Below are 112868 nucleotides of genomic sequence, written 5' to 3'. Positions count from 1 at the left end.
TGTCTGTTTCTGGTGCGGAGAGGAAAAATAACATCCTGGGGACTTTCACAGGCATGAGACGTTTTTGGGTGGAGTTTAGGCCTGCCCCTGAGGGTGGTGCTGAAGGTTTTTGTCACCCCCCGCAGAACTTTGCGATAGGGAACAACAGGGGGTTTCTGCACTACCCGGGGATGCCAAGTTTTTGCCGGGACTGTTTTTGCTTTGGTCATACCAGAGAGAACTGTACAACCGGGCAGGTTTGCAGGAACTGCCACAAGCCTGATCACCGCACTGCAGACTGTCCCGAGAAACGCAAGTGTCATTTCTGTGGTTCTTCGGATCACCTGGCTAGGAGTTGCCCCACTTACCAGTCCGGGGCACCCCGATCATATGCAATGGCTCTTCGAGGTGGGACAGTTCCTGAGGACTCCAATGCTGCCAGGGCAGGCGATGCAGAGGTTAGCGTGCTGACCAGTGAAGCAGAGTCTGCCCCTGTTTTTCCTTCCATTTCTAGGTCTGTTCCGGATGCTTTGGTGGCAGAGGGGGAGAAGGCGGAGTCTGTTTCGGGGGCATCTGTTTCGGAGGCCTCTGATCCCCCAGAGGAGATGACTGTGGACAAAGAATCCTTGAAGAGAAAGATGCCGGTGGAAGAATCGGAGGATGACTGTCCGACTCCTCAGAGTCAAAGGATTGAGGACTTTCCTAGCCCGGGAAGGGAGGAGGCAGGTGGAGGGTCGTCATGTCAGATTGATTCTGACTCCTCTTTATCCTCCCTGGGCACAGGTTATTTGGAGGAATGTTCAGTCAAAAAATTGACAAAGACTCTTAAGTTTAAGGAAGGGGAGGCAAAAAATAAGGGTAGAGGTCGGGGAAAGGCTAGGCCTCCTTTTGATAATGCTTGATTTTGTATTTCCTTTTTTTCCTTCAAATGTTTGAATGAGTTTAACAATTGGTTCTCTAAATGTCCGCAGTATTAGATCTTTAGAAAGGAGATCCGCCATTTTTGATTTACTTTCTAGATATTCTTTTGATGTTCTAGGTCTCCAGGAGTGCTGCTTGGATGGGGAGCCAAATATCTCCTGGCCTTATGGGCAATCGGTATGGTCTGGTTCAATGGAACGTAATTCGGGGGTGGGGATTTTGTTCAAAAGTAATGAGTTTGTTGTTAAAAAAGTTGTCCATATTGTTCCGGGTAGGGTATTATTAGTGCATTTTATTTTCAGGGGTTTCACATATAAAGTAATTAATGTTTATGCTCCAACTGGGAGGAAGGAAAGAGGGGAGGTGTTTGAGAAATTATATTTCTTTTTGAGTGGGAGGGATGATGTGTTCCTTATAGGGGATTTCAATTGTATAATAACAGAGGGGGATAGGAGTAGTACTACGGTGGGTGGTGGGTCTGGTTTAGACAGTACTAGTAAGCAGCTTAAAGAGATTGTAAATTTATTTGGGTTAAAGGATTCCTTTGTTGCCCATAATGATGGTACTATCGGTTATACATATTTTTCTAACAATACAAGTTCGCGTATTGATTTCATTTTTGTCTCAAAACTAATGTCTGTTTCTAATTTCAGACGGAGGAGGTTACCGTTCACGGATCATGCCTGGATTGAGTGTGTGGTAAAAGGTGGTGGTCTAAGTGAGTATGGAAAGGGTGTTTGGAAGTTGAATGTGTCTTTATTGGATAATGAATGTGTATTACAAGAATATAGGGAGCGTTTTGATGGATGGGTGTTGAGGAAGGATGCATTTTATAGTGTGGTTGAGTGGTGGGAGTGGGTGAAGTTAGAGACTAAAAGGTTTTTTATTAAAAAAGGGTGTGAGAAAGGGAGGAAAGATAGAGAAGAGTATGAGAGATGGCAAAGAAGGTTAGAGTATTTGTATGAATTGAGGCGTTTGGGGATGAGTGTTGAGAAGGAGATTGAGGAAGCTCGTGGAAGTGTGAATGAGTGTCTGGAGAGGAATGGAAGGAAGATTATTGCACAGGCTAGGGTTGAAGTGAAAGAGAAGGATGAGAAATGTAGCAAATTTTTCTTTAAAAAGGCATTCAGTAAAAAAACTGAGATGATGAGTGTTTTTACGAATGATGGGGTAGAGGTCTTTGGTAAGGATGAGGTGTTAGAGGAAGTGTGGAAGTTTTATTCTGTTTTATTCACGGAGAAGGAGCGGGACGTGACTCTAGAGGAGGAATGTTTGGGATATGTGGATAAGCGTTTGGATGAAATTGATGGGTTCTTTATGGAAGAGGATGTGAGGAAGAGTGAGGTGGAGGATGCTGTGAATGGGATGAAGAAAGGAAAGGTGGCAGGGAGTGATGGTTTGCCTGTGGAATTTTATCTTGTGTTTTGGGATATGTTAGGGGATTATGTATGGGAGGTGTGTAAGGAAGTACTTAGGAGAGGGAAGTTATCTAAAAGTATGAGTGAGAGTGTGACTGTGTTATTGTTTAAAAAAGGGGATAAGAGGGATCTTAAAAATTGGAGGCCTATAGCGCTCTTGAATTGTGATTACAAAATTATTGCTAAAGTTATTGCGAATAGGTTAAAGGATGTGATTGATTGTATGGTAGGTGAGGAGCAAATGTGTACAGTGCCTGATCGTAGGATTTCTGAATGTCTGTTAGGTCTGAGGGATGTATTGTGGGACTGTAAAACTAGGAAGCAAGGTGTGGCTGTTGTTACGGTGGATTTTGAAAAAGCGTATGATAGGGTGGTGCATGATTTATTGTTTAGGGTTTTGAGGAGGATGAATGTGCCGGACAGAATGGTGAAGTGGATTGAATGTTTGTATAGGGACATTTATAGTAAGATTCAGGTCAATGGTTTTCTGAGTAGGGAAGTGAGTATAAAATCTGGAGTGCGGCAGGGGTGTCCCCTGTCGCCAATTCTTTTTATTTGTATGATTGAGCCTTTGTTGGGGATGATTAGGAGAGATAAGGTGATGCGGGGTATAGAAATACCTGGTAGTCATGGGAAGGATATGCGAGTGATTGGTTACATGGATGATGTTACTGTTGTATGTAAGTCAATGGCAGGGGTAAGGCGTGCTAAGTTATTGATTGAGTGTTTCTGTTTAATGAGTGGGTTTAAGCTTAATGTTGGGAAGAGTGGTTGTAAATTTTTTGAGGGGTGGGGAGAGAGTGGGTTGTGCGAGTGGCCTGTGAGAGAGGGGGGTGTGGAAGTGCTTGGGGTGGTGTTTGATAATGATTTGTATGGGAAAGAAAGTTGGGAGAGGGTTTTGGGGAGGGTGGGGAATAAAATAAACTTCTGGTCTTTAAGGACTTTATCGATTGAGGGAAGGATTCTGGTTATTAAAGCTGTTATAATTCCTATTTTGCTTTATGTTAATTATGTGTTTCCTCCACCGGATAGGTGTCTGGCAAGAATTATCAGGCAGATCTTTGTTTTCTTATGGAATTCAAGGATGGAGAAATTGAGTCGTGGGAAGGTGGTGAAAAGCAGAATGCATGGTGGGAAAGGAATGATGAATGTGGAAGTGTTCCTGGCTGTGAAGTATGTCAGTTTTTGTCTCGCTGTTAGTAAGAAGGAATGTGTGTTTGGGTGCATGGTAAGGTATTTGGCTGGTAATGTGTTGTTGAAATATAAGCTAATGGAAAGGGACTTAAGGGTACCTGTAAGTTTTGAGGTTCCTTGGTTCTATCAGAGAATAGGGCGGTGTGTCAGGAAAAATAATCTGGAATGTGTGACTGAATGGAATGATAGTAAGAAGGTGATGAAAGTGTTGGAGCAGAGAGAAACAGTGGAATGTGTGGGAGGTCTGTCTGAGAAGGATTGTAAGGTAGTGTGGAAAAATGTCAGTCACAAGGAACTGACAAATAAACAAAAGGACTTGTCTTGGATGTTAGCTCATGGGTGTCTGCCAACAAGGGAATTTCAGAGGAGAAGGAGATTGGTAGACAGTGAAGTGTGTCCCAGGGATGGTTGCGGTGGATGTGAGAATTATGTACATGTGTTTTGGGAGTGTGGTTATGCGAAGTCTGTGTGGAGAAAAATGTCTGGTCTAATTAAAAATCTTACTGGAATTGAAATCTTATCCTTTAATATGATGATGTTTGGTTTGTGTGCAGTGGAGAGAGAGAAGGCAAGAGTGTTATGGTTCATAGTAAATTGTGTAAAAGAGGTTCTGTGGGATGTAAGGAATATTAGGATTTTCAATCAAACTGAAGTAAGTGTGAAGGAATGTCTGGGCATGATCCGTGGTAAAATTTACCTTTACGTATTATGTGATAGGAAAAACTATGGTTCTGATGATGCAGAGGGGATCTGGAAACACAAAAAATGGAAGTACTGGTTATGATTGTATTCTTATTTGTCTTTCTTTTTCTTTTCTTACAGATTATATCCTGATATGAAGGGAGAGTTGGAGGGACAGAATCCGCTGCAATTTATTTTTTCTGAGGGAAAGTCATGAAGGGAAAGCTTTTTGTTATATGTACATGTAAAGACATGCTTCCTGTATATATTGTATATGTCAAATATGTGTTATTCATGTGTTTTCAGATGAATATGTAATTTTTTGAATGATTTACTTGGTTATGTATTGTATATTTCCTTTTCAATAAAAAAAAAAAAAAAAAAATCTGTTCTTATCAGTTTAATATCTGATACGTCCCCTATCTGGGGACCATATATTAAATGGATTTTTGAGAACGGGGGCCGATTTCGAAGCTTGCTTCCGTCGCCCTATGCATTGACCCGATATGGCAGTATCTTCGGGTACAGTGCACCACCCCCTTACAGGGTTAAAAAGAAAGATTCCTACTTTCATTGCTACCTGCTTGCTGGCTAGCCAGCTAGCCAGCCCTGTGGGCCTTGCTGCTGCTGCAGCCAAAAAACAAAAGGTGGTGCTGCTGCTGCTTCTGCTGCTTCTGCTTCTGCTTGTGTCTGGCCGCTGTTGGAGCGTCCAGGCACAGGACTTCTGCTGCTGCTGACTAAATGGCCTCCTTAATTGGATCATTTGAGTAGCCAGCACACCTGTGCAGGTAGGGCATGACATGATAGGCAGCTGCCTTGATAGCGGGTGGGTGCTGAATGTTCCTAATTGACAAAATAAGATTAATGCTTATGAAGAAATATAAAATCTCATCCCTTCCCCAATATCGCGCCACACCCCTACCCCTTAATTCCCTGGTTGAACTTGATGGACATATGTCTTTTTTCGACCGTACTAACTATGTAACTATGTAACATAACATGGGGGGGGGGGGGGGGTCTCCTGGCTGTTCACACAGGTGTGTCATTGCTGTACATTGACCATGCATTGCTTCTGTGGTATTGCAAAGGCAAAGACAAATGCTTCCAGCCATCCATTGCACTAATGGATTGGTCATCAGCTGGCTGTCTATGTCCCGCATCAATATAGACCAAAGTACAGAGGGTTAGGCTATGCTATTGTGCACCTACCTGATGCATCAGAAGGTGCGAGGCCCTTGCTAAATTCTGTGCACAGACTTTGAGATCTATGCTTTAGACTGTATCTAAACCTGCTCCAACATGGACTGACATTCTGGCCTACTTTCAGCCGATGCGACTTGTCTGTCGCTGAACAGTCGCTTTTTATGTATTCAGCACCTATGTATAATGTTGTAAAAATGCTCTAGAAGCTAAAGTCGCAGAAATGTCACACATATTTGGCCTGCAACTTTCTGTGCGACAAATTCAGACAGGAAAAATCAGTATAAATCCTTAGAAAATTATCCCCCAGTGTCTCCATCTGCTGGCGGTATTGAATAAGCATTGCTGCACTGATGGGGTATGCATTAGACGAAAAAAAAGAAGAAAAAGAAGAATAATACGCCCAGAAAAGAGGCGAAAAGGAGAAAAACGTAAAAAAACGTGAAAAAAAAGTAAGAGGAAGAGAAGGGAAAAAAAGGTGGAAATGGGTTTAAAAGTGATTTCGGCGGAGAAATATATATATATATATATATATATATATATATATATATATACGCGCACACACACACATATATATAAACGTATTCTCCGTTGAGATATTGCAGCCGCTGCTGTGTCCAGGCCCAGGAGCCTTAGCACTGTGCTGTGATGTCACTCAATACCACTGACATCACTAGGTGTAAACAACATCTCTCCTTTGCTGTGTATGTGACTATGGAGCTGTTTGGTGATGTCGTCTATTATGGCCTTCATAGAAGCAACAGGAGATTGTTGCATCCATCTAGAACCCTCAGAACTACAGTGCTATGATTTCACTCACTTCCACAGGCCTTGCAGAGTGTAAACAACAACAACCCAGCTTTGTTGTGTATGTAACCATAGGGATTTGTGATGTCACCTAGAACCTTCACAGCAGCGACAGCTTTATGAGGAGCATCAGCACTGCTCTGCCTGAGCAGAACCATCACCGCCATAGGTTGTCAAATAACCCGGATTTAACCCACACAGGTAAGTCCAATGGGGTGCAGGCATGTCCTCTATGCTTACAGCTTCCCGTGGGTGTTGGTTTGATACCGTTTGGGGACAGCCAAGGAGGCATCTGCAGGCAACAAAGGTAGGTGTGTGCTTGTGTGTGTGTTTCCTATGCAGATCCTAAGCCCAGTGTCACATGCAAGTAGGAGGAGTAAGAAGGGTTCCTGGCAAATCCGGGTTATGGATTGCATTTAAAAAGGCCCCGTGGGAGTGCAATGGGCCCCTGTCTTGCTGCTTAGCAATAATGGTATGGGTTTAGGTTCTGCTGTGTGTACTGGTGGTTGACTGCCCCCCAGCCCAGAGTGTGCATGGAAAATTGTCTGGCAGCCTCCCTGACAGCAAGCGGTGATAGTGCCCATGAAGGGCACCTTGTTGGGCCCGCCCATTTCACGGTTATCGCTTCTCGGCCTTTTGGCTAAGATCAAGTGTAGTATCTGTTCTTATCAGTTTAATATCTGATACGTCCCCTATCTGGGGACCATATATTAAATGGATTTTTGAGAACGGGGGCCGATTTCGAAGCTTGCTTCCGTCGCCCTATGCATTGACCCGATATGGCAGTATCTTCGGGTACAGTGCACCACCCCCTTACAGGGTTAAAAAGAAAGATTCCTACTTTCATTGCTACCTGCTTGCTGGCTAGCCAGCTAGCCAGCCCTGTGGGCCTTGCTGCTGCTGCAGCCAAAAAACAAAAGGTGGTGCTGCTGCTGCTTCTGCTGCTTCTGCTTCTGCTTGTGTCTGGCCGCTGTTGGAGCGTCCAGGCACAGGACTTCTGCTGCTGCTGACTAAATGGCCTCCTTAATTGGATCATTTGAGTAGCCAGCACACCTGTGCAGGTAGGGCATGACATGATAGGCAGCTGCCTTGATAGCGGGTGGGTGCTGAATGTTCCTAATTGACAAAATAAGATTAATGCTTATGAAGAAATATAAAATCTCATCCCTTCCCCAATATCGCGCCACACCCCTACCCCTTAATTCCCTGGTTGAACTTGATGGACATATGTCTTTTTTCGACCGTACTAACTATGTAACTATGTAACATAACATGGGGGGGGGGGGGGTCTCCTGGCTGTTCACACAGGTGTGTCATTGCTGTACATTGACCATGCATTGCTTCTGTGGTATTGCAAAGGCAAAGACAAATGCTTCCAGCCATCCATTGCACTAATGGATTGGTCATCAGCTGGCTGTCTATGTCCCGCATCAATATAGACCAAAGTACAGAGGGTTAGGCTATGCTATTGTGCACCTACCTGATGCATCAGAAGGTGCGAGGCCCTTGCTAAATTCTGTGCACAGACTTTGAGATCTATGCTTTAGACTGTATCTAAACCTGCTCCAACATGGACTGACATTCTGGCCTACTTTCAGCCGATGCGACTTGTCTGTCGCTGAACAGTCGCTTTTTATGTATTCAGCACCTATGTATAATGTTGTAAAAATGCTCTAGAAGCTAAAGTCGCAGAAATGTCACACATATTTGGCCTGCAACTTTCTGTGCGACAAATTCAGACAGGAAAAATCAGTATAAATCCTTAGAAAATTATCCCCCAGTGTCTCCATCTGCTGGCGGTATTGAATAAGCATTGCTGCACTGATGGGGTATGCATTAGACGAAAAAAAAGAAGAAAAAGAAGAATAATACGCCCAGAAAAGAGGCGAAAAGGAGAAAAACGTAAAAAACCGTGAAAAAAAAGTAAGAGGAAGAGAAGGGAAAAAAAGGTGGAAATGGGTTTAAAAGTGATTTCGGCGGAGAAATATATATATATATATATATATATATATATATATATATATATATACGCGCACACACACACATATATATAAACGTATTCTCCGTTGAGATATTGCAGCCGCTGCTGTGTCCAGGCCCAGGAGCCTTAGCACTGTGCTGTGATGTCACTCAATACCACTGACATCACTAGGTGTAAACAACATCTCTCCTTTGCTGTGTATGTGACTATGGAGCTGTTTGGTGATGTCGTTTATTATGGCCTTCATAGAAGCAACAGGAGATTGTTGCATCCATCTAGAACCCTCAGAACTACAGTGCTATGATGTCACTCACTTCCACAGGCCTTGCAGAGTGTAAACAACAACAACCCAGCTTTGTTGTGTATGTAACCATAGGGATTTGTGATGTCACCTAGAACCTTCACAGCAGCGACAGCTTTATGAGGAGCATCAGCACTGCTCTGCCTGAGCAGAACCATCACCGCCATAGGTTGTCAAATAACCCGGATTTAACCCACACAGGTAAGCCCAATGGGGTGCAGGCATGTCCTCTATGCTTACAGCTTCCCGTGGGTGTTGGTTTGATACCGTTTGGGGACAGCCAAGGAGGCATCTGCAGGCAACAAAGGTAGGTGTGTGCTTGTGTGTGTGTTTCCTATGCAGATCCTAAGCCCAGTGTCACATGCAAGTAGGAGGAGTAAGAAGGGTTCCTGGCAAATCCGGGTTATGGATTGCATTTAAAAAGGCCCCGTGGGAGTGCAATGGGCCCCTGTCTTGCTGCTTAGCAATAATGGTATGGGTTTAGGTTCTGCTGTGTGTACTGGTGGTTGACTGCCCCCCAGCCCAGAGTGTGCATGGAAAATTGTCTGGCAGCCTCCCTGACAGCAAGCAGTGATAGTGCCCATGAAGGGCACCTTGTTGGGCCCGCCCCTTTCACGGTTATCGCTTCTCGGCCTTTTGGCTAAGATCAAGTGTAGTATCTGTTCTTATCAGTTTAATATCTGATACGTCCCCTATCTGGGGACCATATATTAAATGGATTTTTGAGAACGGGGGCCGATTTCGAAGTTGCTTCCGTCGCCCTATGCATTGACCCGATATGGCAGTATCTTCGGGTACAGTGCACCACCCCCTTACAGGGTTAAAAAGAAAGATTCCTACTTTCATTGCTACCTGCTTGCTGGCTAGCCAGCTAGCCAGCCCTGTGGGCCTTGCTGCTGCTGCAGCCAAAAAACAAAAGGTGGTGCTGCTGCTGCTTCTGCTGCTTCTGCTTCTGCTTGTGTCTGGCCGCTGTTGGAGCGTCCAGGCACAGGACTTCTGCTGCTGCTGACTAAATGGCCTCCTTAATTGGATCATTTGAGTAGCCAGCACACCTGTGCAGGTAGGGCATGACATGATAGGCAGCTGCCTTGATAGCGGGTGGGTGCTGAATGTTCCTAATTGACAAAATAAGATTAATGCTTATGAAGAAATATAAAATCTCATCCCTTCCCCAATATCGCGCCACACCCCTACCCCTTAATTCCCTGGTTGAACTTGATGGACATATGTCTTTTTTCGACCGTACTAACTATGTAACTATGTAACATAACATGGGGGGGGGGGGGTCTCCTGGCTGTTCACACAGGTGTGTCATTGCTGTACATTGACCATGCATTGCTTCTGTGGTATTGCAAAGGCAAAGACAAATGCTTCCAGCCATCCATTGCACTAATGGATTGGTCATCAGCTGGCTGTCTATGTCCCGCATCAATATAGACCAAAGTACAGAGGGTTAGGCTATGCTATTGTGCACCTACCTGATGCATCAGAAGGTGCGAGGCCCTTGCTAAATTCTGTGCACAGACTTTGAGATCTATGCTTTAGACTGTATCTAAACCTGCTCCAACATGGACTGACATTCTGGCCTACTTTCAGCCGATGCGACTTGTCTGTCGCTGAACAGTCGCTTTTTATGTATTCAGCACCTATGTATAATGTTGTAAAAATGCTCTAGAAGCTAAAGTCGCAGAAATGTCACACATATTTGGCCTGCAACTTTCTGTGCGACAAATTCAGACAGGAAAAATCAGTATAAATCCTTAGAAAATTATCCCCCAGTGTCTCCATCTGCTGGCGGTATTGAATAAGCATTGCTGCACTGATGGGGTATGCATTAGACGAAAAAAAAGAAGAAAAAGAAGAATAATACGCCCAGAAAAGAGGCGAAAAGGAGAAAAACGTAAAAAAACGTGAAAAAAAAGTAAGAGGAAGAGAAGGGAAAAAAAGGTGGAAATGGGTTTAAAAGTGATTTCGGCGGAGAAATATATATATATATATATATATATATATATATATATATATATATACGCGCACACACACACATATATATAAACGTATTCTCCGTTGAGATATTGCAGCCGCTGCTGTGTCCAGGCCCAGGAGCCTTAGCACTGTGCTGTGATGTCACTCAATACCACTGACATCACTAGGTGTAAACAACATCTCTCCTTTGCTGTGTATGTGACTATGGAGCTGTTTGGTGATGTCGTCTATTATGGCCTTCATAGAAGCAACAGGAGATTGTTGCATCCATCTAGAACCCTCAGAACTACAGTGCTATGATGTCACTCACTTCCACAGGCCTTGCAGAGTGTAAACAACAACAACCCAGCTTTGTTGTGTATGTAACCATAGGGATTTGTGATGTCACCTAGAACCTTCACAGCAGCGACAGCTTTATGAGGAGCATCAGCACTGCTCTGCCTGAGCAGAACCATCACCGCCATAGGTTGTCAAATAACCCGGATTTAACCCACACAGGTAAGTCCAATGGGGTGCAGGCATGTCCTCTATGCTTACAGCTTCCCGTGGGTGTTGGTTTGATACCGTTTGGGGACAGCCAAGGAGGCATCTGCAGGCAACAAAGGTAGGTGTGTGCTTGTGTGTGTGTTTCCTATGCAGATCCTAAGCCCAGTGTCACATGCAAGTAGGAGGAGTAAGAAGGGTTCCTGGCAAATCCGGGTTATGGATTGCATTTAAAAAGGCCCCGTGGGAGTGCAATGGGCCCCTGTCTTGCTGCTTAGCAATAATGGTATGGGTTTAGGTTCTGCTGTGTGTACTGGTGGTTGACTGCCCCCCAGCCCAGAGTGTGCATGGAAAATTGTCTGGCAGCCTCCCTGACAGCAAGCAGTGATAGTGCCCATGAAGGGCACCTTGTTGGGCCCGCCCCTTTCACGGTTATCGCTTCTCGGCCTTTTGGCTAAGATCAAGTGTAGTATCTGTTCTTATCAGTTTAATATCTGATACGTCCCCTATCTGGGGACCATATATTAAATGGATTTTTGAGAACGGGGGCCGATTTCGAAGCTTGCTTCCGTCGCCCTATGCATTGACCCGATATGGCAGTATCTTCGGGTACAGTGCACCACCCCCTTACAGGGTTAAAAAGAAAGATTCCTACTTTCATTGCTACCTGCTTGCTGGCTAGCCAGCTAGCCAGCCCTGTGGGCCTTGCTGCTGCTGCAGCCAGAAAACAAAAGGTGGTGCTGCTGCTGCTTCTGCTGCTTCTGCTTCTGCTTGTGTCTGGCCCCTGTTGGAGCGTCCAGGCACAGGACTTCTGCTGCTGCTGACTAAATGGCCTCCTTAATTGGATCATTTGAGTAGCCAGCACACCTGTGCAGGTAGGGCATGACATGATAGGCAGCTGCCTTGATAGCGGGTGGGTGCTGAATGTTCCTAATTGACAAAATAAGATTAATGCTTATGAAGAAATATAAAATCTCATCCCTTCCCCAATATCGCGCCACACCCCTACCCCTTAATTCCCTGGTTGAACTTGATGGACATATGTCTTTTTTCGACTGTACTAACTATGTAACTATGTAACATAACATGGGGGGGGGGGGGGGGGGTCTCCTGGCTGTTCACACAGGTGTGTCATTGCTGTACATTGACCATGCATTGCTTCTGTGGTATTGCAAAGGCAAAGACAAATGCTTCCAGCCATCCATTGCACTAATGGATTGGTCATCAGCTGGCTGTCTATGTCCCGCATCAATATAGACCAAAGTACAGAGGGTTAGGCTATGCTATTGTGCACCTACCTGATGCATCAGAAGGTGCGAGGCCCTTGCTAAATTCTGTGCGCAGACTTTGAGATCTATGCTTTAGACTGTATCTAAACCTGCTCCAACATGGACTGACATTCTGGCCTACTTTCAGCTGATGCGACTTGTCTGTCGCTGAACAGTCGCTTTTTATGTATTCAGCACCTATGTATAATGTTGTAAAAATGCTCTAGAAGCTAAAGTCGCAGAAATGTCACACATATTTGGCCTGCAACTTTCTGTGCGACAAATTCAGACAGGAAAAATCAGTATAAATCCTTAGAAAATTATCCCCCAGTGTCTCCATCTGCTGGCGGTATTGAATAAGCATTGCTGCACTGATGGGGTATGCATTAGACGAAAAAAAAGAAGAAAAAGAAGAATAATACGCCCAGAAAAGAGGCGAAAAGGAGAAAAACGTAAAAAAACGTGAAAAAAAAGTAAGAGGAAGAGAAGGGAAAAAAAGGTGGAAATGGGTTTAAAAGTGATTTCGGCGGAGAAATATATATATATATATATATATATATATATATATATATATATATATATATATATATATATATACGCGCACACACACACATATATATAAACGTATTCTCCGTTGAGATATTGCAGCCGCTGCTGTGTCCAGGCCCAGGAGCCTTAGCACTGTGCTGTGATGTCACTCAATACCACTGACATCACTAGGTGTAAACAACATCTCTCCTTTGCTGTGTATGTGACTATGGAGCTGTTTGGTGATGTCGTCTATTATGGCCTTCATAGAAGCAACAGGAGATTGTTGCATCCATCTAGAACCCTCAGAACTACAGTGCTATGATGTCACTCACTTCCACAGGCCTTGCAGAGTGTAAACAACAACAACCCAGCTTTGTTGTGTATGTAACCATAGGGATTTGTGATGTCACCTAGAACCTTCACAGCAGCGACAGCTTTATGAGGAGCATCAGCACTGCTCTGCCTGAGCAGAACCATCACCGCCATAGGTTGTCAAATAACCCGGATTTAACCCACACAGGTAAGTCCAATGGGGTGCAGGCATGTCCTCTATGCTTACAGCTTCCCGTGGGTGTTGGTTTGATACCGTTTGGGGACAGCCAAGGAGGCATCTGCAGGCAACAAAGGTAGGTGTGTGCTTGTGTGTGTGTTTCCTATGCAGATCCTAAGCCCAGTGTCACATGCAAGTAGGAGGAGTAAGAAGGGTTCCTGGCAAATCCGGGTTATGGATTGCATTTAAAAAGGCCCCGTGGGAGTGCAATGGGCCCCTGTCTTGCTGCTTAGCAATAATGGTATGGGTTTAGGTTCTGCTGTGTGTACTGGTGGTTGACTGCCCCCCAGCCCAGAGTGTGCATGGAAAATTGTCTGGCAGCCTCCCTGACAGCAAGCAGTGATAGTGCCCATGAAGGGCACCTTGTTGGGCCCGCCCCTTTCACGGTTATCGCTTCTCGGCCTTTTGGCTAAGATCAAGTGTAGTATCTGTTCTTATCAGTTTAATATCTGATACGTCCCCTATCTGGGGACCATATATTAAATGGATTTTTGAGAACGGGGGCCGATTTCGAAGCTTGCTTCCGTCGCCCTATGCATTGACCCGATATGGCAGTATCTTCGGGTACAGTGCACCACCCCCTTACAGGGTTAAAAAGAAAGATTCCTACTTTCATTGCTACCTGCTTGCTGGCTAGCCAGCTAGCCAGCCCTGTGGGCCTTGCTGCTGCTGCAGCCAAAAAACAAAAGGTGGTGCTGCTGCTGCTTCTGCTGCTTCTGCTTGTGTCTGGCCGCTGTTGGAGCGTCCAGGCACAGGACTTCTGCTGCTGCTGACTAAATGGCCTCCTTAATTGGATCATTTGAGTAGCCAGCACACCTGTGCAGGTAGGGCATGACATGATAGGCAGCTGCCTTGATAGCGGGTGGGTGCTGAATGTTCCTAATTGACAAAATAAGATTAATGCTTATGAAGAAATATAAAATCTCATCCCTTCCCCAATATCGCGCCACACCCCTACCCCTTAATTCCCTGGTTGAACTTGATGGACATATGTCTTTTTTCGACCGTACTAACTATGTAACTATGTAACATAACATGGGGGGGGGGGGGGGTCTCCTGGCTGTTCACACAGGTGTGTCATTGCTGTACATTGACCATGCATTGCTTCTGTGGTATTGCAAAGGCAAAGACAAATGCTTCCAGCCATCCATTGCACTAATGGATTGGTCATCAGCTGGCTGTCTATGTCCCGCATCAATATAGACCAAAGTACAGAGGGTTAGGCTATGCTATTGTGCACCTACCTGATGCATCAGAAGGTGCGAGGCCCTTGCTAAATTCTGTGCGCAGACTTTGAGATCTATGCTTTAGACTGTATCTAAACCTGCTCCAACATGGACTGACATTCTGGCCTACTTTCAGCTGATGCGACTTGTCTGTCGCTGAACAGTCGCTTTTTATGTATTCAGCACCTATGTATAATGTTGTAAAAATGCTCTAGAAGCTAAAGTCGCAGAAATGTCACACATATTTGGCCTGCAACTTTCTGTGCGACAAATTCAGACAGGAAAAATCAGTATAAATCCTTAGAAAATTATCCCCCAGTGTCTCCATCTGCTGGCGGTATTGAATAAGCATTGCTGCACTGATGGGGTATGCATTAGACGAAAAAAAAGAAGAAAAAGAAGAATAATACGCCCAGAAAAGAGGCGAAAAGGAGAAAAACGTAAAAAAACGTGAAAAAAAAGTAAGAGGAAGAGAAGGGAAAAAAAGGTGGAAATGGGTTTAAAAGTGATTTCGGCGGAGAAATATATATATATATATATATATATATATATATATATATATATATACGCGCACACACACACATATATATAAACGTATTCTCCGTTGAGATATTGCAGCCGCTGCTGTGTCCAGGCCCAGGAGCCTTAGCACTGTGCTGTGATGTCACTCAATACCACTGACATCACTAGGTGTAAACAACATCTCTCCTTTGCTGTGTATGTGACTATGGAGCTGTTTGGTGATGTCGTCTATTATGGCCTTCATAGAAGCAACAGGAGATTGTTGCATCCATCTAGAACCCTCAGAACTACAGTGCTATGATGTCACTCACTTCCACAGGCCTTGCAGAGTGTAAACAACAACAACCCAGCTTTGTTGTGTATGTAACCATAGGGATTTGTGATGTCACCTAGAACCTTCACAGCAGCGACAGCTTTATGAGGAGCATCAGCACTGCTCTGCCTGAGCAGAACCATCACCGCCATAGGTTGTCAAATAACCCGGATTTAACCCACACAGGTAAGTCCAATGGGGTGCAGGCATGTCCTCTATGCTTACAGCTTCCCGTGGGTGTTGGTTTGATACCGTTTGGGGACAGCCAAGGAGGCATCTGCAGGCAACAAAGGTAGGTGTGTGCTTGTGTGTGTGTTTCCTATGCAGATCCTAAGCCCAGTGTCACATGCAAGTAGGAGGAGTAAGAAGGGTTCCTGGCAAATCCGGGTTATGGATTGCATTTAAAAAGGCCCCGTGGGAGTGCAATGGGCCCCTGTCTTGCTGCTTAGCAATAATGGTATGGGTTTAGGTTCTGCTGTGTGTACTGGTGGTTGACTGCCCCCCAGCCCAGAGTGTGCATGGAAAATTGTCTGGCAGCCTCCCTGACAGCAAGCAGTGATAGTGCCCATGAAGGGCACCTTGTTGGGCCCGCCCCTTTCACGGTTATCGCTTCTCGGCCTTTTGGCTAAGATCAAGTGTAGTATCTGTTCTTATCAGTTTAATATCTGATACGTCCCCTATCTGGGGACCATATATTAAATGGATTTTTGAGAACGGGGGCCGATTTCGAAGCTTGCTTCCGTCGCCCTATGCATTGACCCGATATGGCAGTATCTTCGGGTACAGTGCACCACCCCCTTACAGGGTTAAAAAGAAAGATTCCTACTTTCATTGCTACCTGCTTGCTGGCTAGCCAGCTAGCCAGCCCTGTGGGCCTTGCTGCTGCTGCAGCCAAAAAACAAAAGGTGGTGCTGCTGCTGCTTCTGCTGCTTCTGCTTCTGCTTGTGTCTGGCCGCTGTTGGAGCGTCCAGGCACAGGACTTCTGCTGCTGCTGACTAAATGGCCTCCTTAATTGGATCATTTGAGTAGCCAGCACACCTGTGCAGGTAGGGCATGACATGATAGGCAGCTGCCTTGATAGCGGGTGGGTGCTGAATGTTCCTAATTGACAAAATAAGATTAATGCTTATGAAGAAATATAAAATCTCATCCCTTCCCCAATATCGCGCCACACCCCTACCCCTTAATTCCCTGGTTGAACTTGATGGACATATGTCTTTTTTCGACCGTACTAACTATGTAACTATGTAACATAACATGGGGGGGGTCTCCTGGCTGTTCACACAGGTGTGTCATTGCTGTACATTGACCATGCATTGCTTCTGTGGTATTGCAAAGGCAAAGACAAATGCTTCCAGCCATCCATTGCACTAATGGATTGGTCATCAGCTGGCTGTCTATGTCCCGCATCAATATAGACCAAAGTACAGAGGGTTAGGCTATGCTATTGTGCACCTACCTGATGCATCAGAAGGTGCGAGGCCCTTGCTAAATTCTGTGCACAGACTTTGAGATCTATGCTTTAGACTGTATCTAAACCTGCTCCAACATGGACTGACATTCTGGCCTACTTTCAGCCGATGCGACTTGTCTGTCACTGAACAGTCGCTTTTTATGTATTCAGCACCTATGTATAATGTTGTAAAAATGCTCTAGAAGCTAAAGTCGCAGAAATGTCACACATATTTGGCCTGCAACTTTCTGTGCGACAAATTCAGACAGGAAAAATCAGTATAAATCCTTAGAAAATTATCCCCCAGTGTCTCCATCTGCTGGCGGTATTGAATAAGCATTGCTGCACTGATGGGGTATGCATTAGACGAAAAAAAAGAAGAAAAAGAAGAATAATACGCCCAGAAAAGAGGCGAAAAGGAGAAAAACGTAAAAAAACGTGAAAAAAAAAGTAAGAGGAAGAGAAGGGAAAAAAAGGTGGAAATGGGTTTAAAAGTGATTTCGGCGGAGAAATATATATATATATATATATATATATATACGCGCACACACACACATATATATAAACGTATTCTCCGTTGAGATATTGCAGCCGCTGCTGTGTCCAGGCCCAGGAGCCTTAGCACTGTGCTGTGATGTCACTCAATACCACTGACATCACTAGGTGTAAACAACATCTCTCCTTTGCTGTGTATGTGACTATGGAGCTGTTTGGTGATGTCGTCTATTATGGCCTTCATAGAAGCAACAGGAGATTGTTGCATCCATCTAGAACCCTCAGAACTACAGTGCTATGATGTCACTCACTTCCACAGGCCTTGCAGAGTGTAAACAACAACAACCCAGCTTTGTTGTGTATGTAACCATAGGGATTTGTGATGTCACCTAGAACCTTCACAGCAGCGACAGCTTTATGAGGAGCATCAGCACTGCTCTGCCTGAGCAGAACCATCACCGCCATAGGTTGTCAAATAACCCGGATTTAACCCACACAGGTAAGTCCAATGGGGTGCAGGCATGTCCTCTATGCTTACAGCTTCCCGTGGGTGTTGGTTTGATACCGTTTGGGGACAGCCAAGGAGGCATCTGCAGGCAACAAAGGTAGGTGTGTGCTTGTGTGTGTGTTTCCTATGCAGATCCTAAGCCCAGTGTCACATGCAAGTAGGAGGAGTAAGAAGGGTTCCTGGCAAATCTGGGTTATGGATTGCATTTAAAAAGGTCCCGTGGGAGTGCAATGGGCCCCTGTCTTGCTGCTTAGCAATAATGGTATGGGTTTAGGTTCTGCTGTGTGTACTGGTGGTTGACTGCCCCCCAGCCCAGAGTGTGCATGGAAAATTGTCTGGCAGCCTCCCTGACAGCAAGCAGTGATAGTGCCCATGAAGGGCACCTTGTTGGGCCCGCCCCTTTCACGGTTATCGCTTCTCGGCCTTTTGGCTAAGATCAAGTGTAGTATCTGTTCTTATCAGTTTAATATCTGATACGTCCCCTATCTGGGGACCATATATTAAATGGATTTTTGAGAACGGGGGCCGATTTCGAAGCTTGCTTCCGTCGCCCTATGCATTGACCCGATATGGCAGTATCTTCGGGTACAGTGCACCACCCCCTTACAGGGTTAAAAAGAAAGATTCCTACTTTCATTGCTACCTGCTTGCTGGCTAGCCAGCTAGCCAGCCCTGTGGGCCTTGCTGCTGCTGCTGCAGCCAAAAAACAAAAGGTGGTGCTGCTGCTGCTTCTTCTGCTTCTGCTTGTGTCTGGCCGCTGTTGGAGCGTCCAGGCACAGGACTTCTGCTGCTGCTGACTAAATGGCCTCCTTAATTGGATCATTTGAGTAGCCAGCACACCTGTGCAGGTAGGGCATGACATGATAGGCAGCTGCCTTGATAGCGGGTGGGTGCTGAATGTTCCTAATTGACAAAATAAGATTAATGCTTATGAAGAAATATAAAATCTCATCCCTTCCCCAATATCGCGCCACACCCCTACCCCTTAATTCCCTGGTTGAACTTGATGGACATATGTCTTTTTTCGACCGTACTAACTATGTAACTATGTAACATAACATGGGGGGGGTCTCCTGGCTGTTCACACAGGTGTGTCATTGCTGTACATTGACCATGCATTGCTTCTGTGGTATTGCAAAGGCAAAGACAAATGCTTCCAGCCATCCATTGCACTAATGGATTGGTCATCAGCTGGCTGTCTATGTCCCGCATCAATATAGACCAAAGTACAGAGGGTTAGGCTATGCTATTGTGCACCTACCTGATGCATCAGAAGGTGCGAGGCCCTTGCTAAATTCTGTGCACAGACTTTGAGATCTATGCTTTAGACTGTATCTAAACCTGCTCCAACATGGACTGACATTCTGGCCTACTTTCAGCCGATGCGACTTGTCTGTCGCTGAACAGTCGCTTTTTATGTATTCAGCACCTATGTATAATGTTGTAAAAATGCTCTAGAAGCTAAAGTCGCAGAAATGTCACACATATTTGGCCTGCAACTTTCTGTGCGACAAATTCAGACAGGAAAAATCAGTATAAATCCTTAGAAAATTATCCCCCAGTGTCTCCATCTGCTGGCGGTATTGAATAAGCATTGCTGCACTGATGGGGTATGCATTAGACGAAAAAAAAGAAGAAAAAGAAGAATAATACGCCCAGAAAAGAGGCGAAAAGGAGAAAAACGTAAAAAAACGTGAAAAAAAAGTAAGAGGAAGAGAAGGGAAAAAAAGGTGGAAATGGGTTTAAAAGTGATTTCGGCGGAGAATATATATATATATATATATATATATATATATATATATATATATATATACGCGCACACACACACATATATATAAACGTATTCTCCGTTGAGATATTGCAGCCGCTGCTGTGTCCAGGCCCAGGAGCCTTAGCACTGTGCTGTGATGTCACTCAATACCACTGACATCACTAGGTGTAAACAACATCTCTCCTTTGCTGTGTATGTGACTATGGAGCTGTTTGGTGATGTCGTCTATTATGGCCTTCATAGAAGCAACAGGAGATTGTTGCATCCATCTAGAACCCTCAGAACTACAGTGCTATGATGTCACTCACTTCCACAGGCCTTGCAGAGTGTAAACAACAACAACCCAGCTTTGTTGTGTATGTAACCATAGGGATTTGTGATGTCACCTAGAACCTTCACAGTAGCGACAGCTTTATGAGGAGCATCAGCACTGCTCTGCCTGAGCAGAACCATCACCGCCATAGGTTGTCAAATAACCCGGATTTAACCCACACAGGTAAGTCCAATGGGGTGCAGGCATGTCCTCTATGCTTACAGCTTCCCGTGGGTGTTGGTTTGATACCGTTTGGGGACAGCCAAGGAGGCATCTGCAGGCAACAAAGGTAGGTGTGTGCTTGTGTGTGTGTTTCCTATGCAGATCCTAAGCCCAGTGTCACATGCAAGTAGGAGGAGTAAGAAGGGTTCCTGGCAAATCCGGGTTATGGATTGCATTTAAAAAGGCCCCGTGGGAGTGCAATGGGCCCCTGTCTTGCTGCTTAGCAATAATGGTATGGGTTTAGGTTCTGCTGTGTGTACTGGTGGTTGACTGCCCCCCAGCCCAGAGTGTGCATGGAAAATTGTCTGGCAGCCTCCCTGACAGCAAGCAGTTATAGTGCCCATGAAGGGCACCTTGTTGGGCCCGCCCCTTTCACGGTTATCGCTTCTCGGCCTTTTGGCTAAGATCAAGTGTAGTATCTGTTCTTATCAGTTTAATATCTGATACGTCCCCTATCTGGGGACCATATATTAAATGGATTTTTGAGAACGGGGGCCGATTTCGAAGCTTGCTTCCGTCGCCCTATGCATTGACCCGATATGGCAGTATCTTCGGGTACAGTGCACCACCCCCTTACAGGGTTAAAAAGAAAGATTCCTACTTTCATTGCTACCTGCTTGCTGGCTAGCCAGCTAGCCAGCCCTGTGGGCCTTGCTGCTGCTGCAGCCAAAAAACAAAAGGTGGTGCTGCTGCTGCTTCTGCTGCTTCTGCTTCTGCTTGTGTCTGGCCGCTGTTGGAGCGTCCAGGCACAGGACTTCTGCTGCTGCTGACTAAATGGCCTCCTTAATTGGATCATTTGAGTAGCCAGCACACCTGTGCAGGTAGGGCATGACATGATAGGCAGCTGCCTTGATAGCGGGTGGGTGCTGAATGTTCCTAATTGACAAAATAAGATTAATGCTTATGAAGAAATATAAAATCTCATCCCTTCCCCAATATCGCGCCACACCCCTACCCCTTAATTCCCTGGTTGAACTTGATGGACATATGTCTTTTTTCGACCGTACTAACTATGTAACTATGTAACATAACATGGGGGGGGAGGGGGGTCTCCTGGCTGTTCACACAGGTGTGTCATTGCTGTACATTGACCATGCATTGCTTCTGTGGTATTGCAAAGGCAAAGACAAATGCTTCCAGCCATCCATTGCACTAATGGATTGGTCATCAGCTGGCTGTCTATGTCCCGCATCAATATAGACCAAAGTACAGAGGGTTAGGCTATGCTATTGTGCACCTACCTGATGCATCAGAAGGTGCGAGGCCCTTGCTAAATTCTGTGCACAGACTTTGAGATCTATGCTTTAGACTGTATCTAAACCTGCTCCAACATGGACTGACATTCTGGCCTACTTTCAGCCGATGCGACTTGTCTGTCGCTGAACAGTCGCTTTTTATGTATTCAGAACCTATGTATAATGTTGTAAAAATGCTCTAGAAGCTAAAGTCGCAGAAATGTCACACATATTTGGCCTGCAACTTTCTGTGCGACAAATTCAGACAGGAAAAATCAGTATAAATCCTTAGAAAATTATCCCCCAGTGTCTCCATCTGCTGGCGGTATTGAATAAGCATTGCTGCACTGATGGGGTATGCATTAGACGAAAAAAAAGAAGAAAAAGAAGAATAATACGCCCAGAAAAGAGGCGAAAAGGAGAAAAACGTAAAAAAAACGTGAAAAAAAAGTAAGAGGAAGAGAAGGGAAAAAAAGGTGGAAATGGGTTTAAAAGTGATTTCGGCGGAGAAATATATATATATATATATATATATATATATATATATATATATATATATACGCGCACACACATATATATATAAACGTATTCTCCGTTGAGATATTGCAGCCGCTGCTGTGTCCAGGCCCAGGAGCCTTAGCACTGTGCTGTGATGTCACTCAATACCACTGACATCACTAGGTGTAAACAACATCTCTCCTTTGCTGTGTATGTGACTATGGAGCTGTTTGGTGATGTCGTCTATTATGGCCTTCATAGAAGCAACAGGAGATTGTTGCATCCATCTAGAACCCTCAGAACTACAGTGCTATGATGTCACTCACTTCCACAGGCCTTGCAGAGTGTAAACAACAACAACCCAGCTTTGTTGTGTATGTAACCATAGGGATTTGTGATGTCACCTAGAACCTTCACAGCAGCGACAGCTTTATGAGGAGCATCAGCACTGCTCTGCCTGAGCAGAACCATCACCGCCATAGGTTGTCAAATAACCCGGATTTAACCCACACAGGTAAGTCCAATGGGGTGCAGGCATGTCCTCTATGCTTACAGCTTCCCGTGGGTGTTGGTTTGATACCGTTTGGGGACAGCCAAGGAGGCATCTGCAGGCAACAAAGGTAGGTGTGTGCTTGTGTGTGTGTTTCCTATGCAGATCCTAAGCCCAGTGTCACATGCAAGTAGGAGGAGTAAGAAGGGTTCCTGGCAAATCCGGGTTATGGATTGCATTTAAAAAGGCCCCGTGGGAGTGCAATGGGCCCCTGTCTTGCTGCTTAGCAATAATGGTATGGGTTTAGGTTCTGCTGTGTGTACTGGTGGTTGACTGCCCCCCAGCCCAGAGTGTGCATGGAAAATTGTCTGGCAGCCTCCCTGACAGCAAGCAGTGATAGTGCCCATGAAGGGCACCTTGTTGGGCCCGCCCCTTTCACGGTTATCGCTTCTCGGCCTTTTGGCTAAGATCAAGTGTAGTATCTGTTCTTATCAGTTTAATATCTGATACGTCCCCTATCTGGGGACCATATATTAAATGGATTTTTGAGAACGGGGGCCGATTTCGAAGCTTGCTTCCGTCGCCCTATGCATTGACCCGATATGGCAGTATCTTCGGGTACAGTGCACCACCCCCTTACAGGGTTAAAAAGAAAGATTCCTACTTTCATTGCTACCTGCTTGCTGGCTAGCCAGCTAGCCAGCCCTGTGGGCCTTGCTGCTGCTGCAGCCAAAAAACAAAAGGTGGTGCTGCTGCTGCTTCTGCTGCTTCTGCTTCTGCTTGTGTCTGGCCGCTGTTGGAGCGTCCAGGCACAGGACTTCTGCTGCTGCTGACTAAATGGCCTCCTTAATTGGATCATTTGAGTAGCCAGCACACCTGTGCAGGTAGGGCATGACATGATAGGCAGCTGCCTTGATAGCGGGTGGGTGCTGAATGTTCCTAATTGACAAAATAAGATTAATGCTTATGAAGAAATATAAAATCTCATCCCTTCCCCAATATCGCGCCACACCCCTACCCCTTAATTCCCTGGTTGAACTTGATGGACATATGTCTTTTTTCGACCGTACTAACTATGTAACTATGTAACATAACATGGGGGGGGGGGGGGTCTCCTGGCTGTTCACACAGGTGTGTCATTGCTGTACATTGACCATGCATTGCTTCTGTGGTATTGCAAAGGCAAAGACAAATGCTTCCAGCCATCCATTGCACTAATGGATTGGTCATCAGCTGGCTGTCTATGTCCCGCATCAATATAGACCAAAGTACAGAGGGTTAGGCTATGCTATTGTGCACCTACCTGATGCATCAGAAGGTGCGAGGCCCTTGCTAAATTCTGTGCACAGACTTTGAGATCTATGCTTTAGACTGTATCTAAACCTGCTCCAACATGGACTGACATTCTGGCCTACTTTCAGCCGATGCGACTTGTCTGTCGCTGAACAGTCGCTTTTTATGTATTCAGCACCTATGTATAATGTTGTAAAAATGCTCTAGAAGCTAAAGTCGCAGAAATGTCACACATATTTGGCCTGCAACTTTCTGTGCGACAAATTCAGACAGGAAAAATCAGTATAAATCCTTAGAAAATTATCCCCCAGTGTCTCCATCTGCTGGCGGTATTGAATAAGCATTGCTGCACTGATGGGGTATGCATTAGACGAAAAAAAAGAAGAAAAAGAAGAATAATACGCCCAGAAAAGAGGCGAAAAGGAGAAAAACGTAAAAAAACGTGAAAAAAAAGTAAGAGGAAGAGAAGGGAAAAAAAAGGTGGAAATGGGTTTAAAAGTGATTTCGGCGGAGAAATATATATATATATATATATATATATATATATATATATATATACGCGCACACACACACATATATATAAACGTATTCTCCGTTGAGATATTGCAGCCGCTGCTGTGTCCAGGCCCAGGAGCCTTAGCACTGTGCTGTGATGTCACTCAATACCACTGACATCACTAGGTGTAAACAACATCTCTCCTTTGCTGTGTATGTGACTATGGAGCTGTTTGGTGATGTCGTCTATTATGGCCTTCATAGAAGCAACAGGAGATTGTTGCATCCATCTAGAACCCTCAGAACTACAGTGCTATGATGTCACTCACTTCCACAGGCCTTGCAGAGTGTAAACAACAACAACCCAGCTTTGTTGTGTATGTAACCATAGGGATTTGTGATGTCACCTAGAACCTTCACAGCAGCGACAGCTTTATGAGGAGCATCAGCACTGCTCTGCCTGAGCAGAACCATCACCGCCATAGGTTGTCAAATAACCCGGATTTAACCCACACAGGTAAGTCCAATGGGGTGCAGGCATGTCCTCTATGCTTACAGCTTCCCGTGGGTGTTGGTTTGATACCGTTTGGGGACAGCCAAGGAGGCATCTGCAGGCAACAAAGGTAGGTGTGTGCTTGTGTGTGTGTTTCCTATGCAGATCCTAAGCCCAGTGTCACATGCAAGTAGGAGGAGTAAGAAGGGTTCCTGGCAAATCCGGGTTATGGATTGCATTTAAAAAGGCCCCGTGGGAGTGCAATGGGCCCCTGTCTTGCTGCTTAGCAATAATGGTATGGGTTTAGGTTCTGCTGTGTGTACTGGTGGTTGACTGCCCCCCAGCCCAGAGTGTGCATGGAAAATTGTCTGGCAGCCTCCCTGACAGCAAGCAGTGATAGTGCCCATGAAGGGCACCTTGTTGGGCCCGCCCCTTTCACGGTTATCGCTTCTCGGCCTTTTGGCTAAGATCAAGTGTAGTATCTGTTCTTATCAGTTTAATATCTGATACGTCCCCTATCTGGGGACCATATATTAAATGGATTTTTGAGAACGGGGGCCGATTTCGAAGCTTGCTTCCGTCGCCCTATGCATTGACCCGATATGGCAGTATCTTCGGGTACAGTGCACCACCCCCTTACAGGGTTAAAAAGAAAGATTCCTACTTTCATTGCTACCTGCTTGCTGGCTAGCCAGCTAGCCAGCCCTGTGGGCCTTGCTGCTGCTGCAGCCAAAAAACAAAAGGTGGTGCTGCTGCTGCTTCTGCTGCTTCTGCTTCTGCTTGTGTCTGGCCGCTGTTGGAGCGTCCAGGCACAGGACTTCTGCTGCTGCTGACTAAATGGCCTCCTTAATTGGATCATTTGAGTAGCCAGCACACCTGTGCAGGTAGGGCATGACATGATAGGCAGCTGCCTTGATAGCGGGTGGGTGCTGAATGTTCCTAATTGACAAAATAAGATTAATGCTTATGAAGAAATATAAAATCTCATCCCTTCCCCAATATCGCGCCACACCCCTACCCCTTAATTCCCTGGTTGAACTTGATGGACATATGTCTTTTTTCGACCGTACTAACTATGTAACTATGTAACATAACATGGGGGGGGGGGGGGTCTCCTGGCTGTTCACACAGGTGTGTCATTGCTGTACATTGACCATGCATTGCTTCTGTGGTATTGCAAAGGCAAAGACAAATGCTTCCAGCCATCCATTGCACTAATGGATTGGTCATCAGCTGGCTGTCTATGTCCCGCATCAATATAGACCAAAGTACAGAGGGTTAGGCTATGCTATTGTGCACCTACCTGATGCATCAGAAGGTGCGAGGCCCTTGCTAAATTCTGTGCACAGACTTTGAGATCTATGCTTTAGACTGTATCTAAACCTGCTCCAACATGGACTGACATTCTGGCCTACTTTCAGCCGATGCGACTTGTCTGTCGCTGAACAGTCGCTTTTTATGTATTCAGCACCTATGTATAATGTTGTAAAAATGCTCTAGAAGCTAAAGTCGCAGAAATGTCACACATATTTGGCCTGCAACTTTCTGTGCGACAAATTCAGACAGGAAAAATCAGTATAAATCCTTAGAAAATTATCCCTCAGTGTCTCCATCTGCTGGCGGTATTGAATAAGCATTGCTGCACTGATGGGGTATGCATTAGACGAAAAAAAAAGAAGAAAAAGAAGAATAATACTCCCAGAAAAGAGGCGAAAAGGAGAAAAACGTAAAAAAACGTGAAAAAAAAGTAAGAGGAAGAGAAGGGAAAAAAAGGTGGAAATGGGTTTAAAAGTGATTTCGGCGGAGAAATATATATATATATATATATATATATATATATATATATATACGCGCACACACACACATATATATAAACGTATTCTCCGTTGAGATATTGCAGCCGCTGCTGTGTCCAGGCCCAGGAGCCTTAGCACTGTGCTGTGATGTCACTCAATACCACTGACATCACTAGGTGTAAACAACATCTCTCCTTTGCTGTGTATGTGACTATGGAGCTGTTTGGTGATGTCGTCTATTATGGCCTTCATAGAAGCAACAGGAGATTGTTGCATCCATCTAGAACCCTCAGAACTACAGTGCTATGATGTCACTCGCTTCCACAGGCCTTGCAGAGTGTAAACAACAACAACCCAGCTTTGTTGTGTATGTAACCATAGGGATTTGTGATGTCACCTAGAACCTTCACAGCAGCGACAGCTTTATGAGGAGCATCAGCACTGCTCTGCCTGAGCAGAACCATCACCGCCATAGGTTGTCAAATAACCCGGATTTAACCCACACAGGTAAGTCCAATGGGGTGCAGGCATGTCCTCTATGCTTACAGCTTCCCGTGGGTGTTGGTTTGATACCGTTTGGGGACAGCCAAGGAGGCATCTGCAGGCAACAAAGGTAGGTGTGTGCTTGTGTGTGTGTTTCCTATGCAGATCCTAAGCCCAGTGTCACATGCAAGTAGGAGGAGTAAGAAGGGTTCCTGGCAAATCCGGGTTATGGATTGCATTTAAAAAGGCCCCGTGGGAGTGCAATGGGCCCCTGTCTTGCTGCTTAGCAATAATGGTATGGGTTTAGGTTCTGCTGTGTGTACTGGTGGTTGACTGCCCCCCAGCCCAGAGTGTGCATGGAAAATTGTCTGGCAGCCTCCCTGACAGCAAGCAGTGATAGTGCCCATGAAGGGCACCTTGTTGGGCCCGCCCCTTTCACGGTTATCGCTTCTCGGCCTTTTGGCTAAGATCAAGTGTAGTATCTGTTCTTATCAGTTTAATATCTGATACGTCCCCTATCTGGGGACCATATATTAAATGGATTTTTGAGAACGGGGGCCGATTTCGAAGCTTGCTTCCGTCGCCCTATGCATTGACCCGATATGGCAGTATCTTCGGGTACAGTGCACCACCCCCTTACAGGGTTAAAAAGAAAGATTCCTACTTTCATTGCTACCTGCTTGCTGGCTAGCCAGCTAGCCAGCCCTGTGGGCCTTGCTGCTGCTGCAGCCAAAAAACAAAAGGTGGTGCTGCTGCTGCTTCTGCTGCTTCTGCTTCTGCTTGTGTCTGGCCGCTGTTGGAGCGTCCAGGCACAGGACTTCTGCTGCTGCTGACTAAATGGCCTCCTTAATTGGATCATTTGAGTAGCCAGCACACCTGTGCAGGTAGGGCATGACATGATAGGCAGCTGCCTTGATAGCGGGTGGGTGCTGAATGTTCCTAATTGACAAAATAAGATTAATGCTTATGAAGAAATATAAAATCTCATCCCTTCCCCAATATCGCGCCACACCCCTACCCCTTAATTCCCTGGTTGAACTTGATGGACATATGTCTTTTTTCGACCGTACTAACTATGTAACTATGTAACATAACATGGGGGGGGGGGGGTCTCCTGGCTGTTCACACAGGTGTGTCATTGCTGTACATTGACCATGCATTGCTTCTGTGGTATTGCAAAGGCAAAGACAAATGCTTCCAGCCATCCATTGCACTAATGGATTGGTCATCAGCTGGCTGTCTATGTCCCGCATCAATATAGACCAAAGTACAGAGGGTTAGGCTATGCTATTGTGCACCTACCTGATGCATCAGAAGGTGCGAGGCCCTTGCTAAATTCTGTGCACAGACTTTGAGATCTATGCTTTAGACTGTATCTAAACCTGCTCCAACATGGACTGACATTCTGGCCTACTTTCAGCCGATGCGACTTGTCTGTCGCTGAACAGTCGCTTTTTATGTATTCAGCACCTATGTATAATGTTGTAAAAATGCTCTAGAAGCTAAAGTCGCAGAAATGTCACACATATTTGGCCTGCAACTTTCTGTGCGACAAATTCAGACAGGAAAAATCAGTATAAATCATTAGAAAATTATCCCCCAGTGTCTCCATCTGCTGGCGGTATTGAATAAGCATTGCTGCACTGATGGGGTATGCATTAGACGAAAAAAAAGAAGAAAAAGAAGAATAATACGCCCAGAAAAGAGGCGAAAAGGAGAAAAACTTAAAAAAACGTGAAAAAAAAGTAAGGAAGAGAAGGGAAAAAAAGGTGGAAATGGGTTTAAAAGTGATTTCGGCGGAGAAATATATATATATATATATATATATATATATATATATATATATACGCGCACACACACACATATATATAAACGTATTCTCCGTTGAGATATTGCAGCCGCTGCTGTGTCCAGGCCCAGGAGCCTTAGCACTGTGCTGTGATGTCACTCAATACCACTGACATCACTAGGTGTAAACAACATCTCTCCTTTGCTGTGTATGTGACTATGGAGCTGTTTGGTGATGTCGTCTATTATGGCCTTCATAGAAGCAACAGGAGATTGTTGCATCCATCTAGAACCCTCAGAACTACAGTGCTATGATGTCACTCACTTCCACAGGCCTTGCAGAGTGTAAACAACAACAACCCAGCTTTGTTGTGTATGTAACCATAGGGATTTGTGATGTCACCTAGAACCTTCACAGCAGCGACAGCTTTATGAGGAGCATCAGCACTGCTCTGCCTGAGCAGAACCATCACCGCCATAGGTTGTCAAATAACCCGGATTTAACCCACACAGGTAAGTCCAATGGGGTGCAGGCATGTCCTCTATGCTTACAGCTTCCCGTGGGTGTTGGTTTGATACCGTTTGGGGACAGCCAAGGAGGCATCTGCAGGCAACAAAGGTAGGTGTGTGCTTGTGTGTGTGTTTCCTATGCAGATCCTAAGCCCAGTGTCACATGCAAGTAGGAGGAGTAAGAAGGGTTCCTGGCAAATCCGGGTTATGGATTGCATTTAAAAAGGCCCCGTGGGATGCAATGGGCCCCTGTCTTGCTGCTTAGCAATAATGGTATGGGTTTAGGTTCTGCTGTGTGTACTGGTGGTTGACTGCCCCCCAGCCCAGAGTGTGCATGGAAAATTGTCTGGCAGCCTCCCTGACAGCAAGCAGTGATAGTGCCCATGAAGGGCACCTTGTTGGGCCCGCCCCTTTCACGGTTATCGCTTCTCGGCCTTTTGGCTAAGATCTTGTATCTTGTCAAGGGGCTCTGAGTTCGTCGAACCTTCGGCCTTGAGGCATCGGCGGTTTTTTAGCCGTCTTAAGCCTCATGCTGCTATAGGAGGAGGACTTACAAAGAACGGGAAGGCGATCCCCCATGGCGACCCTTAGGTTTGCTGCGCATACTGAAACTCGGATTAAGAACACCTTCCGTATTGAAGTGGATGAGGAGAAAAAGGAGAAGATGACTTTGGAATTTTTTGTCAAGAGAATTATGCTGGATTTATTGCACATTTAGAGAGAAGATGTGTTTTGCCTAAAAGACCCAGGTAAAGGACTTTTCATTCTTACCTTGACTTCCGCATCTGCATGTGACCATATGTTTGAGAAAGTTCGGGAGCTTGCCAATGAGGAGGATATGAAAGGACTTGTTTTCATTGCTCTATATTCTAATGGCGATGTTCCACTGGTGGTTACTATGCACGATCCATACGTGGATATAAGAGACATTGTCTTATTTTTAAACCAATATTGTGCGGAAGTCAAATACTCTCATAAAATAATGAATGCAATGGACTTTTGGACTGGAAAACATAAGTTTGCTGTTAAGTTCAGAGAAGATGTGAGAGGAATTGGAGGTCTGTGTCGCCCACCTGCAAATTTTTTAATTGGGCGTAAACGTGGCTATTTATTCTACCCTGGGATGCCGTATTATTGCAGGAAATGCCATGAATATGGTCATACACAAGAATCTTGCAAAGAGGAAGTGGTTATTTGCAAAAGATGTGGCCAAAAAGGCCACACCACTTTGGACTGTCAAAATGAGATTCTGTGTAATGTGTGTAAGCAGAAAGGACACGCTTTTAAGGATTGTCCTCAACGCTCCTGGGCCAATATTGTGGCTACGTCGGCTGGTCCCTCGATGAGGAAGAGCTCCATGGATGCTGTGCCTGTGCCTAAGACCCACACCCTGAAAGTGATGCCTGAGTCTTCTGCTACCGGAATTCCTGTGATACCTGCTGTGGCTCATGTCTCCAAAAGCATTGTGTCCCCGGGGAAGGTCGTGGGACCTGAGACAGAAGTGAGGGGTTCTCCTCTCATGGAAGTTGAGGGTCCTGGACCGCCCAGAAGGGATACAGAGGAGATGGATGTAGAAGAACGGCGAAAGAGGAAAAGCAGAGACCGGAAAGAGGAAAAGGGCCTTAACATCAAAAGGAGTGGTCGAGTTAGTGCGGACGAGGGGAACGTGGAGATTGTCTGCCAAAAGGTTATAACAGCATCCGACCCTGTTAATATTGAGGAATTTGTGTCACCACCTACAGATTGGGGTTCTTTGTCTGAGGATAATGAATGACCCAGGAGCTACCAAGTGTTAATATCTCCTCCTTCAATGTGAGGAGTTTGAAGAGCCCAGAGAGGAGGGCTGCTTTATTTTCTTTCTTGTCTTCTTTGCCTACAGACATTTTATTTTTACAGGAATGTGCCATTGATTATGATATCAATTATTCATCTTTGAGATCTGAATGGACTCTTGGCCCGTCTGTGTGGTCAGGGGATAATGAGAGGAAAGTGACTGGTGTTGGCATACTGTTCAAGAGCAGTGAGTATAAAGTTACCTCCTTCACAGACATTGTACCCGGTAGAGCCCTGCTCGTTCATATTATTTATAATGACATGAATATGAGACTTTTAAATGTATATGCCTCTCCAGATAAGGATGAAAGATCTGATTTATTAGAGAAAATTCAGTTTTATTTACCGGGTTCATCCCCGCTTATCATCGCTGGTGATTTTAATTGTATAATGGCAGGAGAGGAGCGGGCTGGAGGATCTGAACAAAGGAAAGATAAGACTGAAAAACAACTAAAGGATTTTATAGTTGATTTTAATTTAAAAGATTTGTGGAGAACCTCTTTCCCTAATGACCCTGGGTATACCTGGGGGAATAGCCTTTATATGTCAAGGATTGATTATATTTTTGCTTCTGGATTTGCATTTTATGGGAATATGCAATTGACTTCTACCTTTTTTTCAGATCATAAGATTTTATCTGCTACATGTAAGTTTGATGGGGTTTGCAGAGCCAAAGGAGTCTGGCGTCTGAATATCTCTTTGCTTGAAGATGAAGAAATTAAATGTAATTTTATCTATCTTTTTAAAAAATTGCAGATCTCAAGGACTAATTTTAATTCTCTTTTAGCATGGTGGGAATTCTGCAAGGTAAAATTTAAAGAGTATTTTATTAAGATGGGTGTTAAAAAAACAAAAGAGAAATTGAAATGGTATAGAGATCTTAACACAAAACTACAAACCTATTATCAACTCAAAGAGCTGGGTGTATATGTAGACGATCTGATTTTAAGTGTTAAAAGTGATATTCAGAAGGCTATAACTAACAAAGGGAAAGAAATAATTTTTAACTCCAAAGTTGAATGTAAAGAGAAGGATGAAAAGTGTACAAGATTCTTTTTTAAAAAGGTAATGGAAACAAAAAAGTTAATGATTAACATTGAGGATGAAACTACTAATGTAGGAATGTTATCCAAAGCTAAATCCTTTTATCAAGATCTGTTTAATGAGAAACCCATTGATATATCTGCTGCTAATTTTCTCCTAAGCACTTTAGATTGTGGTTTAAGTAAGGAGGACCAAGATGCACTTTGCACAGAAGTAAGATGCCAAGAATTAGAAATTGCTGCTAAAAGTTTATCCACAGGTAAAACACCAGGTTCTGATGGACTTCCTGTAGAGTTTTATAAAACCTTTTGGGACATTTTTAAAGATGATTTGCTTAATATTTTTAAGGAGGCTTTTAATTCTGATGTTCTACCTTTATCTTGGAGGAGTGGTATAGTGTCTCTGATCCCCAAAAAGGGGGATAGCAACAGCTTAGAAAATTGGAGACCAATTACGCTTCTTAATGTTGATTATAAGATTATGTCAAAAATTTTTGTTAACAGAATGAAGCCGTTTTTGTACAAGGTCATCCATGTGGATCAGGTATGTGGTGTCCCAGGAAGGTGTGTAGCTGAACCTTTAAATGCTATTAGGGACGTCATATGGTATCAGCAAGAGCGGAATCAAAATCTAGCCATTCTATCTCTAGATTTTCATAAAGCGTTCGATAGAGTATCACATTGTTTTTTATGGATGGTTTTACAACGCATGGGTTTTCCTAACATATTTATTAAGCAAATTGCTCTCTTATATAAAGGTTCTTTTAGCAGGATTTTAATAAATGGTTTCCTTACAGATTTTATTAATTTATCATCAGGGGTAAAGCAAGGCTGCCCTCTGTCTCCTATACTGTTTATATGTGCAATAGAACCTCTGTTAAACTTAATAAGGAATGATAAAATAATAAAAGGAGTGCCAGTTCCTGGAGGTAATAATGCCACCCTTAAAGTGTGTGGCTATATGGATGATATTAATGTTTTTTGTGAAAGTGCCTTCTCTTTACAAAGAGTTGTTGATGTTACTGATTTCTTTTGTAAAGCTTCTGCTTTTAAACTTAATTTATCTAAATGTGACTGTTTTTATATAGGTAAATGGGAAAACGTGCAAATACCAAACCTAAAATTACAGTCAGAAAAAATAAAAATCCTTGGAGTCATCTTTGATAAAAATAACAATGGTGAGGAAAGTTGGCTAATGGTAAAAGAAAAGGTAAAGAAAAAGGTAGACTTTTGGTCCCTTAGGAAATTATCCTTAGAAGGTAAAATTTTGGTGATTAAGGCTATGCTAATACCCATTATGCTCTATTTAAATATGATTTATCCTCCTAATGAACTTATGTCTAGGCAACTTCAGAGGATTCTCTTTGAGTTTCTATGGAGTTCTAAAGCAGAAAAATTAAAAAGAGATACTATGTATAAGTCACAAAAAAATGGAGGAAAACAGGTTCCCTGTATTAGAAAATTTTTATACTTAAGGTTTTTTAGTTGGTGTTTTAGGGGACTTTTTATGAAAAGTGTATGGTCCTGTTTTTTAAAGTACTCTGCAGGACATATTTTTAGAAAAAGAGAATGGGTGTTTTTATCATTATCTTCTCCTGTACTTTTAACTCCGCCTAAACATTATGCCATCTTAGAAAAAATTATACGTATGTATAACCTTAAAGACTTTGACTTGTTAACCTTGAGGGATGCTCGCAAGATAGAAGTACAGTTAAATTTGCAAGAAGAAATATGTATGGTCTCTAATTTTTCTTATAATAGGTGTGTACAAATATGGAAAAAGGTAAACGAGCCATATCTTTTTAATGAGCACAAGGATTTAGCATGGATGATTATCCATGAGTGTCTTCCGGTAAGATTTTTCCAATATAGAAGAGGTCTAAATGCTGTATGTGTCTGTCCCCGGGAAAATTTCAATATAGATGAAACTGTTTTGCACCTTTTCTGGAATTGTTATTTTGCACAAAAGGTTTTTAGACTAATTGGTTCTTTATTGAAATTCCTAACAGGTCTAAAAGTTTTAAATCATGAAGTTGTTTTATATGGCAAAAGTGATGGAGTTACGAAAGAAAAAGAGAGAATTTTGTGGATTTTTATCAACTGTACAAAAAATGTATTATGGAAAGTTCGTAATATCCTTGTCTTCAAAAGAGATTTTATTTGTGAAAAAGAATGTTTGAAGATGATATACAGTGAAGTTTACTTGTACTATTTAATTGATAAAAAGAGATATGGGCAGAAAAAAGCATTAGCTATGTGGAATTTACATTTATGGAAAACAGTATTTGATGTATTGTAAACATTTTTTGTGATGTATTTAAGTTTTTTGAGTTTTTTCAATAAAAATGTAAAAAAAAAAAAATCTGTTCTTATCAGTTTAATATCTGATACGTCCCCTATCTGGGGACCATATATTAAATGGATTTTTGAGAACGGGGGCCGATTTCGAAGCTTGCTTCCGTCGCCCTATGCATTGACCCGATATGGCAGTATCTTCGGGTACAGTGCACCACCCCCTTACAGGGTTAAAAAGAAAGATTCCTACTTTCATTGCTACCTGCTTGCTGGCTAGCCAGCTAGCCAGCCCTGTGGGCCTTGCTGCTGCTGCAGCCAAAAAACAAAAGGTGGTGCTGCTGCTGCTTCTGCTTCTGCTTGTGTCTGGCCGCTGTTGGAGCGTCCAGGCACAGGACTTCTGCTGCTGCTGACTAAATGGCCTCCTTAATTGGATCATTTGAGTAGCCAGCACACCTGTGCAGGTAGGGCATGACATGATAGGCAGCTGCCTTGATAGCGGGTGGGTGCTGAATGTTCCTAATTGACAAAATAAGATTAATGCTTATGAAGAAATATAAAATCTCATCCCTTCCCCAATATCGCGCCACACCCCTACCCCTTAATTCCCTGGTTGAACTTGATGGACATATGTCTTTTTTCGACCGTACTAACTATGTAACTATGTAACATAACATGGGGGGGGGGGGGGTCTCCTGGCTGTTCACACAGGTGTGTCATTGCTGTACATTGACCATGCATTGCTTCTGTGGTATTGCAAAGGCAAAGACAAATGCTTCCAGCCATCCATTGCACTAATGGATTGGTCATCAGCTGGCTGTCTATGTCCCGCATCAATATAGACCAAAGTACAGAGGGTTAGGCTATGCTATTGTGCACCTACCTGATGCATCAGAAGGTGCGAGGCCCTTGCTAAATTCTGTGCACAGACTTTGAGATCTATGCTTTAGACTGTATCTAAACCTGCTCCAACATGGACTGACATTCTGGCCTACTTTCAGCCGATGCGACTTGTCTGTCGCTGAACAGTCGCTTTTTATGTATTCAGCACCTATGTATAATGTTGTAAAAATGCTCTAGAAGCTAAAGTCGCAGAAATGTCACACATATTTGGCCTGCAACTTTCTGTGCGACAAATTCAGACAGGAAAAATCAGTATAAATCCTTAGAAAATTATCCCCCAGTGTCTCCATCTGCTGGCGGTATTGAATAAGCATTGCTGCACTGATGGGGTATGCATTAGACGAAAAAAAAGAAGAAAAAGAAGAATAATACGCTCAGAAAAGAGGCGAAAAGGAGAAAAACGTAAAAAAACGTGAAAAAAAAGTAAGAGGAAGAGAAGGGAAAAAAAGGTGGAAATGGGTTTAAAAGTGATTTCGGCGGAGAAATATATATATATATATATATATATATATATATATATATATATATACGCGCACACACACACATATATATAAACGTATTCTCCGTTGAGATATTGCAGCCGCTGCTGTGTCCAGGCCCAGGAGCCTTAGCACTGTGCTGTGATGTCACTCAATACCACTGACATCACTAGGTGTAAACAACATCTCTCCTTTGCTGTGTATGTGCCTATGGAGCTGTTTGGTGATGTCGTCTATTATGGCCTTCATAGAAGCGACAGGAGATTGTTGCATCCATCTAGAACCCTCAGAACTACAGTGCTATGATGTCACTCACTTCCACAGGCCTTGCAGAGTGTAAACAACAACAACCCAGCTTTGTTGTGTATGTAACCATAGGGATTTGTGATGTCACCTAGAACCTTCACAGCAGCGACAGCTTTATGAGGAGCATCAGCACTGCTCTGCCTGAGCAGAACCATCACCGCCATAGGTTGTCAAATAACCCGGATTTAACCCACACAGGTAAGTCCAATGGGGTGCAGGCATGTCCTCTATGCTTACAGCTTCCCGTGGGTGTTGGTTTGATACCGTTTGGGGACAGCCAAGGAGGCATCTGCAGGCAACAAAGGTAGGTGTGTGCTTGTGTGTGTGTTTCCTATGCAGATCCTAAGCCCAGTGTCACATGCAAGTAGGAGGAGTAAGAAGGGTTCCTGGCAAATCCGGGTTATGGATTGCATTTAAAAAGGCCCTGTGGGAGTGCAATGGGCCCCTGTCTTGCTGCTTAGCAATAATGGTATGGGTTTAGGTTCTGCTGTGTGTACTGGTGGTTGACTGCCCCTCAGCCCAGAGTGTGCATGGAAAATTGTCTGGCAGCCTCCCTGACAGCAAGCAGTGATAGTGCCCATGAAGGGCACCTTGTTGGGCCCGCCCCTTTCACGGTTATCGCTTCTCGGCCTTTTGGCTAAGATCAAGTGTAGTATCTGTTCTTATCAGTTTAATATCTGATACGTCCCCTATCTGGGGACCATATATTAAATGGATTTTTGAGAACGGGGGCCGATTTCGAAGCTTTCTTCCGTCGCCCTATGCATTGACCCGATATGGCAGTATCTTCGGGTACAGTGCACCACCCCCTTACAGGGTTAAAAAGAAAGATTCCTACTTTCATTGCTACCTGCTTGCTGGCTAGCCAGCTAGCCAGCCCTGTGGGCCTTGCTGCTGCTGCAGCCAAAAAACAAAAGGTGGTGCTGCTGCTGCTTCTGCTTCTGCTTGTGTCTGGCCGCTGTTGGAGCGTCCAGGCACAGGACTTCTGCTGCTGCTGACTAAATGGCCTCCTTAATTGGATCATTTGAGTAGCCAGCACACCTGTGCAGGTAGGGCATGACATGATAGGCAGCTGCCTTGATAGCGGGTGGGTGCTGAATGTTCCTAATTGACAAAATAAGATTAATGCTTATGAAGAAATATAAAATCTCATCCCTTCCCCAATATCGCGCCACACCCCTACCCCTTAATTCCCTGGTTGAACTTGATGGACATATGTCTTTTTTCGACCGTACTAACTATGTAACTATGTAACATAACATGGGGGGGGGGGGGGTCTCCTGGCTGTTCACACAGGTGTGTCATTGCTGTACATTGACCATGCATTGCTTCTGTGGTATTGCAAAGGCAAAGACAAATGCTTCCAGCCATCCATTGCACTAATGGATTGGTCATCAGCTGGCTGTCTATGTCCCGCATCAATATAGACCAAAGTACAGAGGGTTAGGCTATGCTATTGTGCACCTACCTGATGCATCAGAAGGTGCGAGGCCCTTGCTAAATTCTGTGCACAGACTTTGAGATCTATGCTTTAGACTGTATCTAAACCTGCTCCAACATGGACTGACATTCTGGCCTACTTTCAGCCGATGCGACTTGTCTGTCGCTGAACAGTCGCTTTTTATGTATTCAGCACCTATGTATAATGTTGTAAAAATGCTCTAGAAGCTAAAGTCGCAGAAATGTCACACATATTTGGCCTGCAACTTTCTGTGCGACAAATTCAGACAGGAAAAATCAGTATAAATCCTTAGAAAATTATCCCCCAGTGTCTCCATCTGCTGGCGGTATTGAATAAGCATTGCTGCACTGATGGGGTATGCATTAGACGAAAAAAAAGAAGAAAAAGAAGAATAATACGCCCAGAAAAGAGGCGAAAAGGAGAAAAACGTAAAAAAACGTGAAAAAAAAGTAAGAGGAAGAGAAGGGAAAAAAAGGTGGAAATGGGTTTAAAAGTGATTTCGGCGGAGAAATATATATATATATATATATATATATATATATATATATATATATATATATACGCGCACACACACACATATATATAAACGTATTCTCCGTTGAGATATTGCAGCCGCTGCTGTGTCCAGGCCCAGGAGCCTTAGCACTGTGCTGTGATGTCACTCAATACCACTGACATCACTAGGTGTAAACAACATCTCTCCTTTGCTGTGTATGTGACTATGGAGCTGTTTGGTGATGTCGTCTATTACGGCCTTCATAGAAGGAACAGGAGATTGTTGCATCCATCTAGAACCCTCAGATCTACAGTGCTATGATGTCACTCACTTCCACAGGCCTTGCAGAGTGTAAACAACAACAACCCAGCTTTGTTGTGTATGTAACCATAGGGATTTGTGATGTCACCTAGAACCTTCACAGCAGCGACAGCTTTATGAGGAGCATCAGCACTGCTCTGCCTGAGCAGAACCATCACCGCCATAGGTTGTCAAATAACCCGGATTTAACCCACACAGGTAAGTCCAATGGGGTGCAGGCATGTCCTCTATGCTTACAGCTTCCCGTGGGTGTTGGTTTGATACCGTTTGGGGACAGCCAAGGAGGCATCTGCAGGCAACAAAGGTAGGTGTGTGCTTGTGTGTGTGTTTCCTATGCAGATCCTAAGCCCAGTGTCACATGCAAGTAGGAGGAGTAAGAAGGGTTCCTGGCAAATCCGGGTTATGGATTGCATTTAAAAAGGCCCCGTGGGAGTGCAATGGGCCCCTGTCTTGCTGCTTAGCAATAATGGTATGGGTTTAGGTTCTGCTGTGTGTACTGGTGGTTGACTGCCCCCCAGCCCAGAGTGTGCATGGAAAATTGTCTGGCAGCCTCCCTGACAGCAAGCAGTGATAGTGCCCATGAAGGGCACCTTGTTGGGCCCGCCCCTTTCACGGTTATCGCTTCTCGGCCTTTTGGCTAAGATCGGGGTTTATTGCCTCGGTCGGCGCTGAGGGTGCGAGTGAACTGCGCCGCGACTAGCTGCGTAGGTGATCAAGACTGTGGTACTCGTTACCGACAGATTTGGAAAGATGGCTGGATCCAACATGTCTGCAGTGGAGAAGACCGTACGCATCAAGGTGCTAACCACGGATCGTCTAAGAAACAGCATTGAATACATCGGCCATACCATTGTGGAGCGACTGGCAGGATTTTCCTTGAGCGACCTCTTTTGTGTCCAGGAGAACAAGCGCCAAGGTATTTATGACGTGTCCTTCTTATATGATGCTGACTGCCAGAACTTTTATGAGTGCTTAAAACGGAACAGTGGAAGTGAGGTTTTGCGGGATGTGTCCTTTTATCCCCTTTTTGAAATGGGGACAAAGACTTTGTTTATCCACATGTACAATCCGTTTGTTGATGTCTCTATGATTAAGAACTTCTTGAGCATCTATTGTGAGTCTATTGCTGGTGGTACTAAGCAGACAAGCAGCATTGGTGTATTTAATGGCACGTATAAGTTCTTTGTGAAGTTGCGGCTTGATGGAGATTGCATTGGAGGCGTTAAGCACCCTCCGGCGAACTTTACCATTGCTGGTTTCAGAGGTTATCTCTATTACTACGGACAGCCATCTTTCTGTAGAAATTGTCTATTGTTTGGACATGTGAAGGAGGCCTGCCCTGGCAGTAAGAAATGCAGGAACTGTAAGCAACCGGGGCATGAGGCGGGTGCATGTCCACACCCGAGGACCTGTGACCTATGTGGGGAAGCTGGCCATGTGTACAAGAACTGTCCAGTGTTGAAGAGGAGGGAGGAGGAGAGGAGAATGGAAGAGGAAATGGTGGAGAGGAGGAGGGCAGCTGCAGCTGCGGCTGCGGCTGCAGTGGTTCCCGCAAGAGAGAGCGTTATTATTGGAGAGGTACAGAGTCCTGTGGTGGTAGAGGAGCAAGTGAAGGTGGTGGAGGAGCAAGTGGTGGTGGAGGAGGAGCAAATGGCGGTGCAAGTGGAAGAAGGGGAGATTGAGGATGCTCCCAGTCCCCCGGCTGAGGAGTCGCCGCAAATTGAAGAGTGGTCTTCTTCTGAGGGTGAAGACCGTGAGGAGAGACATAGAGAGAGAGAGGATGACTTTGATCTTTTTCGTCCCCCCAAGAAGACGGCCAGGAAGCTTTCTGGTGGACAGATGGAGTCGACGCTGGTGGCTACGGACAATCGGTATCAACCGCTATCTGAGAGCGACATGGATGCGTGCTCTGCGGGAGAAGCTTCTCCCACACCGCTGAGGAAAGCTACCTAAATAACTTTCTTCTTTTCTGTCAAATTCTTCCTTAGGGTTGTTAAGATGGTGGTATGTCTTTTTTAGTCGGTTCTATAAACGTTAGAGTCTTTAGAAGTAAAGTCAGAAGGACAGTAATTTTGGAGGACTTGGCAGGGAAAAAAGCGGACATTATTTGTTTGCAGGAATGTGGGCTAAATGATATTCCGGGGAAGGGAGAATGGGCTTATGGTCCTGCTGTTTGGTCGGTGTCTGGGCATAATAGGAATGATGGGGTAGGGGTGCTTTTTAAGAGCTTTAAGTTTGAAGTTTGTAGTTATGTGGTAATAGAGGAGGGGAGGTGTATCATGGTGGAGGTTAAGGTGCAGGGGGTTAAATTTAGGTTGATAAATGTGTATGCGCCGGTAAGGAGGGAGGAGCGGGTGGGGTTGTTGGAGGTAATTAAGAGGTTTCTGCCGGGTAAAATACCTTTGGTGTGGGTGGGGGATTTCAACTGTGAAATTAAGGGGAATGTGGATGTATCTGGGAATATTCTTAAAAGTATGGTGTGTGACTTTAAGTTAAAGGATGTGGCTGAAGCGTGTGGAGTGTGTCCTTTGTTAGATACATATTATTCTGATAGTGGAAGTCATAGTTCCAGACTTGATATGTGTTTTGTGTCTAAGGGTGTGTTATGTAAGAATTATATGCAAGAAAAAGTAGGATATTCAGATCATGAGTATGTGTGTTGTGAGTTAGTATTGGATGCAGATTGTGTGAGTGGGAGGGGTGTATGGAAATTAAATGTTAAATTGTTGGAAGTGGAAGGAGTGTATGATAGATATGTTAATAAGTATAGGGGTTGGTGTAAGAAAAAGAATGATTTTCCTGATATATTGTGTTGGTGGGAATGGGTTAAGGGTCAAACAAAAGTTTTCTTTAAAAGAGAGGGATATAAGCGGAATGCTGGGAGGAAGAAGAAGTATGAATGGTTGAATAAAAGATTGGTGTTTCTCAATAAGTTAAAGAAGTATGGCTGGAGTGTGGGTGAGCAGATTGAGGTTGTGAAGAGTGATCTAAAAAATTGGTTGAATGAGAAAGGTAAAGAGTTGATGTATCAAGCAAAACTTGATAAGTTAGAGAAAGATGAGAAATGTTCGAAATATTTCTTTAAAAAAGTTATTGGGAAGAGAGAGGATATGGTAAGAGTGTATGATGATGATGGCTGTCTGGTTAAAGGTAAAGCTGTATTGGGAGTGGTTAAAAATTTTTATGAAGAGTTGTATGCGGTAAAAGATTGTGAAGAGGACTTGCAGGATGAAGTGTTGAGAGTGCTTGATAAGAGGGTGGATGGTAGTGAATATGGGACTCTGATGAGAGAGATTGGAGAGGAGGAAGTGAAGAGGACTGTGGATAGTATGTCAAGAAATAAAACGCCTGGAGAGGATGGGTTGCCTGTTGAATTTTATGCTTGGATTTGGGATGTTGTGAAGGATGATTTGGTGGAAGTGTATAGGTATATGTGGAGGAATGAGAGAATGGTGGAAAGTATGAAGAGTGGAGTGGTTGTGTTGATTTATAAGAAAGGTGATGTGACTGATGTGAGGAATTGGAGGCCGATAACTTTGTTGAATGTAGATTATAAGGTGTTTGCTAAAATAATTACAAATAGGATGAGAGATGTGGTTGAGCAGGTGATTGGAGAAGAACAAGTGTGTGGAGTGCCTGGGAGAAGAATAAATGAAAATTTGTGTTTGTTGAGAGATTTGTTATGGGATAGTATGAGTAGGAAACAGGAGGTTAGAGTGATGTCGATAGATTTTGAAAAGGCGTTTGATCGTCTGTCACATAGGTTTTTGTTTAGAGTATTAGTGAGAATGGGATTCCCGGGTGATTTTGTAAATGTTGTAAGGATGCTGTATGATGGAGTATATAGTAAGGTTTTGATAAATGGTTGGATGTCTGAGAAGGTGAAAGTATGTTCTGGTGTAAGGCAGGGTTGTCCGTTGTCCCCTATGGCTTTTATATGTGCTATGGAGCCATTATTAGAGATGTTGCGGCGGGATAAGTGTGTTAGAGGGTTAAAAATTCCAGGGAGTGGTGGGAGAGAAGTCAAAGTTTTGGCCTACATGGATGATGTGTGTATTTTGGGAGAGTCTGTGGCTGTTATGAGAAGGGCAAAGTTACTAGTTGGATTGTTTTGTGGAGCGTCTGGGTTTAAGGTGAATTGGGACAAAAGTGAGTATAAATGTTTTGGTAGTATGCAAGGAAGTGAGGATGTGGGTATGAAGAATATTGAAGGTGGTATTCAGGTTTTAGGTGTTAAAATGGATGAAAGATTGGATGGGAGAGAAAGTTGGGATGATGTAGAGAAGAGAGTGTCCAAAAAATTGAGTCTTTGGAGGTTGAGAGATTTGTCTATGGTTGGGAAAGTGCTGGTTGTGAAAAGTGTAATATTGCCTATTTTATTGTATGTGGCAATAGTGTTTCCGCCAAGTTATATGGTTTTAAGGAAGTTAAAAAGAATTTTGTTTGTGTTTTTTTGGGGTACAAAAGTGGAAAGAGTGAGGAGAGAAGTTGTGATGAAGGATGGTAGTAAGGGTGGAATGGGATTTCCAAATCTAGATGTGTATTTGGGGGTGAATGTGGTGTTTGCGGTTAGAAGGATGATGAGAGGAGAAAAGAATTTTGCATGTATGTTGAGATATTTAGGTGGGCGTGTGTTATGCAAATTAGGTTGGCTGGAGAGAGATTTGAGAGTGCCTTATGCGTTTGTGTGCCCGAGTTGGTATTTGTATGTGGAAAAGTTTTTGGAGAGTTATAGGTTGATTGGTGTGAGAAAGGAGTTGTTTGAAAGTAAGAAGAATGTGTTTGGGTATGTCGCCGCAAGTGAGGTGGAGTGTCCGATTAATATGGTAAGAGGCCAGGATGTGTCTAAGGTGTGGAAGAGTTTAATGACAGATGGAATATCAAATAGACAGAGAGAGATAGGATGGCAGTGTTTGCATGGAGCCCTACCAGTAAGAGAGTTCCAAAGGAATAGAGGTATTGGAAGGAGTGAAATATGTCCGAGGGAAGATTGTAGTGGGGTTGAAAGTGTGATGCATGTGATTTGGAATTGTGACATGGCTCAGAATGTATGGAGAGGGATAGGTCCGTTGTGTAAGGAGTTGACTGGGATAAATAGGTTGTCATATGAGGTTGTGATGTTTGGTCTTAGTATGATTGGAAGAAAGAATGAAAGAGTGTTGTTTGTGTTGTTGGCGATTGTGAAGGAAGTCTTGTGGGATGTTAGAAATTTATATGTGTTTAAGAGAAAAGATGTGACTGTGGAAGGAAGTTTAAGAATGATTCTGGATAGGTTGTACACCGTTTATTTACGTGATAAAAAGAAATTAGGTGAAATAGATGCAGAGGGGATATGGAAATTTTTGAAGTGGAGACATGTTGTAAGGGTGTAATGGTGATGGTATTTGAATTTGTTTTGAATTTGCTTTGAACAAATAAAGAATGACCTAATGATGAGTTAGACTTCACCATGAGTCAAAAATGACGCATTATCTAAGTGGTGTTTAGTCTAAACCTGAAGGTTTATAAAAAAAAAAAAAAAAAAAAAAAAAAAAAAAAATCTGTTCTTATCAGTTTAATATCTGATACGTCCCCTATCTGGGGACCATATATTAAATGGATTTTTGAGAACGGGGGCCGATTTCGAAGCTTGCTTCCGTCGCCCTATGCATTGACCCGATATGGCAGTATCTTCGGGTACAGTGCACCACCCCCTTACAGGGTTAAAAAGAAAGATTCCTACTTTCATTGCTACCTGCTTGCTGGCTAGCCAGCTAGCCAGCCCTGTGGGCCTTGCTGCTTCTGCAGCCAAAAAACAAAAGGTGGTGCTGCTGCTGCTTCTGCTGCTTCTGCTTCTGCTTGTGTCTGGCCGCTGTTGGAGCGTCCAGGCACAGGACTTCTGCTGCTGCTGACTAAATGGCCTCCTTAATTGGATCATTTGAGTAGCCAGCACACCTGTGCAGGTAGGGCATGACATGATAGGCAGCTGCCTTGATAGCGGGTGGGTGCTGAATGTTCCTAATTGACAAAATAAGATTAATGCTTATGAAGAAATATAAAATCTCATCCCTTCCCCAATATTGCGCCACACCCCTACCCCTTAATTCCCTGGTTGAACTTGATGGACATATGTCTTTTTTCGACCGTACTAACTATGTAACTATGTAACATAACATGGGGGGGGGGGGGTCTCCTGGCTGTTCACACAGGTGTGTCATTGCTGTACATTGACCATGCATTGCTTCTGTGGTATTGCAAAGGCAAAGACAAATGCTTCCAGCCATCCATTGCACTAATGGATTGGTCATCAGCTGGCTGTCTATGTCCCGCATCAATATAGACCAAAGTACAGAGGGTTAGGCTATGCTATTGTGCACCTACCTGATGCATCAGAAGGTGCGAGGCCCTTGCTAAATTCTGTGCACAGACTTTGAGATCTATGCTTTAGACTGTATCTAAACCTGCTCCAACATGGACTGACATTCTGGCCTACTTTCAGCCGATGCGACTTGTCTGTCGCTGAACAGTCGCTTTTTATGTATTCAGCACCTATGTATAATGTTGTAAAAATGCTCTAGAAGCTAAAGTCGCAGAAATGTCACACATATTTGGCCTGCAACTTTCTGTGCGACAAATTCAGACAGGAAAAATCAGTATAAATCCTTAGAAAATTATCCCCCAGTGTCTCCATCTGCTGGCGGTATAGAATAAGCATTGCTGCACTGATGGGGTATGCATTAGACGAAAAAAAAGAAGAAAAAGAAGAATAATACGCCCAGAAAAGAGGCGAAAAGGAGAAAAACGTAAAAAAACGTGAAAAAAAAGTAAGAGGAAGAGAAGGGAAAAAAAGGTGGAAATGGGTTTAAAAGTGATTTCGGCGGAGAAATATATATATATATATATATATATATATATATATATATATATATATATATATATAGATAGATATATACGCGCACACACACACATATATATAAACGTATTCTCCGTTGAGATATTGCAGCCGCTGCTGTGTCCAGGCCCAGGAGCCTTAGCACTGTGCTGTGATGTCACTCAATACCACTGACATCACTAGGTGTAAACAACATCTCTCCTTTGCTGTGTATGTGACTATGGAGCTGTTTGGTGATGTCGTCTATTATGGCCTTCATAGAAGCAACAGGAGATTGTTGCATCCATCTAGAACCCTCAGAACTACAGTGCTATGATGTCACTCACTTCCACAGGCCTTGTAGAGTGTAAACAACAACAACCCAGCTTTGTTGTGTATGTAACCATAGGGATTTGTGATGTCACCTAGAACCTTCACAGCAGCGACAGCTTTATGAGGAGCATCAGCACTGCTCTGCCTGAGCAGAACCATCACCGCCATAGGTTGTCAAATAACCCGGATTTAACCCACACAGGTAAGTCCAATGGGGTGCAGGCATGTCCTCTATGCTTACAGCTTCCCGTGGGTGTTGGTTTGATACCGTTTGGGGACAGCCAAGGAGGCATCTGCAGGCAACAAAGGTAGGTGTGTGCTTGTGTGTGTGTTTCCTATGCAGATCCTAAGCCCAGTGTCACATGCAAGTAGGAGGAGTAAGAAGGGTTCCTGGCAAATCCGGGTTATGGATTGCATTTAAAAAGGCCCCGTGGGAGTGCAATGGGCCCCTGTCTTGCTGCTTAGCAATAATGGTATGGGTTTAGGTTCTGCTGTGTGTACTGGTGGTTGACTGCCCCCCAGCCCAGAGTGTGCATGGAAAATTGTCTGGCAGCCTCCCTGACAGCAAGCAGTGATAGTGCCCATGAAGGGCACCTTGTTGGGCCCGCCCCTTTCACGGTTATCGCTTCTCGGCCTTTTGGCTAAGATCAAGTGTAGTATCTGTTCTTATCAGTTTAATATCTGATACGTCCCCTATCTGGGGACCATATATTAAATGGATTTTTGAGAACGGGGGCCGATTTCGAAGCTTGCTTCCGTCGCCCTATGCATTGACCCGATATGGCAGTATCTTCGGGTACAGTGCACCACCCCCTTACAGGGTTAAAAAGAAAGATTCCTACTTTCATTGCTACCTGCTTGCCAGCTAGCCAGCCCTGTGGGCCTTGCTGCTGCTGCAGCCAAAAAACAAAAGGTGGTGCTGCTGCTGCTTCTGCTGCTTCTGCTTCTGCTTGTGTCTGGCCGCTGTTGGAGCGTCCAGGCACAGGACTTCTGCTGCTGCTGACTAAATGGCCTCCTTAATTGGATCATTTGAGTAGCCAGCACACCTGTGCAGGTAGGGCATGACATGATAGGCAGCTGCCTTGATAGCGGGTGGGTGCTGAATGTTCCTAATTGACAAAATAAGATTAATGCTTATGAAGAAATATAAAATCTCATCCCTTCGCCAATATCGCGCCACACCCCTACCCCTTAATTCCCTGGTTGAACTTGATGGACATATGTCTTTTTTCGACCGTACTAACTATGTAACTATGTAACATAACATGGGGGGGGGGGGGGGGGTCTCCTGGCTGTTCACACAGGTGTGTCATTGCTGTACATTGACCATGCATTGCTTCTGTGGTATTGCAAAGGCAAAGACAAATGCTTCCAGCCATCCATTGCACTAATGGATTGGTCATCAGCTGGCTGTCTATGTCCCGCATCAATATAGACCAAAGTACAGAGGGTTAGGCTATGCTATTGTGCACCTACCTGATGCATCAGAAGGTGCGAGGCCCTTGCTAAATTCTGTGCACAGACTTTGAGATCTATGCTTTAGACTGTATCTAAACCTGCTCCAACATGGACTGACATTCTGGCCTACTTTCAGCCGATGCGACTTGTCTGTCGCTGAACAGTCGCTTTTTATGTATTCAGTACCTATGTATAATGTTGTAAAAATGCTCTAGAAGCTAAAGTCGCAGAAATGTCACACATATTTGGCCTGCAACTTTCTGTGCGACAAATTCAGACAGGAAAAATCAGTATAAATCCTTAGAAAATTATCCCCCAGTGTCTCCATCTGCTGGCGGTATTGAATAAGCATTGCTGCACTGATGGGGTATGCATTAGACGAAAAAAAAGAAGAAAAAGAAGAATAATACGCCCAGAAAAGAGGCGAAAAGGAGAAAAACGTAAAAAAACGTGAAAAAAAAGTAAGAGGAAGAGAAGGGAAAAAAAGGTGGAAATGGGTTTAAAAGTGATTTCGGCGGAGAAATATATATATATATATATATATATATATATATATATATACGCGCACACACACACATATATATAAACGTATTCTCCGTTGAGATATTGCAGCCGCTGCTGTGTCCAGGCCCAGGAGCCTTAGCACTGTGCTGTGATGTCACTCAATACCACTGACATCACTAGGTGTAAACAACATCTCTCCTTTGCTGTGTATGTGACTATGGAGCTGTTTGGTGATGTCGTCTATTATGGCCTTCATAGAAGCAACAGGAGATTGTTGCATCCATCTACAACCCTCAGAACTACAGTGCTATGATGTCACTCACTTCCACAGGCCTTGCAGAGTGTAAACAACAACAACCCAGCTTTGTTGTGTATGTAACCATAGGGATTTGTGATGTCACCTAGAACCTTCACAGCAGCGACAGCTTTATGAGGAGCATCAGCACTGCTCTGCCTGAGCAGAACCATCACCGCCATAGGTTGTCAAATAACCCGGATTTAACCCACACAGGTAAGTCCAATGGGGTGCAGGCATGTCCTCTATGCTTACAGCTTCCCGTGGGTGTTGGTTTGATACCGTTTGGGGACAGCCAAGGAGGCATCTGCAGGCAACAAAGGTAGGTGTGTGCTTGTGTGTGTGTTTCCTATGCAGATCCTAAGCCCAGTGTCACATGCAAGTAGGAGGAGTAAGAAGGGTTCCTGGCAAATCCGGGTTATGGATTGCATTTAAAAAGGCCCCGTGGGAGTGCAATGGGCCCCTGTCTTGCTGCTTAGCAATAATGGTATGGGTTTAGGTTCTGCTGTGTGTACTGGTGGTTGACTGCCCCCCAGCCCAGAGTGTGCATGGAAAATTGTCTGGCAGCCTCCCTGACAGCAAGCAGTGATAGTGCCCATGAAGGGCACCTTGTTGGGCCCGCCCCTTTCACGGTTATCGCTTCTCGGCCTTTTGGCTAAGATCACGTGTGGATTTCTGTGCGTGGTTTGGGTTGAAAGGAGTGGTGATCGGGGCCCTCTTTACGGGGGGCCCTGGATTGTTGCTGAGCTGCGATCGTGGGTTTTACCTGCAAAAATGAGCGAGAAGGCGCGTGGACTTGAGGACACGGTGCGGATCTACGTTCCTGGCGAGCACCGGGGGACGATCGGACTTGACCAAATCGTTGTGGAGATTCTTCGCAAGCTTGATTACCTACAGGTATGGAATGTATTGGCTATACAGGATTTTCCTAGGCAAGGAATTTATGATATTACTTTTTGTGGTTCTGAGATTTGCCAGAGAGTCTATATGGATCTTGAAGAAATGAAGAGGAAAAGTGAGCCTGCTATAATGAAGAAGATTAAAGTGGAACCGTTATTTATGAATACAACAAAGGTAGTAATTGTCCACATGTATAATCCTAAGGTTTCTGATGAAATGGTTACAAACTTTTTGTTCTGGTATTGCGAGGAAGTGAAATTTATAGGAAGACTTAAGAACAAGTTTGGGTACTTTAATTGTAAGAGAAAGTTTATTGTAAAATTTAAAAAAGATGAAGGAATGCAAGATGGAAGGAAGAGCATACCACAGGTGTTTTCTATCGGAGGAGAGAGAGGTTTCTGCTTTTATGAAGGCCAGTTGCAATATTGTAGAAAGTGCCATGCCTATGGCCATGTGCCGGATTATTGCCCTGAGAAAGGAGAATGTTGCAGAAATTGTGGGAAAACTGGTCATGAAGCAAGTATTTGTACAGAGAAGAAGACATGTGATATCTGTGGAAGTGAGGAACATTTGGCAAGAGGCTGTGATATGTGGTATAAAAAGAAGAGAAGTTATGCTGATGCAGCTGGGAATAGAGGAGAACAAAGAGAAAAAGGGGGAGGGAGGTTTGTTCCTGGAGTTGGTGAGAGTGTGAGTGTGAGTGTTAATGTGGCACAGATGGCTGAGGAAAGTTCTGTGATAGTGGAGCACATTAGTACTCAGGAGAGATCAGGGGAGGAGGGTGTTTCCACTGCTGTGACTGGTGAGGAGACAGGTGTGGGAGGTGAATTTACCTTGGTGAAAAAGAAAAAAGCAAAAAAAGTGAAAGTGGTGGAGAAAATTGAGACAGTGTATGGTGATGTTCTTTCTAGTGAAGAGGCTATGGATGATATTGAATGTCCAAACCCAATTGTGGGGGAGGAGGAGGGAATGGAAGTTGTTGGGTCATCTCAGAGATCTCTAACACCTGGTCAGAGAGTTTCTCGCAGTAAGGAAGAAGAGGAGGAGGAAGATGAGGATGTGCAGGTTGTGAATAAAAGGTGTAAGACAGGGAGCTGGTCTGAGGATCAGGAATCCCTTGTTCTTGGTAGTGATAATGAAATAGACAGGGACTCTAACATAGGGTCGCCTGATTGTTTTGCAAGTTTACATAGGAAAGTTGAAGGCCAAAATGTTAATTTCTAAGTTAAGATGGATTTTAAAGCATTTGGTTTTCTTTTCCTAGTTATTATGACTTTGGTTGTAACAACTATTAATGTAAGAAGTATTGAGTCTGAAATTAGGAGAGCTGCAATTTTTGATATTCTTGAGAATGTTAGAAGTGATGTGATATGTTTACAGGAGTGTGCAATAAAGTCAGCACCTTATGCAAATGAGTGGAAGTGTGGGCAGTCCTTCTGGTCCACATGTGCAGAAAACAAAAATGAAGGTGTTGGGATTTTATTGCGAAACAGGGACATTAAAGTTTTAAATTGCCAAACTTTAGTACCTGGTCGTTGTATGGTTTTAATTTTTGAGGTTTTGGGCCAGAGGATGAGAATTTTTAATGTGTATGCTCCAGCAGAAAAACAAGCACGTTTGTCTTTTTTAGAGTCCCTTAAGTTTTTTATCCCTGGTCGTGAAGATACTATTATTGTTGGCGATTTTAACTGCATTAGATCCGTCAATGATCGTGAGAGCTCTGCTGAGGTTAGAACTGATATTACTTCCAATGTTTTAAATCAAATTATTCAAGACTTGCATTTTACTGATGTTGGACTGATGGTTAGCACTGATGAAAGATATACGTACATATCAGATAGTGGCCGCTGTAAATCCCGGATCGATTACATCCTGGTCTCTGATGGGATTAAGGTGGTCCGGTGCAATCAAATGATGTCAACTTTCTCAGACCACAAGATGGTGTCGGCTGAGATAAGTGTCACAGAGTCCCTTCATTTTGGGAGGGGGCTCTGGAAATTAAATGTAAGTCTATTGGAAGATGAGGAAGTAATGGCTGGTTTTAATCATGTGTTTTTATCCTGTGTTTCTAAACAACCTGATTTTAGTAATGTCTTAGTGTGGTGGGAATGGGCTAAAGGAGAGTTTTCTAATTTCTTTAAGATGTTTTGCATAAAGAGAGCACAAGAGAAGAGGAGGAGTGATGAAAGGCTTGTATCCCGGTTAGAGACTCTCTATAAGTTTAAACGTGTTGGTGTGGAGGTGGAGGATGAGATTGTTAAGGTGAAGGGGGAGATGAAAAAAAGGTTGTTGGAAAAGGGAAGGAATATTGTATATAAGTCTAAAGTGCAGCACCTAGAAGAAAATGAGCAGTGTACACGGTATTTCTTTAAAAAATGTTTTAATGCTAAAGGTGTTTTTAAATCTGTTTTTACCCCTACGGGGGAAGTTTTTGGAGAGGAGATGGTGAAGGAGATTGGCAGATTTTATGAGACACTCTTTAGTAATAAGAGCAGAGCCAGTGAGACGGAGATGAATGATTATTGTAATATTTTGGAGAATAATGTTCCTGTTGAAAAAGTAGATTTTTTGATTGATGATGTTAGTGAAGGGGAGATCAAGCAGGCCCTGGATAAGATGGCCAAAGGGAAGACACCAGGCTGTGATGGTCTCCCCGCTGAGTTTTATTCCGCGTTCTGGAATATTTTAAGTAAAGAGTTTACACGGGTGGTGCAATATGTTTTTAACTCAGGTGTTTTAGCTGAATCTATGAAGAAAGGGGTCATAACATTAATTCATAAAAAAGGTGATGGCAGAGATCTTAAAAATTGGAGACCTATAACTTTATTAAATTGTGACTACAAGATAATTGCTAAGATTGTGGCTAATAGACTGAGTGATGTAGTGGACCACCTTGTGGGAGAATACCAAGTTTGTGCAGTACCGAAAAGAAAAATAACAGATAATTTATTGCTTTTAAGAGACTCTATTTATTACAGTAACTTTAACAAGAATGCACTGTTTGTTGAGTCCATAGATTTCGAAAAGGCTTATGATAAGGTTGCACATGATTTTATGTTCATTGCTTTAAAACACTTAGGTATTCCAGAAAAGTTATTATCTGTTATTATGAGTTTTTATCATGGGGTGACAAGTCAGATTTTAGTAAATGGGCATGTGGGGCCTGCTTTTAATGTCTTGTCTGGAGTCAGACAGGGATGCCCACTCTCCCCAATTCTGTTTATATGCGTTATAGAGGGCCTGTTGAAGAATGTGCAGAAAGATAAATGTGTGAGTGGTGTTTTTATTCCAGGTAGTGATGGTAGTAAGTTAAAGGTTTTAAGTTATATGGACGATGTGGTTTTTACTTGTACATCCCAAGCAGATCTCAACAGAGTAAATTTGCATGTGAGGATTTTTTGTTGTGTGGCTGGGATGAATGTGAACTGGGGGAAGTGCCAATTATGCAGTTTTGGGAACCAAGAGAATATAGTAGTGGATGGTGTTAAGGAAAAAGAAGACATTGAAGTGCTAGGAGTGATATTTGATAAAGACCTCAAAGGAAAGAAAAGTTATGAGACTTTGGACAGTAAAATTGAGAAGAAGCTATCCTTCTGGAGGTTAAGGAACTTGTCACTTAAAGGGAAAGTTCTTATCATTAAGTCTGTAATCCTACCGCTTCTCTTGTATACGGCTATGGTGCTTCCTCCAGGGAAGTTATGGACTAGGAGAGTCACAAGGAAGCTTTTTGTGTTCTTCTGGGGGTCTAAGATGGAGAAAATGAGAAGAGAAGAAGTGATGAAGAGTATGAATTTGGGCGGATATAACTTTCCAAACATTGATCTGTTTTTAAAGGTGCACTATTTTCTTTTAATTTTTAAATTGATACAGTGCAATAATAGGGCGGCAGACATGAGTAAATACCTTGCAGGATGGTTGTTTTCCAAATGGGGCTGGTGTGAGAGGGATTTGAGGAGACCCATAGCACATGTGATACCTACCTTCTATGTGCTCCTCAGGTCTTTCAATGATCAATTTGGTTTGAGCTCTTTAGGTGAACCTGATAAAAAGAAAATAGAACAAGAAATAAGGAAAAATGAGAGATTATATGAAGTACCATTCTGCACTAATGCTCAGTCTGTGAAGATTTGGAAGTTTTTTAAAGTTATTGGACTATCAAACAGACAAAAAGACGTTAGTTGGATGTCCTTTCATGGCTGCCTCCCAACCCGATCTTTTTTAAATGGAAGAGGTTTGAGAATAAGTGACAGATGCCCAAGAGAGGGTTGTGGAGGTAGAGAAGACTTAGTGCACCTTTATTGGGACTGTTTTTATGCAAAAGAATTTTTTATGTTTTTAAAGAAGTTTTTAATCCAACTCACTGGATATAACAGTTTTTCTTTTGAGAAAGTTTTTATTGGTCAAGATCTTAGTAAAAAGGAAGATACACGTACTAATTGGATTCTTTTTTCTGTTTTTAAAGAGGTTTTATGGGACTCACGCAATTTGCTTGTTTTTAAAAATGTTGTTATTTCTCCGAGGGAATTGAAAAGATTGTTTTTAGGAAGGATTTTTACTATCTTTCTACTGGACAAAAAGAGAATTGGTGAAGAAGAAGCGGAGAAAATCTGGATGCATACACGATGGAAGAATTTATAAGAAGTACGTAAAGGAGAAAGCTGTAAGTTTTTGACCAATTTCTGTGATTGTTTTTGACATGTTTTTTTGTTTTGTTGTTTGGTCACTTTTTCTTGGCACTCGGTTCCCTTAGTTAGTTTTTTCCGTATGATGTTTTTTCAGATATTGTTTTAAGTGACGAGTCTTGGTAGGTGACCTGATGATCGTCCAAACAATAGTCTGTAACTGAGGAAAAAAAAAAAAAAAAAAAAAAAAAAAAATCTGTTCTTATCAGTTTAATATCTGATACGTCCCCTATCTGGGGACCATATATTAAATGGATTTTTGAGAACGGGGGCCGATTTCGAAGCTTGCTTCCGTCGCCCTATGCATTGACCCGATATGGCAGTATCTTCGGGTACAGTGCACCACCCCCTTACAGGGTTAAAAAGAAAGATTCCTACTTTCATTGCTACCTGCTTGCTGGCTAGCCAGCTAGCCAGCCCTGTGGGCCTTGCTGCTGCTGCAGCCAAAAAACAAAAGGTGGTGCTGCTGCTGCTTCTGCTGCTTCTGCTTCTGCTTCTGCTTGTGTCTGGCCGCTGTTGGAGCGTCCAGGCACAGGACTTCTGCTGCTGCTGACTAAATGGCCTCCTTAATTGGATCATTTGAGTAGCCAGCACACCTGTGCAGGTAGGGCATGACATGATAGGCAGCTGCCTTGATAGCGGGTGGGTGCTGAATGTTCCTAATTGACAAAATAAGATTAATGCTTATGAAGAAATATAAAATCTCATCCCTTCCCCAATATCGCGCCACACCCCTACCCCTTAATTCCCTGGTTGAACTTGATGGACACATGTCTTTTTTCGACCGTACTAACTATGTAACTATGTAACATAACATGGGGGGGGGGGGGGGGTCTCCTGGCTGTTCACACAGGTGTGTCATTGCTGTACATTGACCATGCATTGCTTCTGTGGTATTGCAAAGGCAAAGACAAATGCTTCCAGCCATCCATTGCACTAATGGATTGGTCATCAGCTGGCTGTCTATGTCCCGCATCAATATAGACCAAAGTACAGAGGGTTAGGCTATGCTATTGTGCACCTACCTGATGCATCAGAAGGTGCGAGGCCCTTGCTAAATTCTGTGCACAGACTTTGAGATCTATGCTTTAGACTGTATCTAAACCTGCTCCAACATGGACTGACATTCTGGCCTACTTTCAGCCGATGCGACTTGTCTGTCGCTGAACAGTCGCTTTTTATGTATTCAGCACCTATGTATAATGTTGTAAAAATGCTCTAGAAGCTAAAGTCGCAGAAATGTCACACATATTTGGCCTGCAACTTTCTGTGCGACAAATTCAGACAGGAAAAATCTGTATAAATCCTTAGAAAATTATCCCCCAGTGTCTCCATCTGCTGGCGGTATTGAATAAGCATTGCTGCACTGATGGGGTATGCATTAGACGAAAAAAAAGAAGAAAAAGAAGAATAATACGCCCAGAAAAGAGGCGAAAAGGAGAAAAACGTAAAAAAACGTGAAAAAAAAAGTAAGAGGAAGAGAAGGGAAAAAAAGGTGGAAATGGGTTTAAAAGTGATTTCGGCGGAGAAATATATATATATATATATATATATATATATATATATATACGCGCACACACACACATATATATAAACGTATTCTCCGTTGAGATATTGCAGCCGCTGCTGTGTCCAGGCCCAGGAGCCTTAGCACTGTGCTGTGATGTCACTCAATACCACTGACATCACTAGGTGTAAACAACATCTCTCCTTTGCTGTGTATGTGACTATGGAGCTGTTTGGTGATGTCGTCTATTATGGCCTTCATAGAAGCAACAGGAGATTGTTGCATCCATCTAGAACCCTCAGAACTACAGTGCTATGATGTCACTCACTTCCACAGGCCTTGCAGAGTGTAAACAACAACAACCCAGCTTTGTTGTGTATGTAACCATAGGGATTTGTGATGTCACCTAGAACCTTCACAGCAGCGACAGCTTTATGAGGAGCATCAGCACTGCTCTGCCTGAGCAGAACCATCACCGCCATAGGTTGTCAAATAACCCGGATTTAACCCACACAGGTAAGTCCAATGGGGTGCAGGCATGTCCTCTATGCTTACAGCTTCCCGTGGGTGTTGGTTTGATACCGTTTGGGGACAGCCAAGGAGGCATCTGCAGGCAACAAAGGTAGGTGTGTGCTTGTGTGTGTGTTTCCTATGCAGATCCTAAGCCCAGTGTCACATGCAAGTAGGAGGAGTAAGAAGGGTTCCTGGCAAATCCGGGTTATGGATTGCATTTAAAAAGGCCCCGTGGGAGTGCAATGGGCCCCTGTCTTGCTGCTTAGCAATAATGGTATGGGTTTAGGTTCTGCTGTGTGTACTGGTGGTTGACTGCCCCCCAGCCCAGAGTGTGCATGGAAAATTGTCTGGCAGCCTCCCTGACAGCAAGCAGTGATAGTGCCCATGAAGGGCACCTTGTTGGGCCCGCCCCTTTCACGGTTATCGCTTCTCGGCCTTTTGGCTAAGATCAAGTGTAGTATCTGTTCTTATCAGTTTAATATCTGATACGTCCCCTATCTGGGGACCATATATTAAATGGATTTTTGAGAACGGGGGCCGATTTCGAAGCTTGCTTCCGTCGCCCTATGCATTGACCCGATATGGCAGTATCTTCGGGTACAGTGCACCACCCCCTTACAGGGTTAAAAAGAAAGATTCCTACTTTCATTGCTACCTGCTTGCTGGCTAGCCAGCTAGCCAGCCCTGTGGGCCTTGCTGCTGCTGCAGCCAAAAAACAAAAGGTGGTGCTGCTGCTGCTTCTGCTGCTTCTGCTTCTGCTTGTGTCTGGCCGCTGTTGGAGCGTCCAGGCACAGGACTTCTGCTGCTGCTGACTAAATGGCCTCCTTAATTGGATCATTTGAGTAGCCAGCACACCTGTGCAGGTAGGGCATGACATGATAGGCAGCTGCCTTGATAGCGGGTGGGTGCTGAATGTTCCTAATTGACAAAATAAGATTAATGCTTATGAAGAAATATAAAATCTCATCCCTTCCCCAATATCGCGCCACACCCCTACCCCTTAATTCCCTGGTTGAACTTGATGGACACATGTCTTTTTTCGACCGTACTAACTATGTAACTATGTAACATAACATGGGGGGGGGGGTCTCCTGGCTGTTCACACAGGTGTGTCATTGCTGTACATTGACCATGCATTGCTTCTGTGGTATTGCAAAGGCAAAGACAAATGCTTCCAGCCATCCATTGCACTAATGGATTGGTCATCAGCTGGCTGTCTATGTCCCGCATCAATATAGACCAAAGTACAGAGGGTTAGGCTATGCTATTGTGCACCTACCTGATGCATCAGAAGGTGCGAGGCCCTTGCTAAATTCTGTGCACAGACTTTGAGATCTATGCTTTAGACTGTATCTAAACCTGCTCCAACATGGACTGACATTCTGGCCTACTTTCAGCCGATGCGACTTGTCTGTCGCTGAACAGTCGCTTTTTATGTATTCAGCACCTATGTATAATGTTGTAAAAATGCTCTAGAAGCTAAAGTCGCAGAAATGTCACACATATTTGGCCTGCAACTTTCTGTGCGACAAATTCAGACAGGAAAAATCAGTATAAATCCTTAGAAAATTATCCCCCAGTGTCTCCATCTGCTGGCGGTATTGAATAAGCATTGCTGCACTGATGGGGTATGCATTAGACGAAAAAAAAGAAGAAAAAGAAGAATAATACGCCCAGAAAAGAGGCGAAAAGGAGAAAAACGTAAAAAAACGTGAAAAAAAAAGTAAGAGGAAGAGAAGGGAAAAAAAGGTGGAAATGGGTTTAAAAGTGATTTCGGCGGAGAAATATATATATATATATATATATATATATATATATATATATATATACGCGCACACACACACATATATATATAAACGTATTCTCCGTTGAGATATTGCAGCCGCTGCTGTGTCCAGGCCCAGGAGCCTTAGCACTGTGCTGTGATGTCACTCAATACCACTGACATCACTAGGTGTAAACAACATCTCTCCTTTGCTGTGTATGTGACTATGGAGCTGTTTGGTGATGTCGTCTATTATGGCCTTCATAGAAGCAACAGGAGATTGTTGCATCCATCTAGAACCCTCAGAACTACAGTGCTATGATGTCACTCACTTCCACAGGCCTTGCAGAGTGTAAACAACAACAACCCAGCTTTGTTGTGTATGTAACCATAGGGATTTGTGATGTCACCTAGAACCTTCACAGCAGCGACAGCTTTATGAGGAGCATCAGCACTGCTCTGCCTGAGCAGAACCATCACCGCCATAGGTTGTCAAATAACCCGGATTTAACCCACACAGGTAAGTCCAATGGGGTGCAGGCATGTCCTCTATGCTTACAGCTTCCCGTGGGTGTTGGTTTGATACCGTTTGGGGACAGCCAAGGAGGCATCTGCAGGCAACAAAGGTAGGTGTGTGCTTGTGTGTGTGTTTCCTATGCAGATCCTAAGCCCAGTGTCACATGCAAGTAGGAGGAGTAAGAAGGGTTCCTGGCAAATCCGGGTTATGGATTGCATTTAAAAAGGCCCCGTGGGAGTGCAATGGGCCCCTGTCTTGCTGCTTAGCAATAATGGTATGGGTTTAGGTTCTGCTGTGTGTACTGGTGGTTGACTGCCCCCCAGCCCAGAGTGTGCATGGAAAATTGTCTGGCAGCCTCCCTGACAGCAAGCAGTGATAGTGCCCATGAAGGGGACCTTGTTGGGCCCGCCCCTTTCACGGTTATCGCTTCTCGGCCTTTTGGCTAAGATCAAGTGTAGTATCTGTTCTTATCAGTTTAATATCTGATACGTCCCCTATCTGGGGACCATATATTAAATGGATTTTTGAGAACGGGGGCCGATTTCGAAGCTTGCTTCCGTCGCCCTATGCATTGACCCGATATGGCAGTATCTTCGGGTACAGTGCACCACCCCCTTACAGGGTTAAAAAGAAAGATTCCTACTTTCATTGCTACCTGCTTGCTGGCTAGCCAGCTAGCCAGCCCTGTGGGCCTTGCTGCTGCTGCTGCTGCAGCCAAAAAACAAAAGGTGGTGCTGCTGCTGCTTCTGCTGCTTCTGCTTCTGCTTGTGTCTGGCCGCTGTTGGAGCGTCCAGGCACAGGACTTCTGCTGCTGCTGACTAAATGGCCTCCTTAATTGGATCATTTGAGTAGCCAGCACACCTGTGCAGGTAGGGCATGACATGATAGGCAGCTGCCTTGATAGCGGGTGGGTGCTGAATGTTCCTAATTGACAAAATAAGATTAATGCTTATGAAGAAATATAAAATCTCATCCCTTCCCCAATATTGCGCCACACCCCTACCCCTTAATTCCCTGGTTGAACTTGATGGACATATGTCTTTTTTCGACCGTACTAACTATGTAACTATGTAACATAACATGGGGGGGGGGGGGGGGGGTCTCCTGGCTGTTCACACAGGTGTGTCATTGCTGTACATTGACCATGCATTGCTTCTGTGGTATTGCAAAGGCAAAGACAAATGCTTCCAGCCATCCATTGCACTAATGGATTGGTCATCAGCTGGCTGTCTATGTCCCGCATCAATATAGACCAAAGTACAGAGGGTTAGGCTATGCTATTGTGCACCTACCTGATGCATCAGAAGGTGCGAGGCCCTTGCTAAATTCTGTGCACAGACTTTGAGATCTATGCTTTAGACTGTATCTAAACCTGCTCCAACATGGACTGACATTCTGGCCTACTTTCAGCCAATGCGACTTGTCTGTCGCTGAACAGTCGCTTTTTATGTATTCAGCACCTATGTATAATGTTGTAAAAATGCTCTAGAAGCTAAAGTCGCAGAAATGTCACACATATTTGGCCTGCAACTTTCTGTGCGACAAATTCAGACAGGAAAAATCAGTATAAATACTTAGAAAATTATCCCCCAGTGTCTCCATCTGCTGGCGGTATTGAATAAGCATTGCTGCACTGATGGGGTATGCATTAGACGAAAAAAAAGAAGAAAAAGAAGAATAATACGCCCAGAAAAGAGGCGAAAAGGAGAAAAACGTAAAAAAACGTGAAAAAAAAGTAAGAGGAAGAGAAGGGAAAAAAAGGTGGAAATGGGTTTAAAAGTGATTTCGGCGGAGAAATATATATATATATATATATATATATACGCGCACACACACACATATATATAAACGTATTCTCCGTTGAGATATTGCAGCCGCTGCTGTGTCCAGGCCCAGGAGCCTTAGCACTGTGCTGTGATGTCACTCAATACCACTGACATCACTAGGTGTAAACAACATCTCTCCTTTGCTGTGTATGTGACTATGGAGCTGTTTGGTGATGTCGTCTATTATGGCCTTCATAGAAGCAACAGGAGATTGTTGCATCCATCTAGAACCCTCAGAACTACAGTGCTATGATGTCACTCACTTCCACAGGCCTTGCAGAGTGTAAACAACAACAACCCAGCTTTGTTGTGTATGTAACCATAGGGATTTGTGATGTCACCTAGAACCTTCACAGCAGCGACAGCTTTATGAGGAGCATCAGCACTGCTCTGCCTGAGCAGAACCATCACCGCCATAGGTTGTCAAATAACCCGGATTTAACCCACACAGGTAAGTCCAATGGGGTGCAGGCATGTCCTCTATGCTTACAGCTTCCCGTGGGTGTTGGTTTGATACCGTTTGGGGACAGCCAAGGAGGCATCTGCAGGCAACAAAGGTAGGTGTGTGCTTGTGTGTGTGTTTCCTATGCAGATCCTAAGCCCAGTGTCACATGCAAGTAGGAGGAGTAAGAAGGGTTCCTGGCAAATCCGGGTTATGGATTGCATTTAAAAAGGCCCCGTGGGAGTGCAATGGGCCCCTGTCTTGCTGCTTAGCAATAATGGTATGGGTTTAGGTTCTGCTGTGTGTACTGGTGGTTGACTGCCCCCCAGCCCAGAGTGTGCATGGAAAATTGTCTGGCAGCCTCCCTGACAGCAAGCAGTGATAGTGCCCATGAAGGGCACCTTGTTGGGCCCGCCCCTTTCACGGTTATCGCTTCTCGGCCTTTTGGCTAAGATCAAGTGTAGTATCTGTTCTTATCAGTTTAATATCTGATACGTCCCCTATCTGGGGACCATATATTAAATGGATTTTTGAGAACGGGGGCCGATTTCGAAGCTTGCTTCCGTCGCCCTATGCATTGACCCGATATGGCAGTATCTTCGGGTACAGTGCACCACCCCCTTACAGGGTTAAAAAGAAAGATTCCTACTTTCATTGCTACCTGCTTGCTGGCTAGCCAGCTAGCCAGCCCTGTGGGCCTTGCTGCTGCTGCTGCTGCAGCCAAAAAACAAAAGGTGGTGCTGCTGCTGCTTCTGCTGCTTCTGCTTCTGCTTGTGTCTGGCCGCTGTTGGAGCGTCCAGGCACAGGACTTCTGCTGCTGCTGACTAAATGGCCTCCTTAATTGGATCATTTGAGTAGCCAGCACACCTGTGCAGGTAGGGCATGACATGATAGGCAGCTGCCTTGATAGCGGGTGGGTGCTGAATGTTCCTAATTGACAAAATAAGATTAATGCTTATGAAGAAATATAAAATCTCATCCCTTCCCCAATATCGCGCCACACCCCTACCCCTTAATTCCCTGGTTGAACTTGATGGACATATGTCTTTTTTCGACCGTACTAACTATGTAACTATGTAACATAACATGGGGGGGGGGGGGTCTCCTGGCTGTTCACACAGGTGTGTCATTGCTGTACATTGACCATGCATTGCTTCTGTGGTATTGCAAAGGCAAAGACAAATGCTTCCAGCCATCCATTGCACTAATGGATTGGTCATCAGCTGGCTGTCTATGTCCCGCATCAATATAGACCAAAGTACAGAGGGTTAGGCTATGCTATTGTGCACCTACCTGATGCATCAGAAGGTGCGAGGCCCTTGCTAAATTCTGTGCACAGACTTTGAGATCTATGCTTTAGACTGTATCTAAACCTGCTCCAACATGGACTGACATTCTGGCCTACTTTCAGCCGATGCGACTTGTCTGTCGCTGAACAGTCGCTTTTTATGTATTCAGCACCTATGTATAATGTTGTAAAAATGCTCTAGAAGCTAAAGTCGCAGAAATGTCACACATATTTGGCCTGCAACTTTCTGTGCGACAAATTCAGACAGGAAAAATCAGTATAAATCCTTAGAAAATTATCCCCCAGTGTCTCCATCTGCTGGCGGTATTGAATAAGCATTGCTGCACTGATGGGGTATGCATTAGACGAAAAAAAAGAAGAAAAAGAAGAATAATACGCCCAGAAAAGAGGCGAAAAGGAGAAAAACGTAAAAAAACGTGAAAAAAAAGTAAGAGGAAGAGAAGGGAAAAAAAGGTGGAAATGGGTTTAAAAGTGATTTCGGCGGAGAAATATATATATATATATATATATATATATATATACGCGCACACACACACATAGATATAAACGTATTCTCCGTTGAGATATTGCAGCTGCTGCTGTGTCCAGGCCCAGGAGCCTTAGCACTGTGCTGTGATGTCACTCAATACCACTGACATCACTAGGTGTAAACAACATCTCTCCTTTGCTGTGTATGTGACTATGGAGCTGTTTGGTGATGTCGTCTATTATGGCCTTCATAGAAGCAACAGGAGATTGTTGCATCCATCTAGAACCCTCAGAACTACAGTGCTATGATGTCACTCACTTCCACAGGCCTTGCAGAGTGTAAACAACAACAACCCAGCTTTGTTGTGTATGTAACCATAGGGATTTGTGATGTCACCTAGAACCTTCACAGCAGCGACAGCTTTATGAGGAGCATCAGCACTGCTCTGCCTGAGCAGAACCATCACCGCCATAGGTTGTCAAATAACCCGGATTTAACCCACACAGGTAAGTCCAATGGGGTGCAGGCATGTCCTCTATGCTTACAGCTTCCCGTGGGTGTTGGTTTGATACCGTTTGGGGACAGCCAAGGAGGCATCTGCAGGCAACAAAGGTAGGTGTGTGCTTGTGTGTGTGTTTCCTATGCAGATCCTAAGCCCAGTGTCACATGCAAGTAGGAGGAGTAAGAAGGGTTCCTGGCAAATCCGGGTTATGGATTGCATTTAAAAAGGCCCCGTGGGAGTGCAATGGGCCCCTGTCTTGCTGCTTAGCAATAATGGTATGGGTTTAGGTTCTGCTGTGTGTACTGGTGGTTGACTGCCCCCCAGCCCAGAGTGTGCATGGAAAATTGTCTGGCAGCCTCCCTGACAGCAAGCAGTGATAGTGCCCATGAAGGGCACCTTGTTGGGCCCGCCCCTTTCACGGTTATTGCTTCTCGGCCTTTTGGCTAAGATCAAGTGTAGTATCTGTTCTTATCAGTTTAATATCTGATACGTCCCCTATCTGGGGACCATATATTAAATGGATTTTTGAGAACGGGGGCCGATTTTGAAGCTTGCTTCCGTCGCCCTATGCATTGACCCGATATGGCAGTATCTTCGGGTACAGTGCACCACCCCCTTACAGGGTTAAAAAGAAAGATTCCTACTTTCATTGCTACCTGCTTGCTGGCTAGCCAGCTAGCCAGCCCTGTGGGCCTTGCTGCTGCTGCTGCAGCCAAAAAACAAAAGGTGGTGCTGCTGCTGCTTCTGCTGCTTCTGCTTCTGCTTGTGTCTGGCCGCTGTTGGAGCGTCCAGGCACAGGACTTCTGCTGCTGCTGACTAAATGGCCTCCTTAATTGGATCATTTGAGTAGCCAGCACACCTGTGCAGGTAGGGCATGACATGATAGGCAGCTGCCTTGATAGCGGGTGGGTGCTGAATGTTCCTAATTGACAAAATAAGATTAATGCTTATGAAGAAATATAAAATCTCATCCCTTCCCCAATAGCGCGCCACACCCCTACCCCTTAATTCCCTGGTTGAACTTGATGGACATATGTCTTTTTTCGACCGTACTAACTATGTAACTATGTATCATAACATGGGGGGGGGGGGGTCTCCTGGCTGTTCACACAGGTGTGTCATTGCTGTACATTGACCATGCATTGCTTCTGTGGTATTGCAAAGGCAAAGACAAATGCTTCCAGCCATCCATTGCACTAATGGATTGGTCATCAGCTGGCTGTCTATGTCCCGCATCAATATAGACCAAAGTACAGAGGGTTAGGCTATGCTATTGTGCACCTACCTGATGCATCAGAAGGTGCGAGGCCCTTGCTAAATTCTGTGCACAGACTTTGAGATCTATGCTTTAGACTGTATCTAAACCTGCTCCAACATGGACTGACATTCTGGCCTACTTTCAGCCGATGCGACTTGTCTGTCGCTGAACAGTCGCTTTTTATGTATTCAGCACCTATGTATAATGTTGTAAAAATGCTCTAGAAGCTAAAGTCGCAGAAATGTCACACATATTTGGCCTGCAACTTTCTGTGCGACAAATTCAGACAGGAAAAATCAGTATAAATCCTTAGAAAATTATCCCCCAGTGTCTCCATCTGCTGGCGGTATTGAATAAGCATTGCTGCACTGATGGGGTATGCATTAGACGAAAAAAAAGAAGAAAAAGAAGAATAATACGCCCAGAAAAGAGGCGAAAAGGAGAAAAACGTAAAAAAACGTGAAAAAAAAGTAAGAGGAAGAGAAGGGAAAAAAAGGTGGAAATGGGTTTAAAAGTGATTTCGGCGGAGAAATATATATATGTATATATATATATATATATATATATATATATATATATATATATACGCGCACACACACACATATATATAAACGTATTCTCCGTTGAGATATTGCAGCCGCTGCTGTGTCCAGGCCCAGGAGCCTTAGCACTGTGCTGTGATGTCACTCAATACCACTGACATCACTAGGTGTAAACAACATCTCTCCTTTGCTGTGTATGTGACTATGGAGCTGTTTGGTGATGTCGTCTATTACGGCCTTCATAGAAGCAACAGGAGATTGTTGCATCCATCTAGAACCCTCAGAACTACAGTGCTATGATGTCACTCACTTCCACAGGCCTTGCAGAGTGTAAACAACAACAACCCAGCTTTGTTGTGTATGTAACCATAGGGATTTGTGATGTCACCTAGAACCTTCACAACAGCGACAGCTTTATGAGGAGCATCAGCACTGCTCTGCCTGAGCAGAACCATCAACGCCATAGGTTGTCAAATAACCCGGATTTAACCCACACAGGTAAGTCCAATGGGGTGCAGGCATGTCCTCTATGCTTACAGCTTCCCGTGGGTGTTGGTTTGATACCGTTTGGGGACAGCCAAGGAGGCATCTGCAGGCAACAAAGGTAGGTGTGTGCTTGTGTGTGTGTTTCCTATGCAGATCCTAAGCCCAGTGTCACATGCAAGTAGGAGGAGTAAGAAGGGTTCCTGGCAAATCCGGGTTATGGATTGCATTTAAAAAGGCCCCGTGGGAGTGCAATGGGCCCCTGTCTTGCTGCTTAGCAATAATGGTATGGGTTTAGGTTCTGCTGTGTGTACTGGTGGTTGACTGCCCCCCAGCCCAGAGTGTGCATGGAAAATTGTCTGGCAGCCTCCCTGACAGCAAGCAGTGATAGTGCCCATGAAGGGCACCTTGTTGGGCCCGCCCCTTTCACGGTTATCGCTTCTCGGCCTTTTGGCTAAGATCAAGTGTAGTATCTGTTCTTATCAGTTTAATATCTGATACGTCCCCTATCTGGGGACCATATATTAAATGGATTTTTGAGAACGGGGGCCGATTTCAAAGCTTGCTTCCGTCGCCCTATGCATTGACCCGATATGGCAGTATCTTCGGGTACAGTGCACCACCCCCTTACAGGGTTCAAAAGAAAGATTCCTACTTTCATTGCTACCTGCTTGCTGGCTAGCCAGCTAGCCAGCCCTGTGGGCCTTGCTGCTGCTGCTGCAGCCAAAAAACAAAAGGTGGTGCTGCTGCTGCTTCTGCTGCTTCTGCTTCTGCTTGTGTCTGGCCGCTGTTGGAGCGTCCAGGCACAGGACTTCTGCTGCTGCTGACTAAATGGCCTCCTTAATTGGATCATTTGAGTAGCCAGCACACCTGTGCAGGTAGGGCATGACATGATAGGCAGCTGCCTTGATAGCGGGTGGGTGCTGAATGTTCCTAATTGACAAAATAAGATTAATGCTTATGAAGAAATATAAAATCTCATCCCTTCCCCAATAGCGCGCCACACCCCTACCCCTTAATTCCCTGGTTGAACTTGATGGACATATGTCTTTTTTCGACCGTACTAACTATGTAACTATGTATCATAACATGGGGGGGGGGGTCTCCTGGCTGTTCACACAGGTGTGTCATTGCTGTACATTGACCATGCATTGCTTCTGTGGTATTGCAAAGGCAAAGACAAATGCTTCCAGCCATCCATTGCACTAATGGATTGGTCATCAGCTGGCTGTCTATGTCCCGCATCAATATAGACCAAAGTACAGAGGGTTAGGCTATGCTATTGTGCACCTACCTGATGCATCAGAAGGAGCGAGGCCCTTGCTAAATTCTGTGCACAGACTTTGAGATCTATGCTTTAGACTGTATCTAAACCTGCTCCAACATGGACTGACATTCTGGCCTACTTTCAGCCGATGCGACTTGTCTGTCGCTGAACAGTCGCTTTTTATGTATTCAGCACCTATGTATAATGTTGTAAAAATGCTCTAGAAGCTAAAGTCGCAGAAATGTCACACATATTTGGCCTGCAACTTTCTGTGTGACAAATTCAGACAGGAAAAATCAGTATAAATCCTTAGAAAATTATCCCCCAGTGTCTCCATCTGCTGGCGGTATTGAATAAGCATTGCTGCACTGATGGGGTATGCATTAGACGAAAAAAAAGAAGAAAAAGAAGAATAATACGCCCAGAAAAGAGGCGAAAAGGAGAAAAACGTAAAAAAACGTGAAAAAAAAGTAAGAGGAAGAGAAGGGAAAAAAAGGTGGAAATGGGTTTAAAAGTGATTTCGGCGGAGAAATATATATATATATATATATATATATATATATATATATATACGCGCACACACACACATATATATATAAACGTATTCTCCGTTGAGATATTGCAGCCGCTGCTGTGTCCAGGCCCAGGAGCCTTAGCACTGTGCTGTGATGTCACTCAATACCACTGACATCACTAGGTGTAAACAACATCTCTCCTTTGCTGTGTATGTGACTATGGAGCTGTTTGGTGATGTCGTCTATTATGGCCTTCATAGAAGCAACAGGAGATTGTTGCATCCATCTAGAACCCTCAGAACTACAGTGCTATGATGTCACTCACTTCCACAGGCCTTGCAGAGTGTAAACAACAACAACCCAGCTTTGTTGTGTATGTAACCATAGGGATTTGTGATGTCACCTAGAACCTTCACAGCAGCGACAGCTTTATGAGGAGCATCAGCACTGCTCTGCCTGAGCAGAACCATCACCGCCATAGGTTTTCAAATAACCCGGATTTAACCCACACAGGTAAGTCCAATGGGGTGCAGGCATGTCCTCTATGCTTACAGCTTCCCGTGGGTGTTGGTTTGATACCGTTTGGGGACAGCCAAGGAGGCATCTGCAGGCAACAAAGGTAGGTGTTTGCTTGTGTGTGTGTTTCCTATGCAGATCCTAAGCCCAGTGTCACATGCAAGTAGGAGGAGTAAGAAGGGTTCCTGGCAAATCCGGGTTATGGATTGCATTTAAAAAGGCCCCGTGGGAGTGCAATGGGCCCCTGTCTTGCTGCTTAGCAATAATGGTATGGGTTTAGGTTCTGCTGTGTGTACTGGTGGTTGACTGCCCCCCAGCCCAGAGTGTGCATGGAAAATTGTCTGGCAGCCTCCCTGACAGCAAGCAGTGATAGTGCCCATGAAGGGCACCTTGTTGGGCCCGCCCCTTTCACGGTTATCGCTTCTCGGCCTTTTGGCTAAGATCAAGTGTAGTATCTGTTCTTATCAGTTTAATATCTGATACGTCCCCTATCTGGGGACCATATATTAAATGGATTTTTGAGAACGGGGGCCGATTTCGAAGCTTGCTTCCGTCGCCCTATGCATTGACCCGATATGGCAGTATCTTCGGGTACAGTGCACCACCCCCTTACAGGGTTAAAAAGAAAGATTCCTACTTTCATTGCTACCTGCTTGCTGGCTAGCCAGCTAGCCAGCCCTGTGGGCCTTGCTGCTGCTGCTGCAGCCAAAAAACAAAAGGTGGTGCTGCTGCTGCTTCTGCTGCTTCTGCTTCTGCTTGTGTCTGGCCGCTGTTGGAGCGTCCAGGCACAGGACTTCTGCTGCTGCTGACTAAATGGCCTCCTTAATTGGATCATTTGAGTAGCCAGCACACCTGTGCAGGTAGGGCATGACATGATAGGCAGCTGCCTTGATAGCGGGTGGGTGCTGAATGTTCCTAATTGACAAAATAAGATTAATGCTTATGAAGAAATATAAAATCTCATCCCTTCCCCAATATCGCGCCACACCCCTACCCCTTAATTCCCTGGTTGAACTTGATGGACATATGTCTTTTTTCGACCGTACTAACTATGTAACTATGTATCATAACATGGGGGGGGGGGGGTCTCCTGGCTGTTCACACAGGTGTGTCATTGCTGTACATTGACCATGCATTGCTTCTGTGGTATTGCAAAGGCAAAGACAAATGCTTCCAGCCATCCATTGCACTAATGGATTGGTCATCAGCTGGCTGTCTATGTCCCGCATCAATATAGACCAAAGTACAGAGGGTTAGGCTATGCTATTGTGCACCTACCTGATGCATCAGAAGGTGCGAGGCCCTTGCTAAATTCTGTGCACAGACTTTGAGATCTATGCTTTAGACTGTATCTAAACCTGCTCCAACATGGACTGACATTCTGGCCTACTTTCAGCCGATGCGACTTGTCTGTCGCTGAACAGTCGCTTTTTATGTATTCAGCACCTATGTATAATGTTGTAAAAATGCTCTAGAAGCTAAAGTCGCAGAAATGTCACACATATTTGGCCTGCAACTTTCTGTGCGACAAATTCAGACAGGAAAAATCAGTATAAATCCTTAGAAAATTATCCCCCAGTGTCTCCATCTGCTGGCGGTATTGAATAAGCATTGCTGCACTGATGGGGTATGCATTAGACGAAAAAAAAGAAGAAAAAGAAGAATAATACGCCCAGAAAAGAGGCGAAAAGGAGAAAAACGTAAAAAAACGTGAAAAAAAAGTAAGAGGAAGAGAAGGGAAAAAAAGGTGGAAATGGGTTTAAAAGTGATTTCGGCGGAGAAATATATATATATATATATATATATATATATATATATATATATATACGCGCACACACACACATATATATAAACGTATTCTCCGTTGAGATATTGCAGCCGCTGCTGTGTCCAGGCCCAGGAGCCTTAGCACTGTGCTGTGATGTCACTCAATACCACTGACATCACTAGGTGTAAACAACATCTCTCCTTTGCTGTGTATGTGACTATGGAGCTGTTTGGTGATGTCGTCTATTACGGCCTTCATAGAAGCAACAGGAGATTGTTGCATCCATCTAGAACCCTCAGAACTACAGTGCTATGATGTCACTCACTTCCACAGGCCTTGCAGAGTGTAAACAACAACAACCCAGCTTTGTTGTGTATGTAACCATAGGGATTTGTGATGTCACCTAGAACCTTCACAACAGCGACAGCTTTATGAGGAGCATCAGCACTGCTCTGCCTGAGCAGAACCATCAACGCCATAGGTTGTCAAATAACCCGGATTTAACCCACACAGGTAAGTCCAATGGGGTGCAGGCATGTCCTCTATGCTTACAGCTTCCCGTGGGTGTTGGTTTGATACCGTTTGGGGACAGCCAAGGAGGCATCTGCAGGCAACAAAGGTAGGTGTGTGCTTGTGTGTGTGTTTCCTATGCAGATCCTAAGCCCAGTGTCACATGCAAGTAGGAGGAGTAAGAAGGGTTCCTGGCAAATCCGGGTTATGGATTGCATTTAAAAAGGCCCCGTGGGAGTGCAATGGGCCCCTGTCTTGCTGCTTAGCAATAATGGTATGGGTTTAGGTTCTGCTGTGTGTACTGGTGGTTGACTGCCCCCCAGCCCAGAGTGTGCATGGAAAATTGTCTGGCAGCCTCCCTGACAGCAAGCAGTGATAGTGCCCATGAAGGGCACCTTGTTGGGCCCGCCCCTTTCACGGTTATCGCTTCTCGGCCTTTTGGCTAAGATCAAGTGTAGTATCTGTTCTTATCAGTTTAATATCTGATACGTCCCCTATCTGGGGACCATATATTAAATGGATTTTTGAGAACGGGGGCCGATTTCAAAGCTTGCTTCCGTCGCCCTATGCATTGACCCGATATGGCAGTATCTTCGGGTACAGTGCACCACCCCCTTACAGGGTTCAAAAGAAAGATTCCTACTTTCATTGCTACCTGCTTGCTGGCTAGCCAGCTAGCCAGCCCTGTGGGCCTTGCTGCTGCTGCTGCAGCCAAAAAACAAAAGGTGGTGCTGCTGCTGCTTCTGCTGCTTCTGCTTCTGCTTGTGTCTGGCCGCTGTTGGAGCGTCCAGGCACAGGACTTCTGCTGCTGCTGACTAAATGGCCTCCTTAATTGGATCATTTGAGTAGCCAGCACACCTGTGCAGGTAGGGCATGACATGATAGGCAGCTGCCTTGATAGCGGGTGGGTGCTGAATGTTCCTAATTGACAAAATAAGATTAATGCTTATGAAGAAATATAAAATCTCATCCCTTCCCCAATAGCGCGCCACACCCCTACCCCTTAATTCCCTGGTTGAACTTGATGGACATATGTCTTTTTTCGACCGTACTAACTATGTAACTATGTATCATAACATGGGGGGGGGGGGGTCTCCTGGCTGTTCACACAGGTGTGTCATTGCTGTACATTGACCATGCATTGCTTCTGTGGTATTGCAAAGGCAAAGACAAATGCTTCCAGCCATCCATTGCACTAATGGATTGGTCATCAGCTGGCTGTCTATGTCCCGCATCAATATAGACCAAAGTACAGAGGGTTAGGCTATGCTATTGTGCACCTACCTGATGCATCAGAAGGTGCGAGGCCCTTGCTAAATTCTGTGCACAGACTTTGAGATCTATGCTTTAGACTGTATCTAAACCTGCTCCAACATGGACTGACATTCTGGCCTACTTTCAGCCGATGCGACTTGTCTGTCGCTGAACAGTCGCTTTTTATGTATTCAGCACCTATGTATAATGTTGTAAAAATGCTCTAGAAGCTAAAGTCGCAGAAATGTCACACATATTTGGCCTGCAACTTTCTGTGTGACAAATTCAGACAGGAAAAATCAGTATAAATCCTTAGAAAATTATCCCCCAGTGTCTCCATCTGCTGGCGGTATTGAATAAGCATTGCTGCACTGATGGGGTATGCATTAGACGAAAAAAAAGAAGAAAAAGAAGAATAATACGCCCAGAAAAGAGGCGAAAAGGAGAAAAACGTAAAAAAACGTGAAAAAAAAGTAAGAGGAAGAGAAGGGAAAAAAAGGTGGAAATGGGTTTAAAAGTGATTTCGGCGGAGAAATATATATATATATATATATATATATATATATATATATATATATATATATATACGTGCACACACACACATATATATAAACGTATTCTCCGTTGAGATATTGCAGCCGCTGCTGTGTCCAGGCCCAGGAGCCTTAGCACTGTGCTGTGATGTCACTCAATACCACTGACATCACTAGGTGTAAACAACATCTCTCCTTTGCTGTGTATGTGACTATGGAGCTGTTTGGTGATGTCGTCTATTATGGCCTTCATAGAAGCAACAGGAGATTGTTGCATCCATCTAGAACCCTCAGAACTACAGTGCTATGATGTCACTCACTTCCACAGGCCTTGCAGAGTGTAAACAACAACAACCCAGCTTTGTTGTGTATGTAACCATAGGGATTTGTGATGTCACCTAGAATTTTCACAGCAGCGACAGCTTTATGAGGAGCATCAGCACTGCTCTGCCTGAGCAGAACCATCACCGCCATAGGTTGTCAAATAACCCGGATTTAACCCACACAGGTAAGTCCAATGGGGTGCAGGCATGTCCTCTATGCTTACAGCTTCCCGTGGGTGTTGGTTTGATACCGTTTGGGGACAGCCAAGGAGGCATCTGCAGGCAACAAAGGTAGGTGTGTGCTTGTGTGTGTGTTTCCTATGCAGATCCTAAGCCCAGTGTCACATGCAAGTAGGAGGAGTAAGAAGGGTTCCTGGCAAATCCGGGTTATGGATTGCATTTAAAAAGGCCCCGTGGGAGTGCAATGGGCCCCTGTCTTGCTGCTTAGCAATAATGGTATGGGTTTAGGTTCTGCTGTGTGTACTGGTGGTTGACTGCCCCCCAGCCCAGAGTGTGCATGGAAAATTGTCTGGCAGCCTCCCTGACAGCAAGCAGTGATAGTGCCCATGAAGGGCACCTTGTTGGGCCCGCCCCTTTCACGGTTATCACTTCTCGGCCTTTTGGCTAAGATCAAGTGTAGTATCTGTTCTTATCAGTTTAATATCTGATACGTCCCCTATCTGGGGACCGTATATTAAATGGATTTTTGAGAACGGGGGCCGATTTCGAAGCTTGCTTCCGTCGCCCTATGCATTGACCCGATATGGCAGTATCTTCGGGTACAGTGCACCACCCCCTTACAGGGTTAAAAAGAAAGATTCCTACTTTCATTGCTACCTGCTTGCTGGCTAGCCAGCTAGCCAGCCCTGTGGGCCTTGCTGCTGCTGCTGCAGCCAAAAAACAAAAGGTGGTGCTGCTGCTGCTTCTGCTGCTTCTGCTTCTGCTTGTGTCTGGCCGCTGTTGGAGCGTCCAGGCACAGGACTTCTGCTGCTGCTGACTAAATGGCCTCCTTAATTGGATCATTTGAGTAGCCAGCACACCTGTGCAGGTAGGGCATGACATGATAGGCAGCTGCCTTGATAGCGGGTGGGTGCTGAATGTTCCTAATTGACAAAATAAGATTAATGCTTATGAAGAAATATAAAATCTCATCCCTTCCCCAATATCGCGCCACACCCCTACCCCTTAATTCCCTGGTTGAACTTGATGGACATATGTCTTTTTTCGACCGTACTAACTATGTAACTATGTATCATAACATGGGGGGGGGGGGGGGGTCTCCTGGCTGTTCACACAGGTGTGTCATTGCTGTACATTGACCATGCATTGCTTCTGTGGTATTGCAAAGGCAAAGACAAATGCTTCCAGCCATCCATTGCACTAATGGATTGGTCATCAGCTGGCTGTCTATGTCCCGCATCAATATAGACCAAAGTACAGAGGGTTAGGCTATGCTATTGTGCACCTACCTGATGCATCAGAAGGTGCGAGGCCCTTGCTAAATTCTGTGCACAGACTTTGAGATCTATGCTTTAGACTGTATCTAAACCTGCTCCAACATGGACTGACATTCTGGCCTACTTTCAGCCAATGCGACTTGTCTGTCGCTGAACAGTCGCTTTTTATGTATTCAGCACCTATGTATAATGTTGTAAAAATGCTCTAGAAGCTAAAGTCGCAGAAATGTCACACATATTTGGCCTGCAACTTTCTGTGCGACAAATTCAGACAGGAAAAATCAGTATAAATCCTTAGAAAATTATCCCCCAGTGTCTCCATCTGCTGGCGGTATTGAATAAGCATTGCTGCACTGATGGGGTATGCATTAGACGAAAAAAAAGAAGAAAAAGAAGAATAATACGCCCAGAAAAGAGGCGAAAAGGAGAAAAACGTAAAAAAACGTGAAAAAAAAGTAAGAGGAAGAGAAGGGAAAAAAAGGTGGAAATGGGTTTAAAAGTGATTTCGGCGGAGAAATATATATATATATATATATATATATATATATATATATATATATACGCGCACACACACACATATATATAAACGTATTCTCCGTTGAGATATTGCAGCCGCTGCTGTGTCCAGGCCCAGGAGCCTTAGCACTGTGCTGTGATGTCACTCAATACCACTGACATCACTAGGTGTAAACAACATCTCTCCTTTGCTGTGTATGTGACTATGGAGCTGTTTGGTGATGTCGTCTATTATGGCCTTCATAGAAGCAACAGGAGATTGTTGCATCCATCTTGAACCCTCAGAACTACAGTGCTATGATGTCACTCACTTCCACAGGCCTTGCAGAGTGTAAACAACAACAACCCAGCTTTGTTGTGTATGTAACCATAGGGATTTGTGATGTCACCTAGAATTTTCACAGCAGCGACAGCTTTATGAGGAGCATCAGCACTGCTCTGCCTGAGCAGAACCATCACCGCCATAGGTTGTCAAATAACCCGGATTTAACCCACACAGGTAAGTCCAATGGGGTGCAGGCATGTCCTCTATGCTTACAGCTTCCCGTGGGTGTTGGTTTGATACCGTTTGGGGACAGCCAAGGAGGCATCTGCAGGCAACAAAGGTAGGTGTGTGCTTGTGTGTGTGTTTCCTATGCAGATCCTAAGCCCAGTGTCACATGCAAGTAGGAGGAGTAAGAAGGGTTCCTGGCAAATCCGGGTTATGGATTGCATTTAAAAAGGCCCCGTGGGAGTGCAATGGGCCCCTGTCTTGCTGCTTAGCAATAATGGTATGGGTTTAGGTTCTGCTGTGTGTACTGGTGGTTGACTGCCCCCCAGCCCAGAGTGTGCATGGAAAATTGTCTGGCAGCCTCCCTGACAGCAAGCAGTGATAGTGCCCATGAAGGGCACCTTGTTGGGCCCGCCCCTTTCACGGTTATCGCTTCTCGGCCTTTTGGCTAAGATCAAGTGTAGTATCTGTTCTTATCAGTTTAATATCTGATACGTCCCCTATCTGGGGACCATATATTAAATGGATTTTTGAGAACGGGGGCCGATTTCGAAGCTTGCTTCCGTCGCCCTATGCATTGACCCGATATGGCAGTATCTTCGGGTACAGTGCACCACCCCCTTACAGGGTTAAAAAGAAAGATTCCTACTTTCATTGCTACCTGCTTGCTGGCTAGCCAGCTAGCCAGCCCTGTGGGCCTTGCTGCTGCTGCTGCAGCCAAAAAACAAAAGGTGGTGCTGCTGCTGCTTCTGCTGCTTCTGCTTCTGCTTGTGTCTGGCCGCTGTTGGAGCGTCCAGGCACAGGACTTCTGCTGCTGCTGACTAAATGGCCTCCTTAATTGGATCATTTGAGTAGCCAGCACACCTGTGCAGGTAGGGCATGACATGATAGGCAGCTGCCTTGATAGCGGGTGGGTGCTGAATGTTCCTAATTGACAAAATAAGATTAATGCTTATGAAGAAATATAAAATCTCATCCCTTCCCCAATATCGCGCCACACCCCTACCCCTTAATTCCCTGGTTGAACTTGATGGACATATGTCTTTTTTCGACCGTACTAACTATGTAACTATGTATCATAACATGGGGGGGGGGGGGGGTCTCCTGGCTGTTCACACAGGTGTGTCATTGCTGTACATTGACCATGCATTGCTTCTGTGGTATTGCAAAGGCAAAGACAAATGCTTCCAGCCATCCATTGCACTAATGGATTGGTCATCAGCTGGCTGTCTATGTCCCGCATCAATATAGACCAAAGTACAGAGGGTTAGGCTATGCTATTGTGCACCTACCTGATGCATCAGAAGGTGCGAGGCCCTTGCTAAATTCTGTGCACAGACTTTGAGATCTATGCTTTAGACTGTATCTAAACCTGCTCCAACATGGACTGACATTCTGGCCTACTTTCAGCCGATGCGACTTGTCTGTCGCTGAACAGTCGCTTTTTATGTATTCAGCACCTATGTATAATGTTGTAAAAATGCTCTAGAAGCTAAAGTCGCAGAAATGTCACACATATTTGGCCTGCAACTTTCTGTGCGACAAATTCAGACAGGAAAAATCAGTATAAATCCTTAGAAAATTATCCCCCAGTGTCTCCATCTGCTGGCGGTATTGAATAAGCATTGCTGCACTGATGGGGTATGCATTAGACAAAAAAAAAGAAGAAAAAGAAGAATAATACGCCCAGAAAAGAGGCGAAAAGGAGAAAAACGTAAAAAAACGTGAAAAAAAAGTAAGAGGAAGAGAAGGGAAAAAAAGGTGGAAATGGGTTTAAAAGTGATTTCGGCGGAGAAATATATATATATATATATATATATATATATATATATATATATATACGCGCACACACACACATATATATAAACGTATTCTCCGTTGAGATATTGCAGCCGCTGCTGTGTCCAGGCCCAGGAGCCTTAGCACTGTGCTGTGATGTCACTCAATACCACTGACATCACTAGGTGTAAACAACATCTCTCCTTTGCTGTGTATGTGACTATGGAGCTGTTTGGTGATGTCGTCTATTATGGCCTTCATAGAAGCAACAGGAGATTGTTGCATCCATCTAGAACCCTCAGAACTACAGTGCTATGATGTCACTCACTTCCACAGGCCTTGCAGAGTGTAAACAACAACAACCCAGCTTTGTTGTGTATGTAACCATAGGGATTTGTGATGTCACCTAGAACCTTCACAGCAGCGACAGCTTTATGAGGAGCATCAGCACTGCTCTGCCTGAGCAGAACCATCACCGCCATAGGTTGTCAAATAACCCGGATTTAACCCACACAGGTAAGTCCAATGGGGTGCAGGCATGTCCTCTATGCTTACAGCTTCCCGTGGGTGTTGGTTTGATACCGTTTGGGGACAGCCAAGGAGGCATCTGCAGGCAACAAAGGTAGGTGTGTGCTTGTGTGTGTGTTTCCTATGCAGATCCTAAGCCCAGTGTCACATGCAAGTAGGAGGAGTAAGAAGGGTTCCTGGCAAATCCGGGTTATGGATTGCATTTAAAAAGGCCCCGTGGGAGTGCAATGGGCCCCTGTCTTGCTGCTTAGCAATAATGGTATGGGTTTAGGTTCTGCTGTGTGTACTGGTGGTTGACTGCCCCCCAGCCCAGAGTGTGCATGGAAAATTGTCTGGCAGCCTCCCTGACAGCAAGCAGTGATAGTGCCCATGAAGGGCACCTTGTTGGGCCCGCCCCTTTCACGGTTATCGCTTCTCGGCCTTTTGGCTAAGATCAAGTGTAGTATCTGTTCTTATCAGTTTAATATCTGATACGTCCCCTATCTGGGGACCATATATTAAATGGATTTTTGAGAACGGGGGCCGATTTCGAAGCTTGCTTCCGTCGCCCTATGCATTGACCCGATATGGCAGTATCTTCGGGTACAGTGCACCACCCCCTTACAGGGTTAAAAAGAAAGATTCCTACTTTCATTGCTACCTGCTTGCTGGCTAGCCAGCTAGCCAGCCCTGTGGGCCTTGCTGCTGCTGCTGCTGCAGCCAAAAAACAAAAGGTGGTGCTGCTGCTGCTTCTGCTGCTTCTGCTTCTGCTTGTGTCTGGCCGCTGTTGGAGCGTCCAGGCACAGGACTTCTGCTGCTGCTGACTAAATGGCCTCCTTAATTGGATCATTTGAGTAGCCAGCACACCTGTGCAGGTAGGGCATGACATGATAGGCAGCTGCCTTGATAGCGGGTGGGTGCTGAATGTTCCTAATTGACAAAATAAGATTAATGCTTATGAAGAAATATAAAATCTCATCCCTTCCCCAATATCGCGCCACACCCCTACCCCTTAATTCCCTGGTTGAACTTGATGGACATATGTCTTTTTTCGACCGTACTAACTATGTAACTATGTATCATAACATGGGGGGGGGGGGGGGTCTCCTGGCTGTTCACACAGGTGTGTCATTGCTGTACATTGACCATGCATTGCTTCTGTGGTATTGCAAAGGCAAAGACAAATGCTTCCAGCCATCCATTGCACTAATGGATTGGTCATCAGCTGGCTGTCTATGTCCCGCATCAATATAGACCAAAGTACAGAGGGTTAGGCTATGCTATTGTGCACCTACCTGATGCATCAGAAGGTGCGAGGCCCTTGCTAAATTCTGTGCACAGACTTTGAGATCTATGCTTTAGACTGTATCTAAACCTGCTCCAACATGGACTGACATTCTGGCCTACTTTCAGCCGATGCGACTTGTCTGTCGCTGAACAGTCGCTTTTTATGTATTCAGCACCTATGTATAATGTTGTAAAAATGCTCTAGAAGCTAAAGTCGCAGAAATGTCACACATATTTGGCCTGCAACTTTCTGTGCGACAAATTCAGACAGGAAAAATCAGTATAAATCCTTAGAAAATTATCCCCCAGTGTCTCCATCTGCTGGCGGTATTGAATAAGCATTGCTGCACTGATGGGGTATGCATTAGACGAAAAAAAAGAAGAAAAAGAAGAATAATACGCCCAGAAAAGAGGCGAAAAGGAGAAAAACGTAAAAAAACGTGAAAAAAAAGTAAGAGGAAGAGAAGGGAAAAAAAGGTGGAAATGGGTTTAAAAGTGATTTCGGCGGAGAAATATATATATATATATATATATATATATATATATATATATATATATGCGCACACACACACATATATATATAAACGTATTCTCCGTTGAGATATTGCAGCCGCTGCTGTGTCCAGGCCTAGGAGCCTTAGCACTGTGCTGTGATGTCACTCAATACCACTGACATCACTAGGTGTAAACAACATCTCTCCTTTGCTGTGTATGTGACTATGGAGCTGTTTGGTGATGTCGTCTATTATGGCCTTCATAGAAGCAACAGGAGATTGTTGCATCCATCTAGAACCCTCAGAACTACAGTGCTATGATGTCACTCACTTCCACAGGCCTTGCAGAGTGTAAACAACAACAACCCAGCTTTGTTGTGTATGTAACCATAGGGATTTGTGATGTCACCTAGAACCTTCACAGCAGCGACAGCTTTATGAGGAGCATCAGCACTGCTCTGCCTGAGCAGAACCATCACCGCCATAGGTTTTCAAATAACCCGGATTTAACCCACACAGGTAAGTCCAATGGGGTGCAGGCATGTCCTCTATGCTTACAGCTTCCCGTGGGTGTTGGTTTGATACCGTTTGGGGACAGCCAAGGAGGCATCTGCAGGCAACAAAGGTAGGTGTTTGCTTGTGTGTGTGTTTCCTATGCAGATCCTAAGCCCAGTGTCACAGGCAAGTAGGAGGAGTAAGAAGGGTTCCTGGCAAATCCGGGTTATGGATTGCATTTAAAAAGGCCCCGTGGGAGTGCAATGGTCCCCTGTCTTGCTGCTTAGCAATAATGGTATGGGTTTAGGTTCTGCTGTGTGTACTGGTGGTTGACTGCCCCCCAGCCCAGAGTGTGCATGGAAAATTGTCTGGCAGCCTCCCTGACAGCAAGCAGTGATAGTGCCCATGAAGGGCACCTTGTTGGGCCCGCCCCTTTCACGGTTATCGCTTCTCGGCCTTTTGGCTAAGATCAAGTGTAGTATCTGTTCTTATCAGTTTAATATCTGATACGTCCCCTATCTGGGGACCATATATTAAATGGATTTTTGAGAACGGGGGCCGATTTCGAAGCTTGCTTCCGTCGCCCTATGCATTGACCCGATATGGCAGTATCTTCGGGTACAGTGCACCACCCCCTTACAGGGTTAAAAAGAAAGATTCCTACTTTCATTGCTACCTGCTTGCTGGCTAGCCAGCTAGCCAGCCCTGTGGGCCTTGCTGCTGCTGCTGCAGCCAAAAAACAAAAGGTGGTGCTGCTGCTGCTTCTGCTGCTTCTGCTTCTGCTTGTGTCTGGCCGCTGTTGGAGCGTCCAGGCACAGGACTTCTGCTGCTGCTGACTAAATGGCCTCCTTAATTGGATCATTTGAGTAGCCAGCACACCTGTGCAGGTAGGGCATGACATGATAGGCAGCTGCCTTGATAGCGGGTGGGTGCTGAATGTTCCTAATTGACAAAATAAGATTAATGCTTATGAAGAAATATAAAATCTCATCCCTTCCCCAATATCGCGCCACACCCCTACCCCTTAATTCCCTGGTTGAACTTGATGGACATATGTCTTTTTTCGACCGTACTAACTATGTAACTATGTATCATAACATGGGGGGGGGGGGTCTCCTGGCTGTTCACACAGGTGTGTCATTGCTGTACATTGACCATGCATTGCTTCTGTGGTATTGCAAAGGCAAAGACAAATGCTTCCAGCCATCCATTGCACTAATGGATTGGTCATCAGCTGGCTGTCTATGTCCCGCATCAATATAGACCAAAGTACAGAGGGTTAGGCTATGCTATTGTGCACCTACCTGATGCATCAGAAGGTGCGAGGCCCTTGCTAAATTCTGTGCACAGACTTTGAGATCTATGCTTTAGACTGTATCTAAACCTGCTCCAACATGGACTGACATTCTGGCCTACTTTCAGCCGATGCGACTTGTCTGTCGCTGAACAGTCGCTTTTTATGTATTCAGCACCTATGTATAATGTTGTAAAAATGCTCTAGAAGCTAAAGTCGCAGAAATGTCACACATATTTGGCCTGCAACTTTCTGTGCGACAAATTCAGACAGGAAAAATCAGTATAAATCCTTAGAAAATTATCCCCCAGTGTCTCCATCTGCTGGCGGTATTGAATAAGCATTGCTGCACTGATGGGGTATGCATTAGACGAAAAAAAAGAAGAAAAAGAAGAATAATACGCCCAGAAAAGAAGCGAAAAGGAGAAAAACGTAAAAAAACGTGAAAAAAAAGTAAGAGGAAGAGAAGGGAAAAAAAGGTGGAAATGGGTTTAAAAGTGATTTCGGCGGAGAAATATATATATATATATGTATATATATATATATATATATATACGCGCACACACACACATATATATAAACGTATTCTCCGTTGAGATATTGCAGCCGCTGCTGTGTCCAGGCCCAGGAGCCTTAGCACTGTGCTGTGATGTCACTCAATACCACTGACATCACTAGGTGTAAACAACATCTCTCCTTTGCTGTGTATGTGACTATGGAGCTGTTTGGTGATGTCGTCTATTATGGCCTTCATAGAAGCAACAGGAGATTGTTGCATCCATCTAGAACCCTCAGAACTACAGTGCTATGATGTCACTCACTTCCACAGGCCTTGCAGAGTGTAAACAACAACAACCCAGCTTTGTTGTGTATGTAACCATAGGGATTTGTGATGTCACCTAGAACCTTCACAGCAGCGACAGCTTTATGAGGAGCATCAGCACTGCTCTGCCTGAGCAGACCCATCACCGCCATAGGTTGTCAAATAACCCGGATTTAACCCACACAGGTAAGTCCAATGGGGTGCAGGCATGTCCTCTATGCTTACAGCTTCCCGTGGGTGTTGGTTTGATACCGTTTGGGGACAGCCAAGGAGGCATCTGCAGGCAACAAAGGTAGGTGTGTGCTTGTGTGTGTGTTTCCTATGCAGATCCTAAGCCCAGTGTCACATGCAAGTAGGAGGAGTAAGAAGGGTTCCTGGCAAATCCGGGTTATGGATTGCATTTAAAAAGGCCCCGTGGGAGTGCAATGGGCCCCTGTCTTGCTGCTTAGCAATAATGGTATGGGTTTAGGTTCTGCTGTGTGTACTGGTGGTTGACTGTCCCCCAGCCCAGAGTGTGCATGGAAAATTGTCTGGCAGCCTCCCTGACAGCAAGCAGTGATAGTGCCCATGAAGGGCACCTTGTTGGGCCCGCCCCTTTCACGGTTATCGCTTCTCGGCCTTTTGGCTAAGATCAAGTGTAGTATCTGTTCTTATCAGTTTAATATCTGATACGTCCCCTATCTGGGGACCATATATTAAATGGATTTTTGAGAACGGGGGCCGATTTCGAAGCTTGCTTCCGTCGCCCTATGCATTGACCCGATATGGCAGTATCTTCGGGTCAGTGCACCACCCCCTTACAGGGTTAAAAAGAAAGATTCCTACTTTCATTGCTACCTGCTTGCTGGCTAGCCAGCTAGCCAGCCCTGTGGGCCTTGCTGCTGCTGCAGCCAAAAAACAAAAGGTGGTGCTGCTGCTGCTTCTGCTTCTGCTTGTGTCTGGCCGCTGTTGGAGCGTCCAGGCACAGGACTTCTGCTGCTGCTGACTAAATGGCCTCCTTAATTGGATCATTTGAGTAGCCAGCACACCTGTGCAGGTAGGGCATGACATGATAGGCAGCTGCCTTGATAGCGGGTGGGTGCTGAATGTTCCTAATTGACAAAATAAGATTAATGCTTATGAAGAAATATAAAATCTCATCCCTTCCCCAATATCGCGCCACACCCCTACCCCTTAATTCCCTGGTTGAACTTGATGGACATATGTCTTTTTTCGACCGTACTAACTATGTAACTATGTATCATAACATGGGGGGGGGGGGGTCTCCTGGCTGTTCACACAGGTGTGTCATTGCTGTACATTGACCATGCATTGCTTCTGTGGTATTGCAAAGGCAAAGACAAATGCTTCCAGCCATCCATTGCACTAATGGATTGGTCATCAGCTGGCTGTCTATGTCCCGCATCAATATAGACCAAAGTACAGAGGGTTAGGCTATGCTATTGTGCACCTACCTGATGCATCAGAAGGTGCGAGGCCCTTGCTAAATTCTGTGCACAGACTTTGAGATCTATGCTTTAGACTGTATCTAAACCTGCTCCAACATGGACTGACATTCTGGCCTACTTTCAGCCGATGCGACTTGTCTGTCGCTGAACAGTCGCTTTTTATGTATTCAGCACCTATGTATAATGTTGTAAAAATGCTCTAGAAGCTAAAGTCGCAGAAATGTCACACATATTTGGCCTGCAACTTTCTGTGCGACAAATTCAGACAGGAAAAATCAGTATAAATCCTTAGAAAATTATCCCCCAGTGTCTCCATCTGCTGGCGGTATTGAATAAGCATTGCTGCACTGATGGGGTATGCATTAGACGAAAAAAAAGAAGAAAAAGAAGAATAATACGCCCAGAAAAGAGGCGAAAAGGAGAAAAACGTAAAAAAACGTGAAAAAAAAGTAAGAGGAAGAGAAGGGAAAAAAAGGTGGAAATGGGTTTAAAAGTGATTTCGGCGGAGATATATATATATATATATATATATATATATATATATATATATATACGCGCACACACACACATATATATAAACGTATTCTCCGTTGAGATATTGCAGCCGCTGCTGTGTCCAGGCCCAGGAGCCTTAGCACTGTGCTGTGATGTCACTCAATACCACTGACATCACTAGGTGTAAACAACATCTCTCCTTTGCTGTGTATGTGACTATGGAGCTGTTTGGTGATGTCGTCTATTATGGCCTTCATAGAAGCAACAGGAGATTGTTGCATCCATCTAGAACCCTCAGAACTACAGTGCTATGATGTCACTCACTTCCACAGGCCTTGCAGAGTGTAAACAACAACAACCCAGCTTTGTTGTGTATGTAACCATAGGGATTTGTGATGTCACCTAGAATTTTCACAGCAGCGACAGCTTTATGAGGAGCATCAGCACTGCTCTGCCTGAGCAGAACCATCACCGCCATAGGTTGTCAAATAACCCGGATTTAACCCACACAGGTAAGTCCAATGGGGTGCAGGCATGTCCTCTATGCTTACAGCTTCCCGTGGGTGTTGGTTTGATACCGTTTGGGGACAGCCAAGGAGGCATCTGCAGGCAACAAAGGTAGGTGTGTGCTTGTGTGTGTGTTTCCTATGCAGATCCTAAGCCCAGTGTCACATGCAAGTAGGAGGAGTAAGAAGGGTTCCTGGCAAATCCGGGTTATGGATTGCATTTAAAAAGGCCCCGTGGGAGTGCAATGGGCCCCTGTCTTGCTGCTTAGCAATAATGGTATGGGTTTAGGTTCTGCTGTGTGTACTGGTGGTTGACTGCCCCCCAGCCCAGAGTGTGCATGGAAAATTGTCTGGCAGCCTCCCTGACAGCAAGCAGTGATAGTGCCCATGAAGGGCACCTTGTTGGGCCCGCCCCTTTCACGGTTATCGCTTCTCGGCCTTTTGGCTAAGATCAAGTGTAGTATCTGTTCTTATCAGTTTAATATCTGATACGTCCCCTATCTGGGGACCATATATTAAATGGATTTTTGAGAACGGGGGCCGATTTCGAAGCTTGCTTCCGTCGCCCTATGCATTGACCCGATATGGCAGTATCTTCGGGTACAGTGCACCACCCCCTTACAGGGTTAAAAAGAAAGATTCCTACTTTCATTGCTACCTGCTTGCTGGCTAGCCAGCTAGCCAGCCCTGTGGGCCTTGCTGCTGCTGCTGCAGCCAAAAAACAAAAGGTGGTGCTGCTGCTGCTTCTGCTGCTTCTGCTTCTGCTTGTGTCTGGCCGCTGTTGGAGCGTCCAGGCACAGGACTTCTGCTGCTGCTGACTAAATGGCCTCCTTAATTGGATCATTTGAGTAGCCAGCACACCTGTGCAGGTAGGGCATGACATGATAGGCAGCTGCCTTGATAGCGGGTGGGTGCTGAATGTTCCTAATTGACAAAATAAGATTAATGCTTATGAAGAAATATAAAATCTCATCCCTTCCCCAATATCGCGCCACACCCCTACCCCTTAATTCCCTGGTTGAACTTGATGGACATATGTCTTTTTTCGACCGTACTAACTATGTAACTATGTATCATAACATGGGGGGGGGGGTCTCCTGGCTGTTCACACAGGTGTGTCATTGCTGTACATTGACCATGCATTGCTTCTGTGGTATTGCAAAGGCAAAGACAAATGCTTCCAGCCATCCATTGCACTAATGGATTGGTCATCAGCTGGCTGTCTATGTCCCGCATCAATATAGACCAAAGTACAGAGGGTTAGGCTATGCTATTGTGCACCTACCTGATGCATCAGAAGGTGCGAGGCCCTTGCTAAATTCTGTGCACAGACTTTGAGATCTATGCTTTAGACTGTATCTAAACCTGCTCCAACATGGACTGACATTCTGGCCTACTTTCAGCCGATGCGACTTGTCTGTCGCTGAACAGTCGCTTTTTATGTATTCAGCACCTATGTATAATGTTGTAAAAATGCTCTAGAAGCTAAAGTCGCAGAAATGTCACACATATTTGGCCTGCAACTTTCTGTGCGACAAATTCAGACAGGAAAAATCAGTATAAATCCTTAGAAAATTATCCCCCAGTGTCTCCATCTGCTGGCGGTATTGAATAAGCATTGCTGTACTGATGGGGTATGCATTAGACGAAAAAAAAGAAGAAAAAGAAGAATAATACGCCCAGAAAAGAGGCGAAAAGGAGAAAAACGTAAAAAAACGTGAAAAAAAAGTAAGAGGAAGAGAAGGGAAAAAAAAGGTGGAAATGGGTTTAAAAGTGATTTCGGCGGAGAAATATATATATATATATATATATATATATATATATATATATATATATACGCGCACACACACACATATATATAAACGTATTCTCCGTTGAGATATTGCAGCCGCTGCTGTGTCCAGGCCCAGGAGCCTTAGCACTGTGCTGTGATGTCACTCAATACCACTGACATCACTAGGTGTAAACAACATCTCTCCTTTGCTGTGTATGTGACTATGGAGCTGTTTGGTGATGTCGTCTATTATGGCCTTCATAGAAGCAACAGGAGATTGTTGCATCCATCTAGAACCCTCAGAACTACAGTGCTATGATGTCACTCACTTCCACAGGCCTTGCAGAGTGTAAACAACAACAACCCAGCTTTGTTGTGTATGTAACCATAGGGATTTGTGATGTCACCTAGAACCTTCACAGCAGCGACAGCTTTATGAGGAGCATCAGCACTGCTCTGCCTGAGCAGAACCATCACCGCCATAGGTTGTCAAATAACCCGGATTTAACCCACACAGGTAAGTCCAATGGGGTGCAGGCATGTCCTCTATGCTTACAGCTTCCCGTGGGTGTTGGTTTGATACCGTTTGGGGACAGCCAAGGAGGCATCTGCAGGCAACAAAGGTAGGTGTGTGCTTGTGTGTGTGTTTCCTATGCAGATCCTAAGCCCAGTGTCACATGCAAGTAGGAGGAGTAAGAAGGGTTCCTGGCAAATCCGGGTTATGGATTGCATTTAAAAAGGCCCCGTGGGAGTGCAATGGGCCCCTGTCTTGCTGCTTAGCAATAATGGTATGGGTTTAGGTTCTGCTGTGTGTACTGGTGGTTGACTGCCCCCCAGCCCAGAGTGTGCATGGAAAATTGTCTGGCAGCCTCCCTGACAGCAAGCAGTGATAGTGCCCATGAAGGGCACCTTGTTGGGCCCGCCCCTTTCACGGTTATCGCTTCTCGGCCTTTTGGCTAAGATCAAGTGTAGTATCTGCATTTGGTCTGGTCGGAAGGTGTCTGTGGTACCCCGCTTCTCGGCCTTGGGGGATTGTCTCTCCTTACGGAGGGACTTCACCCCCTTGCTGCTATTGGGGAGCGGGCTTAGTCCACGGACAACGGGTTGCGATCCCCCTGTCTCTGGGACCTTGTGTCTCAGAAGGCATTTTCGGTACGTTGAGCGTTACCTGTAGCTTCGGAAGCACCTAGGGTACCCCCGACCTCTGCCTTGGGTAAGGGTTCCGCTTTTATAGCGGGATTCCGAGCCCCTGCTGCTATTGGGGAAGGGGCTTAGTCCCTGGGTGTGGAAGATGCCGTTCTCCTGGGCTTTCCCCTCTGGGGAAATGTCGATGCGAAATACCATCCGCATAGAGGTGTCGGAGAGCCATCGTCAGTTGAAGAACCTCCGCTTCATTGCGGAGGTGATTCTTCTTGACTACTTCCGCCTCAATAGGGAGGACATCCTGTGTCTAAATGACCAGGAAAGCCGTGGCCTGTATACCGTCACCTTCACGGCCACGGCGTGTTGCGATAACATCTATGCAACCTTGTCTGGTGCGGACCAGAGGGACGATCGACTCGACGGTCTTTCGTTCCAGTTCCTCTATGGTGAGGAACATATACCGTTGGTGGTGGCTATGCACAGCCCTCATGTGACCACGGAGGATATAGCCACTTTTCTTCGGCGATACTGCGAAGAGGTGCGATTCGCAAACAAAATCTTGAACTCCGTGCGGTTCTGGAACGGCAAGAGGAAGTTCTGGGTCAAGCTCCGTAAGGATCCCGGTGGTATTGGGGGTCTTTGCCATCCGCCCCCAAATTTTGCCATCGGGAGAGTTCGGGGCTTCCTGTTCTATCCTCAAATGCCTATGTATTGCCGAAATTGCTTGAGGTTTGGCCACACCCAGGAGACCTGCGGCGCGGAGCGTGTGATTCGCTGCAATAGGTGTGGCCAAGAAGGTCACATAGCCTCAAGATGTAGCCATACGATAAGGTGCAACCTCTGCGGAGAGGAAAATCACGATTTTAATTCCTGTCCCCATAAAGCAAAAACTACGATGGGTGGGTCAAGGCTGGGCCCACCCAAAGAGGGGACAGGACAAAAGACGTCCTTTTTTAAGATGCCCAAACCCCAGATGGCAGGTACTGATGGGTCCAGGCCCAAGACCTCTGGTGCTCCATCGGGGGGCCCACCGGTGGTAGTGCTAGGGGGAGGCCATGGGGATTCCACGAAGCCCGGGCGGGTGATCGAGTTTACTGCCCGGGAAATTGAAAGACGTCGATCGACTTCCTACCTGGCTCAAGAGCCCGCCGAAACTTCTGAAGGGGGCTCACCTGTGGCGGGTGGCAGCCGACGGGCCTCGGTGGGGGCAAAAGTGGACCCAAAATTGCAGCATAAGCCAGGTACTGGCTTGGCCCAGGGTCGCCCTGCTCCGGACGAAGAGGCCCCGGTGAAAGCCCGCCGGAAGGGGAGCCAGGTGGCCAGGTCTGAGCCCGGTCCTGTTACTCCGCCTATACAGGACAGGGCCAAGAAGACAAGTGGCGCCAAACCAGGGTTTGCTGCCCCGCCAGCAGTGGACCCGGTGGGTAAAACTGGCCATCGTCGATCGATGGGGAAGTTGGAGCAACAGTCCTCAGCAACGCTTGCTGGGGAACAAGCGATGAAAACTTCCCAAGGTAGCGGCAAAGGTTCCGGAAAAGAGGCCTCACAGGCCCCTGTGCAGCAGTTCCAGTCGTCAAATGATGAAAGAAGACGCAGATCCATCAGCCGGGGGCCAGAGATTACATCGAGTGAGAGCAACACAGAGGATATGGACAGCAGTGTGACATTTAAAAGACAAAGAGAAGAAGAAGAGGAAGACATTCAAAGGAAAGCGGCGTGCCGTAGTTCGGACGAGAGCGAGCTCAGGGTCGGGGCATCATCGATCTCAAGCTCCGACCCTCAGAACATCAAGGAGCTGATGACCCCGCAGGCGGGGGATGACGGTACGCAGCTTATTATTGACTTTGATTCTCCAAGCACGGACTCTCCATAAACTATGCCTATCCCTGTAAAAATTGCCTCACTCAATGTGAGGTCCTTAAAGAGCCCTGATCGCAGGGCTGCTTTATTTTCTTATCTAGAGACATGTGACTTTGACCTTTGCCTGCTACAAGAATGTGGAATCCCTAGTAAAATGGACTATAAAGACTTAAAAGAAGACTGGAAGCTGGGCCCATCCATATGGTCCGGTGCAAATGACTGTCGTTCTGTGGGTGTTGGGCTGCTCTGCCGAGGCCAGTCCTTTTCTATTCATACAGTAACTGAGATTGTGCCTGGCAGAGCTCTTTTAATTCATCTATATTTTAATGGACTTTTAATTCGTGTTTTAAATGTGTATGCCCCTCCTGATAAACAGGAGCGGGCAGAACTATTTGAAATTTTACCACTGTTTTGTGTTGGGTCTTCCCCCCTGCTGGTGGGAGGTGATTTTAACTGCATACGTGATGGGGAACACCGGCAGGGTGGGGATATTAATCGTAAAGACCGCACTTCTTACCTGCTTAAAAAATTTATTGATGATTTTAATTTGAAAGATTGCTGGAAGGATCTCTTGCCGGAGGACCCAGGCGCCACATGGTCCAATGGAAGAGTGAGCTCCAGAATCGATTTTATTTTTTCCTCTAGAGCTTTTAAACCCCTGAAATGCACGCTCGAGCAGAATATCTTCTCTGATCATAAGCTCCTCTTGGTGGGCCTGGAGCTAGAGGGGGAGCAAAAAGCAAAAAGGGGCCTCTGGAGATTAAACACCACACTCCTAGAGGACCCTGAGATAAAAGAGGAGTTTGTGCGGACCTACCAATGCTGGCAATCACAAAGAAAACCCCACGAGCCTATGCTGCACTGGTGGGAGGGCACCAAATCTAAAATCAGATTTTTTTTTATCAAAGCAGGTAAGAAGAAGGCAAAAATGGAAAAACAGTGGTTTTATGTTCTTAACATGCGTTTAAATGTACTTTTTAAATTGAAAGAAGCTGGTATGGATGTAGAAAATGATATTTTAAACCTTAAAACTGAAATAAAACATGCCATAGAAAAGAAAGGGAAACAAATCATTTTTAACTCACATGTGCAGCACCTGGAGGAGGGCGAGAAATGTTCCCGTTTCTTTTTTAAAAAAGTGATGAATAGGAGGGATATCATCCAAAACCTTGAGGGTGAATCCACTCCAAAAGGCATGTTAGATGCAGTTTTTAACTTCTACCAGCTTCTTTTTAATAAGAAAGATCTTAATCCATCCTTTTTAGAACATGTTCTTAATTCCCTTGATTTTAAGCTAGATGTTTTAGACCAGGAGGTTTTATCCCGTGATCTTAACTTAGATGAACTTTTATTTGTTTTTAAAAGTTTTTCTAGTGGGAAGGCCCCTGGGGAAGATGGTTTACCCATCGAATTTTATTTAGCTTTTTGGGATATTTTAAAGGATGATATGGTTTTATTGTATAAAGAAACTTTTATTGTTAATGAACTTCCCCCTTCCTGGAGGAGGGGGATTGTATCATTACTTTTTAAAAAGGGTGAAAAGGATATGCTAAAAAATTGGCGCCCCATCACACTTTTAAATGTCGATTATAAAGTTTTAGCCAAGTTATTAGCTGTCCGTTTTAAACCTTTTATTCATAAATTAATTCACCCAAATCAGGTTTGTGGGGTACCTGGAAGGTCTATAGCTGAATCCCTAAATATTTTAAGAGATGTTTTATGGTATTTTAAGGATAGAAATCAAACTGTAGCAATTTTATCCTTAGACTTTGAAAAAGCCTTTGATAGGGTCTCCCATGAATACCTGTTTTTAGTTCTTAAAAAGATGGCAGTGCCTGAAACGATTTTAAGCCGAATCATGCTTTTATACCGATCCTGTTTTAGTCAAGTCTCTGTTAATGGCTTTTTAACCAGCGGTGTTCCTCTTTTATCAGGTGTCAAACAGGGCTGCCCCCTGTCCCCACTCCTTTTTATTTGCGCAATCGAACCACTGATGGCCCTCCTCAGAAAAGACCGGGTAGTAAGAGGCGTACCGATACCTGGTGGAGGAGGGACCCATCTAAAGGTGTTGGGGTACATGGATGATGTCACCATACTGTGCCCGGACTCTCCATCCATGAGGGGGGCATTGAGGAACACCAGCTATTTCTGCGAGGTCTCTGGTTTTAAGCTAAACACAGATAAATGTGACTGTTTTTATATTGGCTCCTGGGATTCATCCATCACCCCAGGAGTCACAATGCAACAGGATCAAATTAAAGTTTTAGGTATTGTTTTTAACCAGGTCAATGATGGGAGCCCTAACTGGGATTCAGCTATAGCTAAGATGGAGAAGAAGATTTTAATGTGGAATCTTAGAAACCTTACCATGGAGGGGAAGATTTTAATAATAAAGATGGTTTTACTCCCTATTATGCTATACATTGCCATGGTATTTCCTCCATCTATTTTATACATTAAAAAAGTAACTAGAATTGTTTTTTCTTTTTTATGGGGTTCAAAAATGGAGAAATTAAAGCGTGATTTTATGTACAAAAGTAAAGATAATGGCGGGAAAGATGTTCCTAACCTTTTTACTTTCTTTTACATAAAGTATTTCTGTTTCTGTTTTAAAATTATTAAATCCGATGGCATTTTTAGCTGCTTTTTAAGGTACGCTGCGGGCATGGTTTTTAAAAGATGGTTGCGCATCCCTCTGAACGCTCCGGTGCTTCTGTGTCCCCCAAAACATTATGTGGTGTTGGAAAAGACAGTCAGGCTCCTAGGTCTCCAAGATTTGGAGCCTGACATACTGGGGGACCAGAGAAAGGTATCAAAGGTCCTCAGGCGGAGTGAGGTTACCCTGGCAGTGTCCAATTTCACACAGGCAAGATCCAAAAAGGTATGGCGGAACGTGTACGGGAAGTTTCTGGCGAATGTACACAGGGATCTTGCCTGGGCAATCGTCCACCAGTGCCTCCCTACTCGTGAGTTCCAGCACAGGCGAGGACTGGTGGCGAGAGCCAAGTGCCCGAGAGATGGCTGCGGAGTGGACGAAACGGTGCTGCACATATTTTGGAACTGCCCTTTTGCACGGGAGCTTTGGAGGAAGGTAGGCCCACTTTTGAAGTGGGCCTGCGGCCTAAAAGATTTTAATCACGAATGTGTCTTTTACGGTCTTTTTAACTGCCCCAATTTTAAACAGCAGATGATCTGCTGGATGATTATTAATTGTTTTAAAAATGCCATCTGGAAAGTTAGGAACATCTTACTTTTTAAACATGATTTTATTGATGTTAAAAACTGTATAAAGCTGGCCCTGAGTGAGATGTACATCTATTACCTAAGAGACAAGAAACAGTTGGGGGCCAGCGAGGCAGCATCCATGTGGTGTCTGCCTCTATGGAACGAAATAACAGTATAATCAGTTTTTATGACATTTGTATAATGTTTTATCCTGCCATTTTTATTTTTTCTCCTTTTATTACTGGTTTTATTATTTGTATTTTAAAACTTTTGTGAACCTTTTATTATTTTGCATTTTAAATTTTGTATGGTTTCTTATTTATTCAATAAAATTTTGTTGAAACCTTATCTGTTCTTATCAGTTTAATATCTGATACGTCCCCTATCTGGGGACCATATATTAAATGGATTTTTGAGAACGGGGGCCGATTTCGAAGCTTGCTTCCGTCGCCCTATGCATTGACCCGATATGGCAGTATCTTCGGGTACAGTGCACCACCCCCTTACAGGGTTAAAAAGAAAGATTCCTACTTTCATTGCTACCTGCTTGCTGGCTAGCCAGCTAGCCAGCCCTGTGGGCCTTGCTGCTGCTGCTGCAGCCAAAAAACAAAAGGTGGTGCTGCTGCTGCTTCTGCTGCTTCTGCTTCTGCTTGTGTCTGGCCGCTGTTGGAGCGTCCAGGCACAGGACTTCTGCTGCTGCTGACTAAATGGCCTCCTTAATTGGATCATTTGAGTAGCCAGCACACCTGTGCAGGTAGGGCATGACATGATAGGCAGCTGCCTTGATAGCGGGTGGGTGCTGAATGTTCCTAATTGACAAAATAAGATTAATGCTTATGAAGAAATATAAAATCTCATCCCTTCCCCAATATCGCGCCACACCCCTACCCCTTAATTCCCTGGTTGAACTTGATGGACATATGTCTTTTTTCGACCGTACTAACTATGTAACTATGTATCATAACATGGGGGGGGGGGGGTCTCCTGGCTGTTCACACAGGTGTGTCATTGCTGTACATTGACCATGCATTGCTTCTGTGGTATTGCAAAGGCAAAGACAAATGCTTCCAGCCATCCATTGCACTAATGGATTGGTCATCAGCTGGCTGTCTATGTCCCGCATCAATATAGACCAAAGTACAGAGGGTTAGGCTATGCTATTGTGCACCTACCTGATGCATCAGAAGGTGCGAGGCCCTTGCTAAATTCTGTGCACAGACTTTGAGATCTATGCTTTAGACTGTATCTAAACCTGCTCCAACATGGACTGACATTCTGGCCTACTTTCAGCCGATGCGACTTGTCTGTCGCTGAACAGTCGCTTTTTATGTATTCAGCACCTATGTATAATGTTGTAAAAATGCTCTAGAAGCTAAAGTCGCAGAAATGTCACACATATTTGGCCTGCAACTTTCTGTGCGACAAATTCAGACAGGAAAAATCAGTATAAATCCTTAGAAAATTATCCCCCAGTGTCTCCATCTGCTGGCGGTATTGAATAAGCATTGCTGCACTGATGGGGTATGCATTAGACGAAAAAAAAGAAGAAAAAGAAGAATAATACGCCCAGAAAAGAGGCGAAAAGGAGAAAAACGTAAAAAAACGTGAAAAAAAAGTAAGAGGAAGAGAAGGGAAAAAAAGGTGGAAATGGGTTTAAAAGTGATTTCGGCGGAGAAATATATATATATATATATATATATATATATATATACGCGCACACACACACATATATATAAACGTATTCTCCGTTGAGATATTGCAGCCGCTGCTGTGTCCAGGCCCAGGAGCCTTAGCACTGTGCTGTGATGTCACTCAATACCACTGACATCACTAGGTGTAAACAACATCTCTCCTTTGCTGTGTATGTGACTATGGAGCTGTTTGGTGATGTCGTCTATTATGGCCTTCATAGAAGCAACAGGAGATTGTTGCATCCATCTAGAACCCTCAGAACTACAGTGCTATGATGTCACTCACTTCCACAGGCCTTGCAGAGTGTAAACAACAACAACCCAGCTTTGTTGTGTATGTAACCATAGGGATTTGTGATGTCACCTAGAACCTTCACAGCAGCGACAGCTTTATGAGGAGCATCAGCACTGCTCTGCCTGAGCAGAACCATCACCGCCATAGGTTGTCAAATAACCCGGATTTAACCCACACAGGTAAGTCCAATGGGGTGCAGGCATGTCCTCTATGCTTACAGCTTCCCGTGGGTGTTGGTTTGATACCGTTTGGGGACAGCCAAGGAGGCATCTGCAGGCAACAAAGGTAGGTGTGTGCTTGTGTGTGTGTTTCCTATGCAGATCCTAAGCCCAGTGTCACATGCAAGTAGGAGGAGTAAGAAGGGTTCCTGGCAAATCCGGGTTATGGATTGCATTTAAAAAGGCCCCGTGGGAGTGCAATGGGCCCCTGTCTTGCTGCTTAGCAATAATGGTATGGGTTTAGGTTCTGCTGTGTGTACTGGTGGTTGACTGCCCCCCAGCCCAGAGTGTGCATGGAAAATTGTCTGGCAGCCTCCCTGACAGCAAGCAGTGATAGTGCCCATGAAGGGCACCTTGTTGGGCCCGCCCCTTTCACGGTTATCGCTTCTCGGCCTTTTGGCTAAGATCAAGTGTAGTATCTGTTCTTATCAGTTTAATATCTGATACGTCCCCTATCTGGGGACCATATATTAAATGGATTTTTGAGAACGGGGGCCGATTTCGAAGCTTGCTTCCGTCGCCCTATGCATTGACCCGATATGGCAGTATCTTCGGGTACAGTGCACCACCCCCTTACAGGGTTAAAAAGAAAGATTCCTACTTTCATTGCTACCTGCTTGCAGGCTAGCCAGCTAGCCAGCCCTGTGGGCCTTGCTGCTGCTGCTGCTTCAGCCAAAAAACAAAAGGTGGTGCTGCTGCTGCTTCTGCTGCTTCTGCTTCTGCTTGTGTCTGGCCGCTGTTGGAGCGTCCAGGCACAGGACTTCTGCTGCTGCTGACTAAATGGCCTCCTTAATTGGATCATTTGAGTAGCCAGCACACCTGTGCAGGTAGGGCATGACATGATAGGCAGCTGCCTTGATAGCGGGTGGGTGCTGAATGTTCCTAATTGACAAAATAAGATTAATGCTTATGAAGAAATATAAAATCTCATCCCTTCCCCAATATCGCGCCACACCCCTACCCCTTAATTCCCTGGTTGAACTTGATGGACATATGTCTTTTTTCGACCGTACTAACTATGTAACTATGTATCATAACATGGGGGGGGGGGGTCTCCTGGCTGTTCACACAGGTGTGTCATTGCTGTACATTGACCATGCATTGCTTCTGTGGTATTGCAAAGGCAAAGACAAATGCTTCCAGCCATCCATTGCACTAATGGATTGGTCATCAGCTGGCTGTCTATGTCCCGCATCAATATAGACCAAAGTACAGAGGGTTAGGCTATGCTATTGTGCACCTACCTGATGCATCAGAAGGTGCGAGGCCCTTGCTAAATTCTGTGCACAGACTTTGAGATCTATGCTTTAGACTGTATCTAAACCTGCTCCAACATGGACTGACATTCTGGCCTACTTTCAGCCGATGCGACTTGTCTGTCGCTGAACAGTCGCTTTTTATGTATTCAGAACCTATGTATAATGATGTAAAAATGCTCTAGAAGCTAAAGTCGCAGAAATGTCACACATATTTGGCCTGCAACTTTCTGTGCGACAAATTCAGACAGGAAAAATCAGTATAAATCCTTAGAAAATTATCCCCCAGTGTCTCCATCTGCTGGCGGAATTGAATAAGCATTGCTGCACTGATGGGGTATGCATTAGACGAAAAAAAAGAAGAAAAAGAAGAATAATACGCCCAGAAAAGAGGCGAAAAGGAGAAAAACGTAAAAAAACGTGAAAAAAAAGTAAGAGGAAGAGAAGGGAAAAAAAGGTGGAAATGGGTTTAAAAGTGATTTCGGCGGAGAAATATATATATATATATATATATATATATATATATATATATACGCGCACACACACACATATATATAAACGTATTCTCCGTTGAGATATTGCAGCCGCTGCTGTGTCCAGGCCCAGGAGCCTTAGCACTGTGCTGTGATGTCACTCAATACCACTGACATCACTAGGTGTAAACAACATCTCTCCTTTGCTGTGTATGTGACTATGGAGCTGTTTGGTGATGTCGTCTATTATGGCCTTCATAGAAGCAACAGGAGATTGTTGCATCCATCTAGAACCCTCAGAACTACAGTGCTATGATGTCACTCACTTCCACAGGCCTTGCAGAGTGTAAACAACAACAACCCAGCTTTGTTGTGTATGTAACCATAGGGATTTGTGATGTCACCTAGAACCTTCACAGCAGCGACAGCTTTATGAGGAGCATCAGCACTGCTCTGCCTGAGCAGAACCATCACCGCCATAGGTTGTCAAATAACCCGGATTTAACCCACACAGGTAAGTCCAATGGGGTGCAGGCATGTCCTCTATGCTTACAGCTTCCCGTGGGTGTTGGTTTGATACCGTTTGGGGACAGCCAAGGAGGCATCTGCAGGCAACAAAGGTAGGTGTGTGCTTGTGTGTGTGTTTCCTATGCAGATCCTAAGCCCAGTGTCACATGCAAGTAGGAGGAGTAAGAAGGGTTCCTGGCAAATCCGGGTTATGGATTGCATTTAAAAAGGCCCCGTGGGAGTGCAATGGGCCCCTGTCTTGCTGCTTAGCAATAATGGTATGGGTTTAGGTTCTGCTGTGTGTACTGGTGGTTGACTGCCCCCCAGCCCAGAGTGTGCATGGAAAATTGTCTGGCAGCCTCCCTGACAGCAAGCAGTGATAGTGCCCATGAAGGGCACCTTGTTGGGCCCGCCCCTTTCACGGTTATCGCTTCTCGGCCTTTTGGCTAAGATCAAGTGTAGTATCTGTTCTTATCAGTTTAATATCTGATACGTCCCCTATCTGGGGACCATATATTAAATGGATTTTTGAGAACGGGGGCCGATTTCGAAGCTTGCTTCCGTCGCCCTATGCATTGACCCGATATGGCAGTATCTTCGGGTACAGTGCACCACCCCCTTACAGGGTTAAAAAGAAAGATTCCTACTTTCATTGCTACCTGCTTGCTGGCTAGCCAGCTAGCCAGCCCTGTGGGCCTTGCTGCTGCTGCTGCAGCCAAAAAACAAAAGGTGGTGCTGCTGCTGCTTCTGCTGCTTCTGCTTCTGCTTGTGTCTGGCCGCTGTTGGAGCGTCCAGACACAGGACTTCTGCTGCTGCTGACTAAATGGCCTCCTTAATTGGATCATTTGAGTAGCCAGCACACCTGTGCAGGTAGGGCATGACATGATAGGCAGCTGCCTTGATAGCGGGTGGGTGCTGAATGTTCCTAATTGACAAAATAAGATTAATGCTTATGAAGAAATATAAAATCTCATCCCTTCCCCAATATCGCGCCACACCCCTACCCCTTAATTCCCTGGTTGAACTTGATGGACATATGTCTTTTTTCGACCGTACTAACTATGTAACTATGTATCATAACATGGGGGGGGGGGGGGGGGTCTCCTGGCTGTTCACACAGGTGTGTCATTGCTGTACATTGACCATGCATTGCTTCTGTGGTATTGCAAAGGCAAAGACAAATGCTTCCAGCCATCCATTGCACTAATGGATTGGTCATCAGCTGGCTGTCTATGTCCCGCATCAATATAGACCAAAGTACAGAGGGTTAGGCTATGCTATTGTGCACCTACCTGATGCATCAGAAGGTGCGAGGCCCTTGCTAAATTCTGTGCACAGACTTTGAGATCTATGCTTTAGACTGTATCTAAACCTGCTCCAACATGGACTGACATTCTGGCCTACTTTCAGCCGATGCGACTTGTCTGTCGCTGAACAGTCGCTTTTTATGTATTCAGCACCTATGTATAATGTTGTAAAAATGCTCTAGAAGCTAAAGTCGCAGAAATGTCACACATATTTGGCCTGCAACTTTCTGTGCGACAAATTCAGACAGGAAAAATCAGTATAAATCCTTAGAAAATTATCCCCCAGTGTCTCCATCTGCTGGCGGTATTGAATAAGCATTGCTGCACTGATGGGGTATGCATTAGACGAAAAAAAAGAAGAAAAAGAAGAATAATACGCCCAGAAAAGAGGCGAAAAGGAGAAAAACGTAAAAAAACGTGAAAAAAAAGTAAGAGGAAGAGAAGGGAAAAAAAGGTGGAAATGGGTTTAATAGTGATTTCGGCGGAGAAATATATATATATATATATATATATATATATATATATATATATATATATATACGCGCACACACACACATATATATAAACGTATTCTCCGTTGAGATATTGCAGCCGCTTCTGTGTCCAGGCCCAGGAGCCTTAGCACTGTGCTGTGATGTCACTCAATACCACTGACATCACTAGGTGTAAACAACATCTCTCCTTTGCTGTGTATGTGACTATGGAGCTGTTTGGTGATGTCGTCTATTATGGCCTTCATAGAAGCAACAGGAGATTGTTGCATCCATCTAGAACCCTCAGAACTACAGTGCTATGATGTCACTCACTTCCACAGGCCTTGCAGAGTGTAAACAACAACAACCCAGCTGTGTTGTGTATGTAACCATAGGGATTTGTGATGTCACCTAGAACCTTCACAGCAGCGACAGCTTTATGAGGAGCATCAGCACTGCTCTGCCTGAGCAGAACCATCACCGCCATAGGTTGTCAAATAACCCGGATTTAACCCACACAGGTAAGTCCAATGGGGTGCAGGCATGTCCTCTATGCTTACAGCTTCCCGTGGGTGTTGGTTTGATACCGTTTGGGGACAGCCAAGGAGGCATCTGCAGGCAACAAAGGTAGGTGTGTGCTTGTGTGTGTGTTTCCTATGCAGATCCTAAGCCCAGTGTCACATGCAAGTAGGAGGAGTAAGAAGGGTTCCTGGCAAATCCGGGTTATGGATTGCATTTAAAAAGGCCCCGTGGGAGTGCAATGGGCCCCTGTCTTGCTGCTTAGCAATAATGGTATGGGTTTAGGTTCTGCTGTGTGTACTGGTGGTTGACTGCCCCCCAGCCCAGAGTGTGCATGGAAAATTGTCTGGCAGCCTCCCTGACAGCAAGCAGTGATAGTGCCCATGAAGGGCACCTTGTTGGGCCCGCCCCTTTCACGGTTATCGCTTCTCGGCCTTTTGGCTAAGATCAAGTGTAGTATCTGTTCTTATCAGTTTAATATCTGATACGTCCCCTATCTGGGGACCATATATTAAATGGATTTTTGAGAACGGGGGCCGATTTCGAAGCTTGCTTCCGTCGCCCTATGCATTGACCCGATATGGCAGTATCTTCGGGTACAGTGCACCACCCCCTTACAGGGTTAAAAAGAAAGATTCCTACTTTCATTGCTACCTGCTTGCTGGCTAGCCAGCTAGCCAGCCCTGTGGGCCTTGCTGCTGCTGCTGCAGCCAAAAAACAAAAGGTGGTGCTGCTGCTGCTTCTGCTGCTTCTGCTTCTGCTTGTGTCTGGCCGCTGTTGGAGCGTCCAGACACAGGACTTCTGCTGCTGCTGACTAAATGGCCTCCTTAATTGGATCATTTGAGTAGCCAGCACACCTGTGCCCAGCACACCTGTGCAGGTAGGGCATGACATGATAGGCAGCTGCCTTGATAGCGGGTGGGTGCTGAATGTTCCTAATTGACAAAATAAGATTAATGCTTATGAAGAAATATAAAATCTCATCCCTTCCCCAATATCGCGCCACACCCCTACCCCTTAATTCCCTGGTTGAACTTGATGGACATATGTCTTTTTTCGACCGTACTAACTATGTAACTATGTATCATAACATGGGGGGGGGGGGGGTCTCCTGGCTGTTCACACAGGTGTGTCATTGCTGTACATTGACCATGCATTGCTTCTGTGGTATTGCAAAGGCAAAGACAAATGCTTCCAGCCATCCATTGCACTAATGGATTGGTCATCAGCTGGCTGTCTATGTCCCGCATCAATATAGACCAAAGTACAGAGGGTTAGGCTATGCTATTGTGCACCTACCTGATGCATCAGAAGGTGCGAGGCCCTTGCTAAATTCTGTGCACAGACTTTGAGATCTATGCTTTAGACTGTATCTAAACCTGCTCCAACATGGACTGACATTCTGGCCTACTTTCAGCCGATGCGACTTGTCTGTCGCTGAACAGTCGCTTTTTATGTATTCAGCACCTATGTATAATGTTGTAAAAATGCTCTAGAAGCTAAAGTCGCAGAAATGTCACACATATTTGGCCTGCAACTTTCTGTGCGACAAATTCAGACAGGAAAAATCAGTATAAATCCTTAGAAAATTATCCCCCAGTGTCTCCATCTGCTGGCGGTATTGAATAAGCATTGCTGCACTGATGGGGTATGCATTAGACGAAAAAAAAGAAGAAAAAGAAGAATAATACGCCCAGAAAAGAGGCGAAAAGGAGAAAAACGTAAAAAAACGTGAAAAAAAAGTAAGAGGAAGAGAAGGGAAAAAAAGGTGGAAATGGGTTTAATAGTGATTTCGGCGGAGAAATATATATATATATATATATATATATATATATATATATATATATATACGCGCACACACACACATATATATAAACGTATTCTCCGTTGAGATATTGCAGCCGCTGCTGTGTCCAGGCCCAGGAGCCTTAGCACTGTGCTGTGATGTCACTCAATACCACTGACATCACTAGGTGTAAACAACATCTCTCCTTTGCTGTGTATGTGACTATGGAGCTGTTTGGTGATGTCGTCTATTATGGCCTTCATAGAAGCAACAGGAGATTGTTGCATCCATCTAGAACCCTCAGAACTACAGTGCTATGATGTCACTCACTTCCACAGGCCTTGCAGAGTGTAAACAACAACAACCCAGCTGTGTTGTGTATGTAACCATAGGGATTTGTGATGTCACCTAGAACCTTCACAGCAGCGACAGCTTTATGAGGAGCATCAGCACTGCTCTGCCTGAGCAGAACCATCACCGCCATAGGTTGTCAAATAACCCGGATTTAACCCACACAGGTAAGTCCAATGGGGTGCAGGCATGTCCTCTATGCTTACAGCTTCCCGTGGGTGTTGGTTTGATACCGTTTGGGGACAGCCAAGGAGGCATCTGCAGGCAACAAAGGTAGGTGTGTGCTTGTGTGTGTGTTTCCTATGCAGATCCTAAGCCCAGTGTCACATGCAAGTAGGAGGAGTAAGAAGGGTTCCTGGCAAATCCGGGTTATGGATTGCATTTAAAAAGGCCCCGTGGGAGTGCAATGGGCCCCTGTCTTGCTGCTTAGCAATAATGGTATGGGTTTAGGTTCTGCTGTGTGTACTGGTGGTTGACTGCCCCCCAGCCCAGAGTGTGCATGGAAAATTGTCTGGCAGCCTCCCTGACAGCAAGCAGTGATAGTGCCCATGAAGGGCACCTTGTTGGGCCCGCCCCTTTCACGGTTATCGCTTCTCGGCCTTTTGGCTAAGATCAAGTGTAGTATCTGTTCTTATCAGTTTAATATCTGATACGTCCCCTATCTGGGGACCATATATTAAATGGATTTTTGAGAACGGGGGCCGATTTCGAAGCTTGCTTCCGTCGCCCTATGCATTGACCCGATATGGCAGTATCTTCGGGTACAGTGCACCACCCCCTTACAGGGTTAAAAAGAAAGATTCCTACTTTCATTGCTACCTGCTTGCTGGCTAGCCAGCTAGCCAGCCCTGTGGGCCTTGCTGCTGCTGCTGCAGCCAAAAAACAAAAGGTGGTGCTGCTGCTGCTTCTGCTGCTTCTACTTCTGCTTGTGTCTGGCCGCTGTTGGAGCGTCCAGGCACAGGACTTCTGCTGCTGCTGACTAAATGGCCTCCTTAATTGGATCATTTGAGTAGCCAGCACACCTGTGCAGGTAGGGCATGACATGATAGGCAGCTGCCTTGATAGCGGGTGGGTGCTGAATGTTCCTAATTGACAAAATAAGATTAATGCTTATGAAGAAATATAAAATCTCATCCCTTCCCCAATATCGTGCCACACCCCTACCCCTTAATTCCCTGGTTGAACTTGATGGACATATGTCTTTTTTCGACCGTACTAACTATGTAACTATGTATCATAACATGGGGGGGGGGGGGGTCTCCTGGCTGTTCACACAGGTGTGTCATTGCTGTACATCGACCATGCATTGCTTCTGTGGTATTGCAAAGGCAAAGACAAATGCTTCCAGCCATCCATTGCACTAATGGATTGGTCATCAGCTGGCTGTCTATGTCCCGCATCAATATAGACCAAAGTACAGAGGGTTAGGCTATGCTATTGTGCACCTACCTGATGCATCAGAAGGTGCGAGGCCCTTGCTAAATTCTGTGCACAGACTTTGAGATCTATGCTTTAGACTGTATCTAAACCTGCTCCAACATGGACTGACATTCTGGCCTACTTTCAGCCGATGCGACTTGTCTGTCGCTGAACAGTCGCTTTTTATGTATTCAGCACCTATGTATAATGTTGTAAAAATGCTCTAGAAGCTAAAGTCGCAGAAATGTCACACATATTTGGCCTGCAACTTTCTGTGCGACAAATTCAGACAGGAAAAATCAGTATAAATCCTTAGAAAATTATCCCCCAGTGTCTCCATCTGCTGGCGGTATTGAATAAGCATTGCTGCACTGATGGGGTATGCATTAGACGAAAAAAAAGAAGAAAAAGAAGAATAATACGCCCAGAAAAGAGGCGAAAAGGAGAAAAACGTAAAAAAACGTGAAAAAAAAGTAAGAGGAAGAGAAGGGAAAAAAAGGTGGAAATGGGTTTAAAAGTGATTTCGGCGGAGAAATATATATATATATATATATATATATATATATATATATATATATATATATACGCGCACACACACACATATATATAAACGTATTCTCCGTTGAGATATTGCAGCCGCTGCTGTGTCCAGGCCCAGGAGCCTTAGCACTGTGCTGTGATGTCACTCAATACCACTGACATCACTAGGTGTAAACAACATCTCTCCTTTGCTGTGTATGTGACTATGGAGCTGTTTGGTGATGTCGTCTATTATGGCCTTCATAGAAGCAACAGGAGATTGTTGCATCCATCTAGAACCCTCAGAACTACAGTGCTATGATGTCACTCACTTCCACAGGCCTTGCAGAGTGTAAACAACAACAACCCAGCTTTGTTGTGTATGTAACCATAGGGATTTGTGATGTCACCTAGAACCTTCACAGCAGCGACAGCTTTATGAGGAGCATCAGCACTGCTCTGCCTGAGCAGAACCATCACCGCCATAGGTTGTCAAATAACCCGGATTTAACCCACACAGGTAAGTCCAATGGGGTGCAGGCATGTCCTCTATGCTTACAGCTTCCCGTGGGTGTTGGTTTGATACCGTTTGGGGACAGCCAAGGAGGCATCTGCAGGCAACAAAGGTAGGTGTGTGCTTGTGTGTGTGTTTCCTATGCAGATCCTAAGCCCAGTGTCACATGCAAGTAGGAGGAGTAAGAAGGGTTCCTGGCAAATCCGGGTTATGGATTGCATTTAAAAAGGCCCCGTGGGAGTGCAATGGGCCCCTGTCTTGCTGCTTAGCAATAATGGTATGGGTTTAGGTTCTGCTGTGTGTACTGGTGGTTGACTGCCCCCCAGCCCAGAGTGTGCATGGAAAATTGTCTGGCAGCCTCCCTGACAGCAAGCAGTGATAGTGCCCATGAAGGGCACCTTGTTGGGCCCGCCCCTTTCACGGTTATCGCTTCTCGGCCTTTTGGCTAAGATCAAGTGTAGTATCTGTTCTTATCAGTTTAATATCTGATACGTCCCCTATCTGGGGACCATATATTAAATGGATTTTTGAGAACGGGGGCCGATTTCGAAGCTTGCTTCCGTCGCCCTATGCATTGACCCGATATGGCAGTATCTTCGGGTACAGTGCACCACCCCCTTACAGGGTTAAAAAGAAAGATTCCTACTTTCATTGCTACCTGCTTGCTGGCTAGCCAGCTAGCCAGCCCTGTGGGCCTTGCTGCTGCTGCTGCAGCCAAAAAACAAAAGGTGGTGCTGCTGCTGCTTCTGCTGCTTCTGCCTGGCCGCTGTTGGAGCGTCCAGGCACAGGACTTCTGCTGCTGCTGACTAAATGGCCTCCTTAATTGGATCATTTGAGTAGCCAGCACACCTGTGCAGGTAGGGCATGACATGATAGGCAGCTGCCTTGATAGCGGGTGGGTGCTGAATGTTTCTAATTGACAAAATAAGATTAATGCTTATGAAGAAATATAAAATCTCATCCCTTCCCCAATATCGCGCCACACCCCTACCCCTTAATTCCCTGGTTGAACTTGATGGACATATGTCTTTTTTCGACCGTACTAACTATGTAACTATGTATCATAACATGGGGGGGGGGGGTCTCCTGGCTGTTCACACAGGTGTGTCATTGCTGTACATTGACCATGCATTGCTTCTGTGGTATTGCAAAGGCAAAGACAAATGCTTCCAGCCATCCATTGCACTAATGGATTGGTCATCAGCTGGCTGTCTATGTCCCGCATCAATATAGACCAAAGTACAGAGGGTTAGGCTATGCTATTGTGCACCTACCTGATGCATCAGAAGGTGCGAGGCCCTTGCTAAATTCTGTGCACAGACTTTGAGATCTATGCTTTAGACTGTATCTAAACCTGCTCCAACATGGACTGACATTCTGGCCTACTTTCAGCCGATGCGACTTGTCTGTCGCTGAACAGTCGCTTTTTATGTATTCAGCACCTATGTATAATGTTGTAAAAATGCTCTAGAAGCTAAAGTCGCAGAAATGTCACACATATTTGGCCTGCAACTTTCTGTGCGACAAATTCAGACAGGAAAAATCAGTATAAATCCTTAGAAAATTATCCCCCAGTGTCTCCATCTGCTGGCGGTATTGAATAAGCATTGCTGCACTGATGGGGTATGCATTAGACGAAAAAAAAGAAGAAAAAGAAGAATAATACGCCCAGAAAAGAGGCGAAAAGGAGAAAAACGTAAAAAAACGTGAAAAAAAAGTAAGAGGAAGAGAAGGGAAAAAAAGGTGGAAATGGGTTTAAAAGTGATTTCGGCGGAGAAATATATATATATATATATATATATATATATATATATATATATATACGCGCACACACACACATATATATAAACGTATTCTCCGTTGAGATATTGCAGCCGCTGCTGTGTCCAGGCCCAGGAGCCTTAGCACTGTGCTGTGATGTCACTCAATACCACTGACATCACTAGGTGTAAACAACATCTCTCCTTTGCTGTGTATGTGACTATGGAGCTGTTTGGTGATGTCGTCTATTATGGCCTTCATAGAAGTAACAGGAGATTGTTGCATCCATCTAGAACCCTCAGAACTACAGTGCTATGATGTCACTCACTTCCACAGGCCTTGCAGAGTGTAAACAACAACAACCCAGCTTTGTTGTGTATGTAACCATAGGGATTTGTGATGTCACCTAGAACCTTCACAGCAGCGACAGCTTTATGAGGAGCATCAGCACTGCTCTGCCTGAGCAGAACCATCACCGCCATAGGTTGTCAAATAACCCGGATTTAACCCACACAGGTAAGTCCAATGGGGTGCAGGCATGTCCTCTATGCTTACAGCTTCCCGTGGGTGTTGGTTTGATACCGTTTGGGGACAGCCAAGGAGGCATCTGCAGGCAACAAAGGTAGGTGTGTGCTTGTGTGTGTGTTTCCTATGCAGATCCTAAGCCCAGTGTCACATGCAAGTAGGAGGAGTAAGAAGGGTTCCTGGCAAATCCGGGTTATGGATTGCATTTAAAAAGGCCCCGTGGGAGTGCAATGGGCCCCTGTCTTGCTGCTTAGCAATAATGGTATGGGTTTAGGTTCTGCTGTGTGTACTGGTGGTTGACTGCCCCCCAGCCCAGAGTGTGCATGGAAAATTGTCTGGCAGCCTCCCTGACAGCAAGCAGTGATAGTGCCCATGAAGGGCACCTTGTTGGGCCCGCCCCTTTCACGGTTATCGCTTCTCGGCCTTTTGGCTAAGATCAAGTGTAGTATCTGTTCTTATCAGTTTAATATCTGATACGTCCCCTATCTGGGGACCATATATTAAATGGATTTTTGAGAACGGGGGCCGATTTCGAAGCTTGCTTCCGTCGCCCTATGCATTGACCCGATATGGCAGTATCTTCGGGTACAGTGCACCACCCCCTTACAGGGTTAAAAAGAAAGATTCCTACTTTCATTGCTACCTGCTTGCTGGCTAGCCAGCTAGCCAGCCCTGTGGGCCTTGCTGCTGCTGCTGCAGCCAAAAAACAAAAGGTGGTGCTGCTGCTGCTTCTGCTGCTTCTGCTTCTGCTTGTGTCTGGCCGCTGTTGGAGCGTCCAGGCACAGGACTTCTGCTGCTGCTGACTAAATGGCCTCCTTAATTGGATCATTTGAGTAGCCAGCACACCTGTGCAGGTAGGGCATGACATGATAGGCAGCTGCCTTGATAGCGGGTGGGTGCTGAATGTTCCTAATTGACAAAATAAGATTAATGCTTATGAAGAAATATAAAATCTCATCCCTTCCCCAATATCGCGCCACACCCCTACCCCTTAATTCCCTGGTTGAACTTGATGGACATATGTCTTTTTTCGACCGTACTAACTATGTAACTATGTATCATAACATGGGGGGGGGGGGGGTCTCCTGGCTGTTCACACAGGTGTGTCATTGCTGTACATTGACCATGCATTGCTTCTGTGGTATTGCAAAGGCAAAGACAAATGCTTCCAGCCATCCATTGCACTAATGGATTGGTCATCAGCTGGCTGTCTATGTCCCGCATCAATATAGACCAAAGTACAGAGGGTTAGGCTATGCTATTGTGCACCTACCTGATGCATCAGAAGGTGCGAGGCCCTTGCTAAATTCTGTGCACAGACTTTGAGATCTATGCTTTAGACTGTATCTAAACCTGCTCCAACATGGACTGACATTCTGGCCTACTTTCAGCCGATGCGACTTGTCTGTCGCTGAACAGTCGCTTTTTATGTATTCAGCACCTATGTATAATGTTGTAAAAATGCTCTAGAAGCTAAAGTCGCAGAAATGTCACACATATTTGGCCTGCAACTTTCTGTGCGACAAATTCAGACAGGAAAAATCAGTATAAATCCTTAGAAAATTATCCCCCAGTGTCTCCATCTGCTGGCGGTATTGAATAAGCATTGCTGCACTGATGGGGTATGCATTAGACGAAAAAAAAGAAGAAAAAGAAGAATAATACGCCCAGAAAAGAGGCGAAAAGGAGAAAAACGTAAAAAAACGTGAAAAAAAAGTAAGAGGAAGAGAAGGGAAAAAAAGGTGGAAATGGGTTTAAAAGTGATTTCGGCGGAGAAATATATATATATATATATATATATATATATATATATATATATATATACGCGCACACACACACATATATATAAACGTATTCTCCGTTGAGATATTGCAGCCGCTGCTGTGTCCAGGCCCAGGAGCCTTAGCACTGTGCTGTGATGTCACTCAATACCACTGACATCACTAGGTGTAAACAACATCTCTCCTTTGCTGTGTATGTGACTATGGAGCTGTTTGGTGATGTCGTCTATTATGGCCTTCATAGAAGCAACAGGAGATTGTTGCATCCATCTAGAACCCTCAGAACTACAGTGCTATGATGTCACTCACTTCCACAGGCCTTGCAGAGTGTAAACAACAACAACCCAGCTTTGTTGTGTATGTAACCATAGGGATTTGTGATGTCACCTAGAACCTTCACAGCAGCGACAGCTTTATGAGGAGCATCAGCACTGCTCTGCCTGAGCAGAACCATCACCGCCATAGGTTGTCAAATAACCCGGATTTAACCCACACAGGTAAGTCCAATGGGGTGCAGGCATGTCCTCTATGCTTACAGCTTCCCGTGGGTGTTGGTTTGATACCGTTTGGGGACAGCCAAGGAGGCATCTGCAGGCAACAAAGGTAGGTGTGTGCTTGTGTGTGTGTTTCCTATGCAGATCCTAAGCCCAGTGTCACATGCAAGTAGGAGGAGTAAGAAGGGTTCCTGGCAAATCCGGGTTATGGATTGCATTTAAAAAGGCCCCGTGGGAGTGCAATGGGCCCCTGTCTTGCTGCTTAGCAATAATGGTATGGGTTTAGGTTCTGCTGTGTGTACTGGTGGTTGACTGCCCCCCAGCCCAGAGTGTGCATGGAAAATTGTCTGGCAGCCTCCCTGACAGCAAGCAGTGATAGTGCCCATGAAGGGCACCTTGTTGGGCCCGCCCCTTTCACGGTTATCGCTTCTCGGCCTTTTGGCTAAGATCAAGTGTAGTATCTGTTCTTATCAGTTTAATATCTGATACGTCCCCTATCTGGGGACCATATATTAAATGGATTTTTGAGAACGGGGGCCGATTTCGAAGCTTGCTTCCGTCGCCCTATGCATTGACCCGATATGGCAGTATCTTCGGGTACAGTGCACCACCCCCTTACAGGGTTAAAAAGAAAGATTCCTACTTTCATTGCTACCTGCTTGCTGGCTAGCCAGCTAGCCAGCCCTGTGGGCCTTGCTGCTGCTGCTGCAGCCAAAAAACAAAAGGTGGTGCTGCTGCTGCTTCTGCTGCTTCTGCTTCTGCTTGTGTCTGGCCGCTGTTGGAGCGTCCAGGCACAGGACTTCTGCTGCTGCTGACTAAATGGCCTCCTTAATTGGATCATTTGAGTAGCCAGCACACCTGTGCAGGTAGGGCATGACATGATAGGCAGCTGCCTTGATAGCGGGTGGGTGCTGAATGTTCCTAATTGACAAAATAAGATTAATGCTTATGAAGAAATATAAAATCTCATCCCTTCCCCAATATCGCGCCACACCCCTACCCCTTAATTCCCTGGTTGAACTTGATGGACATATGTCTTTTTTCGACCGTACTAACTATGTAACTATGTATCATAACATGGGGGGGGGGGGGTCTCCTGGCTGTTCACACAGGTGTGTCATTGCTGTACATTGACCATGCATTGCTTCTGTGGTATTGCAAAGGCAAAGACAAATGCTTCCAGCCATCCATTGCACTAATGGATTGGTCATCAGCTGGCTGTCTATGTCCCGCATCAATATAGACCAAAGTACAGAGGGTTAGGCTATGCTATTGTGCACCTACCTGATGCATCAGAAGGTGCGAGGCCCTTGCTAAATTCTGTGCACAGACTTTGAGATCTATGCTTTAGACTGTATCTAAACCTGCTCCAACATGGACTGACATTCTGGCCTACTTTCAGCCGATGCGACTTGTCTGTCGCTGAACAGTCGCTTTTTATGTATTCAGCACCTATGTATAATGTTGTAAAAATGCTCTAGAAGCTAAAGTCGCAGAAATGTCACACATATTTGGCCTGCAACTTTCTGTGCGACAAATTCAGACAGGAAAAATCAGTATAAATCCTTAGAAAATTATCCCCCAGTGTCTCCATCTGCTGGCGGTATTGAATAAGCATTGCTGCACTGATGGGGTATGCATTAGACGAAAAAAAAGAAGAAAAAGAAGAATAATACGCCCAGAAAAGAGGCGAAAAGGAGAAAAACGTAAAAAAACGTGAAAAAAAAGTAAGAGGAAGAGAAGGGAAAAAAAGGTGGAAATGGGTTTAAAAGTGATTTCGGCGGAGAAATATATATATATATATATATATATATATATATATATATATACGCGCACACACACACATATATATAAACGTATTCTCCGTTGAGATATTGCAGCCGCTGCTGTGTCCAGGCCCAGGAGCCTTAGCACTGTGCTGTGATGTCACTCAATACCACTGACATCACTAGGTGTAAACAACATCTCTCCTTTGCTGTGTATGTGACTATGGAGCTGTTTGGTGATGTCGTCTATTATGGCCTTCATAGAAGCAACAGGAGATTGTTGCATCCATCTAGAACCCTCAGAACTACAGTGCTATGATGTCACTCACTTCCACAGGCCTTGCAGAGTGTAAACAACAACAACCCAGCTTTGTTGTGTATGTAACCATAGGGATTTGTGATGTCACCTAGAACCTTCACAGCAGCGACAGCTTTATGAGGAGCATCAGCACTGCTCTGCCTGAGCAGAACCATCACCGCCATAGGTTGTCAAATAACCCGGATTTAACCCACACAGGTAAGTCCAATGGGGTGCAGGCATGTCCTCTATGCTTACAGCTTCCCGTGGGTGTTGGTTTGATACCGTTTGGGGACAGCCAAGGAGGCATCTGCAGGCAACAAAGGTAGGTGTGTGCTTGTGTGTGTGTTTCCTATGCAGATCCTAAGCCCAGTGTCACATGCAAGTAGGAGGAGTAAGAAGGGTTCCTGGCAAATCCGGGTTATGGATTGCATTTAAAAAGGCCCCGTGGGAGTGCAATGGGCCCCTGTCTTGCTGCTTAGCAATAATGGTATGGGTTTAGGTTCTGCTGTGTGTACTGGTGGTTGACTGCCCCCCAGCCCAGAGTGTGCATGGAAAATTGTCTGGCAGCCTCCCTGACAGCAAGCAGTGATAGTGCCCATGAAGGGCACCTTGTTGGGCCCGCCCCTTTCACGGTTATCGCTTCTCGGCCTTTTGGCTAAGATCAAGTGTAGTATCTGTTCTTATCAGTTTAATATCTGATACGTCCCCTATCTGGGGACCATATATTAAATGGATTTTTGAGAACGGGGGCCGATTTCGAAGCTTGCTTCCGTCGCCCTATGCATTGACCCGATATGGCAGTATCTTCGGGTACAGTGCACCACCCCCTTACAGGGTTAAAAAGAAAGATTCCTACTTTCATTGCTACCTGCTTGCTGGCTAGCCAGCTAGCCAGCCCTGTGGGCCTTGCTGCTGCTGCTGCAGCCAAAAAACAAAAGGTGGTGCTGCTGCTGCTTCTGCTGCTTCTGCTTCTGCTTGTGTCTGGCCGCTGTTGGAGCGTCCAGGCACAGGACTTCTGCTGCTGCTGACTAAATGGCCTCCTTAATTGGATCATTTGAGTAGCCAGCACACCTGTGCAGGTAGGGCATGACATGATAGGCAGCTGCCTTGATAGCGGGTGGGTGCTGAATGTTCCTAATTGACAAAATAAGATTAATGCTTATGAAGAAATATAAAATCTCATCCCTTCCCCAATATCGCGCCACACCCCTACCCCTTAATTCCCTGGTTGAACTTGATGGACATATGTCTTTTTTCGACCGTACTAACTATGTAACTATGTATCATAACATGGGGGGGGGGGGTCTCCTGGCTGTTCACACAGGTGTGTCATTGCTGTACATTGACCATGCATTGCTTCTGTGGTATTGCAAAGGCAAAGACAAATGCTTCCAGCCATCCATTGCACTAATGGATTGGTCATCAGCTGGCTGTCTATGTCCCGCATCAATATAGACCAAAGTACAGAGGGTTAGGCTATGCTATTGTGCACCTACCTGATGCATCAGAAGGTGCGAGGCCCTTGCTAAATTCTGTGCACAGACTTTGAGATCTATGCTTTAGACTGTATCTAAACCTGCTCCAACATGGACTGACATTCTGGCCTACTTTCAGCCGATGCGACTTGTCTGTCGCTGAACAGTCGCTTTTTATGTATTCAGCACCTATGTATAATGTTGTAAAAATGCTCTAGAAGCTAAAGTCGCAGAAATGTCACACATATTTGGCCTGCAACTTTCTGTGCGACAAATTCAGACAGGAAAAATCAGTAAAAATCCTTAGAAAATTATCCCCCAGTGTCTCCATCTGCTGGCGGTATTGAATAAGCATTGCTGCACTGATGGGGTATGCATTAGACGAAAAAAAAAGAAGAAAAAGAAGAATAATACGCCCAGAAAAGAGGCGAAAAGGAGAAAAACGTAAAAAAACGTGAAAAAAAAGTAAGAGGAAGAGAAGTGAAAAAAAGGTGGAAATGGGTTTAAAAGTGATTTCGGCGGAGAAATATATATATATATATATATATATATATATATATATATATATATATACGCGCACACACACACATATATATAAACGTATTCTCCGTTGAGATATTGCAGCCGCTGCTGTGTCCAGGCCCAGGAGCCTTAGCACTGTGCTGTGATGTCACTCAATACCACTGACATCACTAGGTGTAAACAACATCTCTCCTTTGCTGTGTATGTGACTATGGAGCTGTTTGGTGATGTCGTCTATTATGGCCTTCATAGAAGCAACAGGAGATTGTTGCATCCATCTAGAACCCTCAGAACTACAGTGCTATGATGTCACTCACTTCCACAGGCCTTGCAGAGTGTAAACAACAACAACCCAGCTTTGTTGTGTATGTAACCATAGGGATTTGTGATGTCACCTAGAACCTTCACAGCAGCGACAGCTTTATGAGGAGCATCAGCACTGCTCTGCCTGAGCAGAACCATCACCGCCATAGGTTGTCAAATAACCCGGATTTAACCCACACAGGTAAGTCCAATGGGGTGCAGGCATGTCCTCTATGCTTACAGCTTCCCGTGGGTGTTGGTTTGATACCGTTTGGGGACAGCCAAGGAGGCATCTGCAGGCAACAAAGGTAGGTGTGTGCTTGTGTGTGTGTTTCCTATGCAGATCCTAAGCCCAGTGTCACATGCAAGTAGGAGGAGTAAGAAGGGTTCCTGGCAAATCCGGGTTATGGATTGCATTTAAAAAGGCCCCGTGGGAGTGCAATGGGCCCCTGTCTTGCTGCTTAGCAATAATGGTATGGGTTTAGGTTCTGCTGTGTGTACTGGTGGTTGACTGCCCCCCAGCCCAGAGTGTGCATGGAAAATTGTCTGGCAGCCTCCCTGACAGCAAGCAGTGATAGTGCCCATGAAGGGCACCTTGTTGGGCCCGCCCCTTTCACGGTTATCGCTTCTCGGCCTTTTGGCTAAGATCAAGTGTAGTATCTGTTCTTATCAGTTTAATATCTGATACGTCCCCTATCTGGGGACCATATATTAAATGGATTTTTGAGAACGGGGGCCGATTTCGAAGCTTGCTTCCGTCGCCCTATGCATTGACCCGATATGGCAGTATCTTCGGGTACAGTGCACCACCCCCTTACAGGGTTAAAAAGAAAGATTCCTACTTTCATTGCTACCTGCTTGCTGGCTAGCCAGCTAGCCAGCCCTGTGGGCCTTGCTGCTGCTGCTGCAGCCAAAAAACAAAAGGTGGTGCTGCTGCTGCTTCTGCTGCTTCTGCTTCTGCTTGTGTCTGGCCGCTGTTGGAGCGTCCAGGCACAGGACTTCTGCTGCTGCTGACTAAATGGCCTCCTTAATTGGATCATTTGAGTAGCCAGCACACCTGTGCAGGTAGGGCATGACATGATAGGCAGCTGCCTTGATAGCGGGTGGGTGCTGAATGTTCCTAATTGACAAAATAAGATTAATGCTTATGAAGAAATATAAAATCTCATCCCTTCCCCAATATCGCGCAACACCCCTACCCCTTAATTCCCTGGTTGAACTTGATGGACATATGTCTTTTTTCGACCGTACTAACTATGTAACTATGTATCATAACATGGGGGGGGGGGGGTCTCCTGGCTGTTCACACAGGTGTGTCATTGCTGTACATTGACCATGCATTGCTTCTGTGGTATTGCAAAGGCAAAGACAAATGCTTCCAGCCATCCATTGCACTAATGGATTGGTCATCAGCTGGCTGTCTATGTCCCGCATCAATATAGACCAAAGTACAGAGGGTTAGGCTATGCTATTGTGCACCTACCTGATGCATCAGAAGGTGCGAGGCCCTTGCTAAATTCTGTGCACAGACTTTGAGATCTATGCTTTAGACTGTATCTAAACCTGCTCCAACATGGACTGACATTCTGGCCTACTTTCAGCCGATGCGACTTGTCTGTCGCTGAACAGTCGCTTTTTATGTATTCAGCACCTATGTATAATGTTGTAAAAATGCTCTAGAAGCTAAAGTCGCAGAAATGTCACACATATTTGGCCTGCAACTTTCTGTGCGACAAATTCAGACAGGAAAAATCAGTATAAATCCTTAGAAAATTATCCCCCAGTGTCTCCATCTGCTGGCGGTATTGAATAAGCATTGCTGCACTGATGGGGTATGCATTA

At 44.9% G+C, this 112868-nt stretch overlaps 39 non-coding genes and 1 pseudogene across 39 annotated transcripts; all 40 read left to right on the top strand.

Annotated features, from left to right (window-relative positions):
• The first annotated feature begins 4546 nt into the window (after positions 1-4546).
• Positions 4547-4731, top strand: LOC130303232 (U2 spliceosomal RNA). The gene has a single exon (XR_008853343.1). It is a non-coding gene; the product is annotated as a U2 spliceosomal RNA (small nuclear RNA).
• A 2089-nt stretch (positions 4732-6820) lies between these two features.
• Positions 6821-7011, top strand: LOC130303222 (U2 spliceosomal RNA). Its single transcript, XR_008853333.1, has one exon. It is a non-coding gene; the product is annotated as a U2 spliceosomal RNA (small nuclear RNA).
• A 2091-nt stretch (positions 7012-9102) lies between these two features.
• Positions 9103-9292, top strand: LOC130303228 (U2 spliceosomal RNA). The gene has a single exon (XR_008853340.1). It is a non-coding gene; the product is annotated as a U2 spliceosomal RNA (small nuclear RNA).
• A 2090-nt stretch (positions 9293-11382) lies between these two features.
• LOC130303221 (U2 spliceosomal RNA) lies at positions 11383-11573 on the top strand. Its single transcript, XR_008853332.1, has one exon. It is a non-coding gene; the product is annotated as a U2 spliceosomal RNA (small nuclear RNA).
• Positions 11574-13686: 2113 nt separating this feature from the next.
• On the top strand, positions 13687-13877 carry LOC130303220 (U2 spliceosomal RNA). Its single transcript, XR_008853331.1, has one exon. It is a non-coding gene; the product is annotated as a U2 spliceosomal RNA (small nuclear RNA).
• Positions 13878-15963: 2086 nt separating this feature from the next.
• On the top strand, positions 15964-16154 carry LOC130303218 (U2 spliceosomal RNA). Its single transcript, XR_008853329.1, has one exon. It is a non-coding gene; the product is annotated as a U2 spliceosomal RNA (small nuclear RNA).
• A 2070-nt stretch (positions 16155-18224) lies between these two features.
• Positions 18225-18415, top strand: LOC130303217 (U2 spliceosomal RNA). The gene has a single exon (XR_008853328.1). It is a non-coding gene; the product is annotated as a U2 spliceosomal RNA (small nuclear RNA).
• Positions 18416-20500: 2085 nt separating this feature from the next.
• Positions 20501-20691, top strand: LOC130303216 (U2 spliceosomal RNA). Its single transcript, XR_008853327.1, has one exon. It is a non-coding gene; the product is annotated as a U2 spliceosomal RNA (small nuclear RNA).
• Positions 20692-22786: 2095 nt separating this feature from the next.
• On the top strand, positions 22787-22977 carry LOC130303215 (U2 spliceosomal RNA). Its single transcript, XR_008853326.1, has one exon. It is a non-coding gene; the product is annotated as a U2 spliceosomal RNA (small nuclear RNA).
• Positions 22978-25067: 2090 nt separating this feature from the next.
• Positions 25068-25258, top strand: LOC130303214 (U2 spliceosomal RNA). The gene has a single exon (XR_008853325.1). It is a non-coding gene; the product is annotated as a U2 spliceosomal RNA (small nuclear RNA).
• A 2088-nt stretch (positions 25259-27346) lies between these two features.
• On the top strand, positions 27347-27537 carry LOC130303213 (U2 spliceosomal RNA). The gene has a single exon (XR_008853324.1). It is a non-coding gene; the product is annotated as a U2 spliceosomal RNA (small nuclear RNA).
• A 6857-nt stretch (positions 27538-34394) lies between these two features.
• LOC130303233 (U2 spliceosomal RNA) lies at positions 34395-34592 on the top strand. Its single transcript, XR_008853344.1, has one exon. It is a non-coding gene; the product is annotated as a U2 spliceosomal RNA (small nuclear RNA).
• Positions 34593-36674: 2082 nt separating this feature from the next.
• Positions 36675-36865, top strand: LOC130303227 (U2 spliceosomal RNA). The gene has a single exon (XR_008853339.1). It is a non-coding gene; the product is annotated as a U2 spliceosomal RNA (small nuclear RNA).
• A 6968-nt stretch (positions 36866-43833) lies between these two features.
• Positions 43834-44028, top strand: LOC130303235 (U2 spliceosomal RNA). Its single transcript, XR_008853346.1, has one exon. It is a non-coding gene; the product is annotated as a U2 spliceosomal RNA (small nuclear RNA).
• A 2112-nt stretch (positions 44029-46140) lies between these two features.
• Positions 46141-46331, top strand: LOC130303212 (U2 spliceosomal RNA). The gene has a single exon (XR_008853323.1). It is a non-coding gene; the product is annotated as a U2 spliceosomal RNA (small nuclear RNA).
• A 7176-nt stretch (positions 46332-53507) lies between these two features.
• Positions 53508-53706, top strand: LOC130303234 (U2 spliceosomal RNA). The gene has a single exon (XR_008853345.1). It is a non-coding gene; the product is annotated as a U2 spliceosomal RNA (small nuclear RNA).
• A 2094-nt stretch (positions 53707-55800) lies between these two features.
• On the top strand, positions 55801-55991 carry LOC130303211 (U2 spliceosomal RNA). Its single transcript, XR_008853322.1, has one exon. It is a non-coding gene; the product is annotated as a U2 spliceosomal RNA (small nuclear RNA).
• A 2091-nt stretch (positions 55992-58082) lies between these two features.
• LOC130303210 (U2 spliceosomal RNA) lies at positions 58083-58273 on the top strand. The gene has a single exon (XR_008853321.1). It is a non-coding gene; the product is annotated as a U2 spliceosomal RNA (small nuclear RNA).
• A 2083-nt stretch (positions 58274-60356) lies between these two features.
• Positions 60357-60547, top strand: LOC130303209 (U2 spliceosomal RNA). The gene has a single exon (XR_008853320.1). It is a non-coding gene; the product is annotated as a U2 spliceosomal RNA (small nuclear RNA).
• Positions 60548-62631: 2084 nt separating this feature from the next.
• Positions 62632-62822, top strand: LOC130303196 (U2 spliceosomal RNA). Its single transcript, XR_008853308.1, has one exon. It is a non-coding gene; the product is annotated as a U2 spliceosomal RNA (small nuclear RNA).
• A 2103-nt stretch (positions 62823-64925) lies between these two features.
• LOC130303226 (U2 spliceosomal RNA) lies at positions 64926-65116 on the top strand. The gene has a single exon (XR_008853338.1). It is a non-coding gene; the product is annotated as a U2 spliceosomal RNA (small nuclear RNA).
• A 2089-nt stretch (positions 65117-67205) lies between these two features.
• On the top strand, positions 67206-67396 carry LOC130303207 (U2 spliceosomal RNA). Its single transcript, XR_008853318.1, has one exon. It is a non-coding gene; the product is annotated as a U2 spliceosomal RNA (small nuclear RNA).
• Positions 67397-69489: 2093 nt separating this feature from the next.
• Positions 69490-69680, top strand: LOC130303225 (U2 spliceosomal RNA). The gene has a single exon (XR_008853337.1). It is a non-coding gene; the product is annotated as a U2 spliceosomal RNA (small nuclear RNA).
• A 2101-nt stretch (positions 69681-71781) lies between these two features.
• Positions 71782-71972, top strand: LOC130303223 (U2 spliceosomal RNA). The gene has a single exon (XR_008853334.1). It is a non-coding gene; the product is annotated as a U2 spliceosomal RNA (small nuclear RNA).
• Positions 71973-74068: 2096 nt separating this feature from the next.
• On the top strand, positions 74069-74259 carry LOC130303206 (U2 spliceosomal RNA). The gene has a single exon (XR_008853317.1). It is a non-coding gene; the product is annotated as a U2 spliceosomal RNA (small nuclear RNA).
• A 2095-nt stretch (positions 74260-76354) lies between these two features.
• On the top strand, positions 76355-76545 carry LOC130303205 (U2 spliceosomal RNA). Its single transcript, XR_008853316.1, has one exon. It is a non-coding gene; the product is annotated as a U2 spliceosomal RNA (small nuclear RNA).
• A 2100-nt stretch (positions 76546-78645) lies between these two features.
• Positions 78646-78836, top strand: LOC130303204 (U2 spliceosomal RNA). The gene has a single exon (XR_008853315.1). It is a non-coding gene; the product is annotated as a U2 spliceosomal RNA (small nuclear RNA).
• A 2088-nt stretch (positions 78837-80924) lies between these two features.
• On the top strand, positions 80925-81114 carry LOC130303224 (U2 spliceosomal RNA). The gene has a single exon (XR_008853335.1). It is a non-coding gene; the product is annotated as a U2 spliceosomal RNA (small nuclear RNA).
• A 2079-nt stretch (positions 81115-83193) lies between these two features.
• On the top strand, positions 83194-83384 carry LOC130303203 (U2 spliceosomal RNA). The gene has a single exon (XR_008853314.1). It is a non-coding gene; the product is annotated as a U2 spliceosomal RNA (small nuclear RNA).
• Positions 83385-85478: 2094 nt separating this feature from the next.
• LOC130303236 (U2 spliceosomal RNA) lies at positions 85479-85696 on the top strand (annotated as a pseudogene).
• A 5389-nt stretch (positions 85697-91085) lies between these two features.
• On the top strand, positions 91086-91271 carry LOC130303229 (U2 spliceosomal RNA). The gene has a single exon (XR_008853341.1). It is a non-coding gene; the product is annotated as a U2 spliceosomal RNA (small nuclear RNA).
• A 2083-nt stretch (positions 91272-93354) lies between these two features.
• On the top strand, positions 93355-93545 carry LOC130303202 (U2 spliceosomal RNA). The gene has a single exon (XR_008853313.1). It is a non-coding gene; the product is annotated as a U2 spliceosomal RNA (small nuclear RNA).
• A 2091-nt stretch (positions 93546-95636) lies between these two features.
• Positions 95637-95827, top strand: LOC130303201 (U2 spliceosomal RNA). Its single transcript, XR_008853312.1, has one exon. It is a non-coding gene; the product is annotated as a U2 spliceosomal RNA (small nuclear RNA).
• A 2103-nt stretch (positions 95828-97930) lies between these two features.
• LOC130303200 (U2 spliceosomal RNA) lies at positions 97931-98121 on the top strand. Its single transcript, XR_008853311.1, has one exon. It is a non-coding gene; the product is annotated as a U2 spliceosomal RNA (small nuclear RNA).
• Positions 98122-100232: 2111 nt separating this feature from the next.
• Positions 100233-100423, top strand: LOC130303198 (U2 spliceosomal RNA). Its single transcript, XR_008853310.1, has one exon. It is a non-coding gene; the product is annotated as a U2 spliceosomal RNA (small nuclear RNA).
• Positions 100424-102523: 2100 nt separating this feature from the next.
• LOC130303197 (U2 spliceosomal RNA) lies at positions 102524-102714 on the top strand. The gene has a single exon (XR_008853309.1). It is a non-coding gene; the product is annotated as a U2 spliceosomal RNA (small nuclear RNA).
• Positions 102715-104794: 2080 nt separating this feature from the next.
• Positions 104795-104985, top strand: LOC130303237 (U2 spliceosomal RNA). The gene has a single exon (XR_008853348.1). It is a non-coding gene; the product is annotated as a U2 spliceosomal RNA (small nuclear RNA).
• Positions 104986-107081: 2096 nt separating this feature from the next.
• Positions 107082-107272, top strand: LOC130303231 (U2 spliceosomal RNA). The gene has a single exon (XR_008853342.1). It is a non-coding gene; the product is annotated as a U2 spliceosomal RNA (small nuclear RNA).
• Positions 107273-109361: 2089 nt separating this feature from the next.
• On the top strand, positions 109362-109552 carry LOC130303219 (U2 spliceosomal RNA). The gene has a single exon (XR_008853330.1). It is a non-coding gene; the product is annotated as a U2 spliceosomal RNA (small nuclear RNA).
• Positions 109553-111647: 2095 nt separating this feature from the next.
• On the top strand, positions 111648-111838 carry LOC130303208 (U2 spliceosomal RNA). The gene has a single exon (XR_008853319.1). It is a non-coding gene; the product is annotated as a U2 spliceosomal RNA (small nuclear RNA).
• The last annotated feature ends 1030 nt before the right edge of the window (positions 111839-112868 follow it).

Source organism: Hyla sarda, unplaced genomic scaffold (assembly GCF_029499605.1).
Source record: "Hyla sarda isolate aHylSar1 unplaced genomic scaffold, aHylSar1.hap1 scaffold_1193, whole genome shotgun sequence".
Classification (NCBI taxonomy): domain Eukaryota; kingdom Metazoa; phylum Chordata; class Amphibia; order Anura; family Hylidae; genus Hyla; species Hyla sarda.
This window is presented reverse-complemented; position numbering and strand designations above follow the sequence as displayed.